General features: G+C 41.7%; 1 protein-coding gene across 1 annotated transcript; it reads right to left on the reverse strand.

Moving 5' to 3' along the window:
* Positions 1-28,397: 28,397 nt before the first annotated feature.
* Positions 28,398-91,554, reverse strand: TACR3 (tachykinin receptor 3). Its single transcript, XM_073340040.1, has 5 exons — positions 91,079-91,554; positions 65,475-65,663; positions 64,432-64,582; positions 30,031-30,227; positions 28,398-28,713 (listed from the first exon to the last, which is right to left on the reverse strand). Exons 1-5 carry the CDS (start codon positions 91,552-91,554, stop codon positions 28,398-28,400), a joined length of 1,329 nt encoding a protein of 442 aa, XP_073196141.1.
* Between the last annotated feature and the right edge of the window lie 52,625 nt (positions 91,555-144,179).

Raw genomic sequence — 144,179 nt, forward strand, 5'->3', positions numbered from 1 at the left:
AGAGCCCCCCCGACCAGTGGCCAGGACCTGGGCTGGCAGCGGGCTGAGTGGGGCTGGTGGACGGAACCCCAGCTGGCAGGGGGACGGTGGCCGGTACCCCAGACCAGCAGTGGAGCCCCTGGGACTGGTGGTCAGGACCCAGGCAGTGTGAGTATCACTGAAAATCCGCTTGCGTGCCGCCTTTGGCACGCGTGCCATCGGTTGCCTACCCCTGATGTATACTCACAGACTGAAGATAATACTGTATTATACTCCTTAGTCAGGATAGAAAAGTGAAGTAGTCATTGTTAGAGTGTTAACAGGTAATTGTGCCTTAAATTAAATTATTAAAAAGACATAAAGACAGGCTGTGTACAAAACCAGAGAAACCGCTGATCATGGTCAATGGCACTGTGGGCAATGTTCTATGGAAAGAAAGTTTCTTTGTGAAAAAACTGAGTCGACTTGGAATCAAAGATTTTTCCCTAAAGGGACTCATGAGAATGTCAAGAAAATGGAATAATGCAAAAAAAGCCTTGCTGTGTTTCCTAAAGGACAGTAGGCTGAGTGAAAGGATATATTTAAAAAATGTAACTGAAAATGAATGAAGAAAGTGGCGGTCATAGCCTCATATGTTGAGGCTGCTGTGCCCAAAGACAAACGAGGGTAGTATATGCAGTCAGTGAAGGACTCTGTAGGCACTATCTGGCACTAGGGAGTGGAGACACCAGTAGGGTCAAGGAGGAAGCCCAGGGGAAGAGTTTGTCTTGGGATTCTCTTCTGAACAGAGAAGTCTGGGAGGAGGCCAAGAGAGAGGCAGCTACTGGAGTGGAGCAGGCTCTGGTGAGAATCTCTAACAAAAGGGCAGTAACTGAAACTCCAGGTAGAGACCCCTGAGCAGCATTCATTCAGGGAATAGAGTAGGGGAAAGTTGAGAGGGACGTAAAGTCAAGCCCAGGAAGGGTGGAAGTGGGTTTTTGTTTATATTTTATGGCTTGGGATACTGTCTGGAGACTCCACGGGAGCATCTGGAGAGTCCTGGCCCTGAAAGAAGGGTGAACCTAGAGAGGATGTTGGGGAGAAGGCCTGAGACAGGCTGGGTAGAAAGAAGTCCAGAGAGGTAGCAGCAAGGAGTCTGGTGTACGGAACCTTGACTGCCTGTCTTAGGGTACCTGAACTGCAACTCAGGGGAGTAGGATGGCCAAGGTTTCCCTATTAGTCACTGGTAAGGTGTATAAGGCCCTGAGAAGCCCCTTAATATAACAGGGATAATGGCAATTTAGAGCCTCGAGAGAGGCATGGGAAGACCCCTGGGCCCAAAGTTGGGGCTAAAGAGTTTTGTGAGGACATTAGACTGTTGGACTTTGTCTCTCTGGAAGGGGAGAGACTTTAAAGTGACCTGCCCTGGGGGGCTGAGTCATGAGAGGAGACAGACCACTGTCGGACTGGAGTGTTGTCATCAGGAGAGGAGAGAGAAGAGCCTGTTATATAACACCCAGCCATGAGAATACACTCTAGTGGTGAGTCCTCACCTCCCCTTCCCTCTTTCAGTGGGGGTCCCTCAAGGTGCCCTCTGGGGCAGAGGTGAGGGAACTCCTTTTCTGCCTCTACAGCCTGTCTCTGGGTGATGTCATCAGCATACATGGCTTTGACTACTATCTTAGCTGATATCTTGCAAATCTACTTCTCCTCCCAGGGCAGGTCCCATGCTGCCCATCACAAGCAGGAGCCGCCCCTCCCCACAGTCAGAATCAATGTAGCCATCACTTTATCCTCCTAGACCCACCCCAAAGTCTCACCTATCCAATGGTTCATACAGGAAACCCCCACAACAGCTAGGCAGGTGGCAAGCTGAGATCAGTGCTACTAACTGGCTAAGAATTGTGCACAACTCACTATATCTTTGGCCCTGTCTCTTCATCCCACAGCCAGACCCACTTGTTTGTCTCATTCATCATGTCTTATCTTTTAGTCTGTTAGCTCTTTGGAGCAGGGACTTTGCATGTTGCAGTACAAATATTAAATAACTGTGTAATGTCTCCAACAGTGGCTCTGTAGTTCAGATTCAGGGAAAGTTGCTGGAAAGGAAGGGATCACAATGTGTATGTGGCTCAAGGGGTTACAGCAGTGTCTGGTCACAGGTTGAAATCTCGTGTGTTCCGTGGTAGCTGTCTCAGATTCCGAATGTCCTCACTGGTGGCTGTTCTATCTTCCTCAGTGGCTCATCTCTCCTCAGTGTTAACCTACATCCTCCCTCTGCCAAGTAGACCTAGGCCCCACCTCCGTAGCTCAGGGTGTTAGAGCAGTGGTGTATGGGTGGGGATAGACTGGGGCTCCTCCCACTTCTCGCCCTTATCTGCCCACAGGAAGAGAGCTGGTGAGTAATTGCTGCTTTCCTCATCACAGCCTGAATCACAAGCTGAGCAGGGGGAAATCCCCCTTACTCCCCTGTGTGGCTGAGAAAGAGCTGTGACAATCTAGTCCTTGGATAACATTGCCATGAATTAGTGCAAGTAGCACCTGGATGCTGGTTGGGTCTAGGGTAGGAACATAAAACAGAGTGATTGGAAGGTAATGGGTTCCGTCACATAGCTGCAGAAGTTCTTTCCCTAGCAGCAAAGACACATTTAAACAAGAAAACTAAAAACTTCAACATTTCTTGAAGAGTTTCAAGTCATAAGCTTTACAAAGTCACTACCTAAGGCCCTGAAACTTCCTTTGACTGCTGAAGGATATGATAGCTTTGCTGAGGCATATCACCTGCGTTTTTAAACTCAATGGCTGTTTCTGCTTTAGCTTATTTATCCCTAAAATATCCTACTGTTGCGAACACCAGTCCAGCAGTGGTAGCAGCCGTGGGAGTGTTAGGTCTAGATGACATAGTGGCTAGGGACATAGGAATTACCATACTGGATCAGACCAGTGGTCCATCTACTCTAGCATCTTTTATCTGACCACAGCCAACACCAGATGTTTCAGAGGAAAAGATTCTGCAATACGAAGGTTTCTATTGAAACCTCCCCCTGCCTCCTGGTGGTTAGAAGTTGGCTTATGACCCAAATCTTGGGGGTTTATATCTCTTCCAGAGTTCTTGGTTTTTTGTTTTATATTTACTATGATAAAGTGGATTTCCTTATCTATATAAATGTCCAATCCTTTCTGACTCCTGCTAAGCCCTTGTCAGTAGCTGCTGGCACTGCATCTGCACTGCTATGATAGCAACACTGCAAAATCTTAGGAAAATGAATCTAGTGTAGACAAGGCCAGAGAACTTGCTGCATTGCTCACTGCACCTCAGAGATCGGATTGGTCTAGTTTGTGGTGGCTCAGTGAGCCAGTTCTTTTGTGTGGTGACTCCAGAATCGGAACTGTCATTTAAAGAAAAAAAAAAAGTTCTAGCTAGGACCAGATCCCTGGATCTGAATGAGCTGTGATCCATGCAGGGTAGGGAGAAAGGTGACTCTCAGATTAGGGACCTTTCTGGTAGCTGCAGATTGTTGGGACACTGAATTCCAGGTCTATCTCCTCCTGCCTTCAGTCCATTCAGAAATGTCAACTACACCTGGAGGGGGAAGCAGGACATGCCGAGGGCCTGTGTTAGCTTTATGCTACCTAAGATTTCCCTTTGTCAGAACAGCCCTCCAACCCTGAAAGTTTCTGTGATTAGAAATTTATTAGAATCGTAAAGTGAATGTCCTTTGGCTGCATTTGCATCATTTCTGCATTCACTTTCTGCACGAGTTCACTGCCAGCAATGTCACCCAAAATCAGCATGTCTGAAATGAATATAATTGAAGGATGTTTATGCAGAGTGAATTCTGAGCTCATAATCATGAGTGTTTATAGTGGAAGTTTGTTTCTATGAATTCTGTTAATCTACGCAGGGAACAGAAGCATACCACATGAGCTGTGTGTCCAAGCAAAACAGCTCGGATTTAGAATAAAGAACCCGGGCACCAAATTGCTTGCAAAAGATCTGATGGAAAGCCCAATGAAGTCAGAGAGTGTCTGTTTCAAAGACCACTGAGGTCAATGGAAAGATACAGGCAAGCTAAAAAGCAAAAACTACTCACAAACTATTTTTGCAAATAATTGTGATTAATGAATACATTTGAGGAAATTACAATAATCATTGTTTTATTATGGAGCCTAGAGACCCCAACATAGATTGGGTTCCCATTTTGCTAGGTGCTATACAAATACATGGCAAGAGACTCTCCCTGCCTTAACGATCTTAAAATCTAACTTTTCAGGACAAACAAAAGGTGGCAAGTGTTACGGAGTGTTAACTGCTCTTTGGAAGCACTAGACCTGAGAGCACTAAAAAATACATTTGCAGTACATGTTGGTGGGTGGACAACTTAATGAGCATTCACGTTTGGGCCTGGGAACTGGACATCTGCTTCTGACACCTTTATTTATGCCTATTCCCATCTATCTGGCTTCAATAAAAGCTGTTTGGCAGGTGTATATGTGAGTGTGGTGTGTGTGTGTGAGAGAGAGAGTGAACTTTTGACATGGATTATTTATTTATATAGCTCATCAAAGACTTAGTGCTTTTATTCAGAATGAGAGAGACTCATAATTAATCTTCTTTGAGACAGCCAGTGATTATCTTCTTCTTAACTTTTCCTTTTTTTTAATGGTCTTTTAGATAAAACTGAATGCTCAGATATTTCTAAAGTTTCCAATGAAAAGAAATTAAATGGAAAGCCCTAGTGCATTCTGGAAGGAATACCTACATTAGGATGCATAACTAAGATCCTTGTCAACTGTTTGCAACATTGCTATTCAACACTGAAATTCTTTGTTTGTCAAGTACTACAGTATTTTTTGCACTGCAAGGGCTTGGTCCTCCTCTTCAAGACCATTAACAGGCCAGGACACAGCTACATCAGTGAACCTATGTCCATCCTCCTTTGGAACAAGGTCTCACCAAGCTTTGGACCAGAGCTGGAAAATAAATGTTCCTCGTTCCAGGGACTTGGCTGTGGAACAAAGGGAAATAAGAGTAATCCAGTCTGCCCACTTTCAGGGTGCAGGTAACCCTCCTTTTTAGCAGTCTTCATATAATAACCAGGTCAATGAAGTAGTATAAAAGGAAGGGGATTATATGTACAGACACACAAACAATTCATAGTCTTACCAGAGAAGGGAAGGAGCCTCAGGAAGTATACTAGGGACCTCACAATTCAGATCTAATTTACATGGGAAAATGCTTGCACAGCATGGTGACCGGATTTTCTATCACACCCAACATACCCAAGGGATTTTCAAAAGTAAAGCATACATTTGATTATTCACATTGGGCTGAAGCATGGGTCTGACCCAGTGCATCTTTTTCAGATAAGAGTGAGTTAATCACATATGCCAGTTCCATGTCTGCATCCAACCCTGTGTTCAACTGGTGGGAATGTTGGCTGCTTTGAGAATGTTTGTGCCTGCTCCTGGGTTGGTTGCTTCATTAGAGATGGTCCAGAAGGAGATGGCATATGGGAGCATACTGCCTTCCTCTGAAAGGCCCTTACAGCATGGTTTTACCAGATTTAAGTGCCAGCGGTCTTGGTCCCAGCCAAGCCTAGTTACTAGGGAGGCACACTATAGCAGGGATCAGCTGATTCCCTATAAAGAGCAGCAGGAAGAAGAAAAAGGGTACAAGAGGATACCTATTTGTTGGTCAGAATTCTTCCTCTATCCCAATGCTGAGTGCTCTTAGTGCCTCGTTAGTAGAACTGGTCGAGAATTGGAACTTCAATTCCATGGGAAATTCTGACATTTCCAATAAAAACCCCAAACAAAATAAAAATAAAAACCTAGTCCAAATCTGGAAAACCCCCCAAATTTTCCATGAAAAGAAAATTCTGTAAAATTTTGCTTTGGAACTGTTGAAATATTTTGTTTAGACTTTAATTCTTAATATTTAAATCAAATATGAAATATATACACAATTTAAAAATATAATATAAATGTTTAAATGAATCAACACAATAAAGTCAAAATGAAATGTTTCAACTTTTTCCCATAAGAAAGTTTTGCTGAAATTCACAAGCTTCCACAAAGTGTTTCTAGTTTGACAAAATTGCATTTTTTTGGACAGAAAACTGTTTTGTCAGTTTTTTTTGACAAGCTCTACTCAGTCAGCAAGAGACAGCGCTCTAGCATGCTCTTCTGCAAATACACCAAACGAACTTGTAATGCTATCCACGCTGACACATTTCCATAGACTACAGAATGCAGTATTATCATTGAGATAAGATTATGTCCCCCCTGTAGGATGGAACAAAACATTTCACTCCATGTGCTTTGAACAAGAAGGTAACACTTGCAAATGGAATAAAGAGAGATTAATATCCTTAAACACACAATGGCTGATCCTCAGCTTGCAAAACTGTCAGAGCTCCAAAACAGTAATGAAAGATAAGATAGTTGTACGAATGCATACTATATATAGGCATTCATCTTTGAAAATCTTGGCATAAGTAAAATTCAGAAGTGACAACATGATAAAATACCACAGACATCACTTTTGAAATTTTCTTAGTCCTAGATTTTAAAAAATGAGTGCCTAAAGTGAGGTTCCTAAATAACTGACCTGGCATTCAATAGCACAGAGCATCCAAGTCCTCATTGACTTTTGAAAAAGAAAGAAAGAAATGGGGGTGGGGGGAAGAGACACACCTTTCAGTAGATTAGTAACATGAATTCTTTGAAAACCTTTTCTCGTCAGGGACACCTGTTGGGGTTGTTTGCTAATAAAGCTGGTTGCATTATTCTTTTTCCCTGTTCCTGAATTGCTCACAGATAATTTTTGATTTTTTTAAAAAAGTATTTATTTATAAATATTTGCTGAATGCTTTATGCAAACACATTTCAGGCTAGTTTTTTGTGTGTGAACTGTTCACTTCAACAATTCATTATTTGCTATTCATAATAGGTGATGACTGGTCACCTAAGTAACATGGTATTGTTTCTGTTTCCCGATTAGACGATTGAAATTTTTTAAATAGAAGAATAGTAATGATGATAGCAAAGAACTAAGAAGCCATTTTTATTGTGAATTTTCAGACAATAACTTCTGCTAAAAATCCAGATGCTCCTGCAGTTAATGAATACTTTCACGAGTAAACTGATGATCATTTGAATGCTTCTGAACAAGTAAATAGTAAGGCCCTATGATGAAGCAGAGAAACTGCCAGCCAGCACAGGAAGAGTTAAAGAGAGCCGTTGGACCCAGTTAACCCCATCTCTTTATATGTGCATCCAATGCCAGGCCTGGAGGGGGCAGACAAAGGAGGGAGCCTGGCTCCGGTCAGGGCTGAATGTTAGGGAGACAGCTAGCTCCTGTCTCTTCATCTGGTAGGAAGGGTCACTAGCCTGCCAGCTAAGGCAGCCACCAAGGAGTAAGTATTGTCTCCTCGGCCAAGAGAGACTAGGGAAGAGACTGGCAACAGGTAACTGGATGACTGAAGCACAGAGACATTGTGGGGTTCAGCCTCACCAAACTTACAGCTGTCCTGTCCGAAGGAGCCTGGGACTGTGGCAGGGTGCCACCCAAGTTCCAAGAGGGGGTGCTACTGGAGGCAAGCCATCCCAGTGAATTGGATTATGGGGCCATGTCCAAAACTGAAGAGAGAGTGGTAGGAAGTAGCACTGGGAAGTGGATTTAGATTCCCCGCTTGGAGGGCCCCCTGTTCAGGGGTTGACTCACACGGGTCCCTAGGCTGGGACTTAGTGGAGAGGGAAGCCCTGGGTTCCCATACTCCACCACCTAAAAGACTGAGGCACCTCAATCAGGGACGCAAAGGGCTGGAGATCGGGTGAGCCTACCACTGGCTGCCTGGCCCCACAAGCATTCTGTTAGACCGTCTAAATAGTGGTGCAATTAATTTGCCACATTTGCAAACTATTAGTGGATCACTTTTGGAATTATTTGGGAAACTATTTGTCAATCTAACGCATTCCCTTTTGTGCTTGTATCTGTGCTAGAACAGAGCTCTGAAGCTGGACAATTGTGTTAAATGATTGCCATGTTCAAATGAGATTTTTCTCCCAAGGGAAATTAACTTCTGTTCATTTGCTTTCTATTCATAGCTTTTTCCAAATGTGAAATATAATTCAACTAAAATGTTGCTTTGATACACAGTGCTTCATTTTTATGCTGTTTGTTCAAAGGGAAATGAACAATAGGTGTCGATTGTTCTCCTTTTGTAATTAAAAAGAGTGCTGCTGATCACAAATTAGTGTACTGCATTGTAATTCAGCTTTCGTGACCTTGAATATCAATGACTCAGTTTTCCACAGACGCACACAAAAAAAAGTGTAAATCTTGTTTAGTCTTTTAGGGCTAGACATTCAAAAGGCAGTGCCACTTTTATGTAACTTTTGCCCCATATTTGCATACCTATATGTATTTGTAAGTTGTTGCACAAGGATGCTATTGAATGCTAATCAATTGCACAACATGGTCAAGATACTTCAAAACTGGACAGGGAGCTATAAATCTAAGCTTGCAAATAACATCTTTAAAGAGTGCATAGCTTCCTCTCAATCTTTCCATATGTACCCTACCTAACAGGTCTCTTTCTCTCTTCTGTCCTATCTGATTTTATGAGGAGAGTCAAAAAGAAGTCATGGAAAATCATATAAGTTATTTTTGCAGAAAGTGTGACTGACAGTTAAGTAGACCAGTAAAACAAATAAAATAAATAAATTCAATATTTAAAAGTGTGTATCAGTAAGACACAAGCACAAAAGTAACCATTTTATTACTCTTAAAAAAAAGTTTTTCAATTCCTATTTCGTGTGTCATCATGTCCTTTCTTTGTGCACACTGCACACCCAAACGCAATGGAAGCGAATTCGGGCCTGGAACATGCAGACCTTGCATGGCATAGATCCTAAAGATGTCAACATGATCTTTTCCCTGTGCAAGGACTAAAGTAATGAAATTTAAAGCTGGTGAATTCTTTTGGTGAAACCATTTTGCAGATTTGGTATCACCAGGGCTGGCTCTAGGATTTTTGCCCCCACTTTTTTTTGTGGCCCCCAACTCTGCTCCTTCCCAACCCCTTCCCCAAATCCCCGGCCCCACGTCCTCCCCAGGCATGCCGCATTTCCCCCCCACATTGCTTTCTGCAACAGCTCACCTCCGCTCCGCCTGCTCCCCTGAACACACTGCTGCTTCGCTTCTCCCCCCTCCCTCTCAGGCGAGGGAGAGGCAGCGCGTTCAGGGGAGCAGGCGAAGGCGGAGCGGAGGCGAGCTGGGGCGGCGGGGGCACATTTCTAGAGGCACCATGGCCGGCGCCAGAATGCCACCCGTAGAAATGTGCTGCCCCGAGCACCTGCTTGTTTTGCTGGTGCCTAGAGCCGGCCCTGGGTATCACCAAAATGTTTCACAAATTTGTTTTGGTTTTGCCAGATTATTTGTGCGTGTGTGTTTTTGGGGGGAGGTCCAGAATCCAGAAAAGTCAATGTTTTGTTTTGATGTTTTCAGAATGAACCATTTTGATTTTTCAGTTTAAAATTACTTTTCAATTTGAAACGTCCTTAAATTTTATTTTTAAATATTCGTAAACATTAAGTGCTCCATCTAAACAAAACACTTTGTTCAACCCAAAACTACTCTTTTAAAATACATTTTGATACACAAAAAATTTGGAAAAAACCTGTTTTTGGTTCAACCCAAAACATTTTTTTAGAATTACCAGAGGAACAAAAAAGCTATTTGCACAACTCTAAAGGTGATGCATTGAGCAGTATAAGCAATCTTTCCCCAGATTTTTAAATCTTATTTCAAATTATTTTTTTTTTAAAATATGGGCATTGATTATTTCTCAACAAGCTTATCCTCTCTTCTGTTTGTTTATTATTCTATCAAATAATTGCACTTAATTAGAGTACTTTAGTTTTTGTTGTATGCCTATTAGCCCCTCAGAAAACAAGCGTAATAATAATATCTATAAATAGGACAAATGTTCTTCAGTTACATGTCATATATTTATCAGGCAGCTAAACTGCAGTCTATGGCTTTTAAGTAGAGGTGAAAGTAAGCCGGTCCAGTCCGGGCTGGCATACCGGCAAGAGCCAGGACTCCGTGCCAGACTGGACCGGCTTCCCTGGCTGTGATTTAAATGGCCCAGTGCTCCTGCCACTGCACGGAGCCCCAGGCCCTTTAAATCACCTCCGGAGCTCTGGCAGCGCATCTTGGGCAGTGCTTTAAAGGGCCCGGGGCTCCCCGCAGTGGCAGGACCCCCGGGCCTACTAAAGCACCACCGGAGCCCGGCTGCCGGAGCCGGGCTCAGGCTGGGATTTAAAGGTCCAGAGCCCCGGGGCCTTTAAATCGCCTCTTCTGGTTGAGGCCATGCTCCCACTCAGGACTCCGGCGTACCAGTAAATCCTTTAAGTTACTTTCACCCCTGCTTTTAAGCCGTGTAACACTTTAAGGAAAAAGTAAACCAATGAGGTTAAAGCTACTAATGGCTTAGCTGAGAGAGCAGCACTTTATCATCCATAGAATCCTTGAAGGGGGAAAAAAGCAGAAGTTAATCATCTTAAAAGTGTAAAATTATATCCATGGAAACTAATTACTTTTATTATCCCAGGAAGGGGAATTAATGATGAGGTGGAAATCAGATTTCTATAGCTTAAAGGGCAAAACAGAGACAAAAATGACCTTTATAGTTTTGAAAACTGAAGGTGAACAGTAATTTGCAGGTGAATGGTATTGCTGAGTCATACTGGGAACTTCTGCTCCAAATACTTGTTTGAATTTGAAATGCAATGGTGTCAGTGGGAGTTTTGCCTGAGTAAAGACTGAAGAAAGGTGGCAGGATTTTGCTGTAACTGAATGTGTGCCTTTACGATTATTTATATCTGATGCTAGAGAGCTTTTTAATCTAGCAGACAAAGGCATAACAAGATCCAATGGCTGGATGTTGAATTTAGGCTATGTCTACACTATAACCTTAAATTGACCTATGTTAGGTCGACTTACAGCCACCACATTAATTACTGTGGTGGCTGATGTCCACACTACCCTCCGTCTATTGGTGGTGCGGGTCCTCACCAGGAGCACTTCCACTGACTGAAGACGGGCAGTGTGGGGGACTGAGAGCCATAGCTCTCAGCTCTGCACACTCCTCACTGGGAGCCCAGCTGCTCCACAGGGCTTCTTGCCTTCATGCTCCCAGCTGAGACCAGGGGAGGGAAGCTGCCGCGGGCTTCTCGCCTCTGGCAGGGAGATCCATGCCCCGGAGTCCAATTGGCTGCTGTGCTCCCAGCAGGGAGCTGGGACCCCAGGCAGCAGCCCAAGCCAGGAGCCTGGGTGCCAGCCTGGCTTGGAGCAGAGACCTGGCAACAGCCTGGCTGGGGAGCCTGTAACTGGCTTTCTTGTTGGCAAGAATGACCACCAATAGCCAATGTAAGAAACACAGTGTCTACACAGACATAAGTCCTAGCACCTCTCATCGAGGTGGTTTTATTATGTCGGCGGGAGGAGCATTGCAGTGTGAATACCTCCACTGTTTTGTCAACAAAAGCTGCCTTTTGTTGACAAAACTGTGCAGTGTAGGCAAGGCCTTAGAAAAATTCAAAGTAGAAATAAGAGATGTATTTTCAAAAGTGACTATAGTTAACCATTAAACAGCATATGAAGAGATGTGCTAAATTCTCTGTGCCTTGGAGTTTTTAAAGCAAGATTGGGTATCTTTCTAAAAGATGTAGTCTAGTTCAAAGCAAGATATTGGGCTCAGTGTTGAAATCAGTTGGGTGAAATTCTATGGCCTGTGTTATACAGGAGGTCAGGCTAGATTATCAGCATGGTCCCTTTGGCTTTAAAGACCGATAAATGTATAAATATTACTGTGATGGGGTGTCTGCCCCACACTGGCCCATACAGAGAGTCAACAGTGTGCCCTTGTTGCCAAGAAGACCAATGGCATTTTGGGATGTATAAGTAGGGGCATTGCCAGCAGATCGAGGGACGTGATCGTTTCCCTCTATTCGACACTGGTGAGGCCTCATCTGGAGTACTGTGTCCAGTTTTGGGCCCCACACTACAAGAAGGATGTGGAAAAATTGGAAAACGTCCAGCGGAGGGCAACAAAAATGATGAGGGGACTGGAACACATGACTTATGAGGAGAGGCTGAGGGAACTGGGGATGTTTAGTCTTCAGAAGAGAAGAATGAGGGGGGATTTGATAGCTGCTTTCAACTACCTGAAAGGGGGTTCCAAAGAGGATGGCTCTAGACTGTTCTCAGTGGTAGCAGATGACAGAATGAGGAGTAATGGTCTCAAGTAAGTGGGGGAGATTTTGGTTGGATATTAGGAAAAACTTTTTCACTATGCGGGTGGTGAAACACTGGAATGCGTTACCTAGGGAGGTGGTGAAATCTCCTTCCCTAGAAGTTTTTAAGGTCAGGCTTGACAAAGCCCTGGCTGGGATGATTTAGTCGGGGATCGGCCCTGCTTTGAGCAGGGGGTTGGACTAGATGACCTCCTGAGGTCCCTTCCAACCCTGATATTCTGTGATTCTATACAGGGTAATAGAGCCCTACGGAGGCTGCACAGGAGGCAGCCAATTAGAGAGGGGCTGTCAGGAGCAGCCACTCAGGTCCGGGGAGACCCATATAAGAAGGACTGTAGGGCAGAGCAACTTCAGTTGCTCCCTGGAGCTTGAGGATGGAGGACTGGCTGCCTTGCAGGAGGAAGAAAGCTAGCACCTTGGACACAGCAGTGCTGGGCAGGATCAGGGGAGTGAGGGTGTGCTCCTGGCTGGCTGCTAAGACCGGCATGCTGAGGCCCAGAGATAAGGGTGGAGAAGGAGCTGGTGCTGTGGGGAAGTGGCCGAGGGAAGTAGACTGAGAGGTTGGAGGGGATGAAGCATGTGGATGCCATCTGCAGGGTCCCTGGGCTGGGACCCGGAGTAGTGAGTGGGTCTGGGTTCCCCCCCTTCCCCCCACTCACTACTGAGGAAGTGGCTGGACCATCAGACCGCAGTACTGTGCTAGTGATGGCAGGTGAGACACCACCGGGAGTTGGTGTACTGACCTGTGGAGCTGATTCGCAAGAGGACCAGCAGGAGGTGCTAGCATGGTGAGTTGCACCCTGTCACAATTACAAATGCATATATTTTAAAAAACAAACTGAAGTTTCTTTTTTTACCTGCCAAAACCTGAGGTCAGAGTTCTTTTTTTCAGTCCTTGGACTCAGGCCCTGGCAGCTAAGAATGAAGAAACAAATCTCTAGTATTTAGTGTGCAAATGTATGTGTTGCATCCTAGATCCTCAGCCATGGCTCTGTCCTCCCTCTCCCCTCCATTTGCTTATGGGTAGAGAGGGGAGCATCAGGCATAGAAGTCCTGTTCTCTCCAGCATGCTCAGAGGTGATGTCTGGAAGCCTGAATGCTGCCATTGATTGCGATGGGGCTGGCCCTTACTCCTTTCTACTCCATTTGGGCAAGGGACAAGCTATCCTAGTTACTTTATCAGAGGGATACTGGGACAGATTGTGACTATTAGGCACTGGCCTGTGCTGGGGTTGGTGCAGGGCAGCGCCTCCCCATGGTGTACCAAGGGATTACACCCACAGTTACACCCCTTAGGACTGAACATCATGCTACTTCCCTTGCATTCAGCCAATTATGTTGCCTGGTGCAGAGTGGGGAAAGGACATGGCCCCTACCTCCTTGCCCCATTTGGGGTGGCTAGTGCCTATGAGGATGTTGTCAGGGAGCAGTCTCTATCTTCAGTACCTGCAGCTGGATGCAACCCCTATGCCTAGAGGATGTGCAGGAGGAGGGATAATGATACTTCATTTCCCATGCACATTTGTGATGGCTGGTCTCTTGATTGACACACAAGGGACCTCCAGACATAAAATCACAAATTGTTACAGCTTAAGCTAAAGAGTCAAGGTGTGATGGGGCACCTGCCCCACTCTGTGCTCTAAAGGGTTATTAGAGCCCTAGGGAGGCTGCAGGAGGCAGCCAATCAGAGAAGGGCTGAAGGGAGCAGCCAATCAGGGCCAAGCAGGCCCATATTAAAAAAGGAGCTGCAAGGCAGAAGAAGACAGTTTTCTGCTGGAAGCCCAGGGAGGAAGGACTGTGTATCTGGAGGGCTGAGAGAACTGCCAGAACCCTGAGACGGAGCAGTGCTTCTAGCAGGGATGGGGGGAGCAATAGAAAGTTCCTGGCTGGCTGCTGGGGTTTGCAGGCTGAAGCCCTTAGGCAAGGGTAAAGAGGATGCTGGGGCCACGAGAAAGTGGCCAGACAATTTGCTGCAGTAACCACTAAAGGAAGTGACTGAACAGCGGATTGCAGGTCCCCCAGAAGGGAGGAGCACAGTGTGTGTCACGGCCAGTGGGCTGTGTCGCTGAAGAGGACGCCACGGTCCTTGGAGAGTTGTGGGTCCTAGAGCAGTAGTGACGGTGGCGAGGCACCACCCAAAGAGTGCACACTAACATGCAGAGCTAATTCCCATGACAACCGGCAGGAGGTGCCAGAGTGGTGAGTGAACCCCTTACACAAGGCTTTGTAGCTAGGGTCCGTAACAACTCATATCCTCTGTGGATCATCAGACATTCACCAGCGGGTTACACGTTCACTTGGGGCCTGGTCTGACCCAGAGTTAATAGATTTGAGCATTATTAGCAACTAATTAAGTCAGGGTAACTCCAAAAAGACACAGTGTAGGCAGATGCAACACAGCTCTGAGGGTGTGGCCTTAATCTTGACAATAGCACAAAGTGGAGTGGGAAAGTAGCCATCAAGGGATTACCTGTCAGCAGGTTGCAATTTACTAAATATATCCTATAACAATTCAGTTTCTTGTTAGTGTAACCATCCCTTCATCTTAACAAGGAATTCTGGTTAGTTAGTTCTGAGTTAAAATGATTTTTTTCTTCTTAAAGCTGTTACTTCCTTTACTCCATTAATTAGCTTTTAATATGCAGAAACCCCAGCTTCTCACACTTGTTCAATTTATTACAGAGAAGATAGAGATCTTTATTAACTCAGGGTTGAGCATCAGTTAGGCTTATCTTCTTGTTATACTGGTTCCTTTGCCGTCAAAGACTGCCACCAGCATGGCTTGGGAAGCTGATGTTCAGGAAGTTTGGTTGTCCCAATGGATATGAAAGCTAAAGTCACCTTAACTACACTGAAATAATCTGTCCACAGAAAGATTGGTGCCTAAATTCAACTAAGGGTTTCAACAAAGACTCTTCACTAATGGTTAGGTTGAGCTTTTAGATTCAGCCCTGAATACAGGGCGATCTGTAGCTACACTACCCCAGTCGGAGCTCTGAGAAGGAAATATGCCCCTGAGAACCAGGATTCCTCCCCTCTTTCCTTTGTGCTGTAGGGGAAGGTAAGAGATTACACCACTTTTCATTATGTGGCTACTTTGTCTTCCAGTGCAGGCCAGCTCTGCCTTTCCCTGTCCCCTCTCCACCCACTCGGTTATGGGGGAAAGAGAGTATTTGGAACACAGGCTGAAAACAGAATCTGAGATGGTCCTACATGGCTGCACAAGTGGTGGGAGGCAGGGGCCTTATGTGTGTATTTGTACTGGGAAAAGCTGTGTATAAACGTCCAGGGAGAGGAGTTGGGTAACAGTTGGCATATAACTTAGTGGAGATGTTATTTCATTGTTGTCGAAAATATTTGTTCAAAAACTGCTAATGAAAACTCAGGCCAGTGCCAACCAGAGCTTTTGTTTTGCTACAAGTGTAGCTGTGTAATCTGTCACTTCCTCTGGAGTTTGACAGAGTCAAGGGACTTCATTTCAAAGCATGTGTCACACAACTATTATTGTGACATTTCACCTAATCAATGATTGCTTCTAGTTACTGCGTGGGCTGACTTACATCAACCCCCAAAAAATAGCCTTGAAAATGTGCTAAATTAAAGAAACATCAGTTGTAACAGGAACCTCGGGGGGTGGGGAGACGGGGGAACCTTCAGGAATGATGCAACACTCCTCCCTGACCCCCTCTTCTTAATATACCCTCTCACTATTCTGATTAAAGTACAGGTTACTTTCCATCAGATCATGTCCAAAAATACTTTACTACGTACTTTCCTTTGAGTTATTGGTTTTAACTCTCTTTCCTTGTAAAACATCATCTTAGAAGAAAGAGACACTTTACCGCATTACTAAAAAACCACTTGCTAGGATTTTAATGTTTCAGCCAGTCAGACAAGACAATCTATGGAGGTGATAGCTTTTTATGACTCCATTGAGACAATGAGGCAAATGCTTCAGCTGAATTACACCGGCGATTTTTGTCACACAGTGTTACACATATCAAGCAAGTCAACACAATCAGTTCCAGGTGCTGGTTCTCTCCTTCACTCTCTGAAGGGAGATGTAATGGGTAGGGTAAATGGCTCATTGTCCGGATCCTTGAGACGCGGGCCCCACCTTTGGTTCAGACTCAGTAGTGAGGCAGAGCATCAAGCAGATATTTGATCCCTGCCAGTTCTGTTTGAGGGTTGGCTGGGTGATAACATGCAGCCAAATCTTGAGTCCAGCACCCTTGCAAAGTAGCCAGGTCAAGTGCTAGGTATATGTGTACTGGGGACATAGAGAGGAATCCTCCATGTTATGTGACAATGGCAAAGCATCACAGATATTCTTGTTTGTTTGTTGAAAAAGGGGTCTTGTGAAAAATTTTCAAATACATTTAAAAAAAATATCAAAACCTTTTGAGGAGAAACACAGCAATGTTTGGTATTTTTGAAATTTTTAATTTTGAAATTGTGGCAAAATGCTCACCCCAGGGCCAGATTAAGACCTTCAGAGGCCCTAAGCACTGAAAAGATTATGGTGGTTCCCCCCCCATATGTAATTCAAAATAAAAACAATACTATATTGTAAAATTTTTATTTTTTGAAATGACACAAAACTTACATGTATGCTGAAATTAAAATAGCTTCTTTCTAGATTTTCTGATTGCAAAATCTTATCGCAAAATTCGGGATAAGTTCATCGAAGGTGACTCGACGAAGCACGTCCGCTTCCATACACAATAGGGAATGTGAATCAAGTCTGTCCTGACACACTGTTGTTCTCTGAGGGTTTTTTATTCTTTTCAGCTGAGAAAAAGAGTGTTCTGCGGAGCAGTTAGTAATCATCAATGTTAGAAAAATACGTAGGGCCTTGTGAATATTGTTCGTCAGATAAGTCCATATCGTTTAGAAAAGAAAATCTACTTGATACTTCCTTGTACACTTCCTCTCCTTTTCATATGAGCTTCAAGTGTATAAATTATAGTGTAGTAAGTAGATACATGAAATTTGTCTCTAGGATTCAATGCTGTTTCTGTTGCACTGCTATCATTTGCTTGTTTTTTCCTGATTCGCTTGCAGGACTGGGCTGCTTTGTAGTTAGTATCAGGCAAGATATCTTTTGATATGTCTTCAGATCTTTCAAAATCATTCCTCAAAGTGTGTAAGTGGTCTGCCAATGACTGACATTGGTCTGCACATGTTTTCAAATCCAATCCTTTTTCTTGGAGAGCTTGACTTGTGTGGTAAAAGTGTTGTAAAATTTCGTTCCACATCGTCAACATGAATACAAACTCTAGTTCTTGCATCTTGTTTGCAGTGTTTCTGCCTCTTGTATAGTTTCTCCCTTTTCTGATTGGTCTTCAGCTATACTTTCTAATGCATCCACAATCTTTGAGTAGGACTCCAGAATTGCACTTGTTGCCACTGCATGTGCCTCCCAGTGAGTATTAGAAAGAGATTTCAACACATGATCATTGCCCAAATATGTTTTAAGAACTGCCCATCAGTGTGTTGAGGCAGAGAAAAAGGTATAAAGTAACTGGACTCTTGAGAAAAAAACTTACTGCCACCAGACAACAAACAGCACTGCGGCCAACAAGATTAAGAGTGTGCAGCACATGATATGAATATGGCATATTTGTTCTGTTCTAAAAGCTTCTTCTGAATTCCTTAATAATGCCCTGACATGATGGCAGCATTGTCATAAGATTGACCTCTGCACTTTGAGAAATCTATTTTGCAAACTTGGCACAGATAACACAGTACTTGATTTGCCATTTCTTCACTAATGTGGCTTTTCAAATTGAGGAATGTTATAAATTGCTCAACTGGTTTTCCATCTGTGGGAGACACATATCTTAGTACAATACTCAACTGATCAATATGTGAAAGATCAGGTTTAGAGTCGACAGATAAACTGAAGTCCCCAGCAGTATTTATTTCATCCACAATAGCTTAACGAACTTTGTCACTCTTTAGACCAATGAGTTCATCACATATTGTCTTGGATAAGTATGATGGGTTACCTTTGCCAGCATTCCCATATTTTGAGATATGGCCTGCTAAAAATGGGTCAAACTGAGCCACAAGCTCTAACAATCCCAAGAAATTTCCATTCTGCAATGATCCAAATGTGTCATTTGGTCCTTGGAAAGGCAGATCACATTCAGCTAATGTTTGAATAACAGCTATAACACACTGCAAGACATGTTGCCAGTATTCACGCTCCCCTTTAATTTGTTCTTCCAATTTTTGTGTCAATCCAAAGCCCTGTCTTTGATTTAAATATGTCAACATTGAATCTCTGTGAGTAGTGCTATTTTCATGTTGTTCAATTAAAACAGTATTCCACCAGTCATTAAATCCATCTGCAGCAAACTGGGAGGTTGAAGGTTTATATGCAAAAAGTTTGCAAACTAAACAGTACACAGACCCTGTTGATGGTGAATACAGTAGCCATTCTCGAGTGTATTTCTCACCATTCGCTTTCATGCCGAAAAATATTTTGTGGACAATATCTTGTTTGTTTTTTGTCATTGGTAAAAGTCTGACATGATTTCTCAAATGGCCCAGTGTGGTGTTGACCGTCATTTGGTCCACGATCTATCCAGTAAGCTACATCATTGGTACTGAAATCAACCCACATACCAGGATCTTTTCTTCTATTATTTACAGCGTGAGCAGGTTCACTCTCTGACACATCCACACCTTCTAGAACAATGTCTGTTTTACTACCAGGAGTAGGATGATCAGTTACAGTCTCTGACACATCCACATGTTCTGGAATGGTGTTTGACCCTTCTTCTATTGGGGAAACAGTCTCTGAAACACCTACAGGTTTTGGAACTATGTCTGTGCTACTGAGAGAAGATGTTTCTGATGGATTCGCTTTGAAAAATTATGCCAGCTTTGGAAGATTTTGGAGAATTTCACTAGTTTTTTTGTTTCTTTTCTTCTGCCAGTTTACATTTCTGTGCTCCACTCAGTTGGTTACGTTTCATCCTGCCCCTTATCTCAGTTATCTGAACTTAAAAAAAAAAATAAAAAATTACACAACGTATACTATTTTGTGTGTGTGTGTATATATATATGTCTGTGTGTGTGTGTGTATATATATATATATATGAAAGGGGGAAAAAAACCGAATCAAGTATGTATAACTCAGAAGAATATATCAATAATAAAACAAATTTATTGCAATACATGACAGGATCTTATTTCCTTGCATTACTTCAATCTACGTTAGTAGGACGCCCCCCTGGTTTAGGTGGGGATAAGTAATAAAAAGAGAACAGAAAAACGGGGGAAGAGTGTGTCGTGGAGTGTAAGGAAGTCTAACAAAGTTCTGATTCATCCCATCCCTACTTTGATGCTTTTTTTTTTAAATATCAAATTTTTTCCAACCTCTCCCCCCCCCTCTTTTTTTTGTGTGCCCCCTGCTTTGCTGGTGCCCTAAGCAGGTGCTTAGTCTGCCTATTGGGTAATCCAGCCCTGCTCACCCCAGAAATGGATGGGAGCAACAATGTAGCAGCAGATCCTCCTACCACACCTGCATCCTGCTGCTGTGCAGGGTGTTCCCTATGGAACAGGGCATTGAATCCCCCCCCCCTTAAATCCTGCTCTGCCCCCCATGCTTCTGTGTTTCTTTCTTCATTTCTTTCATGGTTCTTTCTCACTTGCTTCTTTCCCTGGACTCCCTTTTCCCCTTTTGATTTCTCCTTCTAGTCTCTCAGCCCCAGGCTCATTCTCCTTTACACTCATCCAAGATTACCTTGTTCTGTAGGATTTGGAATGCTCCTGTGCTCTTATTAATGCTACCTAGCTGGAGGGATCAGTCAGCAGCTCTTAGCACTTATACAGTGATGAATATTTTTCTATGAAAATTTTCATTTCCAAAAATGTAGTTTAGCCTCTCTTCCCTCCCCACCCCGCACTTTCTCTCACTTTTAATCCTTAATAATAACCCTCAATCTAGGGCTGGCAAGCCAGGGAGGAAGACATACCTTGGAAGCTCTCCGGGAGGACCAGAGCTAAACTTGCAGTGAGTTGGTGAGCCACAACACCAGTGGTTGGGACAAGGGCTTGAAGCCCAGAAGGTGACGTTCCCCAGAGATGCGCAGCGGCTGAACGGGATATGGACTGGAGTAGGAAGTGGCCCAGGGAAGCTGACTGGAGGCTGACACCATATGAAGACAGATGAACAGCTGAACCATCCTTACGAGGTCCTGAGTCAGAAGCTGGTGGAGTAGGGTGGGCCTAGGTTTCCCTACCCCAGCCAAACCGTAGCCACTGGGCAGGACAGGTGCCATATTGGACTGTGTCCACTAGACAGGAACCCCTGCACCGTCCTGATCACAAAGCTGTATTGTATGTTGGAGTTCTCAGAGGATGCAGGATGCATCCGCATATGAAATTTTCTGACTCTTGTAGTGTCACATCTACTGTGAATTCAGGATGGCTTGGCAAACCAACAGGGCAAGTTGTTCGTCTTGGATCAGGAGTGGTCTGTCAACACAACAATACTAAGGTCAATATTTCAATTAGGAGGAATCCCTTTTGTGGAATTATTTGCAACCTGTCAGAACAGGAAATGCTGCCTGCTCTGGGGCAGGCCACAGCCCCGAAAACATCTCACATGCATTTCTCTGTCCCAGGGACAAGGGCCTACTCTATGCTTCTCCTCTGGTTCTGCTGATTCCCAAGGTCATTTCCAAGCTGAAGCAAGAGCAAGGCAAAATGATATTCATTGTGTCAGCCTGAGCAAGGCAGCCAGACTTGCACAGATTGTCCATCAGGGAACTCTTACCTTGTCTTTAGGCAAGGGCTTGATATCCTAGAATCATGGGGCAGATGTTGCACCTGAATGTTCAGTTGTTACACCTCATGGTCTGGTTCTTCAGTGGCTAAACCTAGTGGAGGGACACTGTTTGTCCAGAAAGGCCTACTTAATAATAGGGAACTAATCCGCAAGGGCTACTTACCTTAGTGGAAGTATTTCTCTATCTGAGCAGCTAGCTATGGTATATTTCCTATGCAATCTATGATTCAAAAGATTTTGGACTATTACACTTAAGAGTCAGGTTTGGTGATCAGTTCTATCAAAGTGCACCTGGCTGCAATTTGTTTTGTTCTCATGTAATGGGTAGGATGGTATTCTCTAACCCTGTGTTCACCAGGTTTCTTAAAGGCCTAGAAAGACTGTTCACATCTATCAGAGGTCCTACTCCACAGTGGGATTTGAACTTCGTTTTGTCAGCCTTTATGGATCCCCCTTTCAAACCATTAGCCACCTGTTGGTTGCTTCACCTTTCAGGAAAGGTGGCCTTTCTAATAGCCATCTCTTCAGCAAGAGGAGTAGGGGAACTACATGCTCTAGTTACAGACCCTCCATACACTTTATATATATATAAAATTTTTTTTACAAGGACAAGGTGCAGCTTAGGCAGCATCCTAAGTTTCTCTTCAAAGTAGTATCTGACTTCCACCTCAGCCAATCTATCTGTATACTGGTCTTCTTTCCAAAATCACATGATCATAAAGATATCCAATAGCTCCATGCTTTGGATGTTCACTAAGCATTAGTTTTGTTTTTGTTTTTAATCTGGAAAGAACAAAGCCTTGTTGGATCTCTTCCCAGCTGTTGGTCTCCTGAATGGAACAAATGAGAGGACATTCTGTAACCACATACTTTCCAAGTAGATCACCAGCTGTATTGTCATGTACTACAAAATCACGGGTATTCAACAAGAGCACACTCAGCCTCTGTAGCATATGTGGGTCATGTCCCTATCATGGACATCCGAGGAGCAGCAACATGGTCTTCAGTCCACACCTATCATAGACATGAATGAGGATACTACAGTCTGTCCCTATATTAACTATTTACCTAACATTGTCTCCATTCATAGAATCACAAAAATGTAGGACTGGAAGGGACCTCAGTTGGTCATCTAGTCCAGTCCCCTGCACTGATGCAGGACTAAGTATTATCTAGACTAACCCTGACAGGTGTTTGTCTAATCTGCTCTTTAAAACCTCCAATGACAAAGATTCCATAACCTCCCTAGGTAATTTGTTCCAGTGTTTAACTACCCTGATAGTTAGGAAGTTTTCCTTAATGTCTAACCTCAAACTCCCTTGCTTCAATTTAAGCCTATTACTTCTTGTCCTGTCCTCAGGGGCTAGGGAGACAAATTTATTGCCCTACTCTTTATAACAAATGTTTATGTACTTAAAAGACTGTTATGTCCCCTCTCAGTGTTCTCTTCTCCAGACCAAAAAAAATGGGTTTGTTTACAACTTTTCCTGTAGGCCATGTTTTCTAGACCTATACTAATTTTTTGTTGCTCTCCTCTGGACTTTGTCCAATATGTCCACTTCTTTCCCAAAGTGTGGCGACCTGAACTGTACACAGTGCTCCAGTTGAGGCTTTATCAGTGCCGAGTAGAGTGGAAGAATTACTATTTGTATCTTGCTAATACATACCATAAAAGGAAAAATGCCAACATCATTTTGGGAACAGTTTTACATTGTTGACTCATTGAGTTTGTGATCCACTGTCACTCCCAAATTATTTTTCTGAAGTATTCCTTCCAAGGCAGTCATTTCCCATTTTGCACTTGTGCAACTGATTATTCCTTCCTAAGGGAGAACTTTGCATTTGTCCTTTATTGAATTTTATCCTGTTTATTTCAGACCATTTCTCTGGTTTGTCATGATCATTTTAAATTCTAATCCTGTCCTCCTAAGCACTTGCAACCCCTCCCAGCTTGGTATCACCCACAAAATTTATAAGTGTACACTCTATGCCATTATCCAACCCATTTATGAAAATATTGAATAGAACTAGACCCAGGACAGGTCCCTGTGGGACCCCACTTAATATGCTCTTCCAGCTTGATTGTGAACCATTGATAACTACTCGGAGTACGGTTTTCCAACTAGTTATGCACCCCCCTTCTAGTTGGTTCATCTTGGCTATATTTCCCTAGTTTGTTTATGAGAAGATCATGTGAGACTGTATCAAAAACTTGTCAAGATATACCACATCTACTGCTTGTCCCAACCACAAGGCTTATTTACCACATTCTCTGTCTTCAGGATCATTTACATTGTTCTTGCTATCATCAGCATTTGAAAAGTGTATATAGAGTAGGAGGAAACCTGGCACATTTCTGACGTTGGATTGTCACAAGCCACTTCTAAAATTCTACATCTGTCTTTTTTAAGCTTAAAATAAGAGAGGGAAAAACAAAATAAGCTCACCCCAGTCACACAGTTTAAAGTATACAACATATATTCATATACTGATTTTTATTAATACAATGCCTATTTTTGTAAGAGCCACACTTTAAAAAAGACAGTTTATTCAACAACCATACATTTTCTATACATAACTTCCTTATAGACAGAAATTGTACATGAACAACGAGAGAGACTTTACAATACACACATATAATATACAAGCACAAAGTTACTATGCTCAGCTTTTTGTAGCCAGTCTGAACTCCCCCAGCTGAGTTGTGTTAGTATATCTTCATACTTGTGTGGATTTAGAACCTTAAATCAGGACATTTGAGGCAAAAAATGAAAATGGACATTTTGTGTGCATCACATTACATATACTGAACTAGGAGAAGGGTGGGGTTTTTTTTGTTTGTTTGTTTTTAAATTTTGCTGAAAAACAGGGCCTGTTCATAAATACAGGGACTTGGCATGTATGAGCAGTGACTTAAGGTCTGGTCCAGAAATCAGTGGGACTTTTTCCTTTGATGTCAATGGGCTTTGGATCCTGCCCTTGCTGAGAAGGGCATATGTGACACTGGAATTGCAAGTTACTATATTTTTATAATTTTCTAATATAAAAGAGTAATGGTTTCTTTAAATGACTTCTGCATTCACCTTTGGAGTGAAGTTCTTGAGGTTAATGCAAAAGATGTCTTAATAGGCGGTCACAATAATGCAAAATGTCTCCATCTTGTACACATTTCTGCCCCGCACACTACAGCTCTGAGTTGGCTTGTTTTGTGTGACCGAGTCAAGGCTCATTGTTGACTCATTTAGTCTGTGATCCACTATAACTCCCAAATTCTTTTTTCTGCAGTAGTCCTTCCAAGGCCATCATTTCCCATTTTGTATTCACGTTACCTAGTTTCTCGTCTGTCACAAAAGACTCTGGCTGGTGATGTGACAAAATGGGTCACAAATTCATGAAAGCAAACCTATATTGCAGTATGCACATTTTTATGCATCTTGAAATATGATTTCACTCAAACATTGTTGCCGCTCTGCCAAACAAAGCCATTTAAACATATTGAGATTTTTATAAAGTCAGCTCTCATATCCTAGACATTTTACAAAATTTTAATATTCATTGCACAAATTCTAACCATTGCCCTAAAATACCCCAAATCAATCTCCCATGTCCAGCTTTACCCACCCATAAGATCACCCTTTCCCCTAATGCCTGCAGAAAGAGAGAGGCATTGCAGTGTGCCTGGAAAGTTAATAAATGTCCAGAGCTGTGGCAATTCTAGGATTTGGTAAAAGATCTGTTTATAGAGCAACAGGAACTCTATCAGCAGGAATTGTTCATTTAAAGAGAGATTGTGAGAGAATTAGATGCATTTTAGAAATGAATTTTACTTTTTAAATCCTGAATTTCTAGTGTATATGAATACCTGGCAGAAGCTGAGCACATATCAAACATCTGTAGCATGTTTTGCTCCTAAAGAACCTCTGAGCCAGATTCTTATCTCAATTATTCCGGTTTAAATCCTGAATAACACCACGGCAATCAGTGTAGTTATCCTAGACCTCAGTGGAGTAACTGAGATCAGAATTTGGCCTTCTATTCTTAAGGGATAGTTTGGTGATGGGTTTTCTTCCGTTGGGGAAATTGTCACCTTTTTATCCTAGGAAAAATGGCACAAATATTTTTTTCATTGTTTTGTTTATCTGTTTTAGGTAACAGAAAACATTACAGCATGGCATACTGACCTTTCTGCTTTGAATTTTTTCTTCTTTATTTGTGTATATTAGTTAAAAATCTCTAGGAGAAATCTTGACCCCACTGAAATCAATGCCAAAGCTTCCATTGACTTCCGTGGAGACAGGACTTCTCCCTTAGCTACCAGAACAGTGAGCTATAGTACATTCACCTAAGCTAATCCAAAAAATACACCTCAGAAAGATATTTGTTGTTACTGCCACATCTGAGATGACGATTCTGGTTAAACTCAGTAGCAATATTCTCATTTTAATGAAATATCATATAATGTATTCTATTAAGAAGCTGATGGTTCCATTATAATCTTTTTTAAAGACGTTTTCAGCTGTAGACTTTTCCTGACATTTACAATTTATCTTGTACAATTACACAATTGAAAACAAATAGTATTTTTTTAAAGTTACCAAACATACTTGTACAAATAAAAAATATATAAAGTACACCTATTCATGTTTATAAACAAACTCCAAAGTTTCCTGACGTGTAATATCCATTGCGTCCTTTCTCTGAATTATTGTATTCTGCTTCAGCATAAGATTTTATTTATTCTTAATCATACTTCTGTGTCACAAAACCCTTTAGTCTTTTATTAAAAAAACTTTTGGTCTTGCGTGATAGAAGTGCTGTATGATTAAAAATAGATACTATGTATATTATAGAAAAGATTCTGTATATTATAGAAAAGAACTGTATTTGTTCCAGTTCACCCCAGATGTGTATTAGGTGGATATGGATCTAAACTCTGTCACACACTAATACTTCTGGACTATACAACCATTCTGGTTAAAGAAAAATGGGAAAATTCTGATATTAAAACCATTAAGGGGTTATGTTGGTGGTTAAGTGTGTTGATAATGTGGCAGTTAGCCTGAACAGTGATAATACTGGATTCTCTAATGATTTCCTAACATGCTGTTGTCTCATCCACCTTGTCTAAGTATCAGAAGTTTTAGAAATTTCCCTTGCTGCCCAGCGACAATAGGAGTGCCACGTTAAAGATTCAGGATTGGCAAATTTATGGTCTGATCTCCAAGGTTCAGAGTGTCTCTTAAATGGTGCTGAGTGCCCTCAACCCCTGTTGGGCAAAATCCTGAAACTTTTACTCAGTTCTTATTCAAGCAATTAGACTTTGCAGTCTTCAGTGACAGTTTGCCTGACTAAGGACAGGGTAAAAACTGGATACAGATTTCAAAATTTGGCCCAGTGACTTCAGTGGAAAATGAGGGTGAACAGAAGCTCTCAAGAGGTGCTCAGCTCCTTGGGCTTCTACCACAGTAGGTAATTATTAAAAAGAATACTTTTTAATCTAATATAAAATATAGGATGCTTAGATTTTTGTTTCATATTCACAAACAAGCTTCCAAAAATGTGATCACAAGATTTCTACATGCACCCATAAGAATGCACATTATTGAAGGAAATGTATATTTGGAAAACTATGGTCTATGAGGACAAATTTCAAAACACTGGGATCTTGTTTTTTGCCTCTACAATTTGCAGGTGCAAGTGGCTGCAGGCTCCCTGTACAAAATTTGTTAGTACAATCTAACTGGAGCTATCAGGTATTTAGACATTGAAATGATTTATTCTATTTTTTGGGTGCAGAAAGAGAGCCCCAATAAAGGCTGGATTCCAAAGTAAGCCCTTAGAGTTCAATGAACAGCACTGCAATTCTCTGAAGCACCATGGAGATCTTGATGATGGATATTTTTTTCATATGCCATAAACCTCACACACTCATCTCAAATGACTGTTGGAATCACGTTCCCAGTGTAAAGAGACCTACCCAAATGGATTAGGATTAAGCTACCATTCATCTGTGACTCAGGCTTTAATCTAGAGTTCAAGTTTTGAGTTTGGAGTCAATTATGTCAAAATCCTGTGAACTGTTTTTAGGACAAAATGATGGAAAAAACTGGCAAGATGACATGATCTCAAAGGAGTTCTCTTTTATCTTGAATCAAAATATAATACGCTGGGTTAAAATCTTGCAAGAAAAAGCTGCTTGTGTGAGAGAATGGCCATATCTGAACCTGCACTGAAATACATCCTTTATAGTTTGGGATTCAACCCAAACCAAAACTGAGTTTGTATCTGGGGACAGAGCAAGCAAACTATTTATTACAATCACTGTTTTGCTTTTGCAGGAAAACAGATATCTGACCATAAGCTTCAGTTGTCTGAATTTAATTATGTATACTAGTTGGCCGACAGTCAAAATGAATACAAATGCAGTTATGTATTTTTATGTCTGTCTAGTAAGGCATTATTTTAGCAGTGCCTTACTGAGGAAGTGGCTCTTCCTACTTCAGCAGGTGAGCACTGATCCATGTTTAACAAAGATCTCTTGATACAGACTATGTTTTGTGACCTTCACTTTGAGGTTGCAGTCTGGTGTGGCTACTGAAAGACACTGCAACTGTGGGTCAAGTAAGTCCTACTTGCAGCACACAGGGTGGTTGGTATTCCTGCATGTGCAGGGGCCAGAACAAAGCCTATGAACCACTTAAGCCCTATTTGGGGTTTGAGTTAGTCTTAAGTGTATTTAAGTGGTGCACAGAGCTGAATCCCATCCACCTTGACTTTAATAGGATCACCCACATGAGTTTGTGTAACAGCAGACTGGATTTGGAACTTATCAGGACTTGATACAAAAGGAATTTTTAACCCAATCTCATGTAACTTTCCTCCTGTAGAATTCACAAATAATATAAAAATTCAGTACAGTTTGAACTATAGTTATTTTGAAGCTGCCTGGTTACATTTCAGTCAGTAAAACTTAAATATCAGCAAGTCAGCTATAGGTCTGCATTTGATCCTAATACAGGAGCAAGAGTTTTATGTTGTATTGTTTTAAATAATTCTTACAAACATTTCTATGTACAAGATGCCACTGTGTTTTTCCTACTCATGTAAACAGATGTCTTATAGTTCCTCTTTTTTTCCAAAGTACAAACGTAAGAAGGGCCAGTAAGTCGTATGGTATTTACAACCAGGTTCATCGACTGAATCTTGACTGCCATCCTGTAGCTTGGATATGGTTCTAAGATAGAATAGCATTGTCTCTTTCATGTACAATACTGCTCTTTTCACACTCATCACAAATTTACCCAGCGCCTTAAGAATACTCATCCACTGATGTATAGGGTGAGCTGATAAAACTCGAGGTTGTAGAGGTGGTTTTGGAATTCCTGCGTGAACAGCCATTAAAGCTTGTGTCCCGCGAAGCAGCTCTTTTCTTACGGGTGGACTTGGAATGATCTCCATCATTGGGGTCAAACACTACTGTTGTGCTAGACTCCATTCTGGATACCGTGTACAAGCTACTTTGTCTGGTGGGATGAAACCTGGCTGCCTTGAGCTCCAGCTCATCATAGCTGGACACCTCAATAAATGGGCACCAACGGAATGCTCTCTTGAAACCGGCTCGGAATCTGAAAGGAAAGATACTTCTTTGAAAGCATTCATAGGCAATGCGTAGGGGGTCATGCAGGGTGAAGTGCTCCTCCCCCACATATTTCTGCTCAGCCTTCCAGTGGAGAGGGAGAGGGGTTCTGTACTTCTACTGCACCTGCCCCCTGGCACCTGTTCCTGGCAGCCAGGTCTGGGCAGGGCGCAGAAGGGAAGGGACAGAGTCATGTCTCATGCTGGCTGAGTGTGGCCACTCCAGGTCACTGCCTCTGTGCAGCGCAGCAGCTGCCTGAGAGACAGCCTGGCTGGAAGGTGGCAGCTGCCTGCCTCCTCTGCTACCCACCCGGGTTTCTGGCTTGCTCAGCTCCTGTCCCTGGTAGCCTGACCTGGGCGGGAGTGGAGGGGGTAGGCTGCTGCCTCCCTAGCCAGGTTCTCTCTCAAGCTCTTGATGGCTTTAATTCAGTAATACTAATGGAATCACTGAAAAATTAGCAGGTATCAGCTGTGAAGAGGTGTAATGGCACATATTCTGAATAGTATTTATTTAGACCCTGATCCTGCAATCTGATCCAGGCAAGGTGACTCATGCCCATAAAGAGTCCCTTAAACAGTCGTGGCCTGATTTTTCAAAAGGGTAAGCACCCACAAATCCCAGGGAAGTCAACTGCAAATGCAGCCCCCTTGAAAATAATATCCTAGGAGTGTATGTGACTTTTTTCCCCCCAGTATCTCCAACTACATATGCTTCAGTACTGAGTAATAAGGCTATGAACATTCATTTTATCATCCGATTCAGACTGCAATGTATAATAAAAATATTGTGATGTGATCAATAATACTACAATAAAAGCTTTATTTTACATTGCATTCTGACCCCCACCTCGTAAAGTCATGCTATACATATCTTTGGAGTAATGATTAGTTAGTGGTGTATGCCGCAATCTATATGTTTGCTAACAGCAAAGCAACCTTAATTTACATTTGGTGTATTTTAAACAATTAGGGCCTGGTTCTGCAAGCCCTGACAAGTGCAACTTCCATTGATGTTCTTACGTGTTCTGCATGTGGAACGTGGCAGGCGGACTAAGCCCCCCCTCCACCTCAAGGCTAAATTTTGCTCTTACATTTGTCAATGCCACAAGTGTTTATTGGAAGAATAGTATTAGCATGGAACAGAAACCTGAAGGAGGCTTTTACCTCACATGAGATATATATATATTTTTTCTCTCATTGGGAATCTTTACTAATGAAGTGAAAATTACTCTGTCTCTTTCACATTCAAATCATTTATATTCTGGCTAAGCTCTCACACACCCAATAGTTTCATAATTCTCTCTTACCTCTTATTAAGGCAGCAGTAGATAATGGGATTGTACATTGTGGAGCTCATGGCTAGCCAAAAGCTGGCTAGGTAGATTTGCTGAATATATTTCCACCGATTTAAGTGTTGGTAGATCCCAGTAACTATGAAATAAATGTGGTAGGGCAACCAGCAGATTGCAAATGTCAACACAACGACAATCATCATTTTTACCACCTGAAAGAAGGAAGCAATAAGGCCATTTTATAATATATGTTATCTTGCGTCGCACCTAGTACAAAGGTGTCCACATCACAAGCACCACTGTGGCTAGCACCAATTGGACCTCTTCTTGATCATCTCCCTATTAAAGTTAGTGAAGTTGTAGCAGGGATGAACATTTTTTAACACCATTTTTGTTTTTAATCTGAATTTCCTGTGTCTCCATTTTTCTCTGGAGAACAGCATCCTCCTCAATAATTGAACTTGGTACCAAAAATTGAAAAAAAATTAGTGACTGAAGCTTGGACTTGTTCAATATTATCATTTCCCTAGGTCATTAGCCATAGACTACGGTTATCCTATTTTCCATTTAGCTGCCCCTGCATGGCCTTTATTGCCCCAAAGTCCGTTGTAGAGAAGAGACTCCTTTCTAACTGCTAAACAACTATATCCCTAGGTCCTTGATGGGAGTTGAGTGATCAGTGACCCTCAGGGAATGCCCACCAGAAGCAATCTCCATTCTTAATTTAGTTTCAGATGGCGTACATCCAGAAGTATGACAGGCTGGTGATCTTCATCATCTTCCCTGGTTTTGTGTGGCATCACAGTCCCCAAATCACAATAAAAGACAAATGAAGAGAAGCTTTGGCCAGTGTGAAAGGCAAGGAGAGAAAGTCTTGCAAGACAGAGGAAGTAAGCATTAAACAAAAGTGTTTCTAGCTGCCATCTTGCCCGCTTCAGCTACAGATATTGCTAGACCAGTCATTCTCAACACACAATGTCAGAAATAAGCATGGTAGATTTTATTTTGTGTGTATAAAATGAAAACTAGCCTGATTAGACTTATACTGTACATCTGTTGGCCATGTATATGTATGCATGTTACAAGCAGAACTGGTATTACCACCTATATTTAGGGTTGCCTGTCACTTCCCATTATAAAAACTCTGTTTCCAGTTGCTTTCAACTTTTTGCCAAACTTTAAGCACAAGAGCTGAAATTTTCCATGTCAAGTATCTCTCTCATGCTGTTTTTTTTTTTTTTAAAGCTTTAGCTAAACCTGTTCAACCTTAATCTGGCCCTGTGGTACATATGGATGATGGTACAGATTGTAATTACATGAATACATGCTCATGTTTTTCACACACAAATTACTTTTCATTAAATTTCTGCTACCAGATTCAGTGGGCTAATAGAAATACTGTGTTTGAAACAATCATAGTTCAGACTGGGTTATATTTCACTCTTTTTTTTTTTTGTGGACATACTTTCCAGCTGTTCATCGGTGATGAAACTACTCCTGCAACTATAAATTGTACTGCTAGAAGACTTGGTGCATACTTGCACCATATGTTAGCATTGAATCCCCTGATTTTCAGAAGGGCCTCCAGTTTTGCATCCACATTTTTGTGCAGGTTAGGAACGGTTATCATTTTGAACTTGCAGGCATATTTCATAGCACTTAAATGTTTAATTACTTGTAACCAAAATTAGTCAGCTGAAAACCGGATACAACAAATATTTTAATAAAATTACCCCGGAAAATACTTACCAGTGGAACAAAATAGGTGGAAAATAGGAGGCTGCTAATGAAAATCAGACCCCAATTCTTTATAGTCTAAAAAGTCAGTTTAGCATGTTATGCAAACAATCCATCTATACAGTGCTTGAGAAACTGAAGCAGCAGAGCCTTTCAGTAATGTATTTGGTTTAAACTGGCTGCACACTGATTCTCATACCCTGGAGCTGCAGGAATTGCTACAACAGTAACATTACAGGTTACCAATTCTGGCATCACTAAAATGTGTTAGCCCCACAATTTCCAGAGAAAGTAGCCTTTCTCTTTCTAACACCTAAGCTGTTACAAAAGCAGGTTAATGTGTAGACACTTAAAGGGCAAGTCAAGCCACTCTAGAGGAGTTGCTGATTTAAAAGATCGTCTGAAGGTCTCCCGAAGAAACACAAATAAGCCAGTGAATGCAGGGTCAGCTTAACCTGTTGCTGTCTCTGCCTTGAGTTTGGTATATGAAAATTTTGCACAAGCACTGTGGCAGGGGAGAAATTATTGAAGTGAATTGCTTAGATGGCTGTACTGGACTTGTACAAAATTGACTTGTTTAGATGGCTAACATTCTTTCTGTTTAGTCTGCTACAGTGAAGTTGCGCACCACAGGAAAGTCAGGCAATGAAGCACATCACAATGTAATTGTATGGAGCTTTCTTGGTGTAATGATTTCAGATGCACAAATTTGTTCTTAATGAAAAACAAAACTACTATGATAGAGGTCTATAAAATCATAACTGATGTGGAGAAAGTAAATAAGGAAGTGTTCTTTACTCCTTCTCATAACACAAGAACAAGGGGCCACCAAATGAAATTAATAGCAAGTTTAAAACAAACAAAAAAGGAAGTATTTTTTTTCGCACAGTCAACCTGTAGAACTCCTTGCCAGCGGATGTTGTGAAGGTCAAGACAATAACAGGATTAAAAAAAGAACTAGATAAATTCATGGAGGATAGGTCCATCAATAGCTATTAGCCAGGATGGGCAGGGATGGTGTTCTTAGCTTCTGTTTTCCAGAAGCTGGGAATGGGTGACAGGGGATGGATCACTTGATGATTACCTGTTCTGTTCATTCCCTCTGGGGCACCTGGCATTGGCCACTGTCAAAAGACAGGGTACTGGTCTAGATGGACCTTTGGTCTGACCCAGTAGGGCCATTCTTATGTTCTACTTGAATGTGATAAGGCATAGCTCAGTGGTTTGAAGCATTGGCCTGCTAAACCCAGGGTTGTGAGTTCAATCCTTGAGGGGGCCATTTAGGGATCTGGGGCAAAAATTGGGGATTGGTCCGGCTTTGGGCAAGGGGTGGGTTGGACTAGATGACCTTCTGAGGTCCCTTCCAACCCTGATATTCTATGATAAAAAAACAAATGTAATCCACTGTAACTCATTATGTGAATCCATTCAGTCCTCTTGCTCTATCCAAATACTATTAGATGTAAGTGTTTCTCTCCTTAACAGTAACTGGTAGCTAACAAATAGGATCTACATTCATTGTTTATAAATACAAAATTTTGTATCACTTTGACTCAGTTTAATGAAAAGTCCTGAAAAGAAGAAACTCTGGCACAAGCTCCAGCAAAGAGTTAAGCTACAGCACAAGAAGGAGATGAAACGGTACTTGTACCAAATTTCTCCCAATCTCCAGATTATACCTACACTAGAAATTTTAGCAAAAAAACCCCTTCTGGTGTTATTGCTCATTCAGCTCCGGAGAAGAAAGCATCTTAATAATTTTGTTATTTGAATTGTATAGAGTGCATCTAGCAATACAGAAATCAGTTTATTTTCTTTTTTTAATATGTATGTTTTGCTCTTTTTTCATATACTGCCATTTTCAGCTGCTTTTTTCCTTTGTTCCATGTTGTGTTACATTCATTAATGAACGATTGCCATTTGTGCAGATGGAAAAGATTTTTATGAAGCAAGCAAGCCAGGGAAGTACATGACTTTTCATTTCTACATAATCTCTTGACCAGACCCTCAACCCTATTCTAGCTGCTATGTGCTGTCCTGCCACCATAAATCACTAAGAAACCAGTGGGTCCAGCTACTGGTGGCTTCCACCACTGTAGACTCCTAGCTGTTGAAACAGTCCCTGGGCTGGAGGGCAGTCGGGTATGCTTTGAGCAATCATGAGGTTGTGAGTAGAGCTGGTAGGAAAATGTTTTTTGTTTTTTTTTTTCCTCATGAAAAATGTTGATTTTTCCCCCCCATTTTTCTCAAAAATTTCTGCTGAAAAATTTCCACATTTTGGTGAAACATCAAAACCTGAAAACCTTTCAATTTTGGGGTGTTTGGTTGTTTTTTTTTTGGATGAAGTTTCCAATTTGTCTGCAGAAAGCAGACACTCTCAGTGAAAAATTCTCTTTAGTTGAAAACCCAGTTTTACATTGAAAAACAGTTCAACCAGCCTTAGCTGCAAGCCATGTTTACTTTACCTCCCTCAGCTGCTCTGACTGTATCTCCACCACACCTGAGTATCTAACTCTTTAACTCTTGTGAGACATCTGCATAAAGACAATGTGAATAATGCAGGATTTCCTATAAAGAAATTTTCCACATTTGTTATATTATTTAGGGCTGATCTTGCAGATCCTCATGTAGGAACAGGATTTTATAATTGTACTATAAGAATAGAGGTACTACTGTATGTCTTGATTTCATTTTACCAGCCACCCCATTTGAATAGCAGAAAGGAATTACTCTCTGGGACATTGGTAGAAATGCATCTGACAGACTGCCAGTGTCTGTACTGATGTTAAGGCAGGGACAGACCAGAACAATCCTTATGACTGATTCTGGTCACCCTTTTGTTTTAGGATAAGTTATAATGTCTACTATGGTTTCCTATATGTATTATAAATTAAGCACTCTAATTAAATATACATTTCTTTGTTTTAAGGTTTAGTAAGTAAGAGACAGGATCTTGTATTGTGTCTATGTTAAGGAGATTCAAAATAAACTGACACTGTTTGTATTCTCAAAGGTCTCTGTAAAAGACTGTTTGTGTGAATGAGGAATATATGCATCAGGAAAAGATAAGGTGTGAAGGCCATTGTTATAGCCAGATGGTCAAGGAAGAAGGAGTGAAGAGACTTAAGGACACCAGAGAATCATCAACGCGCATCCATAATGAAGGAAGGGCAGATTGACAACCCTGAGCTGAAAGCTGGTACCCCTAAAGACAGGACAATTGATTAAATCAGAACCAGGACAGGATAACCCTCTTGGAGGTGTATTGGAATGCTTACGTCAAAAGATACACCAATTAAGAAGTAACTGGTCACAGACTGACACAGCAAAATCCATAGACTTCAACAGAGAAAAGACTATGAGAACAGGGTGCTTGGCTGTGGGACTTTGGGTTTGTCTTGCCACACTCCAGGAGTATCAGATCACAACCGACAGAGCCCTGCTCCCCTCTGCAACCAATCTGGCTGGCCACTAGATTGATCCAGACTCTGGACTGGTAACTATAAACATCAACTGGCAGGTGTGTGTGTGTGTGTGAGACTGAAAAGCATATGCTAACTGTTGTATTCTCAATAAATGCGGCGTGCTGCCTTCTCCTCTATAAAGATCCCGTGTGCTTCTTATAAGTATAACACTCAGTCAGGAGAGTAATCCTTACTCATGCAAGGAGTCCCGTTGGATTACTCTCATGAGTGCAGCCTTACAGGACCGTCCCTGTCTGATGAATCAAATAAAGATTTTATTTAAGGGCAATCCTCGACTATTTATACAGATTTCTCACTCAACATGGAGATTATATAAAAATGAGTTAGATTGTGTACTTTGCAGCCTTGCTTACTTCTTAAATCCTTTCCTCACACAAGTTGCAATTTCTCATTAATCAGCGGTGTGCAACACAGCAAAGGAAAGAGTCAGCTGAAATGTAGTATATCAAAAAGAACAAAATATGCTTATCTAGTGTGGGCAAGGGTACTTATGGGAGTGAGACTTTGCAGGATCCCCTGCCTTGTGAAATATTTGATGCTATTTTAAAAATGAATGGGAACTAAAGGATTCTGCTAAATTCACAAAGAACAGCAGCGATGTTTGGTTTGTTGTATTATTATTATTTATTATTTTTATTTTGCACACATGGGAAGGGTTAGCCCAGGATGGCTAGACAAATTAGTCTGGCTGATTCAGATGTAACATACGGCATGGCTACACTATAAACTTAAGTCGACCATATGTTAGGTCGACTTATAGCCAGTGCAGGAATTATGTGGTGGTTCATGTTCACACTGCCCTTCTGTCTGTGGTGCGCATCCTCACCAGGGAGAGCTTCCACCTATTTAAGAGAGACATTGTGAGGGGCTGAGAGCCAGGGCTGCTCTCAGTTCTTTTTTCAGCTCCCTGCTGGGAGCCCGGCTGGCCCCTGGCCTCCTCAGTTCTCCGTTGTGAATGGGGCAGCCACGTTTGGGCTTCTTGGTTCCCTGCTTCCCACCCAGAAAGGGACAGGTGCCTGGACACTGGGTGCGGATCTCCCTGCTGGGAACCCGGCTGCTACCCCAGGCTCTCGGCTCCCCATTCCCCACTGGGAGCTTGGCTACCACCCTGGGCTTCTCAGCTCTCTGCACTTTGCTGAGCTATTCAGTATACTTCGAACAAGATTCTTAGGCACGTCAAAATCCTCCTCTCCAAACTGCACTGCATCATTTTATTGCCTTTTTGTTGCAAACCTGATCCTATTGTTTCTACGAGGTGAATGGGATGGGATTCTGATCTCATTTGCACCATACTGTGAAACTTCATCAGCTTCAGTGGAGTTACAAAGATGGAAGTAAGAATCAGGCCCAGTTATTAAAGACCATATCTCTGTAAGTATATCTTCATTTATCCATTCATGGATTGTTTAGCTAGAATAAAGTGATAAAATTGCAACATGCATCTTAAGGTTTGTAAGTAAGTGGATACTTTAAAGTAAAACTAAATCAAGTGTGGCTTTGCTTTTGATTTTTGCCTTGTTATAGCTATATATTAGAACCTTCTCATTGTTACTGATATTTTTCCCATGATGATTTTCTGAAAGATGAAACCTGTACCATTTAAGATATTAAGAGACTATAAATTTTGATGTCCTATCTCCCTATATAATAGACAGTTTTCGCTCTTGAAGTACTATAGTATACTTAGCAATCAACCTTTCTTTTGTTTCATCTTTACACTTAACAACCCAGAAGGAAAATTCTTTTGTAATCTGATAAAGTGTATTATTAATGAGATTTCTCATACCCAGAGAAGGTTAAAAAGAACCTCTGTTACAAAGTGATGAGACTTTTGTCTTTGGTTATGAAAACCAAAAGGTATGTGTCCTGCATGTTCCCTAAATCAAAGAATCATAGCACTTAGATGGAAAACACCTACTAGATCATCAAATCAATTCTCCTTGAAGGGAAGAAATTAATCCACTCTAGAAATGTTGCCACATTTTTAATTATGCTTGATTTTGCCATTTTAGTTTCTTTTACCATTGCAAACCCTACCCAAAGACAAATTGCTAACTGTACACAATAGCCTGCATTCTTTAATATTTCTCTCTCTCTCTCTCTCTCTTACACACACACACACACACACACACAGAGAGAGAGAGAGAGACAGGAGTACTTTTAGTGACAGCTGGTTGGTACCGATGACTATATTAAGTTCTTGGAGTATTATTAAGGCACCAGTAAGTATGTGTTTCTTCCCTTAACTATGTCTCGTTCCATCTTGCTGCCTATCTCTTTTTAGGGATAAGGAGAAGGGAAAATACAGCAGCAAATGCAGATTCTTTTCTCTGTCCTCCTACTGTTGTTCTCATTTCCTTTTTTCACTATCCCTTCCTCTCCTTCCACTTCCTTCCCCTGATTCCCAAGTCATTACCATCAGTGACTTACTCCCAGTGGTTGGTGCCTCTTCTCCCATTTCCCCATTGCTTGCTAACACTTGACTCTTCATACTCCGAACCCTTGGCTTGAACCTTCCATTCTCCTCACTAAGGCTAGATTGTGGCTTTGCCACAGCCCTCAGAAAGGGGCAGCAGTTAGTTGCATTGCTCCAGGGCAGACTGGAAGCCAGACGGTTACTCAGAGAGTCACAGTCTGGTTCCTGGTTCCTTCCTCCCTTCCCCCTCTTTAGGGGGAAATAATCTATCCGCCCTATACCAGGTTACTTCCACTCACATGCTGGCTGAGCTGCCTTGGCAGGCATGTTTGGGGAGTGAAGCCTAGGCTCTGCCCATTCCCCACCTGTGGCTACCATATGCTATGCTCTGGGTAGCAAGCCAAAGAAAAAAGGGGGTGTCATTACACCCCTTTCTGCCATGCACTTTGCAGGTAGGATGGACCACAATCTGACCCGTTTTAGATAATTAGCATTTGAGGCCATAATCATTACTGGTGTAACTCTACTGATGTCAATAGACTTATGCCACAGATGAGATGGTGCTTGAGAAGTCAAACACTGTTGGACATAATAAGGTTTACCATGACTTACTTTCAACACAATCATTCCTTTATTAGTCCACAGGCCACTTAGTGTCGGTTACATCCAAAATATCAATACAAGCCTATACATCCTTATATTCTGTACCCTAGCAACAATACAGTTATAAGTATTGGCTAAAATACCTACAACAGGTTCAGGCCTAGGTGACACCTTCCTATCATGGCGTACTCCAGAGTGGTAAGGAAAAGCTCTGCCGAAGAACCCCTAGAAAACTTTTCTTTTTATACTCTGTAACAAACAAGTGATAGCATTGCTGGTTATTGGGCCTACGCTAAAGTTAGCTGAAGCAGTTTAGGGCTGCATTCTGTTTTTCACCTTATTGAGCGTAGCCTATTTTTACCCAGCTACTGGACTAAGCATTTCTTTTCAAAACAAACTTATATACCTAATTATTTTACTGACCCTGGTACCTAATATACCATGTTTTCTGTATTTCTATTGCTCAGCGCAAACTTTAAATAACACTGGTATTTCCAGGACCACTACAAGTTTAACACAAACAATCCCTCTGTCTCATGATCGCATTCTTTTGGTCACATGGTTTGGGCTAATCAGTCATGCCAAAGTCCAAACTCAGTTAAAAATGTATAATTCACTCAGTTAGTGTGGGCCTATATTCCTATAAACACTGAGACTTTTCACATAATTTTCACAAACCTAGTGATTTTGTTAACTTTTTAGTCTATATCAACAATGCTTTCAGGATAATAGTAATGTACTCAGGATGGGAACAGTAAAGAATCACAAGGTTTGAAAGCACAGATAGTCTTTCAATCAGATAAGACAGGTGCCAATTTCCGCACTTCATAAGTTGTTTTGTTCTTCTGATTTATAAGCCACTTTCTGCCAGTTTTTTAAATAGCTATCTCTACATTTTATTTGAATAACCCAAAAATAAAAGTTCGTGATCAATTTTTTTGTTATTTAAATAGGAAACTTAAAAAAGCTAGGATCTTCTTGTAGACTGGTTTCACCATCAGCTATGCAACACTTCTGTTACTTAGTTTCATAAATTTGCAATAATCTCTTACAAACTGTGGTCTTTTTTACAAAATCAAAGCCATTTTGACATTTTTAGAAACAGATTTGGCTCCTGGCATTGTTATACTGCACTTCACTGATGTTGCTGGTCCTCTGGAATTAAAGCTGGTGATGTCTGAGTTTTGCCAAAAGAAAATTATCCAGTCTGACTCTTTATGAAATTCTGTTAAATAGAAAATGGACGTAGAATTTCCTCCAGTCTTGATAATTTTCTGTTGGATTTAGCTTAAATGTCACAAACTTGGATTAATCCACAATATAAAGAGGGGGATGGGGGAACTCCAAATGGGCCTCCTGGAGTGGCATTGAGTAAGAAAAAAGCAGAAGGAATCATAGAATCATAGAATATCAGGGTTGGAAGAGACCTCAGGAGGTCATCTAGTTCACCCCCTGCTCAAAGCAGGACCAATCCCCAACTAAATCATCCCAGCCAGGGCTTTGTCAAGCAGGACCTTAAAAACTTCTAAGGAAGGAGATTCCACCACCTCCCTAGGTAACACATTCTAGTGTTTCACCACCCTCCTAGTGAAAGTTTTTCCTAATATCCAACCTAAATCTCCCCCACTGAAACTTGAGACCATTACTCCTTGTTCTGTCATCTGCTACCACTGAGAACAGTCTAGATCCATCCTCTTTCGAAGCCCCTTTCAGGTAGTTGAAAGCAGCTATCAAATCCTACCCCCAGCATTCTTCCCTTCCGCACACTAAACAATCCCAGTTCCCTCAGCCTCTCCTCATAAGTCATGTGTTCCAGTCCCCTAATCATTTTTGTTGCCCTCCGCTGGACGTTTTCCAATTTTTCCACATCCTTCTTATAGTGTGGGGCCCAAAACTGGATACAGTACTCCAGATGAGGCCTCACCAATGTCGAATAGAGGGGAATGATCACGTCCCTCGATCTGCTGGCAATGCCCCTACTTATACATCCCAAAATGCCATTGGCCTTCTTGGCAACAAGGGCACACTGTGGACTCATATCCAGCTTCTCATTCACTGTAACCCCTAAGTCCTTTTCTGCAGAACTGCTGCCGAGCCATTCGGTCCCTAGTCTGTAACGGTGCATGGGATTCTTCCGTCCTAAGTGCAGGACTCTGCACTTGTCCTTGTTGAACCTCATCAGAATTCTTTTGGCCCAATCCTCTAATTTGTCTAGGCCCCTCTGTATCCTAACCCTATCCTCCAGTGTATCTGCCTCTCCTCCCAGTTTAGTGTCATCTGCAAACTTGCTGAGGGTGCAATCCACACCATCCTCCAGATCATTTATGAAGATATTGAACAAAACCGGCCCAAGGACCGACCCTTGGGGCACTCCACTTGATACCGGCTGCCAATCAGATATGGAGCCATTGATCACTACCCATTGAGCCCAACAATCTAGCCAACTTTCTATGCACCTTATAGTCCATTCATCCAGCCCATACTTCTTTAACTTGCTGGCAAGAATACTGTGGGAGACCGTGTCAAAAGCTTTGCTAAAGTCAAGGAACAACATGTCCACTGCTTTCCCCTCATCCACAAAGCCAGTTATCTCATCATAGAAGGCAATTAGATTAGTCAGGCATGACTTGCCCTTGGTGAATCCATGCTGACTGTTCCTGATCACTTTCCCCTCCTCTAAGTGTTTCAGAATTGATTCCTTGAGGACCTGCTCCATGATTTTTGCAGGGACTGAGGTGAGGCTGACTGGCCTGTAGTTCCCAGGATCCTCCTCCTTCCCTTTTTTAAAGATGGGCACTACATTAGCCTTTTTCCAGTCGCCCAGGGCTTTCCCCGATCACCATGAGTTTTCAGAGATAATGGCCAATGGCTCTGCAATCACATCCACCAACTTCTTTAGCACTCTCGGATGCAGCGCATCTGGCCCCATGGACTTGTGCTCATCCAGCTTTTCTGAATAGTCCCGAACCACTTCTTTCTCCACAGAGGGCTGGTCACCTCCTCCCCATGCTATGCTGCTCAGTGCAGTAGTCTGGGAGCTGACCTTGTTCGTGAAGACAGAGGCAAAAAAAGCATTGAGTACATTAGCTTTTTCCACATTCTCTGTCACTAGGTTGCCTCCCTCATTCAGTAAGGGGCCCACTCTTTCCTTGACTTTCTTCTTGTTGCTAACATACCTGAAGAAACCCTTCTTGTTACTCTTAACATCTCTTGCTAGCTGCAACTCCAGGTGTGATTTGGCCTTCCTGATTTTACTCCTGCATGCCTAAGCAATATATTTATACTCTTCCCTGGTCATTTGTCCAATCTTCCACTTCTTGTAAGCTTGTAAGCTTCTTTTTTGTGTTTAAAATCAGCAAGGATTTCTCTGTTAAACCAAGCTGGTCGCCTGCCATATTTACTATTCTTTCTACACATCGGAATCAGAAGCTAGAGATGTGAAATATCTATTAGGAAATCTAGTCCATCCCCTGCCGATGCAGGATTGTAGTGTATTGAGGGCTTTTCCTGTTTTTAAATGACTTAAGTGGGAACTGTGCGATGCTCCGCTAAGGTGGCTGCTTCATGATTTAGATCCATTAGACTTGCCTGCCTTTTTACATTAAAAATTAAATAGTAATCTTCTACCACTAAACTTCATATTTAACCCCCGATTATGTGCCAAATGTGTGTCTCTGAGTCAATGAGGGTGCATGGTGTGAAAGTGAATGTAGGATTTGGCTTTGGATTATTATGTCCACCTTCAAGTACTTGAAATAGAAAGTTCAACAGATAAGTTAACTGGATGCAAGAGGCCAAAGCATTCTTCTGCATCACCAAAGAGGAAATCACTTTTACCCAGTTCACAGAATTTATACTTGCTATTTCACAGATGGCAAAAGGTTACTGTTCCTGAGGGGAAAAAGTTACACTTGAATAGGTGTTTCACTCCTTGGCTGAAATTAAATCAGAAATCATTAGAGCAGTGGAAGAAATGCAGAGGCTTTCAGTATAGCCATTTTGGAGGAAAGTGCAGGGTTCATGACCTGGAAGATGGACTTAATTCAACAAAATTGCTCAGATTAAGGAGACCAAGGAGCTCAAAGAGGAGGAATCAGCCTCCAGTTTTATGAGTTACCAGAGCAAATAGTGGGAGAAGACCTTATAGCATTTATCTAATCATACCTAAGTACTAAGTTTTGAATGGCTCAGCAGAGGTGTGCGGGGAGGGAAGAAGACACAAGTTAAGTCCATTTTTTCCCAGTGCACCCATCAAAGCATCATCCATAATTTTGCTACTAGGACAAGGGAGAACTGGAGGGTGAACTCTAGCATTGCTGATAGTGCTAATCAGGTCAGAGGGGTCATGTCTAAGGGTATGTCTACACTGCGATCACAGGCTGTGATCACAGTTTCTGTAGACATTCCCAAGCTAGATTTAATCTAGATCACTGAAGCTGTGACAGCACGGGCTTCAGCACAAGCTAGCCACTCAAGAGACTTGTACAGGCCACGCATAATTCTGTTCTGCCACAGCTTCACTACTTCAGTACCTGAGCCAGCTAGATTAAAGCTAGCTCGGGTGTGTCTAAGGTGTGTCTACACTACGAAATTAGGTCAATTTTATAGAAGTCGATTTTTAGAAACCAATTTTATACAGCTGATTGCGTATGTCCACACTAAGTGCATTAAGTTGGCGGAGTGCTTCCTCACAACCGTGGCTAGCCTCAACTTACAGAGTGGTGCACTGTGGGTAGCTATCCCACAGTTCCCACAGTCTCCACTGCCCATTGGAATTCTGGGTTAAGCTCCCAATGCCTGATGGGGCAAAAACATTGTCGCGGGTGGTTTTGAGTACATGTCATCAGGCCCGTTGCCTCCCACCCTCCGTGAAAGCAATGGCAGACAATGGTTTCATGCCTTCTTTCCCATGCAGACACCATACCACGGCAAGCATGGAGCCTGCTCAGCTCACCGTCACCGTACGTCTCCTGGGTGCTGCTGGGAGATACGGTACTGCATTGCTACACAGCAGCAGCTCCTTGCCTTCGCAGCAGACAGTGCAGTTTCTTGGGTGCTCCTGGCAGACCTCAGTGAGGTTGATCGGGGCGCCTGGATAGACATGGCTATCCTCCTCTTAGAGCACCAAATGGGAGCCAGAGACTCCAGGTCATTCATAGAATATCAGGGTTGGAAGGGACCTCAGGAGGTCATCTAGTCCAACCCCCTGCTCAAAGCAGGACCAATCTCCAATTTTTCCCCCAGATCCCTAAATGGCCCTTCAGGGATTGAACTCACAACCCTGGGTTTAGCAGGCCAATGCTCAAACCACTGAGCTATCCCTCCCCCATTCTCTTCTTTAAGTTTTGTCTCATGGAGATTCAATCCTGCCTGGAATATCATGCGATCTGGAGGCTTCTGCCTCAGGCTGCTCTCCCAGCCAGCAGCACCATGCGGTCGCACCTACCTCAGCCTACCCCTTGCTCCCATGGCTCAAGAAGCCTGTACAGTAGTAAGGAGCAGTTCAACTATAGGCTGAGCAAATGCAGAATGGTGGTAGAATGTGCCTTTGGATGTTTAAAAGCTCGCTGGCGCTGTTTGCTGACTACATCAGACCTCAGCACAACCAACATTCTCATTGTTGCTGCTTGCTGTGTGCTCCATAATATCTGTGAGAGAAAGGGGGAGATGTTTATGGCAGGGTGGGAAGTTGAGGCAAATCACCTGGCATCTGATTTTGAGCAGCCAGATAGCAGGGTGATTAGAAGAGCACAGAAAGGCATGCTGCGCATCAGAGAGGCTTTGAAAACCAGTTTAATGACTGGCCTGGCTTCGGTGTGACTGTGTGTTTCTCCTTGATGCAAACCCACCCGCTTTGTTGATTTTAATTCCCTGTAAGCCAACCACCCTCCCCCCTTCGAAATAAAGTAACTATTGTTTTGAAACCATGCATTATTTCTTTATTAATTAAAAAAAAAAGAGATAATGGACAAGGTAGCCCGGGTCGGGTGAGGGAGGAGGGAAGGACAAGGCCACATTGCTTATTATAGCCACACTAAAAATCAAACTCTTTGAATGACTGCCTTCTATTGCTTGGGCCATCCTCTGGAGTGGAGTGGCTGGGTGCCTGGAGCCTCCCACCCCCGCGTTCTTGGGCGTTTGGGTGAGAAGGCTATGGAATATGGGGAGGAGGGTAGGCAGTTATATAGTGGATGCAGCGGGGGTCTGTGCTCTTGTTGGTTATCCTGCAGCTCCAATAGATGTTTCATCATGTCCTTTTGCTCCCCTAACAGATGCTTCATCATGTCCATTTGCTCCCCCATTAGCCTCGGCATCGTGTCCTGCCTCCGCTCTTCGTGCTCACTTTATTTTTTTCCTGGCCTCTGCCACTGAATGCCTCCATGCATTAAGCTGTGCCCTATCAGTGCGGGAGGACTGCATGAGCTTGGAAAACATGTCATCATGAGAGTGGTTTTTTTCACCTTCTAATCTGCAATAACTTCAGGGACGGAGTTGATAGGGGGAGCATAGAAGCATTTTATGCTCTACGATTCTGGGGGGACTGCATGGTCACCTGTGCTGCTGAGTTCACCACGCTGTCCAAACAGGAAATGAAATTAAAAAGTTCCCAGGGCTTTTCCTGTGTACCTGGCTAGTGCATCGGAGTTCAAAGCGCTGTCCAGAGCGGTCACAGCGGAGCACTCTGGGATAGCTCCCGGAGGCCAATACCATTGATTTGCATCTGCACTAGCCCAAATTCGACCCAGCAAGGTCAATTTTAGCACTACTTCCCTCACCAGGGAGGAGTACAGAAGTCGATTTTAAGAGCCCTTTACATCAACGGAATGGGGTTGGTTGTGTGGACGCATTCATTTTAAAATTGACCTAATGCAGCTAAATTCAACCTAATCCTGAAATGGAGATCAGGGCTAAGTGACCTGCAATCCCATTGCCAAGCCCGGGCAAGAAAGCACAGCAAGAGGGGGAGAACAGCTTATTCACAGTTCAGTCAACTCCCAGTGTCCATTGTAGGCTCATAATAGCTCCTCCTATCATCCCGAGGGTGCATGAGGTGCTTTACTTCCTGCAATGATCCACCGCTATAAAAGCCATAATTTTGGTCTATACTGTTAAAATGACCTTGATCACACTGTTCTTTTCTTTTCTTTTTTTTACGTTTTTGATTTGTTGTTGTGATTCTAAATTTTGTACTCTACCTAGGTTGAAATTCATCCCTGTACAATGGGCTACCACAAGGCCTGTTCTCCACTTAAGCTCTCAGCATTGGACTTCAGTGGGACTTAAAAATGGTGCATGAGCCTTGGGCTGGCCCTTGGCACAGGCAGGCATTTTACCTCTAGAGAACTCTAATGGGCACAAATGGAAATTAAATATGAACGGATAGGTAAATCAATCAATCTAGGACATGCAGGTAAGCAGAAAGCACATTTCAGCTCTAGAAACAGGGCTCTCATCATGCGACCTCTAACAATGGGAAGTATTCCCTTAGAATGAAAAGTAGCCTGCATAGCTTGGTACTCCTGGAAACCTGCAGGCACCATGACTGGGGAGTGGTCATAAAGGCCTTCTTCATTTATTCACTAAATTGAATTAAGTGGCTGCTTTTATAAGAAAGCCCTTTTCCCAGTAAAGTTATACAGTAAGACACCACTTTAGATAATTACTGTGTTTCTTTATCATTTATTATATGAAAATGTCCAGGGGAAAAAAGTGCTAAACATTTAATAGAAGAGCTACTCTTTTTCTGTCCTGATGTGAACAAAACTGTGTTGCCTAGGATAAAGGCAGCACTTGTCTCTAACAGCACTTTTTCAGAATCCATGGCTTAATGCAGCTTGCAAAGTAGTTAGACCTCATCTTTTATTTCTCTCATAATTGTGCATTTGCAAAGGTAGTAACATCTTTTCTTCAAAAAGTTGAAGCAAAGGGGTTCATTACTGCAGAAACAAAACAAAAACACACCCATAAAGCATGTGTTCGGCGTTTCATTTAAATTGAGTTTGAAGTAAATTAATGTCAATGATGTTGGAGTTTTACTTATTGTATTTGAAGTGCTCGGCTTCTTATTCTGATTCAGTAAGGCAGTTGTCTTTTTGGCTCGCGCATCCCCAGGGTGAAGACCGGAAGACCTGCCGCAGGCGTGCTGCAGACAGAAGAAGACCGGAAGACTTACCACAGGTGGGCCCCCGGAGAGGAACACCAGCCGTGGATGTGCAGAGCTGCCGCCGAAGGAAAAAAATGGTGGAGTGCCATCTGACGGCACTCCTGGTGCCATGCACCGCCTGGGGTGTGCGCACCCCAGTTTGGAGACCAGCCAGGTGTCCCTATCTTAGTGGTAAGTAGAGTACTGCATCACACTGGTGCAAGAATCCCCAATAGAGCTGGCCCATCCACTAATGGCCAGATTTTGCCAACTTGCCAACATTAGTTTGAGTGATTAGTATTCCCATATGGTGACTTGTGGAGTATGGTACAACCCAACTTGAGGAAGGGTGGTAGGATCTAGCTCCAAGAGGGCCTGATCCAAAGCCTATAGAAGTCAGTGAGTCCTTTCATTGATTTCAGTGGGTATTGGATCTGTCCCAGAAAGCAAATACAACAGCATCTTGGATGGGTACAGAAAGTGCAACAAACTCAGTTGAGGGATCAGTCAAGGATTATGCCAGGACTGGAATTGTACTGGCTTCTGTGCCTGGCACATAGGAGAAAGTCTGCTTGTAATCTCTCCCCGCCTGTGCAGGGCCATGTTTGAGCACAATCTAGCTCAGAGATCGGCAACCTTTGGCATGCGGCATGCCAGGGTAAGCCCCCTGGTGGGCCAGGCTGGTTTGTTTACTGGCTGCGTCCGCAGGTTCAGCTGATCTCGGCTCCCACTGGCCGCGGTTCACTGCTCCAGGCCAATGGCGGCTGCAGGGAGCGGCGCGGGCTGAGGGATGTGCTGGCCGCAGCTTCCTGCAGCCCTGATTGGCCTGGAGCTGTGAACCGCGGTCAGTGGGAGCCGCAATCGACTGAACCTGTGGATGCAGCAGGTAAACAAACTGGCCCAGCCCGCCAGGGGGCTTACCCTGGTGGGCCACGTGCCAAAGGTTGTCGATCCCTGATCTAGCCCATACTGAGTTTCACTTCATATGGGATATGGGTTCCGTCTATAGCCCCACCACAGTTAGGGAATCCCATTGCAGCAAAGCCATCCACTATGACCTGCACATTTCCCAGGGTCACTACCCTTGATATCAGCAGATCTTTGATTGCGTGGGCTACTTGCATCACAGCAGCCCCCACAGTAGATTTGCCCACTCCAAATTGATTCCCAACTGACCAGTAGCTGTCTGGCGTTGCAAGCTTCCACAGGGCTATCGCCACTCGCTTCTCAACTGTGAGGGCTGCTCTCATCTTGGTATTCATGCGCTTCAGGGCAGGGGAAAGCAAGTCACAAAGTTCCATGAAAGTGCCCTTACACATGCGAAAGTTTCGCAGCCACTGGGAATCGTCCCAGACCTGCAACACTATGCGGTCCCACCAGTCTGTGCTTGTTTCCCGAGCCCAGAATCGGCGTTCCACAGCATGAACCTGCCCCATTAGCACCATGATGCATGCATTGGCAGGGCCCATGCTTTCAGAGAAATCTGTGTCCATGTCCTGATCACTCACGGGACCGCGCTGACGTCGCCTCCTCGCCCGGTATCGCTTTGCCAGGTTCTGGTGCTGCATATACTGCTGGATAATGCGTGTGGTGGTTAATGTGCTCCTAATTGCCAAAATGAGCTCAGCGGCCTCCATGCTTGCCTTGGTATGGCGTCCGCACAGAAAAAAGGCGCGGAACGATTGTCTGCCGTTGCTCTGACGGAGGGAGGGGCGACTGACAACACGGCTTACAGGGTTGGCTTCAGGGAGCTAAAATCAACAAAGGGTGTGCCTGTACATCAAGGAGTATTTCAGGCAGGACTGCACGGAGGGTTCCAATAAGAAATGGTGCACCTAAGTTATCGTTGTTATTGGAACAAGGAGGTTAGCCTGGCCTCTGATTGATGCATGGCTAGATTTACCTCGCTGCACCTTCTCTGTGAGTGACTGCAGTGTGATCTAGACAGGGGAGGAGGCAAATGAGTACAAAACAAATCTGGTCTATTTCTTGTTCTGACCCACTCCATCTATCTTTTAGATATTTGGCTGGCAGCAGACGGTGCAGAAGGACTGCATGCCATCCACATCTCATGGCTGCTTGGCAGAAGATGGTACAGTACGACTGCTAGCCATCTTCATCTCTTGCCTGCCTGGCATAAGATGGTACAATACGACTGCTAGCAATCCTCATCTCTTGCCTGCCTGGCAGAAGATGGTACAGTACGACTGCTAGCAGTCCGTATCGCCTGCCCGCTCACCATAAGACGGTTCAATAGGACTGCAGGACTAAAGAGAATGACCTGGTCAAGTCACTCCAAATTTAGTCCCTGCGCCCATGTCTGCCCAGGCGCTCCCAGCCGACGTGGCCAGGAGCACCTCGGACACGACGAGGACGACTACCAATCGTATTGCACCGTCTGCTGCCAGAAGGCAATGGGTTGCTGCTACTGTGCAGCAAAGCCATACCGCGTCTGCCAGCACCCAGGAGACATAGGGTGACGGTTACCTGAGCTGGCTCCATGCTTGCTGTGGTATGGTGTCTGCACAGGTAACTCATGAAAAAAGGCGCGAAACGATTGTCTGCCCTTGCTTTCACGGAGGGAGGGAGGGAACGGGGGCCTGACGACACGTACCCAGAACCACCCGCGACAATGTTTTAGCCCCATCAGAGTGCTCCATTGTGAGTGCTCTGGACAGCACTCTCAGATGCCCGATTGTTTGCCATTGCTCTGACGCTGGGAGGGGCGCTTACAGGGTTGGCTTCAGGGAGCTAAAATCAACAAAGGGGGTGGCTTTACATCAAGGAGTATTTCAGGCAGGACTTCACGGAGGGTTGCAATAAGAAATGGTGCACCTAAGTTATTGTCCTTATTGGAACAAGGAGGTTAGCCTGGCCTCTGATTGATACATGGCTAGATTTACCTCGCTGCACCTTCTCTGTAAGTGACTGCAGTGTGATCTAGAAGAATGAGTCCCCTAGACAGGGGAGGGGGGGAAGCAAATGAGTACAAAACAAATCTGGTCTATTTCTTGTTTTGATCCACTCCATCTATCTTTTACATCTTTGGCTGGCAGCAGACGGTGCAGAAGGACTGCATGCCATCCACATCTCATGGCTGCTCGGCAGAAGATGGTACAGTACAACTGCTAGCAGTCCGTATCGCCTGCCCGCTCACCATAAGACGGTTCAATAGGACTGACTGCAGGACTAAAGAGAATGACCTGCTCAAGTCACTCCAAATTTAGTCCCTGCGCCCATGTCTGCCCAGGCGCTCCTGATCGACCTCACAGAGGCGACCAGGAGCACCTCAGACATGACGATGACGGCTACCAGTCGTACTGTACCGTCTGCTGCCACAAGGCAAGGGGTTGCTGCTACTGTGTAGCAATGCCGTACCGCGTCTGCCAGCACCCAGGAGACATAGGGTGACGGTTACCTGAGCGGGCTCCATGCTTGCCGTGGTATGGCGTCTGCACAGGTAACTCAGGAAAAAAGGCGCGAAATGATTGTCTGCCCTTGCTTTCACGGGGGGAGGGAGGGAACGGGGGCCTGACGATATGTACCCAGAACCACCCGCGACAATGTTTTAGCCCCATCAGGCATTGGGATCTCAACCCAGAATTCCAATGGGCAGCGGAGACTGCGGGAACTGTGGGATAGCTACCCACAGTGCAACGCTCCGGAAGTCGACGCTTGCCTCGGTACTGTGGAAGCGCTCCGCTGAGTTAATGCACTTAATGCACTTAGAGCATTTTCTGTGGGGACACACACACTCGAATATATAAAACCGATTTCTAAAAAACCGACTTCTATAAATTCGACCTAATTTTGTAGTGTAGACATACCCTTGGACTCTCTCTCTCTCTTTGTCCTACATCCAGGCTATGTTAAAATCTTACAGATTCTTTCTGTATTAACATATCTAAGATATCCTATCCATCCAAACAGTTAAACCTTGTCCAAGATCTCAGTTACTGCAGCATTCTTTTCTCTGGCCAGGTCACATGCAGTCTTGCCCTGCTTGTATCCATTCAGAATGCTGCTTGCAAATTTTCTTAGCCCATTGTTTTGATCATGTTGTCCCTCTCTTAGCATCCTCCTTCTTCTCTATTCATCAAACATAGGCTACTTGTCTTTACTTACAAGGCCCTTCAGGACCTATCACCATTCAATTTGTCATCTCTGATTCAGTAACAAGTGAGACTCCTGTCTCTAATAAGACCATGATGCCAGTCGCCATTGCTCACTTATTAAATCAAACAAGCACGTCTGTTTTTTCTCCCATGCTGCCCCTCAACATCTCCACAAGCTCCACCTAAACATCTACAAAACTAATACATTATCCTCCTTAAAACTCTCCAGTGCCATGATGTGTACAAAAAACTTGACAGTGGTTAGGCTGCTGCTGTGCTGAGACCCTTACTTGTCATGCTAATCAGTTTTGTTTCATAGGGTTTCCTTGTACTCCCCCATTTGTATGTGTCCATCTGTGTTGTCCCTCGTCTTGGACTGTAAGTGCTTTGGAGCAGGGACTACCACTTTGTTCTGTGTTTTTACAGCATCTAGCATGGTGGGATACTGGTCCATGGCAAGGGATCCTAAGTGCTACCATACTGGTGCTACTGCTAATTTAGCAGTCTCGACGGATAGGCTAAAGGCCCTGAAGAAAACCTGCAGCAGAGTTCTGTGTGGCTTGAAAGCATCTCTCTCTCTCACCAACAGAAATTGATCCAGTGAAAGAGATGACCTCACCCACCTTGTCTCTCTAATATCCTGAGGCCAGTATTGCTACAACAACACTGCACAGGCTAAAGGTGACAGTCACATCCTGCAGAGTTTGCTCAAAACTTCTGCAGCACAGGAGCACGTAGCTCCCCTCTTACTCATGGTGGTCCTTTCTGCTTAGGAAAACATAGAGGGCTATGTGGGGAAGCGTGTACTGCTGCTTACTATGCTGCACCTGTTCTGTGGATAAACAGCAGACTCCAGGTTTCCAGAAGTGTCAAGTGGTACATTTTAGGAGCAGAACATTCACACTGATATAGAAAGGATCAGCCAAGCCTGAGTTCATTTACTTCCTCTGCAGGAAGGCAATAGTTATGGATAAATTCTAAAATTCATTGCCAAAAAGGTCTGTCAGGTGCAAGGGACAGATATATTAGGAGAAGAAAATGATGCCTGATAGCCTATGAAAACGAGAAAGGATTAATCCCATCCTTTGAAAAATCTAAACCTGTACAATTATCCTAAAATATTTTGGTATGAGTATATTAATTTTGGTTTCTTTTAACAAATTCTAAGGAAATAATTTCCCATTCTCTCGTGTCTCATTTTTTTTCCTGGGCAATTACTGAGTACATGAAGAATGAAACAATAAAACCAACAGTATGATGCATAACAGTGAGCTGCCTTTACAGTGGGTATTAGGTCCATTTAAACTTTATATACAATATGATGGAAAGGATTTAATAAGTTATTTTAAACACTTTAAAAGAACTTTCTCAGAGTAGGAACCATACAGCCTCATGTCATTTTAGGCTTGGGCCATTTTATCATTATGAGTAGTAAGGTTATTCATGGAACCTCAATAAAGTTCAAGTTAATGGTATTCAGGAACACCTGAATAGAGTTGTATATCTTGATACTGTATTTGTGTTTACAGTTCTCATGTTTTTAATGCCTTAAGGGAGCCAATTGTTGGGCAAAAATAACAGGATATCTGTTTTTATCATATCTTCACCATCTGGGAATTGTGCTCATGGTATTTTGGCCCTTAGTCATTAAAAAAGCTTGTGATGAACATAAAAAAAAATAAACACAAAGTTCCCTGGGCTGCAGTGTATACCACACACTGGTGCTGAAATGGTTAATTGGAGCTGGACCATTCAGTGAGGCCACCAGGTTGTACCTGGAGATTGGGCTCTGCTCAATGAAATATAAGTGCCAGCTGGTTGCTATAAAGAAAAGAAGCCCAGAGTAGAAGGAGGTGAAGTCAAGTGGGAGTTGCGGGGAGAGAGAGAGAGAGAGCACGGTGGAGGGAAAAAACTCTGAAGTCCCTCTCTTGGCAGTAGAGTCCTGCAGGGTTGAAAAGGAAGCCCAGGGGAAGAGTTAGCCTCGGGATCCTCTCCTGAGTGGAGATCTCTGGCAAGAGGCCAGGAGACAAACAGAGAAGGCATTGGGAGTCCCTGCCTTGAAAGGAGGGTAAACCCTGATTGGCTCTGGAGCATGAGGAGAATACAAGTACATAGTGGGCCTAGGATGGGGCTCTGTGAAAAGCCAATATACTGACTAAGGTAGGAAGAAGCCCAACGAAGAAGCAGGATTGGTCTGAATAGATGACATTGCTTGCTTATTATAGATTCCCTGGGCTGGAACCCAGTGGAGAGAGAGGGCCTGGGTTCTCCTACAGGCCCACTCAGAATGGTGGTGTGAAGACACCAGGGGCAAAAGGACTAGTAAGTTTGGAATTGGACTTGGTGTGAGGCTGTTGAACTCTATTACCTGGGGGAGTGACTATAAGTGACCTGGCTGGAAGGATGAGTCACAGAATCATAGAAATATAGGGCTGGAAGGGACCTCAAGAAGTCATTGAGACCAACCTTCTGTGCTGAGGCAGGACTAAGTAAACTTAGACCATCCCTGCCAGGTATTTGTCTAACCCATTCTTAAAGATCCTGCAATGATGGGGATTTCACAACCCCGCCTTTGGAAGCCTATTTCAGAACTTAAATACCCTTATAGTTTATATATTAGGAAAAAGTTTCTAACTTAAATCTCCCTCTCTGTAGATGAAGCCCATTACTTCTGCTCCTTTCGATGGACATGGAAAACAATTGATCACCATCCTCTTTATAACAGCCATTACAATATTTGATGACTGATGAGGTCCCCCCTCAGTCATCTTTGCTCAAGATTAAACATGCCTCATTGTTTAACCTTTCCTTATGCCAAGTTCTCTAAACTTTTTTTATAATTTTTGTTCTCTCTCTCCAACGTGTCCACATCTGTCCTAAAGTCTGGATCCTAAAATTGGATACAGTTCTCCAGCTGAGGCCTCACCAGTGGTGAGCAGAACAGGACAATTACCTCCCTGGTCCTACATATAACTGTCATTAATACATGCCAGACCTTTTTCACAAGGGCATCGTATTCACTCAAATTCAATTTGTCATCTGCTTTAAACCCCAACAGCTTTCCAGCAGTACTCCCACCTAGCCAGTTATTACCTATTTTGTAGTTGTGCATTTGACTTTTTCCTTCCTAAGTGAAATACTTTCACTTATCTTTGAATTTCATCTTGTAGAATTCAGACCAGTTCTCCAGATTGTAGAGGTTATTTTGAATTCTAAATCTGTCCTCCAAAGTGCTCACAAGCACTCCCAGCGTGGTGTCACCTGCAAATTTTATAAGCATACTCTCCGTTCCATAATCCAAGTCACTAATGAAGATATTGAATAGTACTGGACCCATCACTGACCCCTGTGGAACCCCACTAGACATGCCCTCCCAGTTTGACAGTGAACCATTTACAATGCTCTTTGAGTATGGTCTTTCACTTAGTTATGCATCCACCTTACAGTAATTTCTTCTAGACCACATTTCTCTGGTTTGCTTATGAGACTGTCATGTGGGACTGTGTTAAAAGCCTTACCAAAATCCAGTTATATCACATCTATTTCTTCCCCCTTATCCACAGGCCAGTAACCCTTTGGCTCTGCACTAATTGTCTTCTTCTCTTTCAAAGTGTTTGTTGGCAGGGAGACCAAAATGCGGAGAGCCTGCTATGCCACAATGAGGCAAGCCAGCAGTGAGTATGCTCTTCAAAAATCCCTGTCCTGTAAACTTTTATTCATGTGAGCTTGCTAACCTGCATGAGAAATCCCATGGAAATTAATGGAGTGTTTGTAAGTCTGGACTGAACACTGGAAACACAGATGAGAAATACTTTATATTGGAAAGATTTTTTTGTTTTGTTTTAAATTTTGATAGAGTAGAACAGACTTACATGAAAGCCTGGGAAATAAGAGATTTGTGACAGGATTCCGAAGCATTCCCCTGTGCCTGAAAAATAAGGAGTTAATAATTCCCCATGTGCTCCTGGGAGGGGCTGTAAAAGTAGCTGCTTTTCCAGACTCAACCCTCCTCACATCCCATTTGATACTTATAGATTCAGGATGTTTGTGGAAGCACTTTCATTGCTAGTCTAATCCCTATAAAGGATTTATGGATGTTGCACTGAACAGTAGAATTTTTATAGGCCTACAATAATCTAAAACATTTTTTCTACTTAAACTTCATGTGTTCATCCAAGTAACATTTTCTAATGTTAGACCAGAAATTGACAAAATGTTTGTAATTATTAATTATGGATCCAATAGAAGAAAATGTACAGTAGTTTGGCTGGGCTCTTTCATAGATCATGTACTGCAGTTAGTGAGGTGTAAATTATTTGAACCCATGGATTATAAAATTGCTTTAATCTAAAAAAGGCTGAAATTCATCCTTGGATGAAAAGAGTTTACTTACTAAATTGGTCCTGGAAGGAATATCCAGTTAGCATTGCCACTGCAGTGACATACCGAGACAGGGCAAAACTGAAACCAATCTGCACTTGAAAGAGCTTGGTTACTGTGAATATGTTATGTTATTGCCACCTACCATGGTGCTATCTCACCAATTTTATTACCTATGCCTCTCTAGTGTAGACAATGCTTTAAAAGGACAGTTCAAGAAGACTGAATTTGTTGACTTACTTCATGGCTTCTGTGTTCATCCATCCTTGGTACTAATTTCACATACCATAAGTCTGAAATTAATTTTCGTTAAGTCCAAAGTTCATTCATCTAGCTTCATTACCCAAGCCACCTGTTCTGCTTGTTCACATTTAGCAAACAAGGCATTGAAGTTTAATGGTCCAATTAATCCCATAATTAATTTTGATGGATGTAATAGGTGGCAGCATGAACTGCCATATAGCCTCAGATTTTGAGGTATGGTCTCTGTCAACCCATCGGAACAAATTCTGTTGTCCACTTTATGCTATGTAGTAAAAATGTCCTTTTTGTAGTTTCTTGTCTTGTAGCTAGGTCTTCTGTTCTTACCAACTCTATTCTTAACAAGTTTTAATATATAGTCACTGACCCTGCTTTCCAGCATGTTGCCCATCTACCATTTAATACTCTTGCTTTATTTGACTGAGATGGTGAGAAGGTTTGAGAATAAGTCTGGCAAATCTTGATAAGGATAATAATACCATCTCATTAATTGCAGCTTTAACCCTTTGACTTTTTCCTTTTCACACCCTATAGGAAGCTGTTCACATAATGAATACTATTATCTTTCCCTGACACATTTTAATAGCAGGCACATCTATTTATCTTCTTTTCTACAGATGGGAAGATTATCTTTTCATGTAAAGATTAGGTGTTACCTTACAGATGATGAAGCTTTTATTTAGAGAAAACATTTTTAATATATTTTTCAGAATAACTAAGGGCTTGTGTCAATGACATCTGTCTGAGATGCAGCATAGGAGGACAAAGCACCAAAAGTGATTTGACTTGAAGCATTGCTTTCCCAAGCAGTATGTTACTTTAGGATTAAAGAGATAGTGGAAAATGCGTAAGATCGTGGCATGTGTATGGCTTTGAAGCTTGTCTCTCTCACCAACAGGAGTTGGTCCAGTGAAAGATATAATCTCACCCACCTTCTGTCTCTAATATTCTGGGACCAACATGGCTACAACAACACTGCATACAACTTTTGAGGCTGAGAGTTCCGGAAATAACTTCTGGGTATGGTAGTAGCAGATAAAACAGGAATAGCACAGGTCAAGGCAGGTGACAATCACTTGGCTATAAAACTTTGTAATGATGTGCTAGAAATGCACAATTTAATGTACTTCCAAGAAGGAAATAATTTCTCTCCCCAGTCTACTTAGACAAACTTGAATGGCATATGGACTGGCTCTTAACTGGAGGCAGGATCTAAAGCTTTCAGAGGAAAAAAAATACTAAGAATGCCTGCCACCTAGTTTAAATAGTATGTAAATTATTCTGAAAACAGAAACAGTAGCTGAATGAAGGGAAAGGGTCCTCCTCTGATCAAAAATTGTGAGAGCATGAAAGAAAATGTTGTTTAAGGTTCCAATGATGAGAATTCTAACCCTGAAGTAAAAAGTATGAGAATTCAAGCATGTGAAAACTCTTTAGACTGCTATCTAATGTCCGATAGTAGCACCCCTACTTCTCTTTACTATTTTGTGCAATTCATATAGGATAGAGTGAATGTGTATTACCAATGGATTCTCTGCAGTACTATACAATAGCATTGTATAATGTATATACACAAGCCTTGACACTGTGTCTGGACATGGCAACATGTCATTAGTCTGTGTGTGCTGATAACTTGGACAATCTGCTCTTCCTGTATGGGTTGTGTGGAATGCCAGAGAAAAGCCAAGAATATTTCCTGAGGATTCATTTGTTGAGCTACACTCATAAATACCTTCTCGTTTGTGAATTTGTTAAGGATCACTATCTTAATATTCTTGTTGTGATGGAGAGAGGGCTCAATTCTATACATAAGGTGAGGCTAACAGAATGCTGTCTGGTTACATGTGGAGAAGTGGCTATTTCTTGGTGTGCTTTATTGTCATTTTTAAAATTTATACTCAATATTGTTTTCAGCACATTACTGTAAAGTGTTTGCTTAGGGGTGTCTTAATCTGAGCTTCTAGAGGTTCACTTGAAAAAATATATATTTAAAATTTCTTGAACTTGTCACTCTTTTTTATTCTGGGTGAGTTTTCCAATTTTCACCTCAGTTATTTAACTCTGCCTCAGAAACAAGTAATTCTGTCTTCTTTTTATATTTGGCTTCCCCACAGCGTATGGCTTCTCAAATTCATGTCAAAGATAAGAATCTTGACTTTATTAAATCCAAACAATCAACAAACTATTTGGAGTATCTTTTTCTCTCTAGACAGCAATCTTAGATATCTATGTTCTTGTATTCTGGGCTTCCGTATCACACACACAGTATGTTAATTAATCAAATAGAGGGTTCTCATCTTAGTGGTTATGGCATCTTTCCTCTTGTAACCACTATTTCAATATCTACTTTCCAAATTTGTTCATGTAATTGACACTATTGCACCTGTGTGCTTACCGATTTACTTCCTGGGATACTATGACACAGTGGGAAATGTTATGTATACTTCCAGGTTCATAGGACCACAAACACTTAAACATTTTGGCACAGGCCAAGTCTGGCTTTTATTTATACTGCAATGAAGAAAGAAGTTGAGTTGAGGCTGCGTGTTGACAGCGTCAGGAGAAGAGAGAATGTGGATAGAGTCAAGTGTTGGGGTCATTAAAATTGTCAAAAAACACACGCACAGTGGCGTATCATTATCTTTACCTATTAATTTTATGCTAAAGTTAGAGAAAAGATGAAAAATGCAGAGGTTTGAAGAATAGAATTTCCTATTCTTGGTCTAATCATTGGCCCAAGACTCTTCATCTTATCAAAACAATTTTTGTCACAAAAATGTTGTACCAGAATTGTATTACTATCCTCTCTCACAGAATAGATAGAAGCAAGTTATTACTTTGACCTTTACAGTATATGTTGGCTATTCCCTTTTTATAGTCTCTGTAAAGTTAGAAGAGGAATTGGAATTGATGAACAAATAAAATAAAGAACACTGTAGTAGTTGAAAAGCTAGGGATGAATGTGCATTTTAATGCTCAGGTGATTTTGACACTAAACACTTAATAGTTCCCCATATTTATACACTTATTAAAAGTTTCTTATCTACAGATAATTGGGCCTGGAAATTATTTTCTCATGAAAATGATTATAGAATGAGAGCACAGCTGAGAAACATGAGTCATTCTCATGGCAAAGATTTTAATAAGAAGGAAAAATATCTCCCAAGTCTTGTTCTAAAGTTCAGATTGGGGTTGGGTAAACCTCAAAGGTTGGCCACTGAATTAGATTCAGGGAAGCATCCAAAAGTTCAAATGTGTATGTAGTGGTATCTTGTAGCCCTGTATGTGTTATTTAAAAAAAAAAACATCTCACCCCATTTCCAGTAATTTCTGGTCTTGGCTTGGCCAGAAATAATGCGACAAAAGCCTCTGTTGAAATGTTTCTGTCCTTTCCTCCTAGCTCTGGCTGAAAGAGGAAGCTGAAAGATTCACAAATGGCGAGTGTGGGGAATCCAAGACAAAAGTCAATTCCTAATATCAGGGCAGGGCTTAGTTCAAGTTTTGAGCATAGACAGGACACGTGCTGCTGCAGCTGGTTGGGGGGGTGACGGTGGGGGCCAAGTCCACTGGTCTATAGGTTAATTTGGCCCTGGGATGGAGCATCATGTGGGTGGTGGGTCCTCTTCTGTCTCAGAAATGGATACTCTCTAAAATTCACCCATATTGTCCTGAACTTTTGAAATGCCGTAAAGCTGAGGCTCTCCAAAATACCAGGAATGGTTTTACTCATCTCTAGCTGTAAAGTGATCTTCCTTGATTTCCATGTAATTTGGAAGTTACTTTGAGAAGAATGTGGGTATGTGGTAGTGCTGCATAGAGTCAGACAATGGGAACATCTCCAAAGCTGTTGATAACACCTAAACAACGTATCAAGTTAACCATTTTCTTAGCAAACTTGTAATGACTTCTAAAGAAGTCTTGCAAGTGCTATTCATTAACTGCTAGCATTTTATATGCTTTGCCCACCATTCCCAATAATCAGTACCTCATTGCTTAATGTCAAACTCCCCTAGTGTTGTTGTAGATTTACTCTTCAAAATAAATTGCAATCAGCGCAAGCCCTCCATGTGTTTAGGTAACTAGCCAAGTTTCTCTTCATTTGAATAAAGGCAGAGCTGTAGCTTTTTTTTTTAAATTGAGTTTTGCAGGAAGAACAAAAAAGAACCTACTTTGGAGCCTGATCTATTAATTTGCCTTTGAGTGACAATTACAAATTCATCTTTCCAAATACCAGTTGCCTCAGAAATCATACCTGACAACAGTGTAACTGAAGAGCTGTCTAAGGGCTCCACTGATAACACTGCCGATGCAGTTACTTTACGTCCCATACACTATTAATCCTCTCATTGTACATTTGCAAAGCATGAATTCCGGTACATGCCCATTGTAGGCAGAGAGATAATATGGAGAGGCATAATGAAAAGATGGGCTTGCCATCATGTTAAAAAGCCTTTAATTAATGAAAAGAGAAAAAGGAGTACTTGTGGCCCCTTAGAGACTAACAAATTTATTTAAGCATAAGCTTTTGTGAGCTACAGCTCACTTCATCGGATGCATTCAGTGGAAAATACAGTGGGGAGATTTATATACATAGAGAACATGAAACAATGGGTGTTACCATACACACTGTAACCAGAGTGATCACTTAAGGTGAGCTATTTCCAGCAGGAGAGTGGAAACCTTTTGTAGTGATAATCAAGGTGGGCCACATCCAGCAGTTGACAAGAACGTCTGAGGAACAGTGGGGGGTGGGGGGATAAACATGGGGAAATAGTTTTACTTTGTGTAATGACCCATCCACTCCCAGTCTCTATTCAAGACTAAGTTAATTGTATCCAGTTTGCAATTAATTCCAATTCAGCAGTCTCTCGTTGGAGTCTGTTTCTGAAGTTTTTTTGTTGAAGTATTGCCACTTTTAGGTCTGTAATCGAGTGACCAGAGAGATTGAAGTGTTCTCCAACTGGTTTTTGGATGTTATAATTCTTGACGTCTGATTTGTGTCCATTTATTCTTTCATGTAGAGACTGTCCAGTTTGACCAATGTACATGGCAGAGGGGCATTGCTGGCACATGATGGCATATATCACATTGGTAGATGTGCAGGTGAACGAGCCTCTGATGGTGTGGCTGATGTGATTAGGCCGTATGATGGTGTCCCCTGAATAGATATGTGGACACAGTTGGCCACGGGCTTTGTTGCAAGGATAGGTTCCTGGATTAGTGTTTTTGTTGTGTGGTGTGTGGCTGCTGGAGAGTATTTGCTTCAGGTTGGGGGGCTGTCTGTAAGCAAGGACTGGCCCATCTCCCAAGATCTGTGAGAGTGAGGGATAGTTCTTCAGGATAAGTTGTAGATCCTTGATCATGCACTGGAGAGGTTTTAGTTGGGTGAAGGTGATGGCTAGTGGCGTTCTGTTACTTTCTTTGTTGGGCCTGTCCTGTAGTAGGTGACTTCTGGGAACTCTTCTGGCTCTGTCAATCTGTTTCTTCACTTCAGCAGGTGGGTATTGTAGTTGTAAGAATGCTTGATAGAGATCTTGTAGGTGTTTGTCTCTGTCTGAGGGGTCGGAGCAAATGCGGTTGTATCATAGAGCTTGGCTGTAGACAATGGATCGTGTGGTGTGGTCAGGGTGAAAGCTGGAGGCATGTAGGTAGGAATAGCGGTCAGTAGGTTTCCGGTACAGGGTGGTGTTTGTGTGACCATTGCTTATTAGCACCGTAGTGTCCAGGAAGTGGATCTCTTGTGTGGACTGGTCCAGGCTGAGATTGATGGTGGGATGGAAATTGTTGAAATCATGGTGGAATTCCTCAAGGTCTTCTTTTCCATGGCTCCAGATGATGAAGATGTCATCAATATAGCCCACGTAGAGTAGGGGCATAAGGGGACGAGAGCTAGGAAGCGTTGTTCTAAGTCAGCCATAAAAATGTTGGCATACTGTGGGACCATGTGGGTACCCATAGCAGTGCCACTGATTTGAAGGTATACATTGTCCCCAAATGTGAAATAGTTATGAGTGAAGACAAAGTCACAAAGTTCAGCCACCAGGTTTGCCGTGACATTATTGGGGATACAGTTCCTGACTGCTTGTAATCCATCTTTGTGTAGAATGTTGGTGTAGAGGGCTTCTCCATCCATAGTGGCCAGGATGGTGTTTTTAGGAAGATCACCGATGGATTGTAGTTTCCTCAGAAAGTCAGTGGTGTCTCAAAGATAGCTGGGAGTGCTGGTAGCGTAGGGCCTGAGGAGGGAGTCTACATGCCAATGCCTCAGATGATGGGGCGTCCAGGATTACCAGGTTTATGGATCTTGGATAGCAGATAGAATACCTCAGGTCGGGGTTCCAGAGGTGTGTCTGTGCGGATTTGTTCTTGTGCTTTTTCAGGGAGTTTCTTGAGCAAATGCTGTAGTTTCTTTTGGTAACCCTCAGTGGGATCAGAGGGTAATGGCTTGTAGAAAGTGGTGTTGGAGAGCTGCCTAGCAGCCTCTTGTTCATATTCCGACCTATTCATGACGACGACAGCACCTCCTTTGTCAGCCTTTTAGATTATGATGTCCGAGTTGTTTCTGAGGCTGTGGATGGCATTGTGTTCTGCACGGCTGAGGTTGAGAGACCACACTACATGATCCATTGTCTACAAGTACTCCTTTTCTTTTTGCAAATACAGACTAGCACGGCTGCTACTCTGAAATCTTTAATTAATGAGGCATTTCATGTCTCTTGCATACTTTTAAAGTCCTAAATAGCCATAGTTTTAAAGGATCGAAGGGATGTAATTGGACTATTAGCAACACAAAGTAAATACCAGCTACTCTTTGTGATGAAAGCTAGAAGCTTTGAAAATTGTTCATTTCATTTAGCCACTACTATCAAATGTGCTGAATTTCTTTGATAAAGTGGGAAGGCTTGGCTCCCCGAGTTCAGGAGCTTGCCTTTAATATTTCCTTCCAAACTCCCTTTGGGAAACTGCATTTGTCACACACAGTCATCTCTCAGTTTATCTTCACTGTCAAACCCTTGGCACCGTTCATGGTTTCTTTTTATGACCTAATGAGGAGGTATAGGGAATAAGCCAGCTAATTGCCCAGTAGAGTTTCCACTGCTAGGGTTTTGTAATAAAGTTCATTTTGTAAACATACGAAACTTGTTTTTGGATGGGTGATATTGTGAATGGCAGATTCATTCCTGCTGCCATGGGAGATAAGGACCCTGTTAAAGATCTAAACAGAGCACTATGGAAATGCTTTTTATATTCCTTGAACTGAATCTAAAGCATTTAGCTTCAGGGGGATACAATTAAGTACATTTTCCAGATTTCCTTAATAATTATATTTCACTTAGTTTAAAATTACCATGCCCCCCCTACCCTCCTCCGTTCCCACAAGAATAGAGTTAAGGCAATAACTGGTAAGAGTCTGTTAAAAGATGGTTGCTTGAGCAGGGCCTAACAGTTGCTTCTTTAAGAGATGCTGGCACTTTGCCCTCCAAAAAGGAGCTGTTCAAAGTTCTTTTCAATATTTTCCACAGGGTGTTACTAGTTATTAAGGACATGGGTCCAACTTGCAGGTGGTAGCCTAAACTTCCTTAAGCATCCAGGACTTGGGTGAGTGAAACTGTTTGCAACCTATACACAGAAGACATTGCATTCATCCCACTGTAGGGGGACCATATTTCCCAAAGGGAAAACAGGACACCACAGAGTTAGCCTGAGCCTTCCCCCATTCTCCCAGGTGGGACTAGCCCAAGCCACTTACCTGGGCCCTTCCCACTCCCAACCCTGAGTTGCATTGCTGCTTGTTCCCCCCTCACACCCCACTTTTTCACAAAAGTGGAAATTTGTTCTGTTTGCTCTTGCCAACTGATCAAGACTATATGATGTATTCTGGGCTCAGAAACACTCTTGGTAGCCCTGACATCTCCCTTTCTAGGCCCTCTATTCTAAGGGTGTGATCACTTGTACTGTCTGGGAGCACTTCCTTCTATGTTCCTTTGTATGTTTTTGAAAAAACTGAAGCACCCAAGAATCCATCCTATGGTTTAATGCATACTGCATCAGGACTTTGAGGGTCCCCCCCGCATTATTGTGGAGTGGTAGCAAGCCAGAGTTTTATATGTAGATAGCCAGAAAGCCTGGATGGGTTTAATTAAGGCTAATAGTTATTTACATTAACATAATTTTTGTATTCCAAGGTCACAACTGTCTAAGACACAACACTAACACTAGTAGTGAGCAGAATTTGGTGGTGTCCTCCTATGTGAATTTTAATTGTGATGGAGAGCTTGTGGCAGAGTTGGAATAACTGATTCACGAGTATTTCACAAAGTGTTTTTTGTTCAGTTTGTTATGACTCATGGGATTATGTTCATTATTCACAAATGTTTGGATAACTTTGGGATGACCAGTCAGACTAATTGAGTATGTGCTCACCAAAGCAAGTTAGAGTTCCATCATTGGGCCCAATGTTTGCAAATCCATTTTAAAGAATTTTAGCACAAAAAATGAATAACAGAAGGGCTTATTTATTTGGTTACTATCCTACTTAGAATGTTCTGTCGTCCGCCTAAGAAGCGGAAACAATACAATCTGATCCATGTGACCAATTGCACAACTGAGTGAATTGTCAAAGTAAATGGTTCACTAACAACGTATAAACTGAAATATTGATTATACAAATAATTAAAACTAATGAAATACATTGAAAAAAATAATTGAAAGGATCAGTTGATTTTCACTGTAAAAGGTGCTAATTTCTAATGCATAGCATTCGTTACATGAATAGGTAAAGCAGCTCTTATCTGTGTACTGAAATAGGCCAGATCCAAAACCTATTAAGTCACAGAAAGATTCCCATTGACTTCTGCTGGATTTGGATCAGGTCAATAAACAGCTACTGTTCAGAGAATAAACAAAGCTGATCCCAAGAAGTTCCAGGATCATCACTTTAGTTCTGTTAATAAGGCAGGCCTTCTGTTTCTACATCTCAAGGACACAATTGTATGCTTGACTAAATGTTACTCAGAGCCTCCTAGAATTGGAGTAAAGAGTTAAAATCCAAACATTTACATCATTTGTTTGAACAGCCACCACATGGTGGTGGTGGTGGGGGGAACCCTGTCAAAATCAATTGCAATTTAAACAGAGTTCTTTTATAACAGTCTCAAATGCCATTCTGTTTGAAATAAAACACTTCCAATACTTTACAACGTAATTGCTAGTGATTTCAGCAGGAAAAAAAAAAATCAATATAAATTTACTTAGCAAGGTTTAATGGAACAGTACCTTTCTCTTAGCTTTGAGCTGCTCGTGGTATTTGTCAGATGTGTCACCTGGAATCTCGCCTCCCCAAAGGGTAATTCCAACTATGGTATAAGTGATACCCATGACAAGCAGTGGAAAGCAATACACTAATACAATCACAATGACATGATACCTGCAATAAAAGAGCATTGAACTGATAAATGCTTTGAAAGGAACTATTCAGATAAAATTTTCTGAATGTTTGAGAAATAAGACATTTTCTCTACTACCTAAGGGGTCAGTCTCAGATGGAGTAAATGGTGACTGTTTACACCAGCTGGGGATTTGGCCCAGTATTTTGTTTTTTACTGTCCATCATGAAAGTCTTAAGTAAACTGCATTAAAAGCAGACGGAAAACTGTTTAAGATCTGAAGTCATTATTAAAACCTATAGTTCTGATTCTGAACGCATACTGGCTGCTATTTATCAGGAGTAACACAGTTACAACACTGTAAAATAGTGTCACTGAGACCAGTTTTCTGGGTAGACAAATATTGCACAATAAAGTACCCATAAACAACTTTTAAAATCCAAATATTTGAAAAACTGGCATCTTCAACTACTGAGATCAGTGTACAGACTTCCTCGTTTACCCTGCAATGCATGGGGTTGCCTCAAAAACCTATATAACATAAGTCCTAGTTTTGGTGGCAGTGTGGTGAACTGCTATTGAAGAGCAAACACAGAATTTTAACTTTGGTCCTGACAGGTAAATGAAAGAAGATCTCCTTCCATATAAATTTGTCACTCATAAGTAATGTACCATCCCAAACTCCTGCAGATTAAGGGCTAGATCCTTAGCTGGTGTAAATTGGTGTAGCTCCATTGTCTTCTGTAGAGCTACGTCAATTTACACCAGATGAGGATATGGCTGAAAATCTCTGTAACCCAGATTGTGAGCATGGGATAGGTATAGGGCTTGGTTTCTTGGCCTGCATGTTATTCTTGCGATTCCTCTGCAAAATTAAAATAAGCCTGCAGTTTAGATATAGCCATGCCTGAGTATAAAAGCCGAAAAGCTTACGTAAAGTGCTGTTTTGGACCACCTGGCCACGCTACATAGCAAAGAGTTCTTCCAGGCATCACTTTGGTTATGGAGTAGAGGCACTGGGGAAATGCAAGCAGGAAAGCCAAAATCCATATACTCCCAATGACCACCTTCGTTACAGTTGCAGACAGTCTGGGCTTCAGGGGATCGATAATGGCCATGTATCTGTACAAAAAACAAACAAAAATCCTTCATGTGAGAAATCGTCAGTGATTACTGTGTACCTATATCAAACCAGCTTGTCCAAAGGAGTGACAAGATGATAGTTATTTTCTTGTCTTGGGAAGGCCCAATGGTATTATATTCTTCAAATGATCAGTGAGGTGACCCAGCTCCCATTAAAGTCAGTGGGAGGTGGGTTTTTTTTTCTCCTCTTTTCTTTTTTCATTTGCTTCAATGGAAGTTGATTCAGACTCTTACTGTACGTCTATACTGCAATTAAAAAATGCTGGCTGGTCTGTGCCAGCTGACTCAGGCTCACAGGGCTTGGGCTAAGGGGTTATTTAATTGCAGTGTAGACATTTGGGCTAGGGCTGGAGCCTGGGCTCTAGGACCCTGTGAGTTGGGAAGGTCCCAGATCTTGGGCTGTAGCCCAAGCCCCAAAGTCAACACAATTAAATAGCCCTGTAGCCCGAATCAGCAGGCATGGGCCAGTCATGTGTGTCTGATTGTGGTGTAGACATACTCTACAACACCACATGTTCTGTAACTAAGAATGAGGTTGGGGGAGAACCACAAACCTAAAACCATGGCAAAGAAGGTGTTTTTTTTAATTTCCAGCTAAAGGGAATAAGGAATGTTTTTAAAATGAACATTTTATGTTCCAAGTACTTTAGCAGTTTCCCCTACTTTTCTGTGTCTAGTAAAAGGTTAAAAGAAGTTTTAACAGTGTGCCTGCCATGGTAATAAGGCTGAGGACTCTTGATGCCAAACCCTAAACCTTATTTTACACTGTTTAATGTTGGACAGTGATTGGGTTATGTTAAAACTTTGGCCTGTATATTCCATCTACGTTAATACAACAGTTGTCTCACAGAAATACCTGTAGTAATATAGCAAACCACATTTGGCTCGTGATCAAGATAGGATGCTTCAGTAATCTTTTGCTGCAGACAACAGATTTGTTGTTAAATTTAAAATTAACGACCAAATTCTAAAAGTCACAGTGGTGTCCAAGACAAGCATATGGCTAGAGTCTACTTTAAGAGCTGCGTTGTATCTAGAAAAACTGATACATACCCATGCATTTTATTAAGTAGGCATAAGTTTCCTTCAGTTTCACGCAATCAGCAATACAAACAAGGCCAGATTGTGACTGGCCCTGCAAGGTGGGAGGATGGTGAGAGAAACTTTATCTCCTTGTTGCACCCCTGCTGAAACACCACAAAAGATGAAGGCACGAGTAGAAATGTGGGTCTAAGATAGGGAAATTATTGCAACCTCTTGCAATTTTGTTAGTGATGTTTGAGACAGAATAGCATCTATCTGGCTCTCCTGTAACTGTGTTGGCTATACATTTAAGGTGGTACCTCATAGAAAACTATCAAATAGGAAAATACAGCCTTTCAGTCACTACAGTCTCTTCAGGAGGACACAGGATAAAGAACATGATGGAAGGAGCAGGGGGTCTGGGGAGAGGTGTACATTAAAAAGTGAAAATTAACGTAATCGTTCTGCCTTTTGATCTCTGAGTTGATGGAAAAAGCAAATCAGAACGAGACCACCAGTCCACACTTGTATATTTAATGTGCTTTTTACATATCTCTGCATAGCTCTGCTTTGATTTCTAAACTGAGTTCCAAATTAACACTTTCTCCACTAAATTCTCTGATCACCCTCCCCCCATTTCATTTACCAACACCTGATTAGAAGACTGATTCATGAAGGGTTGTCTTTCGTTACTAATTAGCATGTTGCAAGGCATGGGCCAACACCGTCTTTTAAAGAAGTATTTATTTTTTGTGAAAGGCAAAATAGCTCCCAGACTTACCGAGTACATTTATTTGATCTGATGCCCTAAAGTTTTCAAAGCCATGAAATGGGAAGCCTGGAACCATGGCGGCTCTCAGAGCTTCTGAACTCCCTGCCATGGAGCTGGGAGCCTGGAAGTCCTGGTGTGAGCATCGAGGTCTGTGGCTGTAGGGCAACCCTGCCCTGGTCCTGGAGACCCCAGGGCTATTAGGCTCCTGGGCCAGCTGGTTCCCTATGTTGTCTGACTCTTAAGCAGGCAGCCCTGGGATTTTGGAAGTCCTGGAGTCCCTGGCACAGGGCAGTCTGCATAGTAGGGCTGCCCCAGAGCTGGAGACCCTCAGAACCCCAGCAGCTGCTGCCTAAAATTGACATTCTTATCTATTTGAGTCAGCAGCTCCTATGATCCCAGGGAGCATATTTTGTTTTAGAAATACCATGTGTCAGTGTTCATGAAATGAAACTTTTTTGGGTTCATGGGAAATTTAAAATTTTTTTTGTTTCAGTCCAAATCAGAACAAAACCAAGTTTCCAAATTTCCCTGGAACTGAAAATCTGTAGTTTTGGCCAGCTCTGATCCCTAATTACTGATGATTTCTATTGGGTTTTGTAAACTATTGCTTTTTCCCCCACCAGCAACTGCAGTTGTTGTGTAAATTTCAAATCACAAGTAGACTAACAACATTAAAGGTGAAACTGTTACTCTCACTTCCACGTAGTATTGATCGGTTATGAAAATATTAACCATAGCCTCTAAAGGGGAAAAGAAAACCCAGGGGAATATGGCTCATTTATCATTAGCTGTTTTTGAACTCTTAAAAAGAAGATATGTCTTTTCAGGTTTCACTGGCTTATCAGTTGCAAAGTTAAATACTAAGTCAGCAGCAAATTTATGACTAGGGATTATTATGGTGTTCTCTTCTCTCTCCCCTCCAGTGAGCACACCTAGCATCTGCCAACTCATCAGTTTGTTCTTTCTTTCTCTTTCTACCCTCTGTATTATCCCAACCTAATTTTCAGATGTACTGATGTCAAGGTTCCTTCCCCACTCTGAACTCTAGAGTACAGATGTGGGGACCTGCATGAAAGACCCCCTAAGCTTATTCTTACCAGCTTAGGTTAAAACTTCCCCAAGGCACAAACTTTTACCTTTTGTCCTTGAACCTTTATGCTGCCCCCACCAAAGTGGGTAACAAAAATAACAGGGAAAGTGCCCACTTGAAAACATCTCCTCCCCAAAATATCCCCCCCAAGCACTACACCCCCTTTCCTGGGGAAGGCTTGATAAAAAGTCCTCACCAATTTGCATAGGTGAATACAGACCCAAACCCTTGGATCTTAAGAACAATGAAAAGCAATCAGGTTCTTAAAAGAAGAATTTTAATTAAAGAAAAAGTAAAATAATCACCTCCTGTAAAATCAGGATGGTAAATACCTTACAGGGTAATCTGATTCAAAACATAGAGAATCCCTCTAGGCAAAACCTTAAGTTACAAAAAAACAGGAATATACATTCCATTCAGCACAACTTATTTTGTCAGCCATTTAAACAAAACAGAATCTAATACATATCTAACTAGATTGCTTACTAACTCTTTATAGGAGTTCTGACCTGCATTCCTGCTCTGGTCCCGGCAAAAACATCACACAGACAGAGAGGATCCTTTGTCCCTCCCCTCCCCAGTTTTGAAAGTATCTTGTCTCCTCATTGGTCATTTTGGTCAGGTGCCAGCAAGGTTATCTTAGCTTCTTAACGCTTTACAGGTGAAAGGGTTTTTCCTCTGGCCAGGAGGGATTTAAAGGTGTTTACCCTTCCCTTTATATTATGACAACTGAGTACTAGCAAATCCCACTGAAGTCAGTGAGAGTAGCAGGTGCTCAGTACGTCACAGAATGAGGTCACTAATAATTTTGCAGTAGTTTCTAGCACTACAAAATACATGAATTACACACCTGCAGAGCTGTAAAGAGCTCTGACATTTTGATTTAATGGAAAAGGTATGTTAGCTATCAGCAACAGAAGGATTCTTAGTGTATATCTAAGCTGCAGCCAGCCAACAGAGTGCATGTAGGCACGTAAGTAGTATAAGCCTTGATTCTTCAATTGGCTGTGCATGGATGGACTGCTGTGCCCATGCAGAGGTCAATTTACTTCAGCAGGGCTCCAAGCAACAGGCCTGTTGATATGCAGTGAATCGAGGATTAGAGCCAGAGAATGTCCAATCTTGCTCCTGCTAAAGTCAAGGGCAAAAAATTCTCACTGACGTCATTTGGTTCCAGATTGGACCTCAAAAGACTTTTGGCATCAGTGGGAACAAGCAGATATGCTGTGCTTCTGAAAAGTCATGCTGCAAATGACAAATTAAACAAAAATAAATGGGTGTGTGTGTGTGTGTTTGTGAATCAAAAATGCAAATCAACAGAAAAGATTTAGTGCAAAAAAATTAACTCGATGCTTGTTCATCATAACAGCCAGTTGAAAACTGTTGCTATCCCATCCAGCATAAACACCAAATCAACACTTGGAAAGTAATTACAAGATAAGATATACATATCTAGAAATGGATATATGTAAATACAGCTAAGAACTCATGACAAATAACCTAAAAAAAAAATTCAGTTAAGTCACCACCTGCAAGAATGACTTGTGAATTATTCATCCTCTGCAGTGAGTTCTGAATTTAGATTTCTGATTTTAAGAATCTTTCGGTGGCAGTTAATTCTTAACTTTCATCATTAAACTTTGCTATTTGGGTTGTTGTGACCATATTAGAGCAATCATATGCCTACTGAAAATTTTTCTAGGTATCAGTTTGGACTGACCGTACTCCTATTAAAGTTAATGGTAGTCTTTCCACTGATTTAATCAGAGTTGGAGCAGGCCCCAGAATACCAAAGCTGATGTGTAGTGGTTTTCAGAGACACTGGACTCCTCCTTCAGGACTGGTCTTATCTGCTGTGCTCAAAAGAGAGACAAATCTTGTTTCCTTCAGGTCCGCTCAGTTTGTCTGGCCAGCCTCCAGGATTTACTGTATGGTACTTGCTTCTTAGTCTCCTAAATCAGGAAAATCTGTCTCACTCTCCAGGAATTATTAAAGGTCCAGTCCTCACTCAAATAACATTAATGAGAGGTTTTAGTCATTGAGTTCAGTGGGAGCAAAATCAGATATACTCTATATTTGTGAGAGAGTGTTGCACTCTGTTGGCTTGTTACTGCTCATCTATAACATAAAATCTTTCTATAGATGATCCATAATGTAAATTTTCTGTTGGTTCATGTGTTTAAAGGCCTGTATAGTATGTTTGAAACTATAGGACCAACAATTCAGTCCCAGCTCTGCAGGCATTATGTTCAGATAATAGGCTCTCACTAGCTCAGCCTTATTTAGATTTCATTTGGGTGAAAAGGAAAAACCAGTTTGCTTTCAAATGGTTAGTGCTAAGTCTCCTTAGCACATGTTTTTAAAATTGTGAAACAACTGAGTAAATACTTTTTTTCTCATATCCCACAACGTCAGGGAACCAGGAAATGTGTATGTCTAAAACAAGCTAAATGCCATCCCCCAATACAGAAGAAGCATCATTCAGTCCAGTGAAGAGTAATAGAACCTTCAGAGGATGGGGGGCAGGAAAAGGCAGCTAAGATGGATAGGGGACTGCAAACTGTGTGTTAGTAAATAGAGATCAATTTTCCTGCATTTAACGCATTATTTGGACAATTGCAGTAAAAATACATAGTCGTTTTAAAAACAATGCCAAGTTCCAAATTGAATTTTACAAACACCCATCTGCAGACACAGTTGGAATCCATTAAAAGTCCTAAATGATTTTTCTAGCTTATTTACAGTTTGCTTGTGAACTCATGCGGGAGCGAGGGGGAGAATTAACCTACTCGGCAGAAGTTGGAACAGGTGACTGGACGCTGATAGAGGAAAGCGATTAGAAGAAAATTATAAAGTTTGCATGAAAAGAGGTTCATCTGCAGCAGAGACCACTCCAGTTCTTCACAGTGCACAGACCCTTTCCCTCAAAGGTGTGATTGGTTACACAATATTGTCCCCTGCATTGGTATTTGGATTGACTGGTAATCAAGAAACTCAAGGATAGAGGGGCAAGAATCCTAACGGTGGATGAATCTAGTTAAAAACACTGCAGTAAAGAATCCTCCAGGAGATGCCTGGGAACAGCAATACAAGCTCGCAACCTGGAGGTATCTAAGACATTTTCTAAATGACCAAAATAACTCCTTAACCTTTGCATTGTTTTATGTCCACCTACAACAGACACATGCAACCCTCGCCCTACAAACCCTTGCTCATGAGAATAATCCATACTCAAGCAATGTAGTGTGTTTGATTTCATGGGACTACTCTAGTGAGCAAGGGCTACCCACATGAGTAACAGTTTCCAGGACTGTGCCCTTGGATGTTGAACTAGTGTTGCTGCCTGGTTTTTATGGCCAAAATTATCAAAAGCATCTGATGATTTTGGGAGCCCAACTTGAAAGACTCTAAAATGGCTTCGAAATACACTTCAAAATCTTTCATCATATGAATGAGCTAGTATAAAAAGGGTCACACTTTATGTTAAGTGATCATTTATAAAGGGTTAATACATGATTAAAACATCATTGAATCATTTAACTGATAAATTACGTCAAGTCAATCAAAAGTATTTTATCTGGTTTTTAGCTATTTAGTGACTGGTTAGATTATAACTACTGAACAAACATCTATGAATTGCGATTAACCTTTCAAAATTATTTATAGATGTACCATTAGTATAAAGTGAGACCATAAAATGTAAACAAAAAACGAGCCTCCCTCCATGACAGTGGAATTCTCAGGATGATTCAAATTATTGTTAGTGTGTATAAGTGTACACATTTATGCAGTTGAGCTTGATGCCCTAGAGTAGGGTTAATGTATCAGACAAGTAACAAAGTACAAATTATAAGCAGCCTGGCTTTCAAAGATGATGAGCACCTGTAGTGGGAGGCCATAAACACAAAGAGTCAGCAACTAGAGGATGCCCTAGACTGGAATTTCTACATTTATTAAGCTCCCTGCCGCAACACATCCTGATCCTCTCTGGTAACTCTGGAGGACCAGAAACTTTATTAACACTCATGTCCCTTTATTTATAATAAATTCAAATATAATTATAAAGCCATGTATATACCCACAACAGTTCAAAATAAACTACAAATTCCTTAAAACTATTTCCACGATTATGTCCTCTTATCAATTGCATTTAAATAGTACTGAGCAGTATTCTAAAGATCAAGCCTTTGAGGAGGTTTGATCAGTCTTCCAGAGTGTGTTCTCACTTCTATTGAGTTTGTGCATGGTGTTCTCTGTGGAGGGGGCTCACTTCCTGACAAAATACTCACAAGACCCAGATCCTCTCTTTGTTGCATTGAAAAATGTTAAAGATGAACCTGATTTCACCAGAGAAGGCCTCTTTGGAGTCTCCACTAGGAAAGAATTATAACATTCAAAAACCAGTCAGAGAACACTTCAATCTCTTTGGTCACTCGATTACAGACCTAAAAGTGGCAATTCTTCAACAAAAAGACTTCAAAAACAGACTCCAATGAGAGACTGCTGAATTGGAATTAATTTGCAAACTGGATACAATTAACTTAGGCTTGAATAAAGACTGGGAGTGGATGTGTCATTACACAAAGTAAAAAAAAAAAACTATTTCCCTGTGTTTATTTCCCCCCCTACTGTTCCTCAGACATTTTTGTCAACTGCTGGAAATAGCCCACCTTGATTATCCCCACAAAAAGTTTTTCCCCCTTCCCTCCCTGCTCTCCTGCTGGTAATAGCTCACCTTACCTGATCACTCTTGTTACAGTGTGTATGGTAACACCCATTGTTTCATGTTCTCTATGTACATAAATCTCCCCACTGTATTTTCCACTGCATGCATCTGATGAAGCGAGCTGTAGCTCATGAAAGCTTATGTTCAAATAAATTTGTTAGTCTCTAAGGTGCCACGAGTCCTCCTTTTCTTTTTATTCAATATAATGTTACTAGCTGGTGACAGTTAGCAAGTGAGATTGCGCTCTGACACCAATTAGTTCTTCTGGAGAAGGCTGACTGGGGTAGTTGAAGTTAATTACCTAATTAATTGAGGAGGCTGGGTGAGTTAAAGAGCCAATTAGCCCATCAGCTCAAGACTGATAAAAAGGGCACGGAAGGAAGTGAGGGAGAAAAGACCTAGGCTTGCTGAGCCCAGTCTCACTGACATCTCGGGAAAGGGAGATCTCTGGTTCTCTCAGGCCCTGGGGCAAGGGCTGGAAACACAGGGGACGCTACACAGCATTACTGCACAGGACCATAAAGGTGTTAGTGGAGGAAACATAAATGAACAGCGTGGTGTGGGTACGCAGTCACCGGAGTTAGTCATTTATGTTGCTAGAAGACAAGAGCAGAGTGCACCTTACTACATAGCCCCACATAGAATCTTACTGGGCCTTTGCAGATATCCGTCCTGGAATCAATTATCTTTTTTGGAAATCCAGTTACTGCTGCCCCTGTATCAATTTTAAATTTACGGTTTCAACCATTTTTATTCATGCTTGTGCACCCAGGTGTTCTCTGTTCTATTAAGAATATAGTCCCTAGGAGTAAGCATTCACGGTTATCTGATAACACTCCCTCTTCTATCGTTTCCACTACTCTTGGTGATCTGCATGCTATTGCACAGTGTTCGATTTTGTGGCATCTCCTACCTTCTGCCTTGCTAGCTGGACGTAGTTGCAAGCTGTGTCTTGTCACATATTCTATAGCTTTTCTAAGCTTCCCTCCTATTAAGGTTCTTCGGTCTCCCACTCTCCAGTCGTGCATTGTTCTTATGGTGTACATTTGGGTCTTTCTCTCATTACTGTGTCAGTTTTGTCTGAAGCAGTTTCCCATATACTGTTAGTATGCAAGTCACAAAGCTGTTTCTTTACGGCTTCTTGGATTCTTACTTTTGCTAGTGTGAGATCTGAGTCTAACTGAAGCTGTACTGATCAACTGGTGTCTCTTATTAGTTCTGCTAGTTTATATTCGAATGTTCAGCAAGACTATGAACTGCAGTAATAAAAGTCTGAGACTTTTCCTTTGAGGCTGGCACCTCCTACTAAATTTGCCCTTTCATATGTAATATTCTGTCTGCCTATGAAATGGGTATCAAAAGCCTCTTTCACTTTGGAGTATTTTATCTTTTCCTCATAAAAAGATAACATCAGAATGGCCATACTGGGTCAGACCAATTGCCCATCTAGTCCAGAATCCTGTCTTCCGACAATGGCTGGTGCCAGATGCTTCTGAGGAAATGAACAGAACAGGGCAATTTATTGAGTGTCCAGTCCCAGTTTCTGGCAGTCAGAGGCTTAGGGACACCTAGAGCATGGGTTCATGAAGGATGGACCTATCCCCTGTCAACCCACTTATATTTTGACCTTTACAATGTGCCGTGGCAATGAGTTCCACAGGTTGATTGTGTATTGCCTGAAGAAATACTTTCTTATGTTTGTGTTAAAACCTGTTAATTTTATTGGATGACCAGTAGTTCTTGGGTTATGTGAATAGGGAAATAACACTTCCTATTTTATTTTCTCCAGGCCATTCATGATTTTATGGACATCTCTCATATCCCCCCCTTAGTTGTCTCTTTTCTAAGCTGAACAGTCCCAGTCTTTTTAAGCTCTCCTCAGATGGAAGTTGTTCCCTATTCCTAATGATTTTTGTTGCCCTTCTCTGTACCAGTTCCAACTCTAATATACCTTTTTTGAGATTGGGCAACCAGAACTGCATGCAGTTTTCTAGGTGTGGGCAAGCCATGGCTTTATATAGTGGCATTATGATCCTCCAATAGGGAGCAGCATGCACAGTATATCAGCAGCAGCATCACCCATGGCAAATATTACGGCATTACATGGAATTCTTGTGCTTTCTCTGTTAAAACAGAAGTCATCTAGAATTGCTCAAATCTATGGATCTCAGCTGTCTGAGTTGCCAAAATCAGACTTCTCTCACAGACCCATTTGTACTATGGGCTCCATTGCTGTGCTGAGACAAGGCTCTGCCTCCGTCCTGCTGTAGCTTTCACAAGTCTCTTCCCTGATTTTCCATTTTCACTGCTTTGGCAATGGAGTGGGGGGGGTGTCTCATCTTTCCTTTACTCTGTCTTTAGAAAGAGGGATTCATTCACTTCTGACACCATGTAGTATAAGGACATAGACACAAAGATCCATGCTTTAAGCAGCACCTAGAGAACTCCCTAACCAGGAAGTTCCTATGTTTAAACTCCCTGATGCACCACATCTTGGTCCTCTCTGGTAACTGTGTAAGACCAGCAACTCTATTGCTACCCATAAATCCCACAGAGGTCCATGCCGGCTGTAGATGGTCAGCGCCTTTGAAATATAGGCTACTTCTCTTCTGGTGCTTAAATGTGGATTTAGGACCCACACTTTTGACACCAATTGGCTCAATCTCTGTCCAAAAGCAGAAGCGAGTTTAATACAAAACATCTACCATAAACTAGGAGATAAACACAGAGTGTTTGGCAGGTGAGTTACTTTACTTTTTCAGGAGGAGGACTGGAAACGTTCACATTTGAAATCATATTATTTTCTTTAGGCAAAAATATTACACACATGTGCATTGTCAGTAGAAAATGGTATAGTGTCAGCTTCTAGCTGGCAGATCCTTGAGAAGCACATGGACCCCCCAAAATCATGAGCTTTTTTACAACAACAAAAATACATGTGATCTTTTGTGTTTTTTGCCTTTTGATATTTGGACTCACATTTGTTTTTCTCTGCAACTATTAGGGCTAGAAATTTTATTTTTAAATGAAACCTGAGATACTCATATAATCACAAGACGGGGCTATAAGAAAAGCACCAAATATCATGAGACTCATAATAAAATTGCTACACAGACAGGGAGAAGCTGTTTTTCATCTGAGCTCTCTGATCTAATTGGCAAATCAGGGAAAAAAGCCCACAAAGCCCCACAACATTTTATACCAGTGTCTGTCTCTGGCACGCAGTGACCTTGGCTAGCACAATATTATTAGTATTAATGCCATCAGTTAGTGCAAAGCAACAGTGTTTGTTTCATCAATGTAGAGATCAAGGCAATTATATATTTTTGTACAATTGTGTTACACTAGGGGCAAATAAAGTTAATTACCCATAAACTGCATCTTGAAAATAGCATGTTTTGGAAACAGCCGCTTCCCCCCATCCATCTCTTTGGAATGTCACTTTAGAGGACTCTAAAAGAAAATGTCTTCTTGCAAAATCCCAGAAGAGATAAATCCACTATCATATTTCTTACAGTTTAACAACAAAATATCTCTGACTACAATGTCCCAGCCCCATAATGCCTCTACATACAACATATTTGAATAAAAGATATAATGGAAGTCACAGTACTGCTTCTATGTACTCATATATGAATGCAATTATGATGAAAGGTAACTAAAATTTGATTCCTAGCCCCTATCCACATTTATTGTTGCAAAAGATTTGTATATGGCTATTCTTTCTATACATAAACTTTGACTTCCCGTGGGCAGATGGGAGAAAGAGCATATGACATTTAGCTTAAAATAAACAAAAAGTGTGTTTTTACAATTTTTTGAACAGTGACAACATTTGCTACTTCCAAAACCTAGAGGGGACCTAGGCTCCCAATTTAATTTCTCTTCTCTGCTTTAGACATACATTTTGCATTGTTTAAAGCAGGGGTTCTCAAACTTCATTGCACTGTGCCCTCCTTCGGACAACAAAAATTACTACAGAAACCCAGGAGGAGGGACCGAAGCCTGAGCCCGCCCGAGCTCTGCCACCCCAGGCAGGCGGCGCAAAGCCTGAGCCCCACTGCTGCGGGTGGGAGGGCCAAAGCCCAAGGGCTTCAGGCCCAGGCTTCAGCCCCTTGGGCTTCAGCTTCAGCCCCGGGTGTTGGAGCGTGGGCTTGGGCCCCAGCAAGTCTAACGGCAGCCCTGGTGACTCCATTAAAACAGGGTCGCACTTTGGGGGTCCCAACTCACAGTATGAGAACTGCTGGTCTAAAGCAATAATAGGCAGTGCTATTTTGGCAGTGGGACGGGAACAGGTCCCAAGGATATATCTCTGTCCTCCTGAAAGAATGCTACAATAGGGTCAAATCCTATTTCCACATACCAAATCCAAATAAGTGGCACAGAGCACTAATGCCAGGGTGGACAGGAAAGAATCCTTCCTTCTCTTGTTGGTAGGCTGTGGAGCATCGGAACTGTTGCAACCTCCACGTTCACCGTACACAGGGATCTTGGCCAACAGATTTGTACAGTTGTAGACCTACTAGCCACATCTTGCTTTTTTCCCCTTGCTGCTCCTCAAACCTCCCTAGTTGCTATATAAAATGTTCTGTCCCTGATGCACACTGGTGCAAGTGGTGTGTTCTCTGTGCAATGGAACCATGATGGTTCTGCAACTTTGGAAGCCATCTGTGCTTGTGCAGAAAAAGCAACTCTGCCTCACATCTTTTATGGCCCTGACTTGCTACTCCACAGCCATCGCCTATTTCTTAAGCTCCCCCTACCAATGGCAGCAATGCTTAGACGATGTCATCATGTCCTGCACCAGCCTGACCCAATATCTTTCAGATCCAGCAGATGCAGTGGGTACATAGGTGACAAATACAAATGCATATCTTCACGGCACCTGCATACCACATCACTTCTGCAACCATGCAGGTGCCATGCAACCTTTGGCAACTCTACATGTCTGAGGATTTTTCGGTACATGCACATAGCTGTGATCCATAGACACTTCCATGGACCTCAGTTCACCGTATTGTGAAATAAAAGGACAAAGTGTCCATATGAAATAGGTGATGCTTTAGAATGTAGCTTCCAATTTCATGCAAAGTTATACTACTTGAAAGGTGCTGGAGGTGAGTTTGGCAGGAAGCAGCGATGGCTGGCAAGGGTTCATTGCACATACATGCCTCAAGTGGTTTGTCAGGAGTAGAATTCAAGCAGAGATAGATATCAACAGGGAGTCTATTAAAAATAAAAAGCTCTGTTCTATATGCAAAACTGCTTGTTTCAGAATTTCTAATGACTAATACCTTTTAAGGGGATTAAATGATAGTCTGTTATAACAACCGAAGTTTCAACACCATATGTTTAATAGCTTGATGGGTCGGATTTCAACCCATAAAATCAAGGTATAACTTAAGAGTTCAGGGACTGAGATTTAAAATGACAGCATCATAACTAGTACCACATGTCTGACATTTGCTTTGGTACTAAATCAACATGTAAGACGCGCCATATGTTCAGTACTTGGATGCAATGGGAGAAGTACAGGCTAATGTAAAACAGATCTTTAAGTGAAAATGGGTATTTGTGAGGTTTTGAAATGAGTGACTTTTTCTGTGAGCGGGACAAAGAAATCAGTAAGGGTGGGATTTTTGTGGATGGGATTTTCAAAAACACTTGCTAGGTTAGAGCTGGTCAAAATTTTTCAGTTGAAACTTTTTTTTTTGGAAAATGGCTTTTTGACAAAATCAGAAATTTGTGAATACATTTGTTTTGGTTTAAAAATTTGGGGTTTTGGGGTGGGAGGGTTTATCATAAACTAAAAACTGAATATTTTACACTTCTTGGCAACTGAAAAGTGAATATGTTCTGGATTATTTAATTTTATTTTATATAATTAGAAAAAATAGATTTTTTTTTCCTGGTGCAGGTAGGAAGAATCTTTTCCCAACCAGCTCTAAATTAAATCCCCAACTCCCATTGAAAGCCAGTGGGATTTGGGAATCCCTTTGATGCCTTTGAAAATCCCATCCTAAATGAACAATAACTTGTAAGTGAAGTGAAAACATTCCTAATTATATGGATGCAAACTTATAATTTGTCAGTTCGTATGGGCCATATGCCTTCTAGATTAGTGTGTGAATTCCCCTCTATGCACCGAACGCCTGGACACATGATAGGGATGTTTGTCACCTCTGTGAACAGCAAAGGAAGAGGCCAGAAGCTGGGCAGGACAGGGCCATCTTTCTTTATCACCAATGGTAAATTAGAAGAAAGGATAATGCTGTTTCAAACTGTGTGAACATTTCCATTGAGCCCCCACCACACTAGAGGCCACCCAATGCAAGAGAAGTTACAGTTGCAGCTTTGGGCAGACCCTGGTAACATGGATTCTGAATTTTCCAGCCCCAGGCCAAAGACTCTGGGCTGAATTCTCTGCGTATCTCCACTGACTTCAGTGGAGTTACACAAGGGATGAATTTTGTCCATGATTTCCCTTTTTAGAGAAACTCATCACTGGCTCCTTTAATTTCTCAATTGCATATTCTCTCCAGAAGTAGTTGGCTGGACAGTACAATAACCAGTTACATTCACAAGGCAACCTGGTTCTTTGACTGTGAAAATGCGTGTCACAGTGTCAGTTTTTTATAGCAGCCCTTGTTTAGAGTTGTATTTGGGCACATGTGAGTGGCATTAATGAGCTCTCTAATACAAACATTTAATCTACTTAATATAACTCATAACTGTTACAAGGTATTTCATTGTAGGTCTGTAACATATGAAATTGATGTGTGAAAAACACTTTAAAGGAGAGTTTTTTCAATATTTCAGCTAAAAAGAGTGGGTCAGATCGTTAGCTGATGTACATGGGCACATGTCAACAGAGCTCTTCCATTTAAATCAGCTGAAAATCTGGCCCAATATTGTGAGGCTACTGCCCACTGGAGTCAACAGGAGTTCTTCCACTGCTTCAGTGGGATTTGGATCAGGCCCTTGGTCTCTTTGTCCAATTTAAAAATACAATCAAAAGTAAAGCCAGCAGCTACTCTCCATCCCCAAATCAAAAATAAACAAGCAAAATAAAAAGCCCAATAATATTCTCCTTCCTTACACACACACACCAGCCCCTATCATGTCTCTCCTTCCCCAAATGCCTGAGTAAATAGATGGGCCTGCCCTGAAGATCACTAAATCCTGGATATTCTGGACCAAGTGGGATAGCTAATGTTTAAGTTGAGGGCCCCTCATGGAACATTCTATTGGCAGCTCTTTCTTTTGTACTGAGGGGGCTCCCTCTGGAGTACCTCTGTGGGTTACAACAAATGTAATGCGGCATGGAGGGTAAGCCAGTTTCTAAAAGAGGCGGATCTTAAGCCTGGTTTAGACACATCACTTAATAAACAGGCTGCTGCAGTTCACCCCACCCACTCCTGGCTTCAGTTTCTGGGTTGTGTCTGTAAAGTTTCTAGAAATTTCCACAGTCCCCACCATGAAGGAAGGTTGGAATAATCAGACTATTCACTTCTTCAGACAAATCCATTGATCGAGACTTTGTGGATGTTATGGTGGAAGCAAAGAACGCTGTTGTTGCTTCTCAGACAAGCACTGCAGAGAAGTTCAAAAAAGTCTTTATAATGCAATCTTAGGCAAAATTGAAATTGGATTGAAAATCTGATCTTTCAGGGACCTTGGCAGATAAAGCAGATTTCCTTTCTGATACTAAAGGTGATCTTTCTCTCACCCTCAGTTCTCAAAGATGAGGGAAAACTGAAGCTAGTTATGAAAAAGTGTCAATTTTCCTCACAAAAGAGCTGCAGTTTCCTTTGTGGTCTTATCTTTCATCCCAGGCTATTCTAATTTGCAATATGCCCTTGGTAATGTATTTACTTAGCCTTAATTTAATTCCTCAGATTAAACAGCTTCTTTTAAAATAGGAACACTACCCAGCAGGGTGCTGTTGAAAGAGTCTGGTAGAATCAGCCTTCCCAGCTCTGGAAGGGCTGAGGAGAGCTCTTTCTTCTCCTTATCCTCCTGATTCCACTATGCTTTATATGTTGTTTGTGCTTCATTATGTATGTATGCTAGAGATGGGCATAAAAGTATCATTCCCTAAACTTTGGGAGCAGTCAAAATCTGAACCTGGACTCAATACTGCGGCACATTTCTAGTATAAATAGCTTATTTCAGCAACATTATTACATCCTATCTTTTATTTCCAGCCCCATCAGATAAATGCAAATCTCACGCAATTGTGAACAATTTTATTTGGAGCAGAATACCAATGTTGTGTAATTTACATCCCAACCTGTAGGAAAATTATGAAATTAAAGATTTAGGGTTATCTTAACTTTGGTTAAGGAAATATATGTGTTGTGAAGAAAGGCACTCATTAGCAAATAGAAGAAAGGTCTTGAAAATAATAACTTATAAGGCCAGAAGAAATGAAGTAGGGAGGATGTCTAGTTCAAAGAATAACAAATGAGATAAGAGGAAGTTTCTAAAAGGAAGGCCTCTGCCTGAGAGGAAGAACTGCAGATGGTTTTAAATAAAACAAAGAGTATCTGTCTTAAAATGAGCCATCATAGCCCTTCCCAACACACACACGAGTGTTAAATCCTATGTGAACCCGGGTGCAATGGAAAAACTGTTGGCAATAAAAAGGAGGGGAAAAAAGGCCTTGGGAAGAAATGAGGTTTTAAATCTTGTCTGGATCAAGACTGGAAATAAGGGTGAACTATCTCAAGTTGGTTTTTAGTGAAAGTCAGTAATTGGCAATGACATCACTTGTTTTTTAAAGGGTATAAAAAGGAAACTCTTAAAGGGTTCATTGCTAATACCTTTCTGATCACACCGGAGCGGACCAATATGGGTCTAAGCACTCCTGGGTTTAGCCTGTTGGTAAGTATCTTGGTCAAATGCTTATAAATGTTTTGTTACTGTATGGATGTAGTCAATTGCTTATTATTTAGGCTTTTTAGGCATGTTAGAGCAATTGTATAAGTACCATTTGGCCTTTGGATTTAATAAATAATTTGTTTAAATTAGTGTTTGGTTTCCATGTTAATATTAATAATTTTGAATATTATTAATAATTCCAAGGCAACCCAATTCCTGTTAAAGTTGATTGAATTCCCGTTGGCATAATTGGAAGTTGGACCAGAACCTTAAATATTGAATCCACATAAATCTTATTTAAATTATATAAAATTGTGAAAAATTTGATAGCTATAGGTGTTCATCAGCACCTCAGCCCTGCGGGGTCAAGGCTAGAACGTACAAAAATTATTTTGTGCGTATGTGAGAGAGACACAGAGCTAGAGTGTGTGTGTGTGTATGTATGTGTGAGAGACAGAGTGTGTGTGTGAAAGAGAGAGAGACAGACACAGAAACAGTGAGTGTGTGTGTTTGTGTGATACAGAGACAGTGTGTATGTGTGTGAGACAGAGACAGGGTGTGTGCGTGAGAAACTGTGTGTGTGTGTGTGAGAAAGAGACACAGAGACAGAATGTGTGTGTATGTGTGTGAGAGAGACAGTGTGTATGTGTGTTATGAGACAGAGTGGTGTGTGTATGTGTGAGAGAGAGTAACAGAGTGAGTGAGCGTGTGTGTGAGAGAGCTTGTGTGTGCTCTGGCTGCTATGTTGGCAGGAGAGCGTCTCCCGCCGACATAGTGCTGTCCACACTTCTGCTGGTGTCACCTATGTATTTTTTTCAAACCTCTTGTTGACAGAAGTTTTACCGACAAAAGTGCTAGTGTAGACATACTGTAAGACAACAATATGCCATGAAGTCAATTGGTGATGTAGAAGTACTGAAAATCAAACCCTGTGTGTCTCAGATTGGGCTCTCAAAAACTGACACAGTCAAAAGTAGAGGACATGTTTGAAAAAGAAGTCCTTGACTTCTCTATGCTTTACTGTCCCCATCTGGGAAATGGGGGAAAATGCTAATTGATCTCACTGGACGCTGGGAGGCCTAATCCATAAACTATTAATATTTGCAAAGTGGCTAGAGATATTCAGGTGGAATGGCACTATACAAGTAAATTTTTACAATGTGAATATTTTTGTTGCTGTGATAAAATCCGAGGAGGATAATATATTAAAATGATATGCAAAGCAAGAAACCTATCTTTGACCTAGCTGAAAGAATTAACTGTCTGGATACTCAGATATTCTCTGAATACAGACGTCAAAGTGCAGAGTATTTTAGCTCCTCAAAGGAATAAGTCCAACAGGCAGACATGACAGAAAGGGTAATTCACATGCACATGTAATGAGAGGAATGGGGCAAGGTATTGCTAACAGTCACAAAGAGAATTTGCATTCCAGATTTGTTAGCAGATCGCCTTCCTGAAAAAACCCCTCTGTACTGCAAATTTTGTTTTGGAGGATTGGTATGTTTCAGAATATATAACTATGTTGAGTAGATTCCATTTTGGGTCTGAACTTTTTGAAGCAGATGAAATGAAAAATAAAGATGGTTAGTAAAACATGGAAATATATGTGTGTGTAATATGCTATGATTAGACTTAAGATCAAACAAAGGTGAATCATGAACTGAATGCTTTGAAAATGCCAAAGTGGCAATGGGCTGGCCGTGTTACATATTGGGTCTATGGTATGAATCCAATGTTATCAATAAGGAAAAGGAAAATAAGGAATTGAGAGACCTTGAGAGACCCCCTTTACACATTACTGCTGTCTGTGCAGAGCGCACCTCACCACATACAAAACAGTCCTGATATGAAGAATTCCAATTTCAGTCGGGTAACTTGCTGAGGTAGGGATGTAGCTACCCCTTCATTTAAGTCTGGAGCCTGAGATGACTTTAGCATCTGCGGCTCCAGGATTAGGCGACTGATTTTTTTGATGCTGTTAGAGAGTCAATGACTCGGTTCAGCATGTGATGTGTTGGCCACGCTGGCCACGCTATGAGGATTATGATATCAGTATTTTTTAGCAAAAGAAATGAGGGTCCAAGTTATTGCACATAGGAAGAAGCATACTGAACCAAACTTCCATATAAAATCAATCATGTATTCACTTCCATCAAGACGATTAATCTTAAAGTATAAAAAACTATGAAATCAAGGATTTTTTGTGTGTGTTTTCCCCCAGAGCAACCAGTACTCTTGAATGCACTGTTTAGGAGGAAGATTTTTCAGCAACCAGGCCTGTTGGGATACCATCACACCACCAGGAAGAGCTCTGCATGGCTCGAAAACTAGTCTCTCTTAGCAACAGAAGCTGGTCCAATAGAAGTTATTACCTCACTCACCTTGTCTCTGTAACGAAGGCAATACTGGTTTTGCCTAAAAAAAGGCTGTGGGATGGGCCTGATTATGAAAGGAGTAGGGATTTATTGGAAAGAAACAAGCTTTCCAGTTTCCAAGAGAAACATCAAGCATAGACTATTTACATGGAGCAAACAAAGAGCTCGAACACTATGTAATTAGTTCACAAGCAAAGGCAGTGATGTATGGAACATTAATATGTTCAAATAGAGCGTTAGATAAATTTGCTCAGCAGGGGAAGGGTGACGCAATAGAGGAAAAAGAAAATATTGAGTAGAATACAAGAACACAAGACATGGGCACAGAGCTGCACTTTTAAGAGTTTCTTTTCTTAAAGTGAATGGAGTAGCTCATTGGTAGAACAAATTAGTCACTTTCTGTTTAAAACAGTAATTTTACATTGTAGAAAATGTATTGGATTAATTGTTTCCTCTTTGTTGAAGAAAGGAGTGGTAATTAGGGCAATGGGATCTTTACATATTTTGCTTTGCAAAGAGGTTCCTGGCATCTACTGAACCCTGCAGTTTGGTTCTTGTGGGTTGGAGACAAATCACTCTTGGAGGCTCATTTGAAGCTCTGACAAAATGCCCCTTCCTATTCTAGATTGAACCCTTGTGCCAAAAGGACCCCTTACTACTCCCCAACAAGCCCTATAATGCCTCATGAATGGCCTGAGCTAAACCTTTTGAAATCAGCCAAAAGATTCCCACTGTTTCTTTTTTTATTAAGCCCTAAGCCATCTAAAGGTCTAATGAAATACCTTATGGGAGTTGTAGGAGGGAGTGGTAGCTATGGAGCATGATTCAGGGAGGGAGGGTCACTGGCTTCTAACTTTTGTAGTTACAGGCTCTGGCTAGTTTGAGGCTCAGTACAAGTATTTCACAGAGCTCAAGTCATAATTGCCTGCTTTCACATGAAATAGTATAGCCTTAGAGTGAGGGGATGTGCACCCCACACCAGCCCTGAGAGGCCAGTTAGGTTATCCTGCCTCACCTGAGAGAAGGAGGGCCAGAGTTAACTGAGAATGAAGCCCAGCTGGAAAAAGGGGTGGACAATAGTATAAAAACAGGAAGCTGAAAAACAGAGGGGGCTGCAGTGGAGGGAGGCTCTAGTCACTTCCTGGGATGGGGGTGGCTCAGTGACAAGAAGGAAGTCTAGAGGGAGCGTAAGGCCTGAGTGCCTATCCTCGAGTAAGCAGTCTGGTAAGAAGCTAGGAGGGGGTGAAATAGCCACTGGGAGCAGAGTAAGCTCCTGGGGCAAAATGAGGTAGGGAGGCTTGGCAGGAAGGAGCCTAGGGATGAGTACTGAGGACCTTGATTGCTAGTTATAGGTTCTCTAGGTTAGAACCCAGAGTAGCGGATGGGATGGGCTCCTTTGCTAGCTACTGATAGAGGCATTAACCCCTAAGCTAGGATTGAACACTATCCGGAGATGGCCAGACTCTTGTCCTATGGGATTTTGTAACTTGAAAAGGGGTGTATTAAATCATGTCTGGTCTGGAGGGCTGAATTTTGGGGAGAGAGACCACTGCGGTAATGGAACAACTGTCAGCAGGGGATGCCATATGGGGAGAGAGCTGCTATGCCACACCTGCCCATGAGGAAGTGCTCTTGTGGTGAGTGAACCTCTTCATATGTAGGCACGATGGTATGAGTTAAATACAAAATAGAAACCTGAATCTCCAGACGAGGAAATTCAGAATGTAAGTTAAGATACTTATGTCAAATTTTGTGCATTCATTTCTCTGGAGGTCTTGTTTTGCTTTATCAGAAATATGAATAAGGTAGGAAAAAAGTTTATATATATATATATATATATACACACACACACATACACCCTCTCTTTCCAATACCAGTGTCCTGCTTCTGATGCCAGTGTTGGCCCTCTGCTGAGTAGTAGCAAATTCTGGGACCTTGCATGTTGGTTTTCAAGTGAAGGAGAAATGAGTGATACAGAGTAAGTCTATATCCTAAATGTAACTTGCGGTGTGTGTGTGTGTGTATAGACACACACACACATATATATCCTGGAACAGAGGCATCACAAATAGCACACAAGCAAATCACTCTTCAGAAATCTTAGCCTATACTCCAGCACTTGGTTCCTGGAAAGCTACTCCAAATCCAGTGAGCACTCTCTATCTGCCACAGCTTCCTCCAAGGACTACTGCATATAAAAAGCTAATAACAATATGGCATTTCTTCAAAGAGCAAAAACTTCTTTGCAGACTAGGAAAAAGGACTTCTAATATGTGTAACATTGCTATCTGGTGACTCCTTACATACTAATGTGTTTATGAATCTTGGAAAAAGTGAGAGAATTATTATGGAAATGCTAACAGTATGTTAGTTGTGATTTTTTTTTTTAGGGTGTGTTAATAGTATAAATACACACGAAAAGAAAGAAATTAAAACCGAGATGCTACCTTTCATTATGCACATAAAATACCCAAAGCTTTTTATCCTGGGAGTCTTCAACATCCATGCTGACAATGTCTGTGGTGCTATGTTCCAAAACCTACCCATTTTCACTAGTATTGTCACAGTTAATTTCAAGGCCTAAACACATAGTAGTTCATAGGGTAAGCCTGATTTTTCTAGACTGGAAATGAGTATAGGGAACACACGTATTAAACTACCCAACCCTTCCAGCATGACCACACCACCATCTCCTCCTCTATGCTGAGATCAGTGTAGCTGGTGGAATGGGGCCATTGGTCATTAGACCCAAAGATTAGAATTATTATGATCATTCACTAGGCCTGGTACCAGAGCATCCCCTTACTGCTTTACTCTTGGAACCTCAGAGTTTTTCCTCCCCAACCGGAAAGAGGGCAAGTAGAAATGAAAACTGGTAGTAGGAAACAGCAAATAAAGTCAGATTTCAACACACAGCCTCCTTACAAGCCTACATGATGGCTGTGGGAGAAAACTAGATGTTTTACGTCTTCTCTGTTAGAGGCTGCTAAATTTACACTTTGGACTGTGAATAACTTCATTAACCCAAAATGTCTTCCTCCTCAACTTCTGAACTCGGCACCTCCTTGCTGCAATGAACTATCAGCTTCACTGAGGAGATCACCTTAGTCTGGGATGGCCTATGTGGGTTCCAGTGACTTCATACTGAACACAGTATTGATAAAGCACATCCATCCAAGAACTTGACTTAGTCACTCAACAGAGTCCTAGAAATACTGAAGGAAATCCACATCACTTGAGACTTTGATCAATGCCCTTCTTGGTAGTTAATGACACCTGGGACAGTGAAGAATATCCTGTGGATACTAATGCATACAATCAATAAAACTTAGTTACAGGTATGCATTTTTGAGTCTCAGAACCTTGATTTTAATAGCTTCTAGTCATATGGGACATATACACTTCTGCAAAAGAAGCTGTTGGTTTAATGTCAGTCCTTGGGTAGCATTTCCCCCCAGTGTTTTAAATTTGATGCATTGGCATATGGTTCTTAAATATTTTTTTAACATTGTTTTCTTGACATGCTAATTATATTGTATTTTATTTCAGTGCTGTTTCTTAAGTGCCCTGGCACACTACATGGAAGTGATTTATAAATAAAATAGCCATAAAGTAACATTTGCATTTCTATAGTGCCTTTCATGTGGCAAAATCAAGTATATAACATTCAGTAATGAACTAGCACAGCACCTCTGTGAGGTAGGCATGAGAAACAGATCACTTCACCCACTGCTGAAATGCATACGTGTCCAATGTGGAATGTGACACCTGTTTAACAGCACTTACACATCAATTTAAGACAGGAAGTGAAGAATATAACATATCCAATTGATGATGTTGGTGGTATTTAGATTGGCAGAATTTAATTGCTGGAGTTAAAACTTGACCAAGATACCAGAAGCAACATCCTGGCTCTGACAGTAAGTGTGAGATCTTTCATGAAAGCAAGCAGGAATCCAGCATTATATCTCTTCTCTAGGAAGTGACCTCTTTGAGAACAGTGTCCTGTGAAGGACATGCTACCTATCTGGGTTCTGTGAGGGGTTGGGTCTTGGATCCTCCTTGGGATTCCCAGCTAAACTGTTTCCTTATGAGTCTGCAGGGATGTGCTGTAGAAGCAGGTGGGGAAGGGTTAAAAGATATGAAGCATGTGCATTTGGGTGTCTGGCCCAGCTGTTTAGGTATAAAAGAAGGCAGCAGTGGCTGCGGCTCTCCTGCTTGAGCCTCAGAAGGAGGAGCTTTTTGTCTTAAAAGACTTTTTTGATAAACCCTGCAGAGAGCTGAATATTTGTTTTTTACTGGGCAACAAAAGGACTCATTGAACAGTTGATTGCACGCCTCCTTCCACCAAGGGAAGACTGTGTGTTTTTTCTGGGTGCAGGTTCCTGTGGAGGAGGGAGATGTCTTCTGTTGACAGCCCCCATTCTGATCTCTGAGCCCAGTCACTTGTTCTCAGAAATAAGTTGGAGGAAAGAATGGCACCTAACGAATTTCTAACACTGTGTGCCTTTCAACCTGTTAAAACCAAGCCAAACATTTCAGATACGTTTTAGGTCCATCATGTATGCTTTAGGCAGTGTGGAGCAGGGAGCAGGACAGGTGTTTTTTTTCACTCATTCTAGAAATACACCTATCTCTCTTCCTTGGGGGCTTTGTAACACAGGACAACTTCATCTTTGATTCCAATCTCCTAGAATAATCAGCAATATTTGGTGTAATGCAATATCTCAATTTTTTTCTCACAAAAAATGCAGACAAGGCATCTGGATCAATATGAATAAAATCTTAGGGCCAGATCCTCAGTACCCACTAAAGACTCTTTGGAGTACTGAGGACATTAAATTAGCCCTAAATGGGCAGCTGGGGAATCCTCAGCCTTCATAAGGATGGCACACCTGGCTTTATTCCATCTGTTCTATGTCCCCTTCAGCAGAGGGGTGTGTGTTGGAGGTGAGGTAAAGTGAGTTGGTAGCAGGAGTGAAGTCAGAGCACAGTGTACTCTTACAATTTGGGGCTGGTAGAATGGCCCTCACTAGCCCCAGGAGCAGAGGAAGTGGAAAGGTGGCTTAGAATCACACTTCTGTCAGCCGTACCTAGCATGAGTTCTTGCAGCTGAGAATTCAGCCTTCAGACTTACAATTTAGTAGAACTCACAAAGAAGTATTATGATCTTCTGCTCTGTAGGAATGCTGCTGCTGTCTTTGCACTTGTTTTTAAAGCTTCATATGATTGAACCTTTTTAAAAATTCTCACCCCAAAGTTTCAGATTTTCTAGCAAGTTAAGTGAGCAAAACTACAGAACATGGTTTTAATAGCTTATGTACTCTCTTGCATTTAAAAAGTTATAAATGCACTGCAATAACAAACACGTAGTAAAGAGTCTTAGAAATAACTACACTACCTATTGCTGCAGATCTGCATCTTAAAGCTACCAATTTTTCTGAATGTAAACTAAATTGCTTAGGCTCATGAAGGAAGTGCTGAGTCTCCCTTTCAATATAGTGTATGTGAAAGTGATCAGGAAGAAGGGAGCACTTCCTAAGGGAGAGCCACAGACTGATCTTGCAAGAGTCAGGGAACAATCTAGTGAAACATTTTTGTGAGATTTGATGGTGTCGTCAATAGGAACCTCTGTATCATTCCTATCCCACTAGCATCAAGAACACCAGGATGAAGTTTTGTCCCTATTCTATTTTCTCTCATGATCACAGCCTTCCTTGCTCTGATTATTGAAAAGGAAATCATATACTTTATTAAAAACATAATACCTCCTGTAGCCACACGTACTGGCATACACAAATGACAATGTAAATATTTTCATTAGCTAAGATCAGGAGGGGCAAAGCTGAAAAAAGCTTCCTACTAGGGGAGTTACTGACAACAGTGTGAGGTTGCGGGCCCTCTGCTGAGGAAGTAAACTACAATTCATAGAATATCAGGGTTGGAAGGGACCTCAGAGGTAGATGCTTCTCTCAGATGTGTCCTCCTCAGTGGCTGCCAGCTGCAGAAATAAAGAGGGAAATTTGAAATGCTTCCTCTAATCACACCATTAGTATAGACTCTCCAGCAGCGGGGTGTAGCACAATGGCATGGACTGTATGGACGGAGCATCTTCCTTGGTCAAGAGCACACCCAGAGCAGGTGCTGGCATAGCACAATCATTATTGAAAGGATGGGAGCAAAGACAGCTGCTGAAGTCATCACACAGGAAAAGAATGTGAAAGAGACTAAGGGAGCAGAAATAAAAGATGACAAGGAGAGAGAGACTGAGAGGTAAATCAGACAGAGGGGAAAAAAAAGTTAAAATGAGCATTAGGGAAGGATCTTGAAAAGGCACAGTGGAGTGTCAGTGCTGATCTGTCTAACAGACACAAGGACTGCAGCAGGATTTCCACACAGAGCACTTTGGGTACAGTGTTCATCACTCAACCCCCTCACCTATTTGGCTTTCTCTCTCAGGGATTTTTCAGCAGAGAGATTCTGTCTCCACCCCATCTTCACCTGTCCCCACCCTTCTCTCACCTGTCCACAGCAATCGCCGTCATGGAGTAGATGCTGGCGAAGACCGCAGTGATGGGGAAGAAGTTGTGGAAGCGGCAGTAAGCCTCCCCAAAGTACCACTCGCTGTGCAGGGCATAGATAAAGTTGATGACGGTGTTGAAAGCAGCCATGGAGGCATCCGAGAAGGCCAGGTTCACCAGGAAATAGTTAGTCACTGTCCTCATACGCTTGTGAGCCAAGATGATCCAGATGACAATCAAGTTGCCAAAGACGGCCACGGCCACCACCCCACCATAAGCCAGAGACCACAGGGCAATGCGCCAGGAGGGCTGCACAAATTGATTGGAGAAGTTAGCTGTTGCAGGTGCTAACGGGGAGGAGATGTTACCAGCCTGAGCTCCCAGAGGCTGCCCCCAGTTGCCTCCTGATCCAGAGAAGCTTGTGTTCCAGCCGCTGCTCTCATTTGCACTCCAGCTGGATGCAGGTATAGAAGTCATCTTGAATGTCTCCCCTTGTCCCAGCAATATGAAAGTCTTCCCCCCACTTCCCCTCCCACCCCACCCAAAAATAAGACAGTTGATCAACAAAATGAGACTCACTCAGTGGAAGTGAGAGAGGGATCAGAGCAGGCTTGAGCAACACCACATGTGGTTATGCTGCTTGAACTATAGAAGGATGCTACACTCGCTGGACCAGGAGAGCTGCTGCTTGTGAGTAGTACACGCCGTCCCCTTCCCTCTCTGTGCAGCCAGCTCTCTCTCTCTGCTTTGCTGAAGGGGATCAGGAGCTGAGGCACCTTTTATAGGATTGTGTGTTCCCCGGCGTCCTAAAGGGAGTGGGGTGATGACACTTTTTTTTCTCTCTTCTCCCTCCTCCCCTCCCCAGCTTTCATTCACTCTGAGCAGCATCCACTTTCAGTAGCTGTGAAGGAAGGCACAAGGAGAATAAATCCTCTCTCTCCCCCGCCCCATTCCTTCCCTCTTCACTTCCCTCTTTACCTTTTCATGGTCATGCCTGGGTTTTTTTTTGTAATACTCCTTTCCCCAGCTTTGTAGGGATCTGTGTTATTGGAATCAGTTGAACATTCCAAGTCTCGGATGCTAATAAAAACCCACTGTATTGTCATTTCCATTCTGTGTTCTGTCAGAACATTCTCTGAGAAATGCTGGGCATTCTGCTAAGGGCAGCAGCTAGTCTGGCTGACAGTATTGGTGGACATCAGATACATCCCTGATTTGTATTAACACATTGTTTAGAACAATTTATTAGGATCCTCTTTTTATGCTCTTATCTCTTTCCCCTCCTCCCCCCTTCACCAAGTTTTCCTTTGATTGCATGCTACTTGTTCCTGCTGTTACAGATCTAAAGCAGGATTCAGAGTAGCAGCCGTGTTAGTCTGTATCCGCAAAAAGAAAAGGAGTACTTGTGGCCCCTTAGAGACTAACAAATTTATTTGAGCATAAGCTTTTGTGAGCTACAGCTCACTTCATTGGATGCATTCAGTGGAAAATACAGTGGAGAGATTTTATATACACAGAGAACATGAAACAATGGGTGTTACAAGAGTGATCAGGTAAGGTGACCTATTACCAGTGGGGGGGGGGACTTTTGTGGTGATTTTCAAGGTGGGCCATTTCCAGCAGTTGACAAGAACGTGTGAGGAACAGAGCGTGGGTGGGGGGGGGGGTGGGAGGGGGAGGGGAAATAAACATGGGGAAATAGTTTTACTTTGTGTACTGACCCATCCACTCCCAGTCTTTATTCAAGCCTAATGTAATGCTGTCCAGTTTGTAAATTAATTCCAATTCAGCAGTCTCTCATTCAGACTCCAACTGCTGGAAATGGCCCATCTTGATTATCACTACAAAAGGTTTTTTTCTCTCCTGCTGGTAATAGCTCACCTTACCTGATCACTCTTGTTACAGTGTGTATGGTAATACCCATTGTTTCATGTTCTCTGTGTAGATAAAATCTCCCCACTATGTTTTCCATGGCATGCATCCGATGAAGTGAGCAGTAGCTCATGAAAGCTTATGCTCAAATAAATTGGTTAGTCTCTAAGGTGCCACAAGTACTCGTTTTCTTTTTGCAGATCTAAAGCAATGACATTTTTCATGAGATGAAATGAATGATAAATCTTGCTGCTTTCTACTGTCCTTTTTTACATGTAATAGCAATTCTGTCAGGAAACATTTATAAAGTTTAAACTAATAAATCTTTCCTCATAGAATAATCTTTGGATCTTATAAAGCTACCAGGTTATTCAGCAACTATTGACTTCAATTGATGACATGATATAGCCTTTTGTGTAGAATTGACAATCAGGTAAGATTTTCCTAAACATGGGGAAATCAGCAGGATTTATTTTCTTTGTACTGAAAAAAGATCCAGTAGTCCAAGTTTATTATTGTTTATATTGTAGAAACCCTACCTGCTCTGAATTCAGTGGGCAATTGTAAACATTTTTCATTTATCTGAACTTCTTGCACCTTTTATTATTTTGAGCAATCAGTATAGCTATCTTCATTGATTGACGTCAATTTCTAAACTGGATGAGGTGAAGCGGCTGGGTTTGTAACCTGGTGTAATGCCTAAACCCACGTATTTCTTAGCTCTTTAACTGCCGTTGGCATAGCGATTATGCTTCGTGCAGATGTTGATTAGAAGGCACTGTCAAATTGGTCAAACACCGACTATCTGAGGCATTGCACTCTGCAGGCAGTGAGTGCATTTCAGTGCCATTCTACTTAGGGTGACCAGATGTTCCAATTTTGTAGGGACAGAGCTGATATTTGGGACTTTATTTTATATAGGTGCCTATTACCCGCCACCCCCTGTCCCAAATTTTCACACTTGCTGTCTGGTCACTCTAATTCTACTCCATACTTCAACAATTTAGAACTAATACTTGGCATCAGAATATATTTTCTTTGGGATGTCAGAGATGAAGTATTACTTTGTGCTGTCTCTTGGCTGATGTATTTACTCAATGAATGAGGTATGTGTACTTGACTGTGGCCATGCCTTCACTGCAGAGTTAATCTGGGGGACTGGCATTTAGGTGCGAGCAGCCACACTTTAAAGCCATACTGGAGTTGTAGCATCCACACTGATACAGAACTCACTTGTGGGGTCATATCCAGTGGTTCTTAGCACTGCAGTTATTTGAGCAGTTCTGATTCATTGCCAGTGAATTAGGGGAGAACTTGTTTGATCTTCTGGGCACATGATGGGAATTGTGGGAAGGCATTGGAGGACAATCGACACTGGAGCAATTCAGCCTGAGTCCTCATTATAAGTGTGTGGGTTGCCTGTGTGTGACTATTAGTCAGGCTTAAGTCTCTACCCCAAGATGGATGGGCTACCTCAGGTTGCACTGATGGGTGAGAGTTATGTTTGTGGATGGGAGCCAGGCTAGTCCAAGTTAATGTTGCAGTGAAGACAAGCCCTATGAGAGTCTGAGTCTGTTGCAGGAGTGTTGAAATGCTGAGTTCAGTGAGTAAGGAGTGCAGGATTGGCCAGCCGTAACAATTATTGCAGTCTTCGCTGTATTGACAGATAATGGTGCAAATCCTTGGTAGAAAGACCTAATTCAAGTGCGCTGACTTTATTTTTTTAAGTCTGTTTTTGTGATTCTGTAGTATATCTGTAATTTGGACACCCTCATATTCTCTCCTTTTCAAGGCCTCTTGCACGCCACTTATTTATAACCGAATGATGTCACTCTTACACATGTTAATAATACTCTATAATGGACTCAGTGCTGGCTTTGCCACAAGCCCCAAATAAGGGGCAGTGGCACTGTTCCAGAAGCAAATCCAGAACCAGATTATGACTCAATCTGGTTCCTGATTCCCTCTTTGCTCTCATAGGGAAGTAATCAACTCCATCCCTATACTGAGCAGATTACTTCCCCCCTCCACACTGGGTCAACTCTAAAAGCTGGTGGTTGGGGAGGGGCGGAGCCAGACTCCATTAATTCCTGCCTGCTTGCTGCCTGGCCACCAGTGTGGAAGGGAGTGTAGTGGCCCTATGGATATTACTCTCCTCAACATGCTGCTACCCACAGACTTTCCTCTTACCCCACATCCCAGAACTGATATATTTGCTGTGTGTCAGCAGATGCCTGAAAGGGGAGATGAGTGTGAGAATGCCTGTCCAGTGAGGGAATTGGACCACTCTAAATCTGGACAACAGGGGTATGAGATTGGGGAGCCAGATCAAGTGTGCATGGATATGGGATTTAGGATCCCTTTGGGGATTTACTGAGAGAGTCTGGTTGAGATATTAGGGTACTATTTTGCATCTTTCTCTGCTTGGAGTTTCCCACACCCAGAGATTTAGAACCCTATGGGACTAGCAATGGAGTGGAGCAGAACCTAATGCTGTTACTTTCAATGGACTGAAGCAGACAGGTGAGTAAAGCTGTCTCCTAATAGCCACTTGGCCACCACGAGATCTAATCAGATTAATGAATAAGGACTGGGTTCTTGGCCCTTGACTAAGAGTTTGGGGTTAGCTGTATTCCTCATACACTCTTTATTTGTTACTTTTATTTTATGCAAACATTTGGTTATTGTGTCTTCCCCAAATTAAAAGCATTTGTGCTTTCATATTCCCAAGGATTCCTATGTATTTGTGAATGGTAAAGAAACACCAAGTGAATCAAGATTAAATTCTCTGCATATGCTGCTGGAACATCCTTCAGGGCTTCATTATAGCTGCCCTACACCCCTTGTAGCTACTTTTTAAAAGCTCCAGCCAGAAACCTTTCATAATGAGCATGCAGTGGAAACTTAAGTATTCATCCTGACTTCCATTTTGTGATAAAGTCTTATAAGTTATGCTGGTTCTTTGGGAGTTTGATTTCATCTTCCACAATTCCCTAGGCACCAAACGTCTTCAAATCTCTCACAAGTCACTGCTTCAGGGAGCTGCACCAGGAAAAGTGGGTTTATATACCTAGACTGCAACAGTATGGATGTATAGCGAAACTGCACCCAACACAGCATCGCTACATACTGTGGATAAACTGCACCATTGGTATTTACATTGGTGCTGTCCCACCTGATCAGTTGTCTGTGATTCCATTCTCTAATCTAGACACAGCCTTACAATCTCACTCCCTTCTTTCATCTAACTCCCTGGGTGGGGTGGAGTGGAGGGGGGTGGGGCTTCAAGGAATTAACCTTTCAGAAGATACTTTGATACTTCAAAAGTCTTCCTCAGTTGGGTTGCTTCTTGACTGTTTTGAAATTCACTGTCTTTCATTCAGATTTTTACAGTGGAAGAATTGCCATCACTCAGAAATGCTTAGCGCTGTCCTACTTGTCATGGCAGCTTGTTTGCACTACACTATTATCATGAGCCTGTCAGCCTACCTGGGTTATGAACAAATAGTTTTATTGCTTTTATTTATGGAGCTGTTCTTATCAAACAGCTGGAAATCTGTTGGGATGCCGATTCTTGGATGTTGTTCACGTATGTGAAAATCCTGTTCTCTGTGCCAAGCCTGAGTAAGTCCGCAGGATGCGGGGGGATCTCCACAAGGGAGTGTGTGGCAATGTGTACATGTGGGGATGCGGGGAGGGGAAGGTTCCAGGAATCATTCTGTCTAAGCCACAGAGCAACAGCGGAGCTTCTCTGCAGATGATACTTTACCTAATGGCTAGAATAGCCTCACCAGCCCCAGTACCCACGCTCCACAGTAGAGAGTGGACTAGGGGACTATGTAGTGACCAATCATCTGGTTCCTGCCCTGCCTTATCCCTAGCACCACTTCTTTGTCTCTCAGGGGTACAAGTTCCCTGTGTGCTCCCTCTCTCCCCCTCCCCTACTATTTCGCTCCTAGGTTATGCAGCAGCCCCCTAACTTCTCTGGAAGGGTTCCCACACACCGGTACAGGAGGAGGCAGGATTTGTGCCTCACTGCAGAATCAGAGAAACTACTGACTGTCAGACACCAGTTATGTTTGCTCAGTGCCCAGTAAGGAAGGGTATAGTGCTGTAAAGATGATTAGAAACCACACCCATTTCTGTTGGTTTTATAATATTTCTAAACAAATGAGATCAAAACTGTTAATTTTTGGATATGGCTAAAGTGGACAGTCTTAATATGATGCAGGAAATCCTAACATAGTGGGGTTTTCATATGAAAATATGATAAGATACTTTTGTATACTCTATAAATTTTTGTACTTGCCTTGTCTACAGCATTCTTCTGCCCTAACTCTTCATCATATATATATATATATATATATTTAGACTGGTTCCGGATAAAGGAACAAATCCAACAAATAGTTTGAGAGAGCCGTTCCTTCTGTACGTCACAGTGCTATGTTTTGCTAAATCCACAGTGATAAAGGTGGACTTGAACAATGCTTTTGTTTTCTAGCTTAAGTATTTATTGAATGTAATACATTTCAAATGACTAGGATGTTCATTCAGAGTTCTCAAAAATAGATCAGCATGATGAGCTTAATCCAAAGCCAGTTGAAGTCTTTCCCTGTGGGAATCTTTCCCCTGACTTCAATGGACTTTGGATCAGGCCTTAAAAAAAGAGGGTATGTCTACACAGCAAATGGCAGCCCAGGGCTGTGAGTTTTGATGTTTCTAAACACTTTTTCCCCCCTATATTTTTTTGGCTGAAACTATTAACCAAATTTGACCTGAATTTGCAGAAAAAAATTATCCCAGTCTCCCCAGGAGCATTTGGCATTACAAGGAGTTTCTCAAAAGAAGCTTTCCCTGAAGACATTTCACTTCCCTTGCAAGGGTTTTGTCTGGAGAGAAACATTTACCAAAACCTTTCCTCCTTTCCGTGTCTAGAGAGAGAGGTTTCCCCAGGCTTTGTTCCCTAGTACAGAGACTTATTTATGGGATAATATTTTTAATGGGTGACTTTTTTTTTTTTTTTTTGCATGAAATAATCTTCAGCACAGAATAGTCACAGCCTCGGGATTGTCTAATTTAACACGTGCCACAAGCTCATTGATTTCAATGTGATTTCCCAGAGTGTAATTGAGAGCAGCGATTGTCCCAGCATTTTTAATCTGCTCCAGTGTTTTTGATTTGACAAATAAAACCACAATAGCAAGAAGCTGCCACTGTCTGCTCCCCAAAACACAGAATATTAATACTTTTGATAAAAATAATGCAGAGAAATAAGACTTAATCTGGCAGTTGGCTGTATCTGCTTCAGAAGCTTAAGTTTTCTGCATGTCCTTATCAATGTAAAATATGTTATTTAATTCTGGGACCCTTGGTGTGGAGAGTTCAGGGGGATACCAGAAGAGGCTCTGTACAGAAAGATTCCTTTGTTCTTGGCACAATGAGGTCATTTTGGGGGCTTGATATCAGCTTTAATATATAATCTCATTTCAACAAATTCACCACTGTTCAGTTTTCTGCTGCAGAGCTGTTTATTTTCAAAGCCTTTTCTCTATTTCAAAAGGTTCCCTTTTGGAAGCAGCATAAGGTGGAATGTATTTGAAGTGATTTCCTCACCACCATTTCCTTTGAGGGAGGTCTGGGTAAATGCCATTGTTGGAACTAGTTTCTTTAATATTGTGCAAAGAAATCATTTACCTACTGTTATGACCTTATCCTTCTTAATTGCTCTTTTAACTATATGGTCATCCAGCAGATCTCATGACTCTTTTGCAGGTTAAAGGGGCTCCACAAACTGATTGATCTCTGCTTCAAATCCTAGGATGTATAAGAACATGATTGTGATGGCTAAAAACCAAATAGCATGAAGTCTGCAAGCATTCACCTGGGAAGTGCTTGTCCCAACACAGGTGGAGTTGTGCCCTAAGTTCATTCTTAAGGTGTGTGCATAAGCAGAGTTGCAACAGGTTGACAGAATTCAGAATCAACCTAGGTAGCTATTGTACGATTAAATAATTGTTATTATCTGTATAGCATCAATCACAGCCACTGGCTGGTCAGCACTGATTTAGAATAACTCCATTCCTCCTTTAACATGTGATTGCACCAGTGTGTGTAAGCTTCCTACAAGACAATTGGATTTACAAAACTGAAGAGTTGGCACAAATGCCAGATTTTAAAAAGGCATTTTGGCAGCTAAAGACACAGATGAGTGCTTAGTGAGGTGCCTGAAGCCAATGGGAGATACGCACATAGCTGCCTAGAGTGATTTTTAAAAAGCACCTATCTGCTTGTTGAGGTACATAAATACCTTTGAAAATCTTGCCTTAGGGCCTAATCCAATCCCTGCTGAAATCAGAAACCTTTTAAATTGACTTTCATTGGTCAACATATTCACTGACTACAGCTCTCGTTGACTTCCTTATACCTGTTGCTGACTGCAGGATTGGTTATCTAATGCAAGAGTAATTACATGACTAAGACATGAGAGGAAGGAGGAATATGAACTCAGACACACTGTCCCAGAGAGGACATACTGTAAGGCTGAATATTTGCAATTAGAGCTGACCAGGAAATATCAAGTGCATTTTATGTCAATTTTTGGTCTTGTTCCAATGCAGAACAAAAACAACACTTTGAACACTTTTGTGAAAACCTAATGGTGTTTAAATCTGCACTAATGCATTTTAGTTCCTGCACACAGGACATAACTAAAGCAGCTTTCTTCCACTGTGCTAGTGGAATGCAGACCTAAAGCTGGTTTAAGCAGCTCCTTGAGGATTTCTCCTCCCTAGGTGGCCTTGGGGCTTTTCATGGAACTTTATACCATCCATACTGAGAAGCCCATCTGATGCAGATAATCTCAGTGAAGAAAGATACTAGTTCCTCACAGAGCATGATGCTGGACTCTGCTGCAGAGTGCAAGCATGTGGTGTAGTTAGTCATCCTAAATACCTCCTGGTGGGCATGATTTGGATTGTTCCTATGAAGGTGGAAAGGAATGATCCTTTGGCCTTTGTATAGGCCTATTGATATTTTTTGTGTGTTTCAGCCTTAGTTTCTGCCATCACCACTTGATTTTCTGTTCTGTTCTCTTCATCTGGTGTAGAGTTTCTAAGAACCAGTGGAATCTGTGTGAGAGATGAAGCAGAAGGGAATATTTTGGGTGCGGGTCAAAATGCTGATTGTCCAGTCTTGTGTATGATGATAATGCCTCACTAAGTCCAGAGCTTCTCATTCCGTTGGTGGGCCAGAGTTGTCCCTCATTGCTTGGAGTTGTGCTCTGTGTCAAAATATAGCCCTAAGACCTGGACTGAATAGCGGCTAGCTACATACATGGGTTGGTCCAGAAATTGCCTGCAAGAGTTCTAAGAAGGAGAGAAAGGAAATGAGGTTTTGTGGTTTTGTAGAACTTTTGTGAACATGGACGCTGACGTTCTCTTTGCCATTTCATAAAAGTGTTGATTACCCACCAGCTTACTACCTTACCTTCTCTAATGTAAATACAGAGCCATGTGTATGTTTATGTGCACATATTACAGAGAACCTGGTCCCAAATACTTAAATAATTTATTTATTGAAAATTAAAAGGGGATTTGCATGTTATGAAATATGGTATTATGTGCATATAGTAGTGATCTAATCCTGTCAGTTATAAGTCAATATAGTTTAGTAACCATTAAGAAAATAGTGCTTCCTCCTTAATGTTCCAGTACTTTTATGTTAAATAAAATACTGAGCCTGATTCTCTGCTACCTTGCACCTGGTGTAGTTATTTACATCTGGTTGTAGTGAGAGCAAAATGAGTGTAAATATGACCATTCTGTCTTGGGTAAAAAGAAGGCAGTGGAGAATCTGGCCTAATAGCTTTGAGTATTGCATTTTGTTTTGTTGCAAAATTGGTATAAATCATGGCCAAAAAGGACCATTGTGATCTGACTTTCTGTACAACACAGGCCATGGAACTTCTTCAAAAGTCTACCCGTAAAAGATGCTTGTCATTGTTTCTGCGTGCACTGATTGCTGTTACGATTCCTGCTAAGGAGCCTCATTTTACTGCCTCTTCATTTATATAACCACTGATTCCTGTTGGAAGCCCCTGTGTGGAGCACTACAAACAGGTTCTTGGTAAAATTACTGGTCTTGCTCCAGCATTTTTAAGGACATTTCCCCACAAACATTGGTTTAAGTGAGGCCCCTCACTGTCCTTCTGTCTGTGGTGACAGCATTATCCACTGAATACATCCGATGAAGTGAGCTGTAGCTCACGAAAGCTTATGCTCAAATAAATTTGTTAGTCTCTAAGGTGCCACAAGTACTCCTTTTCCATTTGTAACTGATGTCCTTCCCTTCCCTTGTTTCTCATTTTGTGCTGTGTTTATATTTCTTGGTGCACTCTGCATTCATTTTTCTCTGATACAAAATAGTCTTCTGTTACTCAAGCTCAGATGTTTTCCTGCTCCCTCCAGAGCTCTCTTTACAGTCTAAAGAGGAGTCATCTGAAGCCATGTCTTTGTGGCTTATTTCCAGGCATCTTTTGCTTTTCCTTTTTCTCTGTTTGCATATCTATCTCCCTCTCTCTCCCCCCCCACATAATAAATAAGAGGAATTTTCTGTCCCATCCTCACCCCTTTTCTGTCAACTGCTTGTGCTAAGTCATCATTCTCGTAACATGCTTACAAAAATCCTGGAATTATAGAAGCCTAGAAATTAGAGATGAAAAAAAATAGGGCCTGGTCCTGCAGCACTGAAATCAATGGGAATTTTGCCACTGACTTAAGTAGGAGCATTCTTGCTCCCATAGGCCCTGATTCAAAGTCCAGTGAAGTCAATGGATAAGGCCCATAGTCAGTGCAGATTGTTTGCTGTGGAACTTTATCTTATTTTAAATCCCCTCTGATGGGGATTTCAATGGCAGTATATAATAAACAATGAGTCATCCAGTTGTATTGCACAATGGGATGAGAGAGTATTGTGGAGGTACCATGCCCTATTGAGGGAGATGGTTACATCACACACTGGTGATCTTATCCACTGGTCAGTGTACATAATACCATTGGCAGGATCTCGAGGGATTTGTCCAACATCTCCGATTCACCAGCGCTTGGTTGCCAGTGAGTGTTGTGAATCTGAACTTTGATCCTTGCTGTTAGAGTAATAGGTTCTAGGATTTTATTGTTATTTTTAAATGCCCATGGCACTTTGTTGTAGAACCTGATCCTGTAAATAGTCTCAAACCCTTGCTATTTGCCTTAGAGCTATATACAATTCCATATTATATTTTGGGCCCCCTTTCTCTCCAGTGGGCTTGGTTGCCTGGAAAAATACATCTTCTATAATACAATTCTGATTCCCCCTAACCAAGTTCTTTGTGGTGCTTCATGGGAGATGTAGTTTGGCCTGGAAGCTCAGCACATATGAGAGAATGGGATATCAGGTTCCTGAACTAGAACTCCCATGAGGCAATATGCCACTGTAGGAAAAATTCAAAATTAACTGACTTGAAACAGGTCAGTTCCACAAACTGAAATGAAACATTTTGACTTAGGAGGGTTAAATGACTGACAGTAATTGAAAGTGTCAAAATGAAATGTGACATTTTAAATGAGATTTTTTTCAGAATTTCCAATCTGATTATTTTATTTTAATTTCAGCTTCTTGCCCCGATTTGGAATGAAAACACTGAAATGTCAGAATTTATTATGGGATGGAAATTCTAAATTTCATTTGGCTCTGCTGTTTTCCTTCTAGGAGTATAGGAGCCAATGGTTCTTACCTCTGAGCATTCATCTCCAACTGCTACATGTGCTGATTTGCACAAAATCTGTATCGGAAAAGTGTTCTTTTATTAAGCCTTGAACACCAGTGAATAAAAATGGCAGCCAGCCACTTTCCTCATCCTGAATACAGCTGGCACTTCATTAAAATTGAATGTAGCACACTTTCAAGCAGTTGTAACATGCATCTTGGAGAAAGTGCATAAATGTTTTGACATTCTAAAAACTCCAAATCCATAGATTTTATTGAGAAGAAACTGGAATGGAATTCCCCAAGAATGAAAAGTGAATGGCAGAATATCAGATTGGAAAGTGCAGTGTCTGGGGTCTAATCCTAGAGATGAAAAGGAAAAATGAAATAAAATAGAGGCTTGTAGTTTTGACTCAGTATCGGAAGGTGCTCCAATATTATGGTTATGGAGCCATATAATTATTCAGATTGACAGAGAAACTCACTTGGAAAACATGCTACTAGAATAAGAAATTTAAGTATCATTAGTGAACCTGAGCAGTAGAGCTTGGTAAGCTGGCTAAATTATCCCTTAACTGGCTTTCAGATAACCTTCTTCTGATTAATTCTACCATAAGGATCCCTCTTATAAAGATACTTGTACCTTGAATCCCAGGACTGTCTTAGTCATGGGTAAACCAGGGACTGTGTTAAATGATAAAGAGAAACTGGAATTTAATAGACTGTGTATTGGCAGTTTTCCATAATACACTTCCAGCCCGACCACAAGACGTTTGTTCTGTTCAAAAAACAACTTGATGAACTTTATCTATCCGTCTCCCTTCAGGTCTTCTTTAAGGGCTAGGGCTAAGAATGGATACAAGTTACAGGTACATATTTTGAACACCTGAAGATGCAAAGGATTTTATTTTAGCAAAATAGGAGGAAGGGTCCTTCCAATAAGGAAGATTGTGGGGAAACCTGAAATGGAATGTAAGTGGCAGATGTTACTTTAATAGAGGCTTTCTAGCTATCTGTAGAGACCCTTGTGCTATGGGGCACTTGAGCTTGGCTCATTTGATTTGGTTGTTCTGAATACGTTTTATGAAAAAATAACTCACCAACATTTTGTTGTGTAATAACAATATTAAGCATTGAATGAGTTTGTCTTGAATGAGTTTGTCTTGATTTAGGGGTTGTTTCTTGCTCTTAGCATTACAAAGCGTATAAGGAATAGCCAGATGATATCACATCTAGACGTAATGTTCCCATTATTGTCTTAATTCAACACTGGCAGCTGTTTCCTTTATTTAAAACATTTTCTATAATTTTTTTTCTTCAGGTGGTTCCTGAAGTATCACGACAGATTAAATGTTTGCAGCAAAACAGGCATTTCATATAAAGTATTTCTTAGAACATCCCATCTATAATCAAAATCATTTAGAGGCTAATACTGCTTATATTATGATACCTTGGCATTATAGCCATAGCCTGTCTTTGTCTACTTTATGTAAGAGTAAGTTTTCTGAAAAAACCACATTATTTTATATCCTGTTGTGAACTGAATTATTCCTGTATTCCTTATTATGCCTGCCTTCCTGACTTATGGGCATAATAAATCTGATACTATAATTAAACTTTTTTAAATATTTGGATGCTTACATAAAACTGATATAATTTGAAAATGAAAAAATTTGTTTTGGTACCAACTGTCTGACTGTAAGTGAGATTTCTACTCTACTCTCCTGGTTTCTGTCCATAGCATGAAGACGAAGCAATAGTACTAATTTTCCTACGAACTTCCAACAAACCCATAGTCCCTTTGATATAATTTAAAGTGGGGGATGAGCAAACTTTTCCTAGCGTGGACCTCTTCTTAATAGGAAACTTCCAACCTAGACTATGTGCCCTCCCATTCACACTTGCACAACATCATTGTATCAACTATAGTAGAGCAGACCAGAGGATGACTATTCAATTTCAGAACAACTTACAGAATTATTTATTTTCATTTCATTACAAAACCACATATTTCAGCTTTGAAACAGTATATTTTGTTGAAATTTCATATTGTCAAAAATGGTCCTACCACTTCTAAACTGTAGCAATTTCTTAGAGGTATGCTAAGAGATTTTATGTAGTTATTTTAACTATCTTCAGAATAATGTGACTTGTTAGTTTTGAAATAGACTGACAGATTAAACTAATCTACATATGTAGGTTCTTTTCTGCAAACAATTGGAAAACTGGGTTCTGTTTCCATGAATGTTGTTCATTTGATTTCCTATATTGATTGCCTAGACTGCATTTTAGGTACTTTCTCTCCAGAATGATGAGAATGTTAATATTGCTGCTCAGTTCAATGCCACTTTGGGGGAAGATTTCCCTATGTAATTGAGTGTGTAATTGCGCTACTTCCAGTTTGATATAACATCTGACACCATATCATATTTGCATTCAGAGGGCAAGTTGGTTGAAGAGAAGTTCAATGCTTGAAATGCATGAGCCCCCAGCTGTGACTGAGGCTGGGCCTTAACTAGAAATTTTCTTGTATCGCGGTGTCAGAGGTTACTTTTTTTTTTTTTTTTTTTTTTGGCCACTATAAACTGTCTACTATAGGAAGCTTTTGGCAGTATAGGTATACTGACAAAACTTAAATGTAGACTAGGCCTGAGAATGCTTAGACTTCTGGAGACATAGTTTACATCAGGCATTCTCAGAGGCTTAGCAGAAGCTTCAGAATGCAAACAATACATGATCTAATTAGCATAATCACTTGGATTCTAGTAACGTTGCCTATTCTTACACTACTGTCTTTCTTTAATACAGAAGTATATAAAACAAAATGAAGCCAGGTATAAAGAGGCTATATCTATAACACACACACACACACACACACACACACACACACACACACACACACAACTCAGCAACTAGTATTAATTTTTCCAAACAGTATCATTTAAAGTTCAATCAGACACACTAAGGATCTACAAAGAGACCACGGGATACTTCCAAAATCAGATATCCCTGGGGAAAAACAGAAAATGAATCTCCTAGTGCCTCAAATCATCCTACCCCAGTGAGTCATGTCATAAAAAATGATGAAGCCAGAAATGGAAATATTACCAATATGGTGGACACCAAGCAATGGACAAATGAGGTAGAAGAACATTAATCAGTATTTGATTATCTTAACAACCTTTTTGAAAATGAGACTATAATTGTTGCTAATGAAAAGCTCGATACTATCATTAGTTGCAGCACATCTTGTTTTAGATCTGTGGGTGAAGGAGGGGAAGAGCTGGCATAAGCCAAATAAGAGATCAGGAAGGCCGCAGATGTTCATAATGTGTTTTACATGAGTATTGTGTTTTGTGAAGGGAAATTTCAGTAAATAACTGAATTCATTTTTCCTTAAGGTAACTGCTCAGGATTTCTCAATGCGATGATAAATTTAACAAAATTGACAAAAGTGATACCATTATTGCTAATTCTTGCGCTATTAGTAGTTTGAAATACTATTTTCCTACAGTTTGTATTTGCTGGAGTTATGGTCCTGAGAAAAAGAGAATGAGAGAGGGATTTCAGTCAGGCATGCTGGGAGCTATAGAAGTAGGGAACAAAAAATATGTTGCCTTTATTTCCTTTGTGTAATGGCTGCCTGTTGTGGCCTAACAGTGCTTTCCCAGAGACAATGTATATTTTATTGGAAAATGCTGCAGTGGTACTCTCAGAAGAAATGCTTTCATGTGATCCAGAGTGATTTGAATTTGGGGCTCTTGGTGTGAAATTCTGGTCTCTTGATCACAGCCAAGTTTCCCCATAGGAAGCTGAAGAAGGAATAAAGTCAAACCGAATACATCCCATGGCATGGTGTAGGGCAACTGCACAGACTGGTGGAAGCTGCAAGTACCTTCCATACATCAGAGTAATGGCCATGATCCTTCTCCCCCAATACACACATTCACATAATTATGGCCAATGGTTCTGTCCATCATGCCCTATGGTAGGGAGAAGACCAGAAGCAAGTGGCAGAGTTGGGTAGGCTGGATTTAAATCACACAGGGATTCCCCTATGAAAAGGTATCCCCAGGTAACCAAAGCCTTTCAAAGATTAGGGGGTGAGATTTTGGGCCACACTCCATCTGCTTTGTGCTGCTCTAGAGGCAGAAGGGTATGGAAAGCTGCCTTAAGAGGTCAGTTCCTGAAATTTTAATGTTACAAAAACCAGTTACAGTTCTGGGTACAATCTTGCCCTGGTATGCTAAGAAATTGATAAGTTTCTCAATTGTCTAAGGGCATAATTATGCAGATACTCTGTGGACCTGATCCAAAGACTGTGAAAAGATTCCCAGGGATCTGAATGGACATGAGATCAGGACCCACCTGTCTAACACTCACTGAACATGGAGTATTATGGAGTGTACTCTATTTGTGTAAACAATTAGGAAAATATCCATGCATTCTTCTTTTCTAAACTGTACTTGAATGAATAATTCCTGTCAATTCTGTTTGTATAAGAGATTATTACTTGGATTGGTTTAAAAAAATCCCTCTAAACTGTTTTTAATGAACAACTAGATTTTTGAGTAAATACAACTTTGTTTAAAAAAAAATCTGGAACATGTAGATTGACTGTCAAATCTCAAATCAAGAAGTTTCCAGTTTTTAAGCTAAAAATATTCTTGGCTTGTGGCTACCAACATTCAATTTTCAGTTTTTTCAATAAGAAATCAACTTTCCACAGAAGATATTAATGATTTTTTTCCCCTTGACTCTTTCCATGGTAAAACAAATTCTGATCAGTCTAACTGTTACTGCAAAAGTATTTTAAACAGGGTAAAACTACTGGAACTTGTTTGACCAAGTTATGCTCTCACCTATGCCACCGTCTTAAGTGAACATTTATCAGGCAAAATTTAGGAAAAAAGGGCCTTCTGTGTTGTAATTCATGATGGCCCCATCATTGTGCATGTTAGGGAGCTATTGGAGAATTTAATGGTGATTCAGTAAAATGATGATTACTGCTGTCCGTCTCAAATGAAAAGATGTTTCTCCATTCAGGAACACTTTAAAGGGGAAGCAATTTTATCACTAACTCGTGTCATGATTATTTTTTATCCATCGTTTTGAAGGTAGTAGAACATTAGTCATCATATTCAAAAAACCTCTATTTCCTGTGTCGTCAAAGCAGTCTTTGTGAGCCTAAATTATTTTGAACTGAAATGCGATGAAGGAACATTTGTGGATTAATATTAAGAATAATTTTTTCCTACAGAACGCCTTCCATGTAGCTCCAAAATAATTTTCCAGATGTAGTTTCTTCTATATTAAGTGTCCTATATTTCTTTTCAAGCACAAGTACGGAAATATTCTTTCTTTGGCTCTGCTTTACTCTTTTCCCCCCACTTATTTGAAACAACAATCCACTGGCAAAATGGGTTGCCGGTGTTTCCTCTTGTCCCCACACTGCCTCTATATCAAGCTGAATTATTTGAGGGAAGTCAGATCACTAGCAGCAGATGCCTTTTCTGCCAAACAAGTCTCTCTGATATTTGGAAGGGGAGAAAAGAACATAGCTTTGCAATTAGGGATGCACATTCATAGAGAGAATGTGGTCTGAATTTTCAGTGTGTGTTACAAGGTGTGGCATAGATAGCATAGCTCATGCATGTATGTTACCTTATTGAAGCTGCTTAGATCCCACGATAATATCTCTCTCACAGGAAAATAACTTACAGAGGCGGAGAATATATGTGTCACTGTACCCCATATTCTTCTTAGTTGTATGACTATGATATAATTATGATGCATTTTGTACAAGATGTGGTACGTAAGATGTCATTGGAAAAGTTATGATTTGCTTGGGAATCATAGCTCCAGGGGCAGGGGCTGTTGCATTTCCTGTCCACATTGAGGGAGGGGTAAATTCTATGAGCTTACGCTGTACAGTTCCCTGTGCAGTGCAAGCTGGTATAATTTTGGGTTTATACTCAAGTGGTGGTGGGGGGTTCTGGGGGTTATCTGGCTGTGGGCTCTCTATTGTTGGTTCATACATGCAGGCTCTCTGACCAGCTGGGTGTGTCCCTGCCTGTGTGAATGCTGGAAGTGTAGGACCTGGAGTGGGTCCGAGGCTTGTCACTGTTGTACGGTGTGAGAGGGAGTCCAGGCTGGTGGTTCAGAGGACTCAGTGGTACTCCAGTTCCAGGTGGCACCCCGGGGGAACCTGTCACATATGTGATTGACCATTTTCTCTTTCTTGTCTGAGAAAAATGCTCTAATTTCTTAGAAAAGTTTCTCATGCAGCTGGAAACTTCTAGATTTTTGAGAAATCCCATGAACAAATATTTATTCTTGAGCGGAGAACATTTCAATATTTCCCATCTTTTGATCATATTGAAAATGTTTGCCCCAGTTTATTATCCAGATGAACAGCTAATATTGGGATCATCAGTGAAGACATTGGGTTGCAGCCTGTTGATTTCATAAAATAATCCAGTCTTGATTTACTTTTACACAATTATTTAATTCATTCAATAGTTAAGATACAAAATATCTGACAATCAGTAGCTGAAGTTTGTCGAAGGCAAATTGTGCTTCAAGGCTGAGATACCTCAGGCTCTCCTATTGGGGCAGATGTGTGCTAAGCAAACTGGAAGTCTGGCTAGTTCCCCTTGTTTGGGATGCTGAAACTACTAAGGGATGTCCCACAGCTGCTCCATTACTGTGAAGAGAGGGGACATGGGCGTAGGTAGGTAGAAGAGGTTGCAGGTGCCATTGGGTATTCATCTCTAGTGAGAAAGTGGGCTTAAAAGTTGGGCCAATAAAAGATACTACTTCACCCACCTTGTGTCTCTAGTATCCTGAGACCAACACAGCTACAACACTCCATACATTCCTCTCTACTAATAGATTGAACACCACAAACCTGGGTAATTTTCTTCAGCTGCTTTTATGCAGATTACTAGCCAATTCTTCCATTCTCAGAGTTTGCCCAATTCTTCCTTTGCTCCTTTCTGGGAAGGCATCTTAGGTCTTGGCTCCACTTACCAGGGGATTGACGTGCAGCAATCGATCCACCAGGGGTCAATTTAGTGCAGGGGTCCCCAATGCGGTGCCCAGGGGCACAATGGCGCCCGCTGGGGCAGTTGTGTGCGCCCGCAGGAATGCCGCCACCGAGCACAGCTGCCGGAGAACCGCCCTCCAAAATGCCACCGAGTCATGTTGCCATTTCTCAGTGGCATTTCAGCGGTGGGGTGCCTGGCACCCGCCAGTCTTCTGGGAATAGGAATATGCTATTTCCACAGAGAGGTTGGGGACCACTGATTTAGTGGGGTCTAGTGAAGACCTGCAAAATCGACTGCCGATCGCTCTCCCGTCAACTCCGGTACTCCACCTGAACAAGAAGCATACGGTAAGTCCACCCACCGTGATGTAGACACTGCAGTAGGTCGACCTACTATGTTATCATTTTCTAACATAGACACAAGGTACATCGACTCCAGCTACATTATTCATGTAGTTGGAGTTGCGTAACTTAGGTCGACTTAGCCCCATCATGTAGACCTGCCCTTAAATCACCACCGCTCCTTGGGATGCCTTCCTCTGGTTACCCACAGCTATACTGACTGCAAATCCCTTTGTCCTGCTTCTCTTGTCATTAATTAGTCTGGTGCCAAATATTTCCTCTGTGTGATCTTTTCCCAGGCACCCATTTTGTCTCTCTGCCTATCAGCAGTGCCCAGCTTAGAACCTCTTTTCTTCTCCTTCACAGTACTGCAAGCTTCCCTTACTCTCACACCCATCCCCTCTCTACTCCAGCACCTCCTGTTATCTTTTCCTCCTAGTCCTCCTACCAAGCAGATACCTGCAGAACTCCCAGGCAGAAATGGTGCTGGGGTGGGGTGGTGGGGTAGGGGAAGCATGCAGAAAAACTTGCCATCACCTGTCTGTGGCTCTCCAAACTAGGTCAGCATGTGGAAACTGGGCTAAGAGCAGTTCTCTCTCTCAATCCTGGGTGTCTTAAAGAAGAAAGAGCCATGATGCCAACCTGCCCAGAGAGCAGCGCATGTCACAGGGTGATTGGGCCCTTTAAGAGGTAGTGAGTAGAGCCCCACCTGTGCTTCACTCAGCTTCCCTTCCTAGGTGGGGAAAGTTAGCACAATCCTATGACAGGTTGATCATCTGGCTAAAAGTCCCAAACATAGGGATAAAAGAGATGCTTCCAGAGATGCACAGGGAGAGAGACTGGTCAGCTAGAGAGGGGCTGGCTCCAAGAAGCTGACCAAGGGGCACAGCCTTACTGAGTTGCTGACAGAGGCTCCAGAAGGAAGGTTGTGAGTCTCCCCAACACAAGGAGGGGAAAGTGATGCAAGTTACTGACAAAGGCCCCAAGAAGAAGGGCGGTGGGATTCCTGAACCAAGGAAGGGAGGACCTCTTCCTTATTCAGAGCACATCCCTCAAGAAAGGGGGTTATCAGACTCCTGGCTTAAAGGAGAACAAGGTCTGGAACTAAGGGGCTGCATTTTCATAGGACTTAATAAATAAGAACCCTCCCCCCCCAGGGAGGATCTTACTTAAGTGTTCTAATCTGTGAGCAAATCATTTCAAGAACCCTGCTGGAGCTGAGGGTGGGATACATGCAGAACCATGCCATGCTGCCAGGAGGTGTGATCTGGGATGGCTTCCAATCACAGGGGAATATGGGCCTTCAGTTAAAAAGTAGAAAGAACCAGAGGGGAGCACCTGTGCTACTTCTAGGATGTCAGGAGATGATCCTGTGGAAAGGGATCCCTTAGGGACTTTTATATACACTCCCATTTCCTATACTGTTACCATGCTGCTCTTCCAGTGGCTCCCTTTGTCTCCCTCATTCACCTTGTAACTTCATGTATTTCCTCATTCTTTACCTTGTGCTTGAAACAGCCAGTTAGATGCCAACCTCCCTTCTCTTCTTTCAGGAAAAAAATATCTGTAGATGCACCTCTAGCACAGAGCATTCCAGCTAGCAAGGCCATACACGACTTCATGCTTGTTTCCTATGACTTTGTCTTCATAGCAAAAGGAGTTTTTATATCAAGTAACTATGCTGATGTAAAATCCTGCTGGAGTCATGTCACAGGCAATTTCTACCTCCATGTAGCTAGTCAAGGTACCCCCAGGTGAGGAAATGAGTGTAATTTAACCTCAGCTACTAATTGACATAAACCCTACTTGTGCCTTGTGTCCACTAGGATTTTACATTGAGCTAAGTTAGCTATCTGGAGGTAAAACTCACCTCTCCCTTCAGTAAGGACATATCCTAAATGCAATGTCTATGTTAGGCTTTTAGCCTCAAGTTAATTGATTGCCAGTTAACTTGAGACTATGTCTTGGTTTGCTTTTACACTGAGATAGATAACTTGACTATACTGGCAAAACTTTTCCGTGCAAACTAGGCCTTTGTACTTCAAGTATTTATATATGAATCCCATTCATCCTGTTCCTAATGGACACATAATTAAGAGACAGGAACCTGAATCTTTACTAATAAGAATAGTGTTTTTATTTTTCAGTAAAATATTCATCTCTTTACTTTTAAAAATCAGTACATGCATATAAAGCATAACAATAACACTATATCACTATGACCTATTACTGATAAGAATGCAAACTGTAATTACCAATATCCTTTCAATGGCCTTTTCTGTTCCAATCTGTTTTTTTTCTTTTTTACCTTGAACTTGTAACTGTTCCTGAATCCCAGTCATGACACAATACAGCACTGTTTAAGGGAAGTTTCTAAAGGAAGAACTATGGTTATTATATCAATAGGCACAGTCTCGATCAGACTCTTTCTAGAGGGCAGAGGCCACTATATGTCATCATGCATTCCTATCTGAAAGCGTATCCCTCTCCCTGTCCCTTTATTTAGTTTTATCTAACAAGCTATTGCAAAACCTTTTCAGAAATAAATTCTACCAGGAGCCCAACTGTGGAGAAATGTATTTACCTTTGCAGCATTTCACTCGTTGACATACAAATTAGGAAATATATTTTATGCTTGCCCTTATTTTGCTATTATGACAGGCTTTCGGATTCAGTTAGATTTCCTGAAGCAGAAGTTAAATAATTTAAAAACAGCACAGGTAGAGCTAGGGTTGGGACCCAACAAATGATGCCCAAATGACCCACTGAAGTGGCTTGGCTTTGATGTGCTCCCCCATTTTTGGGAACGGGGGGGGGGGGAGGACAGAAGCCTATTAACAGGCTCCTGACCCTGTGGTACCACCACTAGGGGTTGGAAAGCAGGAAGTCAGGACTGGGAGTTAGCACAACAATGTAGCTCTGGCCCAGTATGCTCCACTCTCACCCCAGGGTGAGCTACAGGGGTGAACACATTTAAAAGGAGCCCCACACCACTGATAGCCAGTAAAGGCAGGGCCAGCAACAGGATCAATCCCCAGTGAACGTATTAAAAGGAGTCTGCTGCTGGCAGCAACAGTAATTGGATCAGTACTGATGTGAGAGGAGAATGCTTATTTAAAATACGTTGGGTAACAATAAACTGGTTTCTCTCCAAATTGAATCTCTTCTTTTCCCGGCTGTTTGTTTTCTTTCCTCTGCAGAACACCCCCTTTCCCACAGGACGTTGCTCCCTTGCGGGGAGATGATAGCTATCATTCAAATCTAGACTCTTGTGGGAATAAAATCTTTTTTCTAACATAGACACAAGCACTCCTGGCTCACTAGGGGATACCACACTAATGGTTATGTATGTCCAAAGTTGACTAAACACAAATGCCTTATCTCCACTCCCATTTTAGTCACTGGAGTAGCTGCACATGTGCAAATTATTCTCCACTAATGTGAACCGTCTACACTAGGCGTTTGCATTGTTAGCTAAGGCCTTTTCTATATGGGTTTGAAGTCTTTAAATCATGATTTGAGGACTTCAGTAACTCAGCCAGAGTTTAGGGGTCTACTGCAGGAGTGTCTGGGCTAGGTTCTGTGCCCTGCATTGTGCAGCAGGTCAGACTAGATGATCTGGATGTCTCTTCTGGCCTTAAAGTCTATGAGGATTGGGTCTCAGCCCTTTCTTTATGTAAGCAGGGGAATAGTCCCGCTATTGTGGGGAACTTTCCTGGCTTCTGCACTACCCCAGTGAAGTGGGCTAGCGAAAGGATCTGAGTCCTTGCTTCCACTTCCTTTAACCCAGTGGCCTCTCTGCCCTTGAGGACGCCCCTTCCACTCTCCTGTCTGGCAGAGTCCTCGTAACCCCACCAAGGCTGGGCCCAGGATTTCTGGGAGGCTCGACCCCCAACCCTGCTGTGGTCACCTAGGACAGGGGCTAGAGTGTCCCCACTCTGGGGTACTCTGTCTGCACTGGGCACTTCTATGATCCACTGATTATTACATACAATTTGAAGCAAATGCAAGTTATTTAATCAACAATTAATTTTAAAATGAATAAGGGGAAATGGGAAAGGTTAAAGGAAACACATCAACCCGCTCTGTGGCAGGGAACATCACAAAAAGTGTCTCTGGAACATCAGGGCAGTTCACAGTCTGTTCCTTGTAAGTCCCAGGCCTCCTGCTCAGGCCCTGTTGCAGGGATGCTGTGGGTTGGACACTTGCTCTGGTGGTGGCCACAGGCTCTAGGTGGCAGGGCCCTTCTTCCCAGCGTTGCCCCCGCCCTGTTGGGGTTACCAATCCCCCTTTGAGTCTGGCCTGCAGAGCCTCCTGGCTGAGGCGTCCCCCTGTGCTGGGCCCACTGCCCAGGGTCCCCCCTCGCTCTCCCCAGCTGCTCATGACACCCAGCTCCGGACTGCTCCAGCCCCAGCTCCACTCTGCCTCAGCGCTGCTGCTGCCCTGCCTCCAGCTCCCTGGGCTGCTTCTCTGGCCCCTCTGGCTCTGGATGCTGCAGCTCTGCTCCCAGGACAGGTCTGCTCTGCAGGCTGCTTCTGTGACTCTGCTCCCAGCACTGACCTGCTTCCTGGGCTGCTTTTCTGGCCCCTCTGGCTCTGGTTGCTGCAGCTCTGTTCCCAGGGCAAGTCTGCTCTCTCTGGGCTGTGCCTCTGGCTTTGGGGCTGCAGCTCTGCTCCAAGGACAGGGTCTGCTCTCTCTGGGCTGCTTTTCTGGTCCCTCGGGATCTGGCACAGCTCTGCTCCCCAGCTTAGCTTGGGCCCCTGCTTTCTCCTTAGCTCAGCCCCACTCCGTCTGACCCAGGCAATTCCAGCTCACACGGAGGACGGGAGCTCCCTGGCCTCCTGACTCCCTGATTAGCTTGCCCGCCCTGTCATTCAGGCTGACCTTGAGCATTGGCCTCTCCCCATTGTTCCTGGGGGCTGTCAGTCTCAGGGTCCTGATTCCCCATCGACCCTTCCCCTTTGAGTACTGGGAGCCAGCAGCTAAACCGCCCCCACTGAATGTTAATAAGAGAACAACAGTCCCCCTACATTTACTTCGTCAGTAGTGGATATTCCCCATTTGAGGGAATCCACTTTGTGGGAGAGTTCTAATCCCCACCTTGGAGGAAGCCAGCAATATTTCCTCTCCTCCACGGTAGGCCAGTAAGTCCTTCCTGCCCTTATTGGGAGTCTGGGTATATGCACCCCATCACAGTACCAATTAGTGGACAAGTTACTTCTCTCTCCCTTCCTGGGTGCATTATTAACGGTAGTAAATATCTTTTATTATTGTTAGTGCCCAAAATCTGTATAGGGGTTGGGGCTCCTTTATGCTTGGTGCTGTAAGAACATAGAATAGGCAATCTCTGCTCCAGAGGGCTACACTTTGATATATTTTCACAACACAATGGTAGTTCTTATTCAACTGCCTATGGTCTATTCTCCCTTTTGGTTTTGAAACAGGTGAAAAAGGACAATCTCAAATCCATACTTATAGGTCTCCCTTACTGCTCTTAAAAGATCATTCTACCAACCAAATCTTAGAGTATTTGGTATTTCCTGAACAGACATGCAAGAGTCCCGTGGCATTCAGCAGTGCTGTACGAATGCAGATTTCTCTTTAGTCTCCACAAAACCAAGTCGAACAGTTCCAATATAGTAGCATATTTGGCAAAGGACACTTTAAAAGCAAAAGGGATTCTCAATAATGCTTGTAACATACATTCTTAAATATGAGTTGTAACATTCATTCTGATAGTAAACCAATCAGTAAACCTCGGTTTCAAGAACTATTGAGTCATCACTTTTACTGCCCTTTTTTTTTAAAGTGTCAGGGGTGACATTGCTGATAGTTTTAGCATATCATGCCAAACTGTCATCTATTTCTCTTTTAATTATCTCCTTTAACCAAAGAAGATAACCATCTTCTACTATGTACTGTCAAGTCTGATCACTTTCAAATGACCAGAGTAAATGAATAGAAATCAACCTGCTAGGAATATTTTGACACTTGTGTATAATTAACCACCTAAATTATGCCCCCTGGCAATTTTCCAAGAGTAGGAATAGCCGTAATATCTTAATGTGTTAGGCAGATTTGTTCAGTTAGAACACCCAACGGAATGTTAGCGACAGTGGGACTGCTTCTGGAGACGAATTTCAAAATGATACAGTTGATTATCAGTACTTCCCAGAAAGGAGGTTGTACAGTTTTTTAAACCTATGTCTACAAATGCTTTACTTACTCAAAAGAGAGCAAGTGTATAAATGACTTCCTATAATATTTGGATATTAATTTTGACAGCAAAATCAGTCACACTTCCTTGGCACAGTTTGTGTCATTTTATTAATTATGTGGCATGCCCATGGTGCAGATTGTCCTTAAACTACAGATGAGGGAGTGTGTTGAGTGGTTACAAGATCACTGCTGAGTAAATACTATAGAATGTTGTAAATCAAAGTGCAGTGGCATCTATTAATTGGACAGTGTCATCCAGTGCAGAGTAAAACATCTAAGATCAGAATTTCAGAACTGGTTAAGCCCTTTTATTTGGCGTAAAGTGGCAATAGTAGGGGTATGATCTCGATATTTGTATATAAAATATTTGAGGCGGAACACTTACTAACTCAGCAATGAGAGTGTGCTTCCAACCCACTAACTAAAGGCTTGGCACAGATGTAATTTATCAAGTGAGGTGTAAGGGGCTATAAGACCATGCCCATTTCACAAATAGAACTGCAAACAAGCATAATTACTCTGGGTGAATATGACCAGAGATAAGTGAATGTAAGTTTATAAATCTTGTTTTATAGTGGTATGACATATGAACCATGTTCGGGAACTCTTTGGCCTACGTATCTGCCAGGGTTAAAACTTGATCCTCTAACAATGTTATAACTCGCTCAATCTTCAGCTGCACACAATAGGGAGAAAGGGGAGCTGTAAAGGAGTCATCTGGGGGTCCCTAGTCTTGTGCTGGTTCTATGCTATCCCTGACATAGTTTATGGCAGCTTCAGTGCTGTAAATTACGTACACTAGCAATGGTCCCAAGGTGGGATAGCCACTACTGCTACTGGCAGTATTAGCAGGTCTAGAGGGTGTGACTTGGGAGGGTGCTTTGTCCAGTCTAGTTTTAAATGTTGAAAGCAATGGCGCATCCACCGCTTTTTCTGCGGTTGTACTAATTTACCTGGCAGTCTCTAGTCTTCCTTCTGTGCTTTATTTTGCACTTGAAAGAGTGTTATACCAAGAAAATAAAAACCAGCAGGATCTTATTAAAGGGGATAAGGCAATATGCCGCATTTATTGTGAATACAGAAAGAATCATAGTAAGCAGTCAGTTATATCTATAACATTCCATTCAATTTCACATCCATTCACACATTCATTCATACACGCACAGGTTCTGCAAGGTTGTTATCATAGTTACCAGCCTTAGAGTTGCTCGTGCCAAGCCACTGGCCAGGTGGCCTGGACACGAGGAGGGAGCAGGGCCTTGTCAGATGCGTATCTGATGCTCCTGGAGGTTGGTTTGCAGAATCAGACCAAAAGTCCTCAGTCTTCAGGGTCTGTTCTTATAGGGATCAATCCTCATGTATTTGCCTCGTCATGCTGTTCTCAGGTTTGAAGTGATAATCAATGACTGTTCTCATGTTTGAAGTGATAGTCAATCATACAGATGGAACAGCAATGACGGAATGACAGTATGTTGTTATCTTGCTCTTCGGTTCTTTGGCCCTCCTGTCATTGGGGCAAGTATGCCCAAAGGGTTACTGGGCTATCTCGTCCTCTGTATTCTTCAGCCAAACAGTCTTATTTTAAGGCTGGCACATCAATCTTTAATTTTTCATTCTTTATTAATTCATACATACAATCACACTCTAATGTATATCCTGTCACATCTGCATTTTATCACCTACTCATCCTTTAACATAACCATTCTAAAATCAGTTGGACATGGCAGACTTCAATAAGTCTATTCATCCCACTCGTTACATCTAAAAGTAAACAAACAAGATAAGCATGCAAGAGTGCGGGGGTTCACAAATCTTATTCTGGAGTTCAAGAAAACAAAGTTGTATCAGCCATAAAGGACAGTTGTTATCTTGTTACTTTTAGAACAAACTCTTTTTTTCTGGATTTTTTTTTACAATTAGCACAGACCTTGCAAACTGGCAGGCCTGTTTCAATTAGCACAAACTCAACAGGTTGAGAGAGCACACTGAGAGACATATTTCTTTCTAATGGTCCTTCCCCAGATATACAGTGCTAGGCTTTGCCCTCAGTTACAGTCATGGAAACCTGCGGATTTCAGTGAATACAACTGAATGCAGAATCTGGCCCAACTCTTGGTAGTCTCTCTAACAGTGATTGACAAAGAGGAATAATCCTCATAAGAACTGTGAGCAAGGAATTCTGACACCTCTTTGGTATAGACTGCATGGTTAATTGAACTAACAAATAGCAAGAGATAACATACAACCCACACCAGCAAGGTGCAAAGTGCGTAAAGATGAGGCCACTCAATGCATTGTAGTATTGGGCCCAGACAGCAAGATTAACTGGTATGCTCCAGATATATTGTGCCACTCTGGTGGCGCACAGAAGCCATAAAGCTGGCTTTAGTGGCTGGCTAAAGCAGGTTTACAGCTGCTTTTCTCACCAGAGTGGCACAAAAAAGCCAAATCATACCAGTAAACCTGGTTCATAAGCTGCAGTATTGCTGTCAGAGTCTATACACACCATGTTGGCATGGCAACCAATGGGTTAACACAAAAACCAGTCTGTCTGTTCAGCCAGAGCTGATTGGCAGCCCTAGAGCAGGTGAGGATAAAAGTTCTGTAAGGCAGGTAGGTGGGGGTAGCTTCCAGAGAGATTGATGGACTTTGGAAAGAAGCTTCTGCTGAGAAACTGGTAAGAACCACTAGAGAAGCTAACATGAGAGACACAACAAGAGGTTGGAAAGCCCACAAAGGTAGGAAGTGGCTGAGGGAACAGCAAGGGACTTGAGAGAGGCTAATTCTGGCTGTACTGAACAAGGGCCTGAGCTGGAACCCAGTGGACAGATGAACCTGGGTTCTGCTACCTCTTCCCCAGATTAAGGAGGGAGAGGGAAAATAGTAAAGGACCGAGTGTTAGGCAGAGGCTGGAGGAGAGAGTCTGATGCTGTTGAAATGTGAGTTCCTTATTTTGGACTTTTCTGTGTACTATGAATGAGGATTTACTAAGAATGTAAGAATGGCCATACCTGATCAGACCAATCATCTGTCTGGCCCAGTATCCTGTTTTGTGATCGTGTCCTATGCCAGATGCTTCAAAGAGAATGAATAGAACAGGGCAAGTGATCCATCCCCAGTTGTCCATCTCAGCATCTAACAGTCAGGGCATAGGGTTGTATCCCTGATCATCTTGGCTAATAGCCATTGATGGACCTATCCAAGGACTTGTCTAATTCTTTTTTGAACCCAGTTATACTGTTGGCCTTCACAACATCCCCTAGCAATGAGTTCCACATATTGATTATGCATTGTGTGAAGAAGTACTTTCTCTTGTTTGTTTTAAGCCTACTGCCTATTAATTTCATTGGGTGACTGGTTGTTATGGTGTTATGCCAAGAGATAAATAACCTTTCATTATTTACTTTCTCCACAGCTTTCACAATTTTATAGACCTCTGTCATAGCCCCCCTTTGTCTCTTTTCCAAGCTGAACAGCCCAATTTTTTAAATCTCTGCTCAGATGGAAGTTGTTCCATACCCTTAATCATTTTTGTTGCCCTTCTCTGTACCTTTTCCAATTCTAAATATGTCTTTCTTTGAGATGGGGCAACCAGAACTGCATGAAGTATTCAAGTATTCATGGCATACCATGCATTTATATACTGGCATTATGATAATTACTGTCTTATTATCTATCCCTTTCCTAATGGCTCTTAAGAGCTTTTTTGACTGTTGCTGCACATTGAGTAGATGTTTTTGGAGAACTATCCACAACTCCCTGATCTCTTTCCTGAGTGATAATAGCTAAGTTTGACCCCATCATTCTGTATGTATATTTGGGATTATGTTTTCCAATGTACATTACTTTGCATTACTGAGCAGTGACTTAGCTGGAGAGTTAGCTCACATAAGATGACAGATGGCCGTGAGGTCAGAAGAGCTGGAGGGGTTGTTAGAGTGAAAGGATATCTGTCATACTGTGTACATAGGGAGGCGCTCTAGAGGCAAGGGTGTGCTCTTACAATTGCCCAGTGTGTTTATATGGGAATTTCTTTCCATTAGAAAGCACCCTATAGCAGTCTAGGCAGCTGTCACCACATTGTGCATGTCTTAGGTCTTCTTCTTGAATTCTGTGCACACCCGCCAAGTATTAATTATTCCTTGGCTTCGTACAAGTATTTGTTTAAAAGGAATTAATAAAAAATAAATAAGCAAAAATGTCAGAGAAAGGTACAAAATAACTAGAGAAAGCAGCAAATATATGTAAGACCAGGGCAAAGAGAAGAAGAGGCAGACAAGCTAAAGATGTAAGAGGACAAATAATACTTATAACACAGGATAGGAATTTAAAAAGAGCTCAAGGGAGTTAGGCATCCTGAAAATGAGTTGGATCCCTAACTCCCTTAAGTACTTTTGAAAATATTACTCACACTCTCTGGTATATTTTCAAAATAAAACAACAATATAAAAAACAGTTTAGCTCTCTGATATGTAGGGTGAAGTTTCCTTTGAACTGTAGATTATTTCTGCCTTTTGGTTGTTTGAGATATCTTAGAAATGGTGGTGTTGGGGGAAAATATGTACAAAATGCTCCAGTGAACAGAGATAGGAATTTTCCTGAATCACCCTTAAAAATAAATCTCTGCTATTCTTAGGACAAAGAGTTGCCGTTTGGAGACCATTCACTTTTGAAGGAAAGTTTAATTTGCTTTGAGCTAAGACAAATCTTCCAACACTCCTCTACTCAGAAAGTACTTTTGAAATTTTCAAAATCTCTCCTTCCAAAGTTGGTCTTTTGTTCAATTTGCTGACACATTTGTTTGCTAATAAAAAAGCACAGCTAGACAGATCCATGCAGACTGTCTTTAAGTAACATTTCATCACTCAAGTGCAGTTTTATGGACTTGTTGGATTTATTAACTCTTAACCCTTTGCTTTGTAATAGATGAATAGAAGCTTACTGCCCCCCTTCAGCTCCACCCCTTTCCTCTCTTTTTAGGGAGCATGAGCTAACTTTTCCCCCTAATGTAGCTCCACTTTTTCTTATCTTTGGAGTTGTTGGTCCTCTCATCACAAGCGTGGCAATGAGGTCTGTGACAGAAAGAGCATAGGGTTGCATATAGCCAATGGCAACTGAAAAAACAAGCCTTGAAACATAACCAGTGTATTTAAAATAAAATAAATATTTTGGTTCATTTCCTTAGCTGGTATAAATTGGCCTAGCTCCATTTGCTTTCAGTGGAGATGCAACAGACAAGCTAGGTGAGACTGGACTTTTATTGGACTTACTTCTGTTGGTGGAAGGTGCATCCCTTAAAATTCGATATGAGCCTGAACCAAAACACAGCACCCGAACACCCCTAAACTTATCAAGTTTTGAATCAAGATCTGAATCTTTCATCCTGAGACAACTATTTAATATCTGGAGGACATTCTCCCAGAACTTCGTGAGGCTAAGTTAAATATGTAGCTTGAAGCGCTTAATACTGTCCCTTACTTTCCATGTGATTATACAGTGAGAATATGAATGCAATGCTTTTATTAACATACCTATTTTTATAGGTGGGACAGCAATTTAGAAACATCCAATGGGAGTTGGGTGCACCTATGTGGGTAGAATTTGTTTTAGAGTTAGTCATATAGTCATAGGACCTGACACAGCTACATCTGAGACCTTGAAATGTTTGAACCTTCAAAGCATTTTAGGCACGTTAGATCTGGATCCACAAGGAGACTTGTGTGAGAGAGGAAGGAAGGGAGAGCCTTCCTTAACTTTCAGCCCAGTGGTTAGGATACTCACACAGGATACGGGAGATATTGATTCACTTCCCCCCACTGCCTGTTAGGAGAAGGGATTTGAACAGGGGCTCTCCACCTCCTGGGTGAGTGCCTAACCTTGGACTAGAGTCACTTAAACTTACTCTGACCCAATTAATATTAATTATTCCATTATTTATAGTTGAACAACTTCAACAAGAGAGACAGACCCACATACGACTATCCCACAGTCCAATTTTCAGATTTCTCTGGGAGTTCAGTACCTTTTGAGGCTCTGGGCCCTAGGCACATCTGAAAATTCCACTAGGTGCCTATCTGCATCTTTAGGCATCTAATACCTTTAAAATCTGGTCTACTGAGATTGTGACTCTTGCTGAAGATCTGCTTTCTTCTCTTCACCTGTGTGATCAAGTTATTTTTAATTTTGTTTACTGAAATTGTCTGATCTGCATAGAAATGATGTAATTAAACTTTTAGAAAAGACATTTTCTTTTCTTAGGATACTCTTAAAATAACATAATATAACTTTAAAAATACAGACTAGCATTCTTAAAAAAAACCCCAAAAAATCCAAAACAAAGCAAAACACCACCACCACCATAAAAAGAGCAATTCAGTGCACCTGAGAACAACAGGTTCTTCACCAAGGAGTCAAAGGAATTCAGAATGTTATCAAACATTACAGTGTGAACATATGCTAATATGAAAATTATTAGAGCTTCTAAAAGAACTATACTATTTTTTTAAGCTTGTAAAGTTATGCCATGCAGGCCGTCAGATGTTTTGTCTAGCTATGCCAAAAACAAAATCCAGGACAAGTGGGATATCAAAATGTCCCAGATCCTGCTATGCATAGTTTTATATGGCAATAAAATGAGGCTGCATTTCCTTCAAATGTGGTGATTTTGCCGCTATTAGTGTGTGCGCATTCTGTCATCTGATTGTTCAATCTTGAATAAAATATACAGCCAGTAGATGCATAAAAATACAATTTCTTTCATGGGAAAGATAATGCATTCCAGTTTATAGAATACAGTTTATATTATTTTACCGTTTTTATTTTTGCTGCCTCCCTTCTGTCAACTTTGGGGTGCAATCCAGACCAGTAAGGGGTTATCACCACCTGGGGTCTAGGAGCCATGTTAATTCTGTCTCTTGAGTTGAGACTCGAGACAACCCCCGCTTGTTTGCTTGATAGCTTTGTTTTTATGGCTAATATATAAATTGAGGTAAACCTACATTCCTTTGTCTAGTGAACAAACCTTCCTTTACCTAGGTTAAGCTGTCTTTGACTTAAATGTATTCTAGTAACATTATACAGAGGGAATTTATAACTTCACATATGAGGTTAGCACATCCATTTTACAATATTAGTGACCAGTGTGGTGTTAGTTTTTAAATACCTTACACGGCATATTTTGTATGAACATCATTGCAGTGGTGAATACAGAGGTGCTTACCATCACAGCTTCCCTGGTTGAATTCAGGACTTCATTGGGTTTGACTATTGGCCTGACTCAGAAGCAGTCAGCCATTCGGTCAAAGCCAATGATATCATCACCAACTACTTCTTAAAGTGGAAGAGCAGAGGACTTGGAAATCAGTAGTCAGAAGGACAGAGCTGGGGACAGGATTATCCCATTAAGAAATATGATCCAAGGATTTACATTTCTGTTGGTTTGAGACTAACTCTCAAACTTCTTGCTGCCTGCTCACCTGCCAGAGACTCTGTGTCTAGAGAGCTGTGTGTTTTTATGTCTTCACTTTAGGCTTGAGTCCCGCTCTGGAATTAATTCAGGCATATTGACCACTTAATGCAGATAATAATAATTATATTATTAGCTTCCTTTTATTAAGGGACTCAGAGATGGCTGAGTGGCAGTGCCTAGAGAGTGAATATGATGCCTTTGGGTGGAATAAAGTTAAAGTACGAGACAGATCTTCAGCAGGAGTAAAGCAGCATAACTATCTCCAGTTTACCCAACTTGAGAGTCTGGCCCCCTACTTACAGGCTGAGATCCTAGCTGCATTAAAGTCAAAGGGAGTTTTGCCATTGACCTGGGTTAAAGCCACACTTTCAGCCATATGAATATATTTGGTCAAAGAAAGATTCAGTTTTCAATAAGAGTACCTTGGCATTTACAAGGGCACTACTGTTTACTTGCACTGTGTGAACAGTTTTCTTTCATTTGAATGACAAGTTAGACAGGTGCTCTATTCATGATTTGTAAAATGATTTTTTTTACTTAATTTCCTTTTTCAAAAGCTATATTTTTGGGGTCAAATTACAGTGGAATTTTAAAAGGGGGTATGTTTCCATCTCATTACAAAATACTGCTGCTCTCTTATAGAGGAATCTCATTAATAAATAAAATATAAAATAAAGTAGAATGGTGTTATAACAAATGACTTTTGGGCAAACATCTGGTTGATCATTGCAGCTGGATCTTGACGTATCTGTCTTTTTTACAATCGAGACTTCTAACAAAACATTTCCTGAGAGAGAGAGAGAACAGTGCTCAGTTATGGCCAAGATTTAGAAAAGCAGACAGTGAACAGGAACAATTATAGAATATTAATCCATCTCTTAGTAGTGGAGAATGTCCTTTTTTCTTTTCTTTTCTTTTCTTTTCTTTTCTTTTCTTTCCTCTAGGTGCACTAAACACAACAGATAGCCAGGCATACTTTGTTTCAAATGCTGGGTTGTGTATGCCATGTAAATTCTAAAGTTTTGTCAATTGGTAGTCACAGCAGCAGGTTACTTCTGTTCAACAGGCATGGAGAAACAAAACAGCTCAGGCTTTCGGGATTTCATGAGGTGACAGGTTGCTTAGGAGTTAAAAGTTGCAATGTCAATATCCCATTGTGGATCTAACCCCTAACTCCAACGCTTATGCACTTATAAAAGTTCCACTGGGCACCTAGATACCTTTGAATAACTGGCCCCTAAGGCCTTATCCAAGACCCACTGAAGCCTATAGGAATGTTTCCATTGACTTCAAAGGGCTTTTGATCAGGAATCTAAAGAGCTCTGGTTGAGCTCAGTTTTGGCGTGGGGGGAGTTTTCTCTGTCAAAATCATTGAGATCAGAAAGGGTGTGTGTGTGTGTGTGTGTGGTGGTGGTGGAGGAATAATATCCTCTCGACATGCTGAGGTCAAGCTTCTTATTGCATATCTTTCTGAACACAGTGTCGTTCTGGCTTTCCTGACTGTACAATCAAGTGCATGTGTTGCTGTTGCAAGATAGTTGGTCTCTGGTGAGTCACTTGGCTTGTAACAGTGTAAAATTCCATGCTGTGTCTAGAATAGGTCGCTTCATTTTCTTTAACTTTGAACAAAACTTTATTAGAATAAGGAAAATATTACGATCTCAAGCTCCCCTCCCATCACTGCATTATCTAGCTTCTGCCTGGAACTTTCCCTAGCTCCCTTCTTGCCTGGCTTACTGTGACAGAGTTGATGCAGCAGTACACATCCTCGCATCTTGTTCTTTTTTTCCTGTGTAAAGAATTTTGAACAGAAATAATATTTGTCAACCAATTACCGATCCAGATACTGCACTGGTTTATCACTCATCCAGAACAGGCCATCTTCCATCCCTGAGAGAGACTGCCCTGGTGAATGTTCTTGGATTATCAAATTCTAAATGCATAGACTCCTGCAGAGCAGGGTAAAGACTCTTCCCAGCAGATTTATCTTTGCTAAGGCTGTGATGTGAGGACCAATGCAACTATGGTCACATGGCACTTCAGTTGGGATTGGAACCAACTGCTTACCTCTTCTGAACAGTATGACTTGAGCACTCTCAAACAGGTGCAAATGTATAGTGCAGCAATTTCCAGAGACAACAGCTACTGTTGTGCAATATTTTCCTTATCCATTTTTTTTAGGACTGGGGTTCATGTGGTAAACTTTGGGATGCAGTATGACGTTTAAAGAAGAAAGCCTGAGTCCTCTTAGATTTGGAATCTCTCAGCCTCACATCCGTTAAGCAGGGTCTGTTAGGGTGAAGACTTACATGTTCTGTTCTGATCTGATCCATAAGCAGTTGAGCTGATCTTACTCCAGGGGATGAAGTACAAGTTGCCCTAAAGCTAAGCATAGATAATTCTTCAACAGAGATCCCATATTATCTCAACAAACTTCACATATCATTCCAGCAGGCCACTTCCAAATGAGTGGTAGAGGTGGAAATAAGAAGGTTGAATTCATACTGTGTCTTCAAAAGCATAGAGTTCGGAGCTGACATACTGGCCCATTGTCATTACTGTGACACGGAGGCTTGTTGGTGCCAACTGGCAAAAGGTTCATTGTTCTTCACAAGCAACTCCTGTCTCAGACCTGGCAAACTCATTACACCCACTACACTACTTAAATAGTATTTATCCATAAAGGGTAGTATGTGAACTCTCTACTGAAAGTTTCTAATTTATTGATACTCATAATCATTGTGAGCTGTGTGCATGGGTAACATTTAAGGAATAATGTAACTATATTGAAAACTATGCCTCATGGTCTTGGAGTGAAAGCAAGTCACCAGTTTATGTAACATATTGCACTGTTGCAACAACCCAGAAAAGTCAATGGAAAATCACCAAACACAAACTATAAACATTGAAACCACACGGCAGTGAAAAGGAATGATAGGACTGCCATGGGATTACACTTTCTGTATATGAAGACCACTGATTTGGTATATCATAGGGTGGGGAAAGACACTCTGCAGCCATTCACTGAAAAAGCACCTTGAAGACTGGGGATGCTTCATGAAAGATTGGGTTCTGGATCCTAGGGGCCAGCAAGCACTGCAAAAGATTGAACTTTGGAGTGAGAATCTACTTTATTGGCTAGGAAAGGTAATTACTAAGTGTAGGCCCTAATTCATATCTTATGATTTTGTTTTATATGTCTGTCTCCATCGCTCACTTGTTTCTATTTCAGTTTCTAGTCTTAAGTAAACTTCCTTTTGTTTTACTATAACTGAACTCAGGTGCTGTGTGTGAAACAGAAGAAGTGGTCCAAGGTAAAACTGCTAAACTGTAATACGCTGTTCTTTTGGGAACAGAGGATCTGGGATTTCTGTGGGTATCCAGTGATCAGGGGCTGGATATCACATGGGACACTTTGAAGGGACCCGGGGGCTGGGGTTTATCTGCTGTCAACCAGGAGGGCTGGTATAACCCAGAGGAGAGTGCTTAAGTGGCTGATAGGCTGATTGTGTTGGGGAGCAACACCCAGCTGACACAGGCAAGATTCCCTCATGCTGGAGGCAGATGGGCGACAAAATGACTCTTGGCTTGCGGTACCCCAAAAACCGTCACAATTACAATTTCTTTTTTATTGATAAAATGAGATGAGATGCCTTTTAATTTTTTATGATCAGTTGACTTGAGAGGGGCAAAATTTCTACAAATCTAGAAAAACAATCAATGGCTGCAAGATACTTCTCTTTCAAAAGCCTTTCCTCTAGTTGCAGGTTGTATTAATTCAAGAACCCCCTGTCTGAATAATTTCAAATTTGGCAGAAAAATTCTAACTCAGTTTCATACCTAGTCCTGCCGTATGATGGCCAGGATCTCTTTGTCTAGTGAGTCTTAGGGTAGGAGGGAGGGGAATCAGCATTATAATGAAAACTCAATAGCAACCTTCATTATCAAGTGGCTACTTCAACTCCATAACTTACACTGTTAATTTAATGAAGCTCTGATCCCATGAGGCCAGCTCACATATGGAAAACAAACAAAGCACCATCACTTCTTTCCTGCTTCACAGATCCAGAGCCAGCACAGAGGAGTAAATTTATCTGAGTTTATAATCTAGTACTAGACTCAGATGGGTGACGGTTGGATTTCCTGGACAACTCACCAACCTGCAAAGACATATGGACTAAACAGCAACACCAACTTTATTTCCAAGGGACAAGTATTAATTTATAACTGGCTTCATTTAACACTTCCAAGAGCAGAAGCAGCCTTTACCTGCAGCTGAATTCCCCTTAATAGGGGACAAAATTATTTCATGTCTTTGAAAACCTCATCAGAAATGGCTTAGTCTGCTGATTCTTAAACTGAGAGCCTGCTGTAGATCATGATTTATGGGAAAACACACAAGTGGAAATGAAAACAGGGCTGTAGAAAGCAACTCAGAGTTGCATCATCACTATTACTAGTGACAAATAAAAATGAGTTACACAGCATTATGAACTTAACAAACCAAACCTTGCTGTAATATAGTAGAGGGAATGACTATGTTGTAGTATGGTTTACATAAAAGACATACCTTTAACCAAGTTTACAGAAGAGTGTTAGATGTTTGGGATTTTTTAATTGAAATGTGAGGCTTCCATAGGCTTTTTTCCTGCATCAGGTAATAGATCTTTTGATTAAATCTCTCAAATCCCCATTGTGTTGTTCTCTGAAAGTAAAGTCTTTATTTTCTTCTCGATGTAGCAAATACTTGGGATTAAAACTCTTATTAATCTTTGACTGTTGCCAAGTTGATCCAGATGTGATGTATTGATAAAATGTTTTTTGTCTACAAAATTGTTCTAACAATTTAATTTTGTCAAGGAGGACTCTGGGTGGCTATACCATACAGGGACATCACTTATGGACTGGAGAAACTCATTTCTTGTTCCATGTCTTCATGGATGTAGAATATTGTCTAAGAAGAAAAGGAGTACTTGTGGCACCTTAGAGACTAACCAATTTATTTGAGCATCAGCTTTCGTGAGCTACAGCTCACTTCATCGGATGCATCTGATGAAGTGAGCTGTAGCTCACGAAAGCTCATGCTCAAATAAATTGGTTAGTCTCTAAGGTGCCACAAGTCCTCCTTTTCTTTTTGCGAATACAGACTAACACGGCTGTTACTCTGAAACCTGTCAATATTGTCTAAGGAATTCTTTCCAAATTAATCTGGTGAAGAATGAGCCTTTTATCTCTCTGGCACAAGTATGCACACTTTCTTTTATTGGTGACAATGAGAAGGAAATCCTGAGCTGGCATATGTGCTTACCATGTATTCTAGCAATGCCCCTATGAATTATCACTATCTCAAGAAGACAAACTAGCATTCCTTAAGCAGTAGCTTTTCAAACTGCTCATTGGTTTACCATGCATATACACCCTAATATTGTTCATTTTGTTACAAGACTTCACACAGACCTTTTAAGGTAGTTAAAGGTGTAGGAAGTGGGTTGATGGCATTCTATAACTTCAGATGGAAGGGTGTTTTTAATAAAAAGTTGATATACCCTCTGACACAATACTAAGGATTAAGGAATCATGGTGGTGGTGGTTTTGTGTGTGTGTGTGTGTGTGTGTGCGCGTGTGCATGTGCAATAGGTTGTCTGTGGGCAGGCCTTTGGAAAATAAACCCATTCCCTCTAGTGATACCATGATATCTCTATGTGGTTTGTGGTCAAAGAGGGGCAGCTTTCAGCCACTATTGGTCAAATACTAATTGTTAAACAAGTTTTGTTTTCAAACACTTTCATGAGTAGAAGTGCCTGTGTGTGTGTGTGTGTAACAGCAGTAATAAAACTAAATTGGACTCATAAAGTTGTACTCTAATCTGTATAATCACGTTTTCATCGCTGTAATTCTAGTCCCCTCCCCTTTCACCCTCCCATTGTTTAAATCCACTCTTTATAACTTGACTTTTAAAATTACATTGTAAGCTTTCTGGGTCAGGGACAGTGTCATACAATGTACTTATACAGCACATGAAGAATTGAGCTCTGATCCTGTCTGGGGCCTGGGGGTGCTGCCATAATACAAACATTTTCATTATTGTTTAAGCTTATACTATTTGTGTCTATCATTAGTTTGTGGATACTGGAAAACAGGTGTATGTGTGGAAAAAGTACTTGAATTGTGATAGTTTCAAGAATTTTATCACAAATGAATATTCCTCCAAAGATTTGTATCAAGTGGATTATTCATTACACATTTATTTGTCATTATTTTTCTTTAATTTAAAAGATTTCAGTCTTCCAATTAGGAAGCCAAAGTAATACCATAAAATAGAGAGAACCATTCACACAACATGAATACCCAAAGTGGAGAGCTTGTAACTAGGGCTGTCAAGCGATTAAAAAAAATTAATCGTGATTAATCACATGATTAAAAAATTAATCATAATTGCACTGTTAAACAATAATAGAATACCATTTATTTAAATATTTTTGGATGTTTTATACATTTTCAAATATACTGATTTCAATTACAAATCAGAATACAAAGTGTACTGTGCTCACTTTTACATTTATTTTTTGATGAAAAGTATTGGCACTGTAAAAAACCAGAAGAAATTGTATTTTTCAATTGCTACAAGTACTATAGTGCAATCTCTTGATCACAAAAGTTGAACTTACAAATGTAGAATTATGTACAAAAAAACTGCATTAAAAATTAAACAATGTAAAATTTTTGAGCCTGAAAGTCCACTCAGTCCTACCTCTTGTTCAGCCAATTGCTCAGACAAACAAGTTTGTTTACATTTTCAGGAGATAATGCTGCCCACTTCTTGTTTACAGTGTCACCTGAAAGTGAGAACAGGCGTTCTCATGGTACTGTTCTAGCTGGCGTTGCAAGATATTTATGTGCCAGATGCGTTAAAGATTCATGTCTCTTCACGCTTCAACCACCATTCCAGGGGACATGCATCCATGCTGATGATGGATTCTGCTCGATAACAATCCAAAGCAGTGCAGACTGACACATGTTTATTTTCATTACCTGAGTCAGATGCCACCAGCAGATGGTTGATTTTCCTTTTTGGTGGTTCAGGTTCTGTAGTTTCTGCATTGGAGTGTTGCTCTTTTAAGACTTCTGAAAGCATGCTCCACACCTCATCCCGCTCAGATTTTGGAAGGCACTCCAGATTCTTAAACCTTGGGTTGAGTGCTGTAGCTATCTTTAGAAATCTCACATTGATGCTTTCTCTGAGTTTTGTGAAATCTGCAGTGGAGTTCTTAAAATGAACAACGTGTGCTGAGTCATCATTCGAGACTGCTATAACATGAAATATATGGCAGAATGTGGGTAAAACAGATCAGGGGACATACAATTCTTGCCCAAGCTGTTCAGTCAGAAGTAACACGTCTTTACACGTTTTTAACGAGCATCATCAGCATGGAAGCATGTCCTCTGGAATGGTGGCCGAAGCATAAAGGGGCATACGAATGTTTAGCACATCTGGCACGTAAATACCTTGCAATGCCGGCTACAAAAGTGCCCTGCGAATGCCTGTTCTCACTTTCTGGTGACACTGTAAATAAGAAGAGGGCAGGATTATCTTCCATAAATGTAAACAAACTTATTTGTCTTAGCAATTGGCTGAACAAGAAGACTGAGTTGGACTTGTAGGCTCTGAAGTTTTACATTGTTTTGTTTTTGAGTTCAGTTATGTAGCAAAAAAAAATCTACATTTGTAAGTTGCACTTTCGCAACAAAGAGATTGCACGTTAGTGCTTGTTTGAGGTGAATTGAAAAATACTATTTATTTTATCAATTTTACAGTGCAAATATTTGTAATAAAAATAATATACACTTTGATTTCAGTTACAACACAGAATATAATTTATATGAAAATGTAGAAAACCAACCAAAATATTTAATACATTTCAATTGGTGTTCTGTTGTTTAACAGTGTGATTAAAATCGCGATTAATCACAGTTAACTCACACGATTAACTAAAAAAAATTAATAGTGATTAATCGACAACTCTACTTGTAACCCAATCATAATCTGAAAATTGTTCATCCAAGCTATTTAGCAAATGAATAACGAATACACTTGCAGAAATCAGGATCTGTTCGCAAACAAATATCAAAGAAAAAATTAAGTTTTATTTGAATATTATTGGCAATGAATAATTAGGCCAACACTAATAGCAATCATGCAGAAGTGTATGGAACAGCTGGCAGCAGAATCCTTGTGTAATTCTCCTGCAAGATGTATGAGATGTGTACATTGTTGTATAGTCTTAATATTAGACATAGCAGAGAAAATATATAAAGTCTAATTTGAGTTGAACTAGATTGCTTGGGGGTGGCGGTAAGAGGGAATGCTGGCTAACTCTTTTGAGGAGAGTTATATTTGATCTTCCTATTAAGAGGCTAGTAATCCAGATAGACTGAAATACAGGTTGTGAATTTACCCAGAAGCCATACCAGAAAATTCCACTGTCTGTATAAAAGCCTATTAAACCTAAAACTACCAGGCACCGTCACACACATGTTCTGAATAGTTACATAGAGGACTTCTCCTGGACAGTTTGTAATACAGCACCAGCCTCCACAGGAAGCTGCTGTATGAGTGTTCACTCTTCTTGGATAAAGGGGGAATTATGGCAGTACAGGGGCTTAGGATCATAAATGTTGGAGATGAGATAAGAAAATCCTACTATACCATTGACTGCATCCCACTGCAAATGCAGGATGTAGGCTTGTCTCCCCCCACCCCCCAAACCCTGTCTTGGCAAAAGAGGGGACATAACAAACTTTAAAAGGACAGAACATCCCAGGCTACAGCTACACTGAGTGTGATTCCCAGCTTGCGTACACATACTCCTGAAGCTAGCATGAGCGTGCAGAGCGGTATAGTCACAGTAGCCCAGGCAGTGGCAGCAGAGGCATGGCTGAGCTGTGCCAAATACGGATCCCTCCGTTTCAGGTGGGTTTGTACTTTCTCTGGCTTAGCCATGCCTCCGCTGGTGTGACCTGTGTTACTGTGCCTACACTGCTGTTTATACTAGTAGTAGCATGAGTGTGCATACACAAGCTGGGAATAACACGCTTAGCTTGTAGCGTAGATGTAGCCTTAGGGGGAAATTCTGGCCCCACCGAAGTCAATGATAGAACTCCCCTGACTTCAAAGGTGAAATCATGGCCCCATAGGTCTTAGGCAGTCTTCTCTTAGAAAAACTCCCCTCGGAACATATGGACAATTAGATGTTTGTTCCACTTAATAATTCTCAGCTGATAACTGTGACTGAATAGTTAAAATTCCTATGGACAGGAGTTACTGCGAATGCAGAGCGGCACCTTGAATTCTGCAGAGGAAAAAGCCATTGTCCCACTATTTAAAAATATAAAAGGGATCTGTCTATATTCTGAATTCCATTTTAAAGAACGAGGAAAAGTTACAATGATGCAAAAGTATACAAAATGGCTTTGTTGGTGCACCCTTTTTAGACACTTAAAATGTCCATATAGATATCTCTTAAATTTCCAGATAGTTTATCATCCATTTCCCCTCTAAATGTATTTCAACTGTCCCTGAGGACAATCCCTGTTTTTAAGCAAATAGATCAATTACACCATTCTCTAAAAATAATCTGACTCTAAGGCATTTCAAAGATGTTAACCTGACATTCCTATTTTTCTTTCCAACTCTGCCTATTTATACATTATCTTTCAAATTCTGACAAATATTCCTTTTCTCTTCAAAGATCCACCAGCCTTTATTGGCCTTTTCAGATAGTTATATAGGCCTTAAAGTCAATGGGACTACTCATGTGCTTCAAGTATCTAAGGCCTGGTCTACACTAGAAAATTGTCAACTGTGTTGCTCAGGGGTGTGAAAAATCCACACCTCTGAGCGGCATAGTTAAACTAACATAACTTCCAGGGTAAACAGCTGCTAGATTGAGAAGAATTCTTCTTTTGACCTAGCTACAGACTCTTAGGGAGGTGGATTACCTAGACAGATGGGACAAGGCCTCCCATTGGTACAAGTAGTATCTACAGTGAAGCTCTACAGCAGTGCAGCTGTGCCATTGTCGCATTTCAAGTGTAGACAAGCCCCAAGTTACTTATTTAGTCCCCAGTACCATAGCATTTGAGCATCTCACAATCTTAAATGTATGTGTTAGAGCGGATTGGGAACAAGAATTTCATTCCGTGGGAAAGTCCAACATTCTGGAAAAAAGTTTGTTCTGAAATGGAACAAAAAGCTGAAACTTTAAATTTCCCATGAAGTGAAAATTCCAAAAAAATCTGAATTGGGATTATCAAAACACATTGTTTAGATAACTTTAAATAATTCCATTTTGATAAAACCGTGTTGTTTTAATAAGGTAAGATGTTTCATTTTGGCTTTGTTGATTCATTTTGTTAATATTGTCATTATAAAAGCTAAAATGGAATTAACCAAAATGTTCCTCTTCCTGCGGTTTTTTTCTAGTTTGTATAAAAATGTGCAGTGAATCATTTAATGCTGGAATATTCTCTGCCCCTCTCCCCAATAAAATAGAAATGGTCTGTTTTAAAGTTTTGTCTGTGGCTTGCTTTCTCTGATCTACATCTTGTCTATGGAGGGTTTTCTCCCCTAAACTTAACAGTCCAACTCCCACTGAAAATCAATTAAACTGCTCTTTGTGCATTTGAAAATCTCCACTTAATCTATCACTGACTTTACTGAGAAATCAAGCCAATGGAAATGCTCAACCAAAAAAAAAAAATCTACTGTGGTAACAACAACCTTTAAACCCATAGTTCCAAAAGTGTTAACTCAGAAGTATGCATAGGATATTTTCTGAGTAGCACAAGTATAATACAAAAGCTAGTGACGACATTCTTCAAAGTTGCAGAAGAATGTATGCTGTGAAGTTATGTGGAATAAATATTCTCCCCTCCCACAAACTTTACTAATGCCTCAATCATGTTTTTTTGTTGTTGTTGCAGTGAAATATTTTCTATTTAAGCATATGTTGTTTCATGCAAAGACAATGCTACATTTGGTCACAAGAATGAAACCATAATTGTTTCAGGTAAGAATGCAGATAGATTTTCAGTCTTTAGCAGCAGTAGATTGTTTTTAAGCTTCATTTTCAATGCCTATATTACAATACTAATGATCAGTGTTCCCCTACTTTTGTTTATCCTGTCCAATTGGATTTTCACCCTCTTTAAATGACTTTTAATGCTGTTTTTAGTTCCTTTCAGTCTTTATTTTTGAAGAGCATTTTTCTTTATAACAAAGAATAACCTGAAAACAGTATCTTCTCTGTGATAAATATCTGAAAACAGGTGGTGATTAGAGAACAAATCAGTCTCTCATTCTAGTACTGTAGTACTAGACCCATCATGGTGAGAGCCCCTGCTCTGTATGACATAATCTCTCCTGTGATGCTAAATTGTGGCAAGTACATTTTTCTCACTGCAGGGACACTACACTAGGAACTGGAGAGTCAATGGCAAAACTCCCATTGACTACAATAGGATCAGGACTGGACTGGATTCTGCAGGGGAGATTATCACCCCCACTTCAACTCCTTTACACTAGGGGGAGGGGGAAGAGCTGGAATGGTATAAGAGGGACCTAAGAGTATGTCTACATGGCAGCTTAGGGCATGCCACCCAGCCCAGGTACAAAAACTCATGCTGGCTCCACTCAAATTAGCATGCTAACATTAGTGGTGGATGGTGTGGCCCAGGTGGTGGTTCAGACTAGCTGCCCAATTCTGAGCTTGCCCAATCCCCCAGGTTGGAGCTTGGGTGACTAGCCTGTGCTGCTAGTTAGTGGTCTGAATACTGCAGCACAGCAATGCCTCGGGCTAGCCACCCAAGCTCCAACCCAATGGGCTGGTGGGCTTGGCCTCAGGTGGCTAGTTAGAACTGCCACAAGGTCCAGACAGCTATTGGAGCTAGTGCAAATCTGTCCAGCTGTGCTGGGATGCATGTTCCCAGCTGCAGTGCAGACACCTTAAAAGTCCTGGGTCAGGCAGAGCAAATTTCCCAGCGCAGGAACTAAGTCAGACAGCAGTAGGCTGTCTTCAGAGGATCCCACATGCAAGCCCTTGCCTAGGGAGCACACAAGGAGTGTGGGTGGGGCAGAAGTTGCCTGTTGGGGGTGGCTTATAGCATTGTGGAGTTCTGGGTTTTCCGGTTGCCATAGGAATACAGGAACAGGCTGTTGTAACTTAGTCCTTTGGTGCTGCATTAATTATACTGGGATGGCTCGGATCCCTCAAGCAGCCCAGAATTGTGGGGGTTGCAGAGGTAGCTTAAAGCCACCATATCCCTCACTCCCCTTGGACTTCTAATTCTGTGCCATGCATCTCACCCTGAATCCTTAATGCAACAGGGGTATATCCCATCTCCATATGGAAGGCCTCCGTTTGCAAAACTGATTATTCCACTGAGCAATGTGGAGTTCTTCGAAGATCTTATCTGGGGTCATTCAAGAGATGTGCATCACCTATTTCACTTGCTGAGTGTTAAAACTGTAATATCATAGTTATATGGCCTGCGCTGTACAGGAGCTCATAATAGATTATCATAATGGTCCACTTGAAATCTCTGAATATTTTAAAAATACTTATTTTTGGTTTTGATTGCCCTACTTTCAAGAGGTTTTTAAGGACTTCCAATTACATATATTTTGATAATCCATCATACACCTCAAAAGCAGTCTCTAATTATGTCTTCTGGTATTTAAAAAATAAAGCAGTTAATGAATGTTCCATATGAGCTCCCAGGCTCTTATAACTACTTTGAAAAACACCTTATTTATTCAATGCATTGACAATAGCAGAAGCTGGATTTCTTTTTAAAATATTGTAAACTACTCTTTTGTCACTAACGGCTTCTTGGCTTACTTAGAGTCTAACACATTATGATCTTACTTGTGACGCATTGTCAGTGATCCCATAACAGCTTGGAAGGTACCAATAGATTATATTGTATTGGATTCTATTGTAGCATTTCATTCCCCAGTGTTGTATGAATCAGGTCCTTTTGATCCAGGGGCTTATAAGTGCTCTCCATTTTTATTGCCCTACCTTGTCATCTCAGTGAGGCTCATATTTAGCCACTTTTAGAAGATTTTATTTCTCAAGTGATTTGGCACGCCACCATGGCTTTTGTTTAAATGTTAATATTTTCTGACTTCATTATTTGGAGTTCTAAGTTATGTGTATTTTATAGGAGACCAATAGAATGTCAGTGGTGGGTAGCTACCAGGGAAGGGGAGGAAGAAAAGAGCCAGAACTTTATTCCATTTGGAGTAAGGGCCAGGCTTGATCCCAGTGGAAAGGTTCTTCAGGGATATTCTGAATGCCAAGAACACCAACAGAGATGCCTCCCCACTGACTGCCAGACCTTCTGCTTTGGATCACAAGACTACCCATCCTTCTCTACCTACCACCTCCACCTGCTCCTGGAACCCTTTCCAGTGAGGGCATAGAGAAGTTTCTAAAGCATTTAGGCTGTGTGGTATTTTTAGCTGACTTATCATTGAAGAGGGGTGGGAGAAGGGATGATATGGATCCTTCTTACCCATTCTTTATCCTCAAATACAGACTCCTGTAGGGTCCTTTTCAGCTTGCGGTAGAAGGGGATGGCTCAGTGGAGGCAATAGCCCACCACGCCCTAGAACTAGAAAGTGGGAATCTGTGCATAATATTTCCCTTCTTGAGAAGATCGTGGGGAAATTATCTCATAATTTCAATGTCAATATTGCATCTATGTAGGTCCAATGGGATAAACATGTTAGCAGGGCTAGGGACAAGAGACCCAGTAGGTCTTTCATCTCCAAGGGACATGTTTTTTAGTGGAAAGATGGTCTGGTGGATAGGCCACTGGACTGGGTATCAAGAGGCTTGGGTGCAATTCCTGGCTCAGTCACAGTATGTAACCTTGGGTAAGTCCCTCAGTCTACTTTGTAGCTCAGTTTCTGATCCTGCAAAATAAGGCTAGTACTCCCTGCAGTCCCTGGGTAGATTGTTCAAAAATATTAACCCTGTTGCAAACTGAGTGAGAACAGACGATGTTTTCTCTTATAAAAACATCTATATTTATGTATTTGCATTCTGCTGTGCTTTGAACAGGAACTTAGACAGCTTCTTATTGTAAATTGATTCAACTTTACAATATGCAGATAGTTTTTCCTAGTAATGCAAGAGAAAGTTTATGAAAGGTAGGGGACACAGAAGAATTAGAGAGAGCTTCTGGAATTTTTTTCAATCACTTATGGAAAGATTTGGTGAACAGAAAGAGGAAAACATTTTTTCTATCACAGATGTTTTATTAAGTTGCTGGGAGACAACCAATAAGGCAAAAAGGAATCCAATACTATTTCATCCCACCTAGATTTTTCTCACTTTGAAAATTTATAATTGATTTTGATATTAAGGAAGGCACCTAACAATAAAAACTGAAGCTACAGTTGAATTATTTGAGACATCTTTTGATTTACAAATTTCCTACACATCAAGTACAATTTCACCTACTTATAATCTTCCAACAAAATTATGTTTCTCTCAGCCAGGAAACATTGTTTGAATGAATAATGGCTTTCTTACTTTTAAATTAAATTTAGAATTACAATTATCTAGAAGTCAAGTGACACACTTATGTGGAAGTTTCAGACGGAAAAGATTCAAAAAGTCTATTGGTTCAAAAAGTCTTTAAAGTATATTTGTTTTTCAAAAGAAAGCAATGAATAATTTTTTTTACACTTTGCAGACTTTTAAGAAGTGTGCTTGTGGTTCTTAGAGGAGAACTAAACCTTGTTGCTTAGCAGAGTTAAAATACTTTGTAGGAGTTGTTTTTGGTCATTATTAAACACATATATAGTTCCACAAACAAGCTTGGCACTGTACAATCTGAGGCCAATACTAAACCAGTAATAACAGCTTTCCATGATGCAGGAATTCCACTGCAAGACCACAAGAGTGATCCTACGAATAGATCAGAGGTGGGCCTGCAGGACCGTCGAGCCTGGCCCCCGAGCTCCTGGCCAGTTGGATAAGGGGCAGGGAGTCCTGGGGGACAGTCAGGGGACAGGGAGCAGGGGATGTTTGGTTGGGGCAGAGGTTCGGAGTGGGGGGGGGCGGTCAGGGAGCAGGGAGTGTTGGATAAGCGTGGGAGTCCCAGGGGGCCTGTCAGGGGGTGGGGGTGTGGATAGGGGTTGGGGCAGCCAGGGGATAGGGGGGTTGGATGGGGATGGGGTCCTGGGGGGTCGTTAGGGGCGGGGGGTCCCAGGAGGGGGTGGTCAGGGAACAAGGAGCAGGGTGGGTTAGATGGGTCTGGGATTCTGACAGGGGCAGTCAGGAGGTGGGAAGTGGGAGGGGTCAGATAGGGGGTAGGGGCCGGGCTGTTTGGGGATGCACAGCCTTCTCTACCCGGCCCTCCATACAGTTTTGCAACCCTGATGTGGCTCTAAGGCCAAAAATTTTGCCCACCCCTGGAATAGATGGAATAGGGCATGGTCTTTATATCCAGAATGTTCCATGGAATAGGTAGGTTTTTAGAAGCTTCTTGAATGACGTGGAAGAAGCTATTTGAGTGGAAAGAATAGGCTTGCTGGCTCACATTCCTGAATTCCTACACCCAGAGCACCAAAGACTAAATGAAACAAGAATATTCTATCCATTGTGCAAAATCCTTTGTGCTTCATTATGCATCAGACTTGAGTGCATATTTAAAGGCCAGGACAGTAAACATGTCCAGATAACTACTTGTGCACGTCCAATATCTTTTTAGCTAATCTAACTTAACTGTAAATTAACAAACCAAAGTTTTGAGCAGCATCTGGCCCATCTCAACTAGTCTTTTTGAAACTTCCACTCTTCCAGGGTCTCACATCTGTCACAGGTGGCACTAAGAATGGCCAAAGAGAGGTTATTCCAAAAATCAGGGCCAGCCATTTAATGCTCTTTATAAGAGTATATGTCGTGATGTCATGTGTTGCAGAAGGCAAATTGCTAATGGATCCTACAGATCCATGAAAAATGTGGTGATTATGCAAAAATATAGTGGAGCCCATTTCAAGAATAGCATGTACGATTTTCCACAAAAAAAACAAAAGGGCAAGGAAAAAATCTGGAAAAGTTAATGCTGCCTGCAGCATTAACCACCAGTTGGATGATCAGCAGCTGAAAAGAAAAGCACCTGTGCAGCAAAAATCTGATTGGGGACATACATACTACATGTTGTTGATCTGTATTGTCTATTCTTTTTCCAAGATCATCTGTGGGGCCACTAGCCTTTCCTGTCTGGATACTGTGGACGTAAGAATTGTAGAAAGCTCGCGGAGAGTCACTGTGTTAGGGCATGGCTACACTTGCAGATGTAGAGCGCTGTGAGTTAACCCAGCCCTCAAAGAGCGCAGTAGGGAAAGTGCAGTAGGGAAAGCGCTGCAGTGTGTCTACACTGTCAGATTCAAGCGCACTGGCATGGCCACATTAGCAGCTCTTGCAATGCCTCAGAGAGCAGTGCGTTGTGTTAGCTATCCCAGCATGCAAGTGGCTGCAACTTGCTTTTCAAATGGGGGGGCGGGGGTGGAGTGTGACAGGGAGTGTGTAGGTGGCGGGAGAGAGAGTGGGTTTTGGGGGGGCTGAGAGCATGTCAGCATGCTATCTTGTAAGTTCAGACAGCAGCAGACCTCCCTCCTCCCAGCCTTCTCTCTCGCACACTCACAACAGCAGCATTCCACAATAATGGCTTGCTTTGTCCCAGAGCAGATAAGCATGCCGGCTGCAAGAAAGGGAGCTTTGAAAGGGCATATCCGCATTCCTACAGCCAATTTCAAAACAATGACAAGAATGGCCACTTGACTTAAGGGGATTATGGGACGTTTCCGGAGGCCGATCAGAGCACAGTAATGCAACACCGCATTCACACTGACGCTGGGGCGTTTCAGCTGAGGCGGAGCAAGTGTTATGCTTCTCGTGGAGGTGGATTACCAGGAGCGCTCCAGCTGCAGAGTCCAGGCGCTCTAAGTGCCTTGTCAGTGTGGCCGGGTCATGAGTTAGGGCGCTGGGGCTGCTTTAATGCGCTCTAACTTGCAAGTGTAGCCAAGCCCTTAGCTTCTTTTTTTCAGCTCCACTGACTGTGCTCAGATTGTTTGGGAAAATCTTTTGCAATTCTCTTGATGTGCCTAGGTCATCAGGCTAATGGTTCCACAGGGGTGTGTTTTTCTGTTTGTTGTTGTTTTGTTTCCACTGATCAAATGGCATAATCTGGAATGGTTGTCTCACTTTTTACCTGTTGTAATTGTTAGGATTCCTTCCAAGACCTCTTCCACTCAGCTTTCCCAAGAACTCAGTTAGATCCTAAGTTTGTGTCTCCGGTATCTTTATTAGGCATACAGAGTTGATCATATGCAAACAGATCCAAAGCTGCACCTCAACCGTTTCCTTTATTTACACATAGCATTATTAGACATTCAATTCTTTAGGGCTGGCTGGCTTATTTAACCAATCCTTGTACTGCATGCTCTGTTCCCACACTATACATACCTATCGACCCTCTCCCCACTACATTCCAGGTTTATCTCCTCCATTGTCAGTAGTACCAGGGTGTCTACCCTCATCTTGGCTAATTCAGCGTAGCAGAGTAATGATGTCTCCAAACAGATGATCCAGTTACCTCCCTAATCCTATCACCAAGAAACTAGGCGCCTTCCATATCCACTTACTCATGTCAAGCAAGGCCTACAATGTCAAAGAAACCCTGCAGTCTCTCACCCATATTTGTAACTTTCCTGTATGGGAAAGTCCTTGTAACAGGGTAGCAAGATTCTCCTGTTTCCCTATCCAGACAGCAGGATCTGGAATGCAGGTTAATTACTACTGACTCTTTGGGGTAGATTTAGAATGCAGTGTTGCCAACTATCAGGATTTTATCCCAAGTTTCAGTGTACGTGACACTCAAATCCCAGTTCCTGAAACCAAGTGATTATGTGAGAATCTCAGCTTGCATTATATAAAAAAAAAATTTCTAACCATCACACTTCTAGAGAAAAGCTGGAAAATATGATCTGAGTACAACATATGGACCCGGAAACCAAAAGGCAAATTAAAAAAAATAAGAAATGGGGGTGAGCTTGTTGACTTAAAATAATGATCTTTTTAAAGTCTCATTATTTTTTCTGAGATCTGGCTTGTGAGTTTTGAACATCTGGGGGGAGTGGGCAGGGAGCCTTCTACAGTAGAGAGCTAGCGTCTGGAACAGACAGCCCCTCAGCAGCCAATCCCTCAGAGACGGCTTAGCCTGGAGTAAAGGAGCCCTAGGAGCTACCTGATATGGGGAAATGGCTGATTAGCATTGGTTCATGTGTTGTTTTGAAGTTATCTTCTTGTCAATGAACCAGACTCTAGGAGCAGTTACTATTCATTGATATTTGGGCACCAACTCCAATTGATTTCAATGGGAGTTAGTTGCCTAAATGCTTCTGGAGGATCTGGGTCCTTCTGACTCTATATAATGAGTGGGTAGCTTTTATATGATGCAGCCAGGGCCTCTACCAGCTTAATCGTATAGAGTATAACAGAAAGTGATCTTGCCAATTTTATAAATTTAATATAGAACAATAGTAGAGAATACTCTGCTGTATAATTCTAATAGAACAGTTTTAGAAAAACTATAGAAAAATAGCATTCTCTATTAAATTCTATGGGTTTTTAGAAATCTAGGGGTTCATCCCTTTTTCCTTCTGGAAAAGTCTTATGGAATTTAGTTCATGATATATTTATTGTAGAAAATGCCTATAGAATGTAGTAGATTGAAACTAGTGTTATCCAGAAATGCAATAGGGTTCTATGGAAATTATAATCCTACAGAATTTAATAGAGAATTGCACCCCTGCTTTAGAATAAATCTTGTAGGTTTAAAGATTTACATAGGTAGACTCTTAGCCTGTGTTTCAGAGTAACAGCCGTGTTAGTCTGTATTTGCAAAAAGAAAAGGAGTACTTGTGGCACCTTAGAGACTTATGCTCAAATAAATTGGTTAGTCTCTAAGGTGCCTCAAGTACTCCTTTTCTTTTTAGCCTGTGTTAAATTTTATAGGCTTTTTCAAAAGGATGTTAGTTATGATGGAATGATCAGCAACATGGAAACAAATATTAGAAGCTACAGCTAGTATAATCAACACACTTTTCAGAGGGTTAGAATAAAGCGAACAAAAAATAGGTAGCATGATGAATTAGTAAAATTATAAATGTATCTGACAAAATTAGCTTCTGACAGCACATGTTTAATTCATCATTATCACAATCAAGCGGAGCTTGTTGATTAATTTGATCGTCTACGTTGCCTTGTGTCTGACAAACAAACTCTATGCCAAAAACACTTTGACTGCATAATTGAATACCATTTCTCTGAGGATCAAACAAAACAACAAGAAGGTTCATCAAAGTATTGTATTGTAATTAAAGAAAAAGAAAATGTGACTGGCAGGAAAGAAGGTATATTTGCCTCTGGGATGCAAGAGTCTGATACTTCTTCTTGTGCTAATCTGTTTCATTCCCAGGCAAGTTTCTCTTCTTGAAAATTCTAGATTGGAAAATCATTTCATTGATCCCCCAAGACCAGGGCTGGGCAAACTTTTTGGCCCGAGGGCCACATCGAGGTAGCAAAACTGTATGGAGGGCTGGGTAGGGAAGGCTGTGCCCCTCAAACAGCCTGGTCCCCGCCCCCTATCTGCCCCCTCCCACTTCCAGCCCCCTGACTGCCCCTGTCAGAATCCCGACCCATCCAACCCTCCCTGCTCCTTGTTCCCTGACTGCCCCCTCCTGGGACCCCCCGCCCCTAACGACCCCCCAGGACCCCATCCCCATCCAACCCCCCTATCCCCTGGCTGCCCCAACCCCTATCCACACCCCCTCCCCCACCCCCTGACAGGCTGTTTCCCTTGTGCATTTTGCTCAGCTTGGCCAAAGAATGAACTGACAAATTTCATTTTGTTTATGCTCTAATTTATGCTGAGATTCTTGAACACAGCACAAGATTTGTCAAAAGTACTGCTTGAGTGCTTAAAAGAGAACAAATAATGTTTTCATATTTTGTTTTTTAAAAATAGGTTTAGCAAAGCCTTCCTTTATCTTTTCTTTCGCAAAACTAATTTTAGGGGTCTCCCATTCAAGTTCTGTTAAGATACTGGACAGCATATTAGAACTCTTTAAATAGATACATCTTTGGAGAAGAAAAATGTTTTCAAACTCCATTGAATAAAATCTGTTTTGAGGGTCTTATGGTGAAACAGAATGGAAAAATGGTTCTCCTTCCTGGACAGGGAGAACTGCAATGTAATGCTTAGTCTGGGAAGTCTGATTAGAACAAACCCAAGCTAAAAAAAACCCCTAAGCTCGGTTGTTGTTGTTTT

Source organism: Lepidochelys kempii, chromosome 4 (assembly GCF_965140265.1).
Source record: "Lepidochelys kempii isolate rLepKem1 chromosome 4, rLepKem1.hap2, whole genome shotgun sequence".
In the NCBI taxonomy this organism is placed as follows: domain Eukaryota; kingdom Metazoa; phylum Chordata; order Testudines; family Cheloniidae; genus Lepidochelys; species Lepidochelys kempii.

Coding starts and splice junctions, on each gene's coding strand:
- TACR3 (XM_073340040.1), bottom strand. CDS start 91,554: ATGACTTCTATACCTGCATCCAGCTGGAGTGCAAATGAGAGCAGCGGC. Junction 64,583..65,474: donor GGTCCAAAACAGCACTTTAC/GTAAGCTTTTCG, acceptor CTTTTATTGCAG/GTATCATGTCATTGTGATTG. Junction 28,714..30,030: donor TACTGCTGCCTTAATAAGAG/GTAAGAGAGAAT, acceptor CTTTCCTTTCAG/ATTCCGAGCCGGTTTCAAGA.